Source organism: Vipera berus, assembly GCF_964194415.1.
Source record: "Vipera berus genome assembly, chromosome: W".
NCBI lineage: Eukaryota > Metazoa > Chordata > Lepidosauria > Squamata > Viperidae > Vipera > Vipera berus.
The window spans coordinates 42,301,786-42,445,964 of record NC_138210.1 but is presented as its reverse complement, the minus strand read 5'-3'; the positions used below and the strand labels follow the sequence as shown (position 1 = coordinate 42,445,964).

Sequence of the window (144,179 nt, the reverse complement as noted above, 5' to 3'; positions counted from 1 at the left end):
AAAATGTTTTATAGGTGGCATTTAGATCCTAAAAAGCTCGCAAGTATGTATCCGAACTATCAACCTAAATGTTGGAGGTGTGGTGGCGAAGACGCAACGTACTTTCATATATGGTGGACCTGTAAAAAGGTTAAAGCTTTTTGGATTAAAATCTGGTGGAATATGCAGAAGATATTTAAGCAAAGGATAAAGTTTTGTCCGCAATTGTTTTTATTGGGCATAATTACGGATACTACTGTTGTGGACACTAAGTTGATGTTGAACTTGATTACGGCAGCAAGACTTTTAATAGGTCAATATTGGAAGAAGGAGGAACTGCCGACTATAGAAGAATGGACTTTAAAAGTTTCTGACCTGGCGGAAATGGCAAAGATATCGGCTTATTTGAAAGACCATTCGCAACAACGTTATATTATGGAGTGGAAAAAGTGGATTGATTACATCCAGAACAAATATGGGACTAAAACGTTTCATTTAGCATTTGTATAAGTTTTGATGTGATATTAGTATTGCTTGTAGTCATTTTACATGAGCTAGAGTGCGATAGACTTAATAGCTTATTGTTGTTAACATATGGTTGTTTATGATTGTTTTTACCTTTATACCTTGTATTTAGCTCTGGGAAGTCGGGGAGGGGGGAGGGGGGAAGGGGAGGGGGGAGGGTTAGGGAGGGCTAGGAAGGGTTGGGTGGGGTTGGGTGGGGGGTGGGGGGAGGGATTGTTAAAGATAAAATGTATTGAAAAACTTTTCAATAAAAAAAAAGAAAGAAAATCAGTTAGTTTTAGATTGGTAGGTCTTAATTGTGCCCACCGCTTGCTCCGGCCACACACAAGTTTAAACGTCTCATAAGAAATTATAGAGACGGCGGAACCGGAGTCGAGCTCCATCTTGCAAGGCACGCCTTGCAAAAGGACCTCTAATTTAATTTTGGGGGTGAGCAGCCGGTGGACCCCAGAGTGGGATACGGCTCTCAGACTCACGAAGGAATTGGAGGTGGTGACTTGGGGTTTCCCGGTACCTTTCGGCAATGCATCCTCATCCCAGGAACGACTCCGACAGACCACTGCGATGTGGCCTGTTTTTCCGCAGACCCGGCACTTAGCCGAGCAGAATCTGCAGGCCACCCTCGCATGGTTTCCTCCACAGCCGGCACACTTGGGACTGGTCGCTCCGCCTCCAGAGGTAGTTTCGGAGCTGTTCCCTCCGGTGTATTTTCGCGATGGCATTGGCCACTGATGGGCCCCTTGGTCTCCACGCTGTTGAATTTGACGATTGTCCGACCTCCAGTGTACCGCGTCAATTTCAGCTGCTTCGTCTTCGTCTGTTCCGCCGTACGCAGCGCTCTCATGGTGGACTGATCCTCCAGAGCTGCTGCTGCGTCGGTGGGTGGTCTGGCCTGAGTTGCTGGCCACCTCGTATGCCAGGACCTCGTCCAGAACCTCTTGCAGGCTCATTGTAGGCTTCGCGAGCAATTTCTGTCGCAGCCGCTGCTCACTTAGACCGAAAACGATCCGGTCGTGAAGCCTCTCTTCTAAATCGGGAAACTTACAGAGACGGGCAGCCTGTCGCATGGCCACTATAAAGTCGGCCATCGGTTCACCAGGTAGCTGGATCCGCTGGACGAACCGGAAGTGCCAGAACATTTCGGACCTCCGTGGCATGAAGTGCCTGTTTAGTTTGGCTGTGAGATCGCTATAGGGAATGGTTCTGATAGCTGTCGGTGAGCACAACCCGACGGCTATGTCGTAAACGGCAGGGCCGCTGGTGCACAGCAGGGCCGCCACTTTCAAGCGGTCTTCAGTGATCCGGTTGACCAGTAGGTATCATTCAACCTGGCCCAGATGCAATTCCCAGCGTTCGGGATGGCTGATGTCAAATTCGCGGATCTGATCAAGTTTTGCCATGCTGTGTCCGGTCCTGTGGATGCTGCTTCGGTAGAAGGAAATCGGAGGAAGATACTCCTTTTCCTCCGTCCCTAGTGACTTCAGCTAGTGATTTCAGCTAGTGATTTCAGCTCTGAGTGAAGCAGCATCCCACCTTCATCGCCACTATTATGTAGTGGGTTCTGGACCGCATGGAAGACAGCAGGCAGATGAGTACAGCAACAGCTCTTTATTGTGGGTAGGACTGTACTGAACAAAGGGGGTTACCTGTACCCCTTATATACCTTGCCAGGTACGCTCCCAACCAATCCCTTCATCTGAATCTCCCGCCGAAAGCTAACCAGCCAATCCGGTAATGGTACAGCGCCACCTGGTGGTATTTGCTGAGCTTCTGCTTAAACCCCATACATAACAGCCGGCGTCTCTGGTCAGGACCCATGACAGCTGCAACTGCCCCACTCCAGATGCTGATAGACAACCATGTGGACCAGTTAGAATTCTATTTGGTGACGGCTTCCCAATTCCCAATTGTGTTGGGGTTAGAGTGGCTTCAGGTGAACGAACTGAGGATCGTGTGATCAGAAGGGGAAATCCACTTGAACAGCCAGAAGTGTTCTACCCATTGGCTGCAGCTGTGTGTGGCTGAAGTGCCCACCACCCAATCCCTGGATCTTCCACCGGTGATTGTGGACTATGCCAATGTGTTTAGCAAGCAAGAGGCAGAACTCATATGATTGCTTCATTTACCTGCTTCTGAATGCCATGCTCCCAGTGGGTTAGGTTTACTATTTGTCTGAGCCTGAGCTTGAAGTCCCCAAGGAATTTATTGAAAAGAATTTGAGGAAGGGCTTCATCCAGTTGTCGACATCCCCTTTGGCAGCTCTGGTTCTCTTTGTCAAGAAGATGTCAGGGGAACTAAGGCTGTGCTGCAACTATCACAAGCTCAACGCCATCACAGTGAAGAACCGGTACCCGGTCCCACTCATTCCAGAACACCTGGAGTGGTTAAAGCGGGCCCAGCTCTTCACAAAGTTGGACTTGCAAGGGGCCTACACACCCAGTACGGACATTTTGAATACACAGTGATGCTGTTCGGGCTCACCAATCCCGCCATGTTTATGCACCTTATGCATGACGTGTTCCAGGATCTCTTGAACACCCTTGTGGTGATCTACCTGGAGGACATCCTGGTGTATTCATCTTCAGTTGAGGAACACTGGTCCCATGTGCGAATGGCGCTACAGCACTTGCAAGAGAACCACCTCTTCACGAAGCGCGAAAAGTGTCAGTTTGCTCAAACTACCATTGACTTTTTGGGCCACCAGACCTCACCCAAGGGTATTGCCATGGATCCAGAGAAGAATGAGGCCCTGTAATCATGGCAATCCCCATGCAGAGTGAAGGATGTTCAGAGACTTCTGGGATTTGCCAATTACTACCGGACGTTTATTCCCCAGTTCACCACGATCACCGCCCCCTTGACTCAGTTATTGCAGAAAGGAGTGCAGTTCATGTGAGGATCAGCTGAGCAGCATGGCTTCAAGGTCCTTTGCTACAGACCCCATCTTTCAGCACCCCCGACCCATCACGGCTGTGGTGGAGATGGATGCATCGGACATCGCATTTGGAGCAGAGTTGCTGCAAGCCCCCTTGAACTCAAAGCAACTCTTCCTGTGCGCTTAACCCTGCCAAGCATAATTATACCATCTGGGATAAAGAGCTGCTGGTGGACAACATGGCTTTTGAGGCATTGTGACACCATCTATAAGGGGCTTGACATTAGATCTAAGTGCAAACAGACCATCACAACCTGGAGCACCTGAAAATGGCCAGGAATCTCAACCAGTGGCAGATCTGATGGTCTCTCTTTTTTGCCCACTTCGATTTCTGAGTAACCTACAGCCTAGGGGGCCAGAACCAGAGGTCTGATGCCTTGTCACGCAAACTGAAATACACTCTGGCTGAGGACAAGGTCAGTGATTCAGTTGAAAAGTTTCTGGTGACCCAAGTGCCTATTGACTTGAAAGAGCAAATCAGGCTGGCACAGCGATGAGACTCATTTGCCCAAACCAAGGGAGTGGAATTGTACTCTGTTCAAGACCCATCAGGCCTTTGGTCATGCTTGGAGCACTTGCTGAGGTTCTGGGGAAGGATTTATGTGCATTAGCTGGATCCTGCACCAGTGCCATGACAACCCTGCAGCGGGGTGCTTTGGCCTGTTCAAGACTTTGCACCTGATAGGGCATGTGTACTGGTGGCTGCGGATCCATCATGATGTGGAGTCCTATGTGACCTCATGGCAAGAGTGCCGACATGAAAAGAATTAACCAGGACCCCCACCAGGACTGCTTCAGCCATTGCTCATGCTGCAAAGGCCTTGGGGAAGCATGTCCATGGACTTTATTACCAGCCTCCCAAAGTCGCAGGGTGCCACGACCATCTTGGTACTGGACATGCTCACCATGATGGCCCATTGTGTGCCATGCATGAACCTACCCACAGCACAGGAGATGGTGTAGTTTGTGCGCCACATCTTCCGGCTGCATGGGCTCCCTGAGCGCATTCGGTACGGAGGTACCCAATTCACAGCCCAGTTTTGGTGTGTGCTCTTGGGACTCCTTGAGGTGCAGGTGTGCCTTTCATCCTTGCATCATCTGGAGACAGATGGAGGCACAAGAGCATGTGAATGCTGTGCTGGAGCAGTATTTGCATTGCTTTGTGAATTTCCAGCAGGACAACTGGGTGGATCTGCTGGTGATGGCAGAGTTAGCATACAATGCCCAGCATGCTTCAACATGTTCTTGGTGACTGACAGTTTTCATCCACATTTGTTTCCTCTGGCCCCACAGACTCACCTGTGCCTGCGGCCATGGATTTCCTGCAAGAACTCACCACTGAGCACCAAGTGTTGCAGGAACAGTTGGAGCAGGCCAAGGAGGACTATAAAATGTTTGCAGATTGGCACTGAGATGTGCCTACCTTAGTGGTAGTTGACTGCATATGGCTCTTCACCTGGCACCTCCCCATGATATGACTGTCCCACAAACTGGACCACTGCTTCCAAGGCCCATTCCGAATGGAAGCTGTCATCAATCCAGTGGTGTATCGTCTGACTCTTCCTGTCCGAATGAGCATCCACCCAGTATTCCACCAGTCCCTGCTCGTGCCTGCCAGGCCAGCCAGCCCCCATTGGGTGTCAGAGCACCTAATGGAGCTGATGTTAGTGCAAGGGCAACTGGAATATGAGGTGGCGTGCATCATGGATTCCCAAGTCTGCTGGGGGCACCTCCAATACTTGATAGACTGGAAGGGCTATGGCCCTGAGGAGATGTCTTGGGAGAAAGCCGAAGTGGTTCATGCCCCCCGATTAGTTCATTTCCATCAGCAGTACCTGCAGAAGCTTGGTCTGCAGGGACCAATGGGGTGTGTGTGTCCTGCCGGGGGGAATAGTGTCATGTATCCATTCCCGGATCCCTCTGCAGACATGAATTTGGAGGAGGAGGGTCAGTTTGAGTCAGCAGAGGAAAGCGTGGAGCCCAGTGTTGGTAAAGATCAGGGCTTGGACAGTGCTAGCCTGATGGATCAGCCTCAGCTATGTTGATCAGATGAGCAACAGGCTGAGGCTGAGCAAGTTGATCCACAGCTGCAGCAAGTTGGCCAAGAGGCTCCAGGCTAGGAGCGAGAGCAGCTGCCACCTGTTAGCAATGCTGGAGCAACGTGCCTAGTTCTGTGCTTTGTGTGCTTGTGCTGTGTATCCTGACCCATTCAACTCGTTGACTGCTTTCCTGGACTTCATGTGTGCCCATTGGACCCGGTTACCCAATGACTCTTATCGTATTGAGCTCAGAATCTGGACATTCACAATGGGGGTTATTTCTGAGGACCTGTTTGGGGGGGTGTTGAATAAACACCTGTAGAACTCTTGCCATACATGCGTGTGTGGGGGGGAGTGGGGCAGCACAGTAAGGCAATTTATAAAAGTAGATCACAGCCTACGTCTTGCTAAGCTAGAACAATGTCGGCTAGACAGCACCACCACCAGATGGATTCACAGTTGGTTGACCAACCGCACTCAGCATATAGTCCTCAATGGAACTACATCTACATGGAAGGAAGCATGCAGTGGGGTACCTCAAGGTTCTGTCTTTGGCCCAGTACTCTTCAACATCTTTCATAAATTACCTAGATGAGGACATAGAAGGAGAGCCCCTCAAATTTGCAGATGACACCAAGGTGGGGGGAATTTTTAACACTTTGGAGGATAGACAGAGGTTGCCAGCTGAACACAGGCAAGATGGAGTGGCTGTGAGTGCAAGAGAACTCTGGACATGATGGTTTTTCAACATTAACTGTGAATGGGGTTGCACTACCTCAGACAGATCTGGTGTGCAACTTGGGGGTTCCTCCTAAGAGGATCTTTGTGCAACTTTGCGTTGTGCACCAGTTGCACACATACCTGGATCCTGAGGCCCTGTGCATGGTCACTTGTGTCCTAGTCATCTCTTGGCTGGATTACTGCAACACACACTACATGGGGCTACCCTTGAAGAGTTTTTGGAAGCTGCAGCTGTTACAGAATGCAGCTGAGCACACAGTCCTGGGAGCTCCTAGGGCTGCAAATATAATACCATTACTGTGCAAGCTGCATTACTTGCCAGTTTGCTTCTGGATCTAATTCAAGGTGTTGGTCATTACCTATAAAGCCCTACATGGTATGAGTCCAGGGTATCCAAGGAGCCGTCTCTCCCCAATGGGACATGCCTGCCCCACTCATGCCAGTGGAAAAGGCTTGCTATGGATCCTGTCTGCTAAGGAGTTGAAGCAGGCAGGATCAACGCTGTTAGGCATATGGTACTAGCCTACAATGTTGGGTTGAAAATATATTAACCATAATGCTATGGCTTTAAGATGTTAATTGGCCAATGGGTGTGTAAGTGTTCTCATGGCCATAAGAGGAAGCTAGGAACGTAGCTTCTCTCTCTCTCTCTGAATTCACTGATCTCTACTATTACTGTTTTTGCTCTGCTGTTGGTTTACTACTGTTGTAAACCTGAACTGTGTATTGACCTCTGGACCGGTAAGAAGACTTTGTAGTTTGAATTACTCCTTGGACTGTTGCTATTGTTTATGACCTGGACTGTTTATTTTTGACTGTGCATTTTTGTTCTTACACCACCTCAAAAGTAAACTACTTTTTTGCTTTTACAACTCAGTGTACTCTTGTGGTTTCTGTGTGACCTTTGCTGCTCTCAGTACCCTTCCTTGTCTGTGCAACTCTTTGGTAGCACAAGGAGACCTCTGCACAACAAATTCCATAACACTGGTTATGGGCCCAGGCCTGTACTGAGAGTTAGTACACACAGTATTCCTAGCTGAGTTTGTGTTAGCTATTTGGTGTAAAATGGCACAAGAACTGTTGTCAGGCATCTCCTGGATAACCCGGTTGGATGGGACAAACTATGTTTCCTGGTCCACGAAATGCTGCTTGCTTTTGCGCAAGGAAGGACTATGGGCTGTTGTAAATAACCCACCAGATACTACTGCTTGGGATGCAGATAACGAAGAGGATGCAAAGAGGATAGACGAGGATAGAAGCAATGAGAGAGCTCTTTGCATTATTGGACTAACACTGAATGACCAGCAGCTTGTCCATATTCGTGGTGAGGAGTCTGCTGCTAGGTGTTGGGGCGTTTTGCGAAGGCTTTATGTTCGAGACAGTGTGGGTGCACATATACACCTTACACGTAAGCTGTTTAGGGCTCGTCTGCAGAAGAATGGAGATATGCTGACCCATTTAAATTACATGAAGGCAACTTTTCAAGAGCTTCATGAAAAAGAGCTGATTTTTTCAGAGTTGCATCAGGTCTACATTATTCTGTCATCTTTGGATGAGAGTTATGATGGGTATGTTTCTTCTTTGGAAGTCCTGACCAGAGAGGAACTGACATTGACTAACATTACTGGGAGACTGCTTGAAGAGTCCAGAAGAAGGCATGACAGAGACCAGCTGAGAGAGACACAGCCACAAGAGGAGCAGCAATTCACCACTGCTTACAATGTCAAGAAATGTTATTCTTGTGGGGCTAGAAGGCATATAGCCAAATTCTGTAGAAAGGGAAGAAAACAGAATGTAAATAGCAGTGGGAAGGCTAAGAAGAGCATTGGTTTAGCTATTTCTGGTGAACCAATATCCAGAAATAATGAATTGTGGGTTGTTGATAGTGGGGCTTCACAATGCATTACCAAAGTGAAAAAGAGGTTTATTACTATGAAAAACAGCAACCAATATGTTTCACTAGCCAACGGTTGGAGGATGAAGGCCTCTGGTGAAGGTAATTCCTATTGTCCATGCATTGATGAACAGTTACCTATGTTATATATACCTAAGTTAAGATTCAACCTGTTATCTGTAAGGGAATTGGTTAAAGTTGGGTTTGTGGTAACATTCAGAGGGGAGCAATGCACTATTGAGAGGAATGGAACCTGTGTAACTGCTAATTTGAAAAATGGTTTATTCGTTCTCACAAGTAACCAGGTTAGTACAGTTAAAGCTAACTCAATATGTGAGAACAAGAAGCCACATGATGAATGTATACATTTATTGCATAGGCGGCTAGGGCATGTAAACTTTAACTCACTACGTAAAACAGTTGAGTTAGTAGAAGGAATTAAACTGAAGCCATGTAGTAAGTATTTGAATTGCAATGCCTGTAATCAGGAAAAGAGTAAGGCAACTCCTGCAAACAGGTTAAACGGCTTCAAAACAACTGTTCCTTTGGAAGTTGTGTTTGCTGATTTAATTGGACCCATGAAGCCAAGTTTAGGAGGGTCATGTTATATTTTAAGTATATTGGACCACTACTCTCGTTATGGATTTTGTTATCTGCTTAAGTCAAAGGCAGACACTTTCCAACAATTTGCAAACTGGCTGAAGTTTGTGGAAAGAAAAACAAAGAGAAAGGTTCAGTGCATAATTACTGATAATGGTACTGAATTTACAAATAAGCGCTTTGTTGATATGCTAGAATCAGCTGGCATTGAGCATAAACATTCAGCCCCTTATAGGCCTCAACATAATGCATTTGTTGAGAGACGTGGGCAAACGTTACAAGCCATGATGAGAACCATGTTAAAAGATTCTGGCTTAACAGATAGACTGTGGGGGGAGGCAGCAAAATGTGCAAACCATGTTCTGAATATAGTTGTTAATACTTCTACTGGTAAAATACCATACACAATATGGCATGGTAAAAAACCAAACCTTGATTACCTGCACACATTTGGCACCCCAGCTTGGGTCCACATTCCTGCACAACTCAGGAGTAAAGGCCAACATAGGGCTAGGCAATTATACTTTGTAGGTTACGAAGCTAATCACAGATCCTATCATTTCTGGGAACGAGGCACAACTAATGTATATAACAGTTCTAGTGCAAAATTCCTTGAGCACGATGGTTGGGATAGGTTAGAGCAAGTAACTGTTAATACTGATCCTCTAGTGTTTGAGGACTCCTCTGATAACGTAACTAGTAATGATAATACATCTCCTGTAAATATAAAAGATGAAGAGGAGATAGGGGAGATAAAAGATGAATCAGAGGAAGGAAAGGAGTCAGAAATTCAAAGCCCTGTAATTCCTTGGCGTTCAACGCACATCAGACATCCACCTGATCGCTATGAAGCTAGTATAGTATGTCAAGTTAGTGTAGAGCCATCTAACTATGATGAGATCAGGATGTATCTTGAAAAGGAACAGGCATCATGGAAAGCTGCAATGAACAGGGAGTTAAAGTCTTTGCAGGATCTTAAGGTCTATGAGAAAACAAAACTGCCACCTGGTGAGCAAGCTATAGGTTGCAAATGGATATATAAGATAAAGAAGGGTGTAGATGGAACTATAACCCATAAGGCACGTTTGGTTGCACAAGGTTTTGCCCAAACTACTGAGGATTATGACGAGGTGTTTGCACCCAGTCTGAGGGCAACTACTTTAAGAGCAGCTTTAGTGTGGGCGGCTAAAAACCAATATATGGTTAACCATGTAGATGTTGAAACTGCATATTTACATGCTCCATTGCAACATACTATTTATTTAAGAATACCACCAGGATTGACCAATGATAGAGACCATGATTGTTGGGAATTAAAGAAAAGCCTCTATGGATTGAAACAATCAGGCTATGAGTGGAATAAATGTTTAGTAAATGAGTTAAGTGCAATAGGTTTTGTAGCCAGTAATGCTGATCCTTGTTTGTTTAGAAGGGAACACAACGGAGCATTATCTTTTCTTTTATTATTCACAGATGATATTGCAATAATAACAAGAACTGAGTTAGAAGCACAAACTATCATTTCAAGATTGCAAACTAAATTCACAATTAAAAATCTTGGGGAAATAAGCCACTATTTGGGGTTAGATATTGTGAAAACGAATAGGGGTTTTAAGGTGTCACAAGCCAGTAAAATATCTCAGTTATTAAAGAGATACAATATGGAAATGTGTAAACCAGCAAAAACTCCGATGGCTATGGATTTCAAGGACACTAATGTTGAGAGTCCTGTATTTGATAAGACTATGTACCAATCTTTGATAGGAAGTCTTATGTATCTTAGTAATTGGACTAGACCTGATATTTCTTACTGTGTAAACCAATTGGCTAGGTACAACAATAATCCAACTGTTAGACACTGGCAATCCGCTAAACGAGTATTAAGGTATCTGAAGCAAACTATTCACTACTCGTTATATTTAGAGCCAAATCGTGAGTTAATCCTCACAGCATATGCAGATGCGAGTTTTGCCTCTGATACAAGCACTGGTAAATCTACCTCAGGGTTGGCTATAATGTTGGGTGATTCTTTGATTGGATGGAAGTCCATTAGACAAAAGCACATAAGCTTGTCTACAATGGAGGCTGAATTTTCATGTCTATCAGTGTTATGTACAGAACTGCTAGTGTACAAACAATTATTGTTAGATATGGGTTTAAATGTAAATGATCCATTTATTGTGTATGAGGACAATCAAGCTGCGATAAAGATGGCTAATAATGCTGCAGTAAGAACAAGATCTAAACATACTGATCTTTGTTATCTAAATGTAAGACAATGTGTTAAAGATAAATTAATACAGCTAGAGTATTGTTCATCTGATGTAAATATTGCAGACCATTTTACGAAGGTACAAAGTGCTGTGAAACACAATGCTAATTGTGAAAGAATGTGCATAAGATTGTAAGAGTTATATATTATTCTACCCATTCAGTCTACTATAGAGAGTGTACTCTCGTATTGTATTGTGGTTTGGTATGCTGGTCTGACAGCTGCGGATAGGAAAGTATTACAGAGGGTGGTGAGCACAGCACAAGACATTGTGGGCTGTCCCCTGACACCACTGGATGACATCGCCAGGGCTCGCTGCCTTGGAAGAGTGAGGAAAATTCTCAGGGATGACTCACTCCCTGGTCAGTATCTTTTTACTCTCCTACCATCGGGTAGGAGATATAGGAGTATAGCCAGCCGTACGAACAGGCTGAAGAACAGCTTTTATCCATGAGCTGTTAGGCTCTTGAACGGGAAATAATTTTATAAACTTTATGTATGGTTGACTTGCGAGGCCGGTGTGTTGTGCAATTAGCTCACATGGTGTAATAAGATGGTTTGTTGTCACTGTGAGTTGTGGGGGGCACGCAGGGAGGCTCAGACAATCTCAATGTATACATGGTTGTACTTTGACAATAAAGGTTCATTCACACACCTCTCATAGATCTCAGACTCAAACTGTCCTACCCAACCTTCTTCCAACCACCTAGGTTTTACTCCTTGGGTCACCCCACGTTTTACTCACCTAGGTTCGTGCACGTAGTTGCCCGGTTGTTATTCTGGTAATTCTCTAGTCCCCTCTCTCAGTTCTTACCAATCACTATTTGGCCTGTGGGCCTGGCTCTGTTCTACCTCCTCGACCTGTGACTGCAAACTTGGACCATTGAAATTGTGAGATTTAAAAACCCAAAATCTGATACTCACAACTCGAAGACAAGTCTGGTTAACTAAGGCAAAGATTTATTGAAAAGAAAATTTAAAATAATAAAGAAAATAATAAAGAAAGTGTTTGCAAACGCGGCCTCTTAGACCCTTCCCAAATTGGATTGGGTTCAAAGAGCGCACTGAGCAAGTTTCAAACCAGGCATTTATACTTTCTTTTCTCGATACATGCCCCCCTAAGAAACTTAAGTTAGTCTTTGAAGTCATTTACATTTCTAAAAGATCTTCTTTGAAGCTTTTTAACATTTCAAAAGAACTTTGTAACAACTTCCTTACATCCGTCACTATCTTATCTTGTTTACTTGCAACCTTGGGATGTTCCTATCTTCTTTGAAGCTTTTTAACATTTCAAAAGAATTTGTTGATTACCATTTGTGAGTTCTCTGTCTGAGCAGGAAATAGATAGCCCCACATCTTAGTGTTACATTTGATACAATTCGTTGGTGTTACATTTTATACAATTTATAAAAGAATAACCTTTATTTATTTTCCTTTAATTCCACCCTTTTTCTCTTCTACCTGAATTATTCTTTTATACTTTTAGGAATTCATCATTCCCTAATTTTTCTTCAAATTCCTGTGGAAGCAAGTTATTATATTCTGAGTCTTCTTTCCCCAACCCTTGTTTTCCTACCTTCATTATTAACATTGTTTCTTTCTTCCCTTTTTCAATTGAAGTTGTTATTAAAGTCATACTTTTCATTGTTCGTCTTATTAGTATTTGTATGGTAAAAACATAATAGCCAAGAATCGTAGTATTGCAAATTTTGCTAATTCTTTCCAATTTGCAAACCACCCTCCGAACCAGTTATTTACCCCATCTAAGGTCAATCCCTTCCAGGTTTGGACTGGGAGATGAGCTAATTTTATCATTTTGTCAGTAATTTCCTTTACTACCTTACCACTCTCATCTACTTCAATGCAGCAATTGCTCAAATTAAATTTTCCACACACACACCTCCTTCTTGAGCTAATAAGTAGTCTAAGGCTAACCGATTCTGCATGATGTAGGTTCGAGACTTTACACTTTCCTTAGCTAAATGTGTTAGAGTACTTACAGTGTCATTGGTAATTACTTCAAGCACTGCTTGTAGCCTAATTACCCTATTTAGAATATAGATGGGCTCTCTGGCACCTAAAGTGCCATCTTCCGCCCATGTAGCTGGTCCATAATAGTTGATGATCTTCTCTGGAGTCCAATCATCAACTTTCCAGGTTCCAATTTTTTCCCCGGACTTTATCATATACAGTTAGTCCCAGCAATTGTTTTTGTTTGATGGGGAGAAGGAAAAAGCTTGGCTTTATTATTCTTAGGATACAAGATCCATACCACCCCTTGGGTAGATACCCATAGGCATATTTTCCACATATCCAATACATACCTTCCGGGGCTACCCAGTCCAGGGTGTCGTTTTCAGGATCTTTTAAATAAGCCATCTCAGTTATTTCACTTAATGTCTCTTTCTTTGATATTCCACTTCCTCCCCACCAACTGTCATTGTTCCATACAGTCAAGCAAATCATGTCTCCTACTGCTACTTTTCTATTCTTTGTCTTTCATAACATACTTTCCCTACTAAATTATTGGTTAATGCCCATGTTCCCTCTTTTCCTTTTGTGAACTTGAGAGTTTTATTTTTCCACATTTCCACCACAATGTCATGTTTTAATTCTTGAGCCTCCCATGGCCATTGTTCTCCCATATTTGTTCCTCCACAGACAAAACAATTACTCACTGTTAGAGTCTTAGTAATTTCTTCAGCCAATTGTACAAACATATTCACTGTTTTCTTAGGAAATTCAGGTAATTCTAATTTTTTGAATTCCTGATAATATGACCAAAAGATACTTTTGCGTATTGGTTTTACTTTAGTGGTTTATATTTTTAATACTAGCCACCCACACGGGTCTTTTCCGGTTCCATCTATCCCTATGCCGAATTCCTTATATTGGATTCCTTTTTCTAGTGACTGATTTATATATATACACATTGGGTTACATTTTCCTCGAGTGCAATCAGTCCTGGTACTCCCGATACTGATATTCACTTCCTTTGGACCTATACTTCTCTCATTTGGGACTGTAGTAGTGTACCAATAATCATAGCTTGGAGCAAAGGCAACATGTCCTGTACTTAATGTATGCGCTCTCTGAAATAAATACTTCCTTTCTTTTATATAACTTCTTTCCCACTCTAAGTTTTCACATCTCACCCCAAACAAGTTATCAGATCCTTGTCCATTATTAATAGCTTGGCAAGCATCAAAGCACACACCCACACTAGTTTTGCCCCTGGTTTCATTATGGGCTATATAACCTTGTCTGATTTGACTTAATGAGAACATATGAAATGCATTTCCCCCTCCTTTTTGTCATTTTTACGTATTGCGTACATGGTTCTAATGGTTGGACAGGTTTTAAGAGTATAATAATAAGAATTCCCAAGTACCACCCAGTAACATTCCAATACATCCTCTATGCTCCTAATATCATACTCTATCTTACACCCTGTACATAAAATGCAATCAATACAATGGGAGCAACAACAACACCCACAAAGGCACTTACAAAACCAGCACCTCCGGGAGGTATTGGATTTTCTCAATCTTGGCTTTCTCTGGTCGAAGTGGAAGCATCTAAAAAAATGCAATGTTTAGTCCTTATGCCTCTTTACCCCTCCTTCTGTCAAGAGTCCGTTAGGTCCTTCGAAACTTTAACTTCAGTGGATCTCCTTGGTGAGATTCCACCTTCCACCTCTCTGGGGCTGGCACGGGCCCTTTCACTCAGGGGTAATGAGTCCAGCCTTTTTCAGCTGTCCAGATGGCTGTTTCAGTAATTAACAAGACGATGTAAGGTCCTTCCCAAGTTGGAGTTAGTTTTTCATCTCTCCAGGCTTTTATCAACACCCACTGCCCTGCTTTGTATCGGTGTACTGCAAAGTCCAAGGGTGGAGTTTGAGCAAGAATGCCTTTCTATCGCAAGAGAGAAAAACATCTGGACAGTTCAAGTACATATTTTCTTATTATTTTATCTTTTAGTTCAACTCATGACAATCCCTCCTTTCCCATATAAGGTACTCCAAACATGAGTTCAAATGATGACAATCCAATATCTTTACGTGGTTGTGTTCGTATCCTTAATAAGGCCAAGGGGAGGCATTTATTCCAGGGTAAATTTGTTTCCTCCATTAATTTAATCAGAGTTTGTTTTAATTTTTGATTCGAACGTTCAGAAATCCCAGAACTACTGGGGTGCCAAGCTGTGTGATAATCCTATTTAATTCCTACGGCCTCATTAATTAATTTTACTACCCTTGCCGTAAAATGCATCCCCTGGTCACTATCTATTACTTCAGGAAGACCATACCTGGGTATTATGTTTTCTAAGAATATTCTGCCCGAGGTACTAGCATTTGCATTGACACATGGAAAAGCTTCCACCCATCGAGTTAAATGATCCACTATGACAAGCAAAAACCTTATTTTTCCTGCTTTTGGTAATTCAGTATACTTAATTTGAATTCTCTGAGAAGGTTGTATTGCCAACTCCCTTCCCCCCATTGGTTGTTTTCTTAGTGCTGCTTTATTTGTTTTTAGACAGACCATACATTTTCTAACCATTTGTAAGGCCAGGCTATATATTCCTTTACATCTGTGTATCAAATCTATTAAAGCCTGTGCCCCCCCGTGTGTCCCTTCATGTAACCTCTCAATCAGATTTCTCATGATCAGTTTATTTAACATCTTTCTCCCATCTGGCAATATCCACTTCTCACTTTCTTCTACTTCCCATGTTTCTCTCTTTCCATATTTCTATAGTACATTCTTGTTCCTTCAGCATTCTAAGGCTTGTGTTAAGGCATACAATTCACACGTTTAGGATGACCCCGTTAGTGGCAATCCCCTTGTTTCCAACAATTTTAATGCATGCAATTCACAAATCTGTGCAAACCAACTTAAAAACAACTTTTCTGTTTCTCCCTTCTATTATCCATTCATTCACTGCCCTTCTGCCACTCTGGCCTAATTTCTGTCTTTTCTGCTTCTACAGCTTCTATCAACTTTTGCATGAGCCAACTGTTTCCCTTAGCTATTAATCAATCCTCTACATTTCTCTTCTCCAAAAGTATTGAAGATTCCATAATCATATTTGGAGTCAGTGTATATGTTCCCCTTTTCCTTTATTAACAATCTCAGAGTCTTCTGTAAGGCATAAAATTCACAGGTGAGTGCTGATTAAGGGAGGGAAATTCTCCCAGCTTCCAGTTCCATTTTCTTTCCATTTACTATCCCACCTTCATTGTGTCTTTTTTTTCTTTTTCTTTTTTGTTTTCCCAACTACTTTGCTATGAGCAAGTGGATACCTCCTTTCGGCTTTCTGATTTAAAATTACCCACACTTAACAAGAAATGCTAACCACCAAGACTTCCCCAAATGTCAAGTTTAGACAAAAATGCCACTGGCTGCCTCTTTTCCCCCACTTCTGGGTCAAAACCTTCTCCAAGAAATTTCTTTGCCTATATTTACAAACAAATTACCTAGTGAAGAGCCAACAAAGGAGCGCTCACCAAACTGTTAGAGCTTAACATTAGGCTCCTTTTCTAACAGTTTTCAATACAAATCTTTAATCAAAACAGCATAGCTCATATATAATCCCCAAAATTTTCTCAACTCCTTTGTTTTAAACAAGCGTTGAATTACAATTCCTTCAATGCTCTTAGGTATTATTTTCTATCAGTGTGTCCTGCACACAGACATAAAAGCATAAAAATAAAAACAACAACAAAAAGCAACTCTACAAAAATAAATAAACAAGTTTAATAAGATTTTCTGAGTTACTGAAATAGTCCTATACCAAACTTTAATATTGCTTTTAATATAAAGTTAGTCAAATTCCAATTTAATCCTATTCCAATCAGATGGAAACAAATTTCCATCAAGTAGGTTAAAACTTAAAAATCTAAGCAAAACAATTCAAAGTAATTTCTTTTGGTTGACGAATATATATATATATATATATATATATATATATATATATATATATATATATATATATATATATATATATATATATATATATATATATATATATATATGTATATATATGTATAAATATGTATATATATATATGTATATATATGTATATATATGTATATATATGTATATATGTATATATATATATATATATATATATATATATATATATATATATATATATATATGTGTGTGTGTGTGTGTGTGTGTGTGTGTGTGTGTTTTCTGAGGTTTTCGCGGGTGTTTGTATGTGGATCTTTGGTTATTCGAGGCACAACCACAAAACAGAAACCTAACTACAGCTGCAACATCAGCCACTTTAAACCCCTCCAAACCACACAATAAGCAAACTGACACCCACTATAAAAACATGGCACCACCACAAACACGAAGCCGAACAAAAGCAGCACAACTCACCAGCTCAGGTCTGGGGCTGGCAGCTGAGACCAGCCCATCCACTCAGAACACACCCCCACCCAATCAGAGCACACCTCCACCCACAGAACACACCCCCTCTGGCAGTTTAAAAAAGAGGAACAAACAGCCACATGCTTCTCCCAGAAGAAGGAAGCTAAAGCCACCAGCCTGATGATGACGGATGGGATTCCGTCGAAACGTTGCGCCTACACCTTTAGTTCTACGCGGGGAAAAACCCGAATAACCAAAGATCCATATATATATATATATATATATATATATATATATATATATATATATATATATATATATATGTCTAATTTGTTAGATGTTTTGTGCCAGCCATGGCAGTTCCCCAAAAAGGTCATCAGATGGGAGCAAAGAGGCTTCTTTGCTTCCACTGATGAGTCAGGGGTCCCCGGCCCCTGCAGCCCCATTGGCAAGAGAGTTTTATGGTTAGGGAGGGGCTGAGACCCCCCCATAAATACCTCTGCTCAAGGGGCTGCTCTTTGTCCTGCTTCTGCTTCTAGTTCTGCTCTCTTCTAGTCTACTTCTGTTCTTTTGTTCTCTCTCACATGCAGGCATGGATGCCTCCATGCCAAGTAATTCTTTCTCTCTAATCTATCGTTGAATAAAGCTTCATATGATTGCATCTCTGGGTTCTGCTTTTCACTTGGAAGCACCTTAACGATCCATCGACCTCGTGAGACCATCTCACAAGTTGGAAGCAAGAGGATGGTTTAAGGCAACGCTTCCAAGACAGCGGCTACTACAAGATGTCTGGAAGTTCCAGCACAAACCCATTTAAGGCAGGAGGTCCCCGATTGTGACACGAAGTCTGGGGTCGCAGAATCATACTGGGCAGAGGCAGTGCACTACGCCAATTACACCTTAAACCGCACCTGGAGCAGTGTTGTGGACCAGACCCCATATTTCCTGGTCCACGGTAGGAAACCAAGTCTGGGACATTTACGTGTTTTTGGCTCTTACGCATGGGTGCACATCCCCAAGCAGCTGCGGAAGAAGGGGAGATCTGTCTCCCAGAGACTGAGGTTCTTGGGCTATGCTCCTGGCTCCAAGGCCTATCGTTTCCTGGGAGAAGGGGGCAGGCCTGTGACTTCCCAATCTGCCTCTTTCGAAGAGGACTCCAATTGGACCCAGATCCACTCGAATGATCTGAGCCCATATGTCAACTGACCCAGCAAGGACACACCGACCACGACATCACCTGAGACGACCACATACCCTGCCACCGACGAAAGTGAGGAACAAGACGAAGATGTCATCCTACCTGGATCAGATGGGGAGGATGAGCTGTCCAGTCCCATGGGGGAAGACACGCCGTCTTCACCCCCAGCGACGCCTCAGAGACCCGCGGAAGAAAAGGGCGGTGAGTGGCAGAAGGTAAGGAGGTCAAAGCGGTCCAACAAAGGTATCCCGCCAAAGAGAATTGACATTGGGCACATCACGTCTGTCAACAGCGTTGTGGCCACCCCAAAATCCTTCTCTGACATCCAGGAGCTGCCCATCGAAGAACAGGAGAAATGGCAGCTCGCGATGGAGAAGGAAATGAACAGCCTAAGAAGACTCAAGGTCTTCACCCCCCAGCAACCACCAAAGGAGAGGAAAGTCATTGGCACAAGGTGGGTTTACAAGGCCAAACCACTTGCCAATGGCCTCTACCTGTATAAGGCCCGTTTGGTAGCTCAGGGGTTCGCTCAGCGCTACATGGAGGACTACGGGGAGACCTACTCTCCAACCGTCCGGGCAGAGAGCGTCAAGGCCGCCCTCGTAACTGCAGCCGCTCTGGGGGAGGAAGTCTTCCAATTCGACATCCAGACGGCTTACCTCCACGCCAACTTGGACCGGCAGATCTACGTGAGGGCCCCTCCTGGCTACCAGCAAGAAGGGGGAAATACATGGTTGCTCCACAAAGGGTTATATGGCCTCAAGCAGTCGGGGAAACTATGGTATGACTGCCTTAGAAAAAGTTTAGAACGAGTTGGTTTCACTGCATCCCATGCAGATGAATGTGTCTTCACACGCAACTCCAAGAGTACTACAGAACGGGTGTTAGTTTATGTGGACGACCTACTATATGTAGGGCCTGACAAGGAAGGGTGTGATGAATTTGCCAAGGCCCTGGAAGAAAAGTTTACTCTGAAGTCTTTGGGGTGGGTTGACAAGTACTTGGGTGTGCACATCTTGGCCACTAAGGGGGGGTTCGCTCTATCTCAAAAAGAAAAGATGGAGGAGTTATTGGCCAAATGCAAAATGGCAGAATCTAACCCAACGCATAGCCCGATGCAAAGTGACTATTACAATCACACTCACAAGGATGGTCCTGAGTTCACAGATAATAAGCTTTACAGATCTGTGATTGGCTCCTTGCTATATATCAGCAATTGGAGCAGGCCTGACATAGCTTTAGCTGTGAATCTACTGTCCAGGCACGTGGAACACCCAAAAGAATTCCACTGGACTGCTGTTAAAAGGGTACTTAGGTACCTCAGGGGCACGACTGATGCCCTCCTTGTGCTGGAACCAGAGAAGGGGAAGACGGCCCAGCTCTCCACTTACTCAGACGCAGACTGGGCTGGTGACACCAAGAGTAGACAGAGCACCTCTGGTTTTCTCATATTGCTAAATGGCTGTCCTGTCCATTGGCATGTTAGGCAGCAAAAATTTGTTTCTTGCTCCACGGCCAAGGCGGAATATGCCAGCCTGTCAGACACGGCCAATGATTTGATTTGGTTCAATGATCTGATAACGAGCATCTGGGCATCTCCTCCTCTGCCCATCCAAATTCAAGAGGACAACACAGCCGCAATTGCAATCTCGGGGGCATATGCGGTGGGCTCTAGGTCCCGCCACATAGACATACGCTATAAAAATGTCAGGCAGCTTGCCAAAGAGGGTTTTATACATGTTGAGCATTGTAACACAACTGACCAGATAGCTGATCTGTTCACCAAACCTGTTCCCATTGACCGGCACAACCTTCTGTGTAAGCGTTTGTGTTTGGTCTTCTGAATGTGTTTATGCATGTCTATGACACCTGCTCGCCCCCTCACACACATTCACTGGTCCCTGTCATTGGCTGGCAAGAAGGGGAATTGTTAGATGTTTTGTGCCAGCCATGGCAGTTCCCCAAAAAGTTCATCAGATGGGAGCAAAGAGGCTTCTTTGCTTCCACTGATGAGTCAGGGGTCCCCGGCCCCTGCAGCCCCATTGGCGAGAGCGTTTTATGGTTAGGGAGGGGCTGAGACCCCCCCATAAATACCTCTGCTCAAGGGGCTGCTCTTTGTCCTGCTTCTGCTTCTAGTTCTGCTCTCTTCTAGTCTACTTCTGTTCTTTTGTTCTCTCTCACATGCAGGCATGGATGCCTCCATGCCAAGTAATTCTTTCTCTCTAATCTATCGTTGAATAAAGCTTCATATGATTGCATCTCTGCGTTCTGCTTTTCACTTGGAAGCACCTTAACGATCCATCGACCTCGTGAGACCATCTCACATAATTAAAACTCAATTTCCAAAAAAAGATTGTCTAACAATTAATCTCTCCTCTTTCAAGTAAAAAAATTGCAAGCTGAAACTGCAAGAGTGGACATTAAATTTCACATCCACCCTCCCCTTCCTCAGACTGGAATTCTAAGCAGAGAGAAAAAAATGGTTAAAATAACCATCCCCCCCTCTTTTCTCTCTCTCTCTCTTAAAGTAACAGGGGAGGGGGGAAGAGAAAGAGACAGGAGAAAAAGAGTAAAAGAAATTTTAAAAAAATCTCACCACTAAACATTTTTTGCTCTCCTTCACATGCATTTTCCATAAATTTTCTCACACATTGTCCATGAAACTTGTCTCATTGGTTTTTTTGTTTATTTTTCATTTACTTTTACAACAATAAAATCTGCAATTTACTATTCCTTTCACAGCCTGGGACTGGTGGGGATGAGTGATGTTTGAAGGCTAACACACACATTTACATATCAGCAAATTAACCCATTCACTTCCATTCTGACTGCTTGCATAAACAATTTCACATACAAAAATTTCATTTCATACTTTCTCCAGACAAACCATACATTGTTAAATAAGGCCTTTTTGTTTGGTGTTTTTTTTATTAAAAAGTTTTACAATACATTTTATCTTTAACAAACCAAAAAAAAGAAAAAAACCCTCCCAACCCCCTCCCCCCCACCCTCTTCCCCCTCCCCAACCCTCCCCAACCCCTCCCTCCCTTTCCCCTCCCCCCCCCCAGCTTCCCAGAGCAAAATACAGGGTATAAAAATACAAACAATCATAATCTAACTTACGCAAACAATCCTAAACTATTTAAACTACTGAACTTTAACTCATATAAGAAAAACTCTAAACATATATATATATATATCATATCAATAATTATACAAATACAAAGTAATACTTTCCAATCTAATACCAAAACACAGAATATAAAAATACAAACAATCATGATCTAACTTACGCAAACAATCCTAAGCTATTCAAACTATCAAACTTTAACTCATATAGGTAAATTCCAAACATACATATATATATATATCATATCAATGATTATTCAAATACAAAATAATACCTTCCAATCTGATACCCAATAAAAACAATCTCAAATAAACCAATTTATATCAATTGTCTAAAACTATTCCTCATTCCAGCTAAGCTTTAAATTCACATTATCCTAATGTGTTATACAACTTAAAGTACCATAGATTACTTTCCAAACTTAAGAAATTTTTATATAATCACATCATTCTTATATTCTTATATTCTATTACCTATTCCAATATTACCCATAAAAATATTACAAATTAACTTCGATCACAAAGAAAACAATTTATATCAATTTTATAAAACTATTCTTCTATCCAACTAAAAGCTTAAAATTTTTCATCCAAATAACAAATCATAACCTACAGAATATCAATAAACACTACTACAAATCTTCCCAATTAACTTTTCATAATTATCTTAAAACTAAAGCAACACGAAATATTACATAATTATTTTATAAGGGTAGAAAATATATCCCCAAATATTTAGTCCTTCTAGCAATTCCAATTCCCATAATCCTTATTACATTATTGTCTCTTACAATTATGTGACTAAATCTTCAGGCTTGATTCATTCGTCCAGAAGTAGCACGCCTCTTCCAATTTCTGGCCTTCTCCAGTGATAATGAAATTTGACCCACTCCTGTATCTTTCACATCTGTCTGCATTAACCCTTCAGCAACTTGCAGGTTCTCTCTGGAACGTTGAGACTCTCTCTCACCTTTTTTCTTTGTAGATTCCAAAGATGGTATGGGGACTGCTTTTAAAACATTACTGTAGAAATCACGTGCCTGAATCTCCGTAGTAAAACAGTACCTCGTACCTTCATAGGTCACCACCATACCCACTGGTATTTGCCATCTAAACTTAATATCACGTCGTCTCAATTCTTGTGTCAAAAAAGCAAATTCCTTCCTTTTTCTTAAAATCTTTGCAGGGATCTCTTTTAAAATCAGAACTTTTTGCTCAGCAATTACAAAATCAATATTGTAGGAGGCCTGGATAACTTCATTTCTAATCATTCTCTTTGTAAAATAAACCACCACATCTCTGGGTAGTTTCCTTTGTCTTGCGATCCACGAATTAACACGGAAGATTTTATCTATATCTTGCATTATTTCATCTGCTGGTCGCTTCAACACCCCTTCCAAAGCCTCAGAAAACATTTTCTCCAAATTTTCCTTAGGATTTTCTATTAGGCCTCTGATTCTTAAAGCAAACTCCATCTGAGAATACTGTGTCGAAATCAAATCAAAATCCATTTTCTCTATTACATTTTCAGTTTCTGTCATTTTGGCTTCCAAACTAATATCATTTTGAGCAAGATCTTCCACTCTTTCATCCAAAATCTCAATACTTTTAACCATGGTTTGGTGTTATCAGAGTGGATTTTGACCCTTTTCCAAGTCTTGGAATAACACAGAACAACACAGACAGACATATATACACAGATACTAGTAAAACAACATTCATTTAGACATATGGCTTGTCCTGCAAGAAGCGAGAAAAATCATGAGGTGATTCCAACCAAACATGGTTTTATAGGCCCCTTTAACCATCTCCCATTTTTCTCACCATTCCAAGTCCAAGTCCATGTTCCAAATGTCCAAATATTTATATAACAAAACAAAACACACACACATATCAATTTGGGATTTTAGGCCAAAACAGGTCTCCCCTTTTAATTAAAAAGGGGGAAAAACATTTATGGTTACTTCCAATTTATCCCACCAACTTCAAAAGACAGTGGGGAAAGACTAAAAGGAATTTTGAACCTGGGGTCTTTTGCAGGTGTAAAGGGGGAGGGGAAAAGTAGCACCCTCCTCACCTCACCTCTGACAAAGCGAATTGAATAGTCCAAAGAGCTAGATTAAAAGAAAAAGATAGAAGAAAAACTTGCTTTTATTTCTCTGAATTTTCTTTTCTTTAGGTTTACAACAACAACTACAACAATTGCCCATCTTCTTTGAGAGTTTCCCTGATTATGGTTCCCTGAGGTTCTTGATTTTATGGCCACTCAAAATTTTCAACACCAGTTCGCTTCCCTTCAGGCTGTCCTTTCCCCTTGCGGGTTAAGGAAATGCAACCTTTCAGGTCTGCACTCGCTTTGGACTTACCAGTGTTCCCAGAACACAGCCCATCACACTCACACAGCCATTATCACAGAAACCTCCCACAATCGCTCTCCTGACCACCCAGGTACAATTGCGTGCTTCCCTCCTTTGGGGCAAAAGTTTCTTACCTGGGCCAGTGCACTGGGTTACTTGGTCCTGGGCCTCAGTTGTTGACTCTCTTCCTTTTTCCTATTCTTTGATTTTGTAGACCAGAATTGTTAATTTAGTTTGGCTCAGAGCCTGCAATGGGAAGCTAGATCTCAGACAACTCCAGGCAGTTGAAATCAACAGGCGCGCCCTTGGACTTTACTGAGAACAGCTCCTCCCTAGAGGCTCTTTCAAGCCCCACGTTTGGTCACCAAGTTTGTGAGATTTCAAAACCCAAAATCTGATACTCACAACTCGAAGACAACTCTGGTTAACAAAGGCAAAGATTTATTGAAAAGAAAATTTAAAATAATAAAGAAAATAATAAAGAAAGCGTTTGCAAACGCGGCCTCTTAGGCCCTTCCCAAATTGGATTGGGTTCAAAGAGCGCACTGAGCAAGTTTCAAACCAGGCATTTATACTTTCTTTTCTTGATACATGCCCCCCTAAGAAACTTAAGTTAGTGACTTCCGGGTGGCAAGGCTCTGCCGCTGGCAGCCATTCAGGCTGTCAGCCCCGTTGTCTTCGTGGAGCCGCCGAAAACAGCGCTGATCAGCTGTTTTGGCAGCTTGGAAGCCCGCTCCTCGGGAGAAGAGGAGGGGGTAAGCGCCCAGGCAGGAGTAGAGCTCTCCCGGGCCGCCAGAGTTGAAACTCTGGTGGCTGAAGGATTGAGCCCCCCTGAAGCCTGAGTTTGCTCCAGACCTCGGGACGCCTCTGCTCCAGGGCTTTGGAGCAGAGCAGGGCATAGCAACCATCCCTGCCAGCAAGAGTGAACTTCAGATAACTTGCATGCAGGCAGAGCGGTACAGGAGAATCAGGTGAAAGCAAGTTTATGATCTTTAACTCGGTGGACTTTGTGGAGTTTGATAAAAGTGAAAGTGCGTAACAGGCAATAGTGGGTGAAAATGGCTGCCAAATCTTCTAAAGTTCCTAGAAGCGCGGGGGCTTCTCCGGTGCAGCAACCTTCGCTACAAGCTTTAATGCCCCTCCCTGCACCTGCACCTGTACCAACTTTTACAGTGAAAGATCTGCAGGATGTTTTGCAAGAGGCTTTGAAAAAGCAATCTCAACAATTAGCTGAACTTATGGAGGAGGAGCTTACAGAAATGAGGGCAGACATCTTACTTGCATTTCAAGGCATGGCTGTATGTATAGAGCGTCTGGACGAGAGAGTGGAAGATAGCCAAAATAATATCAGATTAGATGCAAAAATGACAGAGACTGAAAATGTGGTGGATAAGATTGACGACGATTTGACCCTGGTACAGTACAGAGAGATGGAGTTCACTGTGAGAATTAGAGGTTTAAAAGAGGATTCTAAGGAAAATTTGAAAAAAATAGTTTCAGAGGCTTTGGAAGGTGTTTTGGAGCGATCAGCAGAAGAAAGTATGGAGGATATAGACAAAATATTTCGTGTTAATTCGTGGATTGCAAGACAAAGGAAATTACCCAGAGATGTGGTGGTTTACTTTACAAAGAGAGCAATTAGAAATGAGGTTATTCAAGCTTTTTACAATAATAAATTTGCAATTGCTGAACAAGAAGTTTTAATTTTAAAAGTGATCCCTCCAAGAATCCTAAGGAGAAGGAAGGAATTTGCTTTTCTGGCACAAGAATTAAGAAGACGGGATATTCAGTTCAGATGGGAGATACCAGTGGGTATGGTGGTGATGTATGCAGGCACGAGACATCGTCTTCTTACAGTGTTACAGGCACGTGATTTTTATACTAATGTTTTAAAAGCAGTCCCCATACCACTTTTGGAATCTAAAAAGAAGAATGGTGAGGGAGAGTGTCAATCACAAAGTGAGAATGCACAAAGTGCTGAAGGAGCTACGCAGATGAAAGATGGAGAATTCCAGAAAGTTACAGGAGTGGATCAACTTTCAGTATCATCGGAGGAGGTTAGAGACCAGAGAATGACACGTGCTGCTGCTAGACGAATGAGACAAGAGCAAGAACAAGAACAGCAGAGAGTTATGATGGCACCTCCAAAACCTACTTACAGTGAAGCAGTGGGAGGAGCGCGACCTAAGAGAGTGCAGGTGATTTTGGAAGAAGCGCTCCAAAAGCTTCAGGTCACGAAAGATGGCGACAAAGTTTCTAACCTGGAATGTTAATGGTTTAAATTCACCACAGAAGAGAAAGAAAGTATTTCAATACTTAAAACAATTTAAGAATGATGTTATTTGTCTACAAGAAACACATATTAGAGCCACGGATCAAAAGTATTTGTTAAACTCAAGGTTGGGCACACAGTTTATTGCTTCTGCAACTGATAAGAAAAATGGAGTGGTTATTTATGTTAAGAATACTTTGACAGCGGCTTTAATTGAAGCAGATAAACAAGGAAGATATGTTATAATTGAACTGTTAATAGAAGGCAAGAAAACGCTTTTGGTTGGACTATATGCTCCTAATCAACAACAAGGAGATTTCTACAGTTTATTACACAGCAAGATTATTCAGTGGGATTATAAATCTTGTATTTTGATGGGAGAGTGGAACGGTGTTTTGGATGTACAAATGGACAAGGGGGGGTTTTAAAAGCACCCCAAGTCATGCTAAACTGCCTAAATATTTTTTTGAGATGAAGGATGACTTGGAATTGCGAGACATTTGGAGAGAAAGGAATTTGCAAGAAAAGGACTATACTTTTTTCTCCGACAGGCATCAATCGTTCTCCAGGATTGACTTTGTATTAATTACTAATGATTTTTTCTCTAGGATTAAGAAGATCAAGATTTGTCCAAGAACTATGTCTGATCATAGTCCAGTATGGTTAGAGATAGAAAAAGATAATAGGGATAGACGGTCCTGGCGCTTAAATGAAAATTTGTTTAGATATCAGGAAAATGTGGAAGAGTGTAAAAAACAGATGAAGGAATTTTTTAAAATTAATATGCATAAAGGTACTTCTATTGAGATGGTTTGGGATGCTAGTAAAGCTTATATGAGAGGTGTATTAATATATTTGAACAATAAATATAGATGTAAATTGGAATTTAGGAGGAAAGAATAAGAGGATGAAATTAAGGAAAAAGAAAAGGCTTTAATTTTGAATCCATCTGATGGGAAGATTAAAGAGGTAATTATTTTATTAAGGGGTCAGTTTGATAAGTTAATGGCAGATCAAGTGGCAACTAATTTACGGTATGCTAGACATAATATTTTTTGTAATACTAATAAACCAGGTAGATGGTTAGCTTATTTGTTAAGGAAGAAGCAAAGGGCTTCTAATATAGATAGAATAGAAGATAAGGGTAAGGTAGTGTACCAGCAGAGTCTTATCAAAAAGACTTTTGTTGATTTTTATTCTAAGTTGTAAGCTAGAGATAAGATTAGAGATGCAGATATAGATAATTATTTGGTAAGAGCTAATATTCCTGTTCTTACGCAAGAACAAAAGGAAGGGATGAATCAATTGATAACTGATTAAGAAATTTTTTTAGCAATCAAACAACTGAAAGTGGGCAAAGCGCCAGGTACGGATGGATTGACTGCTGTGTATTATAAAAATTTACAGTTAGAGATGGTGAAGCCTTTAAGGGAATTGTTCCAGACAATTCAAATGGGAGGAGGGGTACCTCCGTCTTGGAAGACTGCTTTTATTTCCTTGATCCCGAAGGAAGATCAGGATGTCACCCAAGCAAAAAATTATAGGCCAATATCACTTTTGAATACAGACTACAAGATATTTGCCAAAGTTTTAGCTAACAGATTAATGAGGGTAATACAACAAGTAATTCATGGTGATCAAACTGGATTTATAAGTGGTAGACAAATGAAGAACAATGTGAGACATATAGTAGATTTGTTGGAATTTTTGGAAATAAACAATCAGATCCCTGCAGCGTTGATCTTTTTGGATGCTGAAAAAGCCTTTGATCAATTGGATTGGCAATTTCTGATGAAAGTATTAGAGAAAATGGAATTTGGGGATAAATTTTTACAACCAATCAGGGCAATATATCAAAAGCAAACAGCCCGCATAATAGTTAATAATAGTCTGACTGAAGTATGTAATATTGAAAAAGGTACAAGGCAGGGGTGCCCGTTGTCACCTCTATTATTTGTTTTAACATTGGAAATATTACTGATTAAAATACGTGATTCGGATAAAATTAAGGGAATTCAAATTAGAGACCAGGATTATAGATTGAGGGCGTTTGCAGATGATCTGGTTGTTACAGTGACTCAGCCTGATTATTCAGTTGTAGAATTGATGGAGATAATAACGCAATATGGGAAAGTTTCTGGATTTAAGGTCAACATACAAAAAACTAAAATGTTGTCTAAAAACATGACAGTATCACAAAAGGCTGTTTTAGAAGAGCTAACGAGATTTGAAATAGTTAAAAGGGTTAAATATTTGGGGATATATTTGTCACCCTCAAATGTGAAGTTATATAAAAATAATTATGAAAAGTTATGGGGAAAAGTACAAAAAGAATTAGATAGTTGGAAAAAATTAAAATTATCCTTATTGGGAAGAATTGCAGCAGTGAAAATGAATGTTTTGTCAAACTTTTTATTTTTATTTCAAATGATACCTATACTTAAAAAGGATTTAAATTTGGAGGAATGGCAAAAAGGAATTAATAAATTTGTCTGGGCAGGGAAAAAGCCACGAGTTAAATTTAAGATAATGCAAGATACTATTGGGACGCCGAGAGATGGTTGGGCAGGGACAGGGACAGGAGCCTCTATTGCAAATTTAACAAGAGGCCCCGGCGTGTTTTTTAGCGAAATATTTTGTGGGGTTAGGGAGGGGGGTGGGTTTACAGGTTCGGTTGGAAACTGGGGGGTTCCACCAACCGTTTCTCAGATCAGGTCGGGGATTGATCGTGCCGTGGTGGGGGTTGGGTTGGGGGCCTACGGGGCCCCGGAGCGGGGTGTGGGATTGCCAATTCCCACGGCGGTAGGGAATGGCCGCAGGTGTATGAACAGAGGGCCGTATCAATATCCGGGAGTGCATCCCCGCTGCCTCCAAGCCGTGATGCGCTCCGACCCTCTGATTTCGGCCCGTGGTACCGGGAGCGAGGATGAGCAGCCACCTGAGCTCAGGCTCGTGTATTTCAATGCCAGGTCCGTAATGAATAAGGCTCCTCTCATTTGTGAGTTGATTGAGGAGCATGCGGACCTGGCTTGCATTACGGAGACCTGGTTGGGCCCAGAGGGCGGGGTCCCCCTGGTTGATCTTTGCCCATCAGGCTTCCGGGTGCTGCACCAGCCTCGGGCTCAGGGTAGGGGCGGTGGAGTGGCAGTAGTTGCGAGGGAGACCTTATGTCCGTGGGAGGCCACCATAGTCCAGATAGTCGGGTGTGAGTCCCTCCTCCTGAGATGTGGCCCTAGAGCTCATTTGGGCTTGCTGCTGGTGTACTTTTCGCCTAGTCGCGTAGCAGCAGCCCTGCCTGAGCTTCTCGATATCCTCTCAGGGTTGGTGGTTGAGTTCCCCAAACTTATGGTTTTGGGTGACTTCAACCTACCATCCCTGGGGGGATCATCTGAGTTAGCTCGGGAGTTCATGGCTTCCATGACGGCCATGGACCTGATGCAGGTTATTCAAGGCCCAACTCATGGGGGGGGTCACACGCTCGATTTGGTTTTTCTATCCGGACGGTGGTTAGATGATCTTGGGGGGGGTGTTCCCCAATTATTACACCCCTGTCATGGACCGATCATCATCTCCTGCGGCTGGTCTTCCGTTTTGCCACTTCCCGTCGTGGGGTTGTTGAGCCAATGAGATGGTTCCGCCCTAGGCGCCTGATGGACCCTGAGCGGTTCCAGGCGGCGCTTGGGCCCCCACCTGCCTCCTTTGCCCACAGCTCGGTCGATGTCCTAGTGGAAGCCTGGGAAAGGGCGGCCACAGAGGCACTCGACCAAGTTGTACCCATGCGGCCCTTGACCCGGCGCAGATCCCAATGAGCCCCATGGTTCTCCATGGAGCTCCGGGAGATGAAGCGTCGGAGACGGGGCCTAGAGAGCGGTTGGAGATCCAGCCGATCCGAATCCGACCGGTTACAACTAAGGTTGTTCACGAGAACGTATCTCGCGGCGATGAGGGTGGCGAGGTCTAACCACTTTGCCACCCTCATCGCGTCCGCAGATAATCGCCCGGCCGCCCTGTTTAGAGTAACTCGCTCCCTCCTTAATCAGGAGGTGAGGGAGGAGCCCTTGCAGGGTCTAGCCGAGGAGTTTATTCGATTTCTGTTGGACAAAATCGCTCGGATCCGGACCGGTCTGGACTCCGACTGGGCAGAGTCTGACGATGAGGATACGGGCAGTCTTGTTGATGTTATCTGGGAGGAGTTCGATCCTGTGACTCCTGAAGAAGTGGACAGGATCATGGGGAAGCTGAGCTCCACCACGTGTTTGTTGGACCCGTGTCCCTCCTGGCTGATTTATGCGGCCCGGGATGGGACACGAGGCTGGCTCCAGGCAGTGATTACTGCCTCTTTGAGTGAGGGTAGCTTTCCCGCCGCCTTGAAGGAGGCGGTGGTGAGACCCCTCCTCAAGAAGCCTGCCTTGGACCCAGTAATATTAAACAACTTCCGTCCGGTCTCCAACCTTCGCTTTCTGGCGAAGGTTGTTGAGAGCGTGGTGGCGCAGCAGCTCCCTTTGTTCTTGGATGAAGCTGATTATCTAGACCCGTACCAATCGGGCTTCAGGCCCGGGTACAGCACGGAGACGGCATTGGTTGCGCTGGTGAATGATCTCTGGCGGGCTCGGGACAGGGGTTGCTCCTCTGTCCTAGTCCTTTTAGACCTCTCAGCGGCTTTTGATACCATCGACCATGGTATTTTGCTGCGACGTCTCAGGGGGTTGGGAGTGGGAGGCACAGTTTTTCAGTGGTTCTCCTCCTACCTTCTGGGACGTTCGCAGTCGGTGTTGGCAGGGGGGCAGAGGTCGACCTTGAGGCCTCTCATTTGTGGAGTTCCTCAGGGATCGGTCCTCTCGCCGCTCCTGTTCAACATCTATATGAAGCCGCTGGGTGAGATCATTCGTGGTTCTGGAGTTGGGTATCATCAGTATGCTGATGATACCCAGCTTTTTATTTCGACCCCAAACCACCCCAGTGATGCCCTCGACGTGATGTCCCGTTGCCTGGAGGCGGTCCGGGTCTGGATGGGGAGGAACAGGCTTCGGCTCAACCCTGACAAGACTGAGTGGCTGTTCGTGCCGGCATCCCGGGAAATTCCGATTATTCCATCTCTTGCCATGGGGGGTGAGCTATTACCCCCCGTAGATAGGGCGTGCAACTTGGGGGTCCTTCTAGACTCACAGCTCTCTTTGGAAGAGCATATTGGAGCTGTGACTAGGGGGGCCTTTGCCCAGGTTCGCCTGGTGCGCCAGTTGCGACCCTATCTGGACCGGGATGCCTTGCGTACAGTCACTCATGCGCTCGTGACCTCTTGTCTAGACTACTGTAATGGGGCTGCCCTTGAAGTCCACTCGGAGGCTCCAACTGGTGCAGAATGCAGCCGCGCGAGTTGTGCTGGGAGTCTCCCGATACTCCCATGTTACACCTTTGCTCCGCGAGCTGCATTGGCTGCCGGTTGTCCTCCGGGTGAGATTCAAGGTGTTGGTAATGACTTACAAAGCGCTACATGGCATGGGTCCGGATTACCTACGGCAACACCTGCGGCCGGCGTCAACTTCCTTCCATCCAGTGCGCTCCCACAGAGAGGGCCTCCTCAGGGTGCCTCCGATCAAAGAATGTCGATTGGTGGCCCCCAGGGGGAGGGCGTTCTCTGTGGGCGCACCAGACCTGTGGAACTGCCTGCCGGTTGAGCTCCGGATGGCCCCCGACCTTCGCTCCTTCCGGCGCGATCTACAAACTTATTTATTTGAGCAATCTGACCTGGTCTGATGGGTTAGGGTTGGGGTTTTAATATGTTTTTAATACTGTTTTAAACTTGGGCTAAATATTTAATCATTTTTTAACTTTTGTATTTCGTTTTTTATATTTATTGCCCTGTACACCGCCCTGAGTCCTTCGGGAGAAGGCCGGTATAAAAATATAATAAATAAATAAATAAATAAATACACGTGAAATAGGTGGTCTTAAAATGCCTAATTTCAAATTATATTATGAAGCTGCTGCTTTGTCAGCGATAAGTGACTGGTTTAATTTAACACAAGCGAGATTATTAAATCTTGAGGGTCATGATTTGCTATTTGGATGGCATGCATATTTATTGTATGATAAGAAGGTGGATAATGTGTTCAAGGTACATATTTTAAGACATGCTCTGTTGCGAGTTTGGAAAAAGTACAGACACAAGTTAAATTATAAGATACCTATCTGGGCAATACCTAAAGATGCAATAGAAAATATAAATGTTGGATTTAAACATGATGTGATTACATATAAGGAAATTTTAAGTTTTGAGAGGAATGTATGGCAATTAAAGTCATATAATATTTTAAAAGAAGAAAAGATTGTACAAACCTGGTTTCAGTATGGGCAATTACAGGCTAGGTGGAAAGAGGACCAGAAAACTGGTTTTTCAATGATTGATGAAAATTTGGTAAAGCAAATTAGAGATCAAGGTCAAGCACATATCAAACGGATATATCGTGCATTGATAGAAATTGATTCAGAGACGGAACTTGTTAAAGATTGTATGATAAAGTGGGCTCAGAATTTTCAAGAAGTTATTACAATGGATACTTGGGAAAAGATCTGGGTGAGAAATGTAAAATTTACACAGGCCCAAAACTTAAGAGAGAACTTTTACAAAATGTTTTACAGGTGGCACTTAGATCCTAAAAACTTAGCAAGTATGTATCCGAACTGCCAGCCCAAATGTTGGAGGTGTGGTTGTGAGGATGCAACGTATTTTCATATATGGTGGACTTGTAAAAGGGTTAAAGCTTTTTGGATTAAAATTTGGTGGAATATGCAAAAAATATTCAAGATAAGGATAAAGTTTTGTCCGCAACTGTTTTTATTGGGTATTATCACAGATACTACCGTTGTGGACACTAAGTTGATGTTGAATTTAATTACAGCAGCGAGACTTTTAGTAGCGCAATATTGGAAGAAGGAAGAACTGCCGACTATAGAAGAATGGACTTTAAAAGTTTCCAATTTGGCGGAAATTGCAAAGATTTCAGCGTATTTTAAAGACCAATCGCAACAGAGATATATTGTGGTGTGGAGAAGATGGATTGATTATATCCAGAATAAATATGGGACTAAAAAGTTTCACTTAGCATTTGAATAAGTAGTGGATTTATATGATGTATAACTAGCTTGTAGTTATTTTATTAAGAGTTAAAGTGCGATAGAATTTAATATTTTATTGTTGTTTGCATATTTTAGATTATGTTTGTTTGTATTTTTATATCCTGTATTTAGCTCTGGGAAGTCGGGGAGGGGGGGAGGGGAGGGGAGAGTTGGGGAGGTTTGGGGAGAGGGGAGGGGGATGGGAGGGGTTTTGTATTCAAAAATGTACTGTAAAACTTTTCAATAAAAAAAGAAACTTAAGTTAGTCTTTGAAGTCATTTACATTTCTAAAAGATCTTCTTTGAAGCTTTTTAACATTTCAAAAGAACTTTGTAACAACTTCCTTACATCCGTCACTATCTTATCTTGTTTACTTGCAACCTTGGGATGTTCCTATCTTCTTTGAAGCTTTTTAACATTTCAAAAGAACTTTGATTACCATTTGTGAGTTCTCTGTCTGAGCAGGAAATAGATAGCCCCACATCTTAGTGTTACATTTGATACAATTCGTTGGTGTTACATTTTATACAATTTATAAAAGAATAACCTTTATTTATTTTCCTTTAAAATCAATAGGGCAGACATGTCAAACACAAGGCCAGATCCGGCCCATGAAGTGGTTTCATGTGGCTCACGAAGCCATCCTGGAAACAGTGAGGGAACGGCCCCCACTGCCTTGGCCCTGGCCCAGAGACCCTCCTCCTGCCTGTTGTGACTCAGGGCCAGCCTGTGGTTTCGGCAGCCGGCTCAGATGTGTCGGATGACTCAGATGAGGGGGAGGAGGACCGTGTGGGAGACGAACCGGTTGATGATGGCGTGGAGGCTTGGCAGAGTTCCCAGCCGGGGCCCTCTTCTCAGCTGCGTGAGCCCGATAGTGCGGAAGATGATGACCCACAGCTGGCCCTGTTCAAGGACGCCCGACACAGGAGGCAGTCGAGCAGGAACAAACAAAGAAAGAATGTGGGACTCCTCGGGAGGAGGCACAGGGAGACCACGCCCTGAGCTCTCTATAAAAGGAGTGTTTGGGGAGGGGCTGGTTGCTGAAAGCAACTTTTCCGCTTGAGAAGACAAGCTCTAGTGTTTTTGTTAACTGCGTAATAAATCCTGGCGGATGCCTTTTAGCCTTGGACGCTCTCCAGTCTCTTCTTTCTAAATAGGGGTTTGCCTTTACAAGGCCAGAGGAGGGCTGGTTCAGAACAGTTTGCTTTCAGCCACCCACCCCTTATTACTACGATGGAGCAGCTTCTTGCCGAGAATGCCCAGCTCACCCAGCAACTCACTTTGCTGGCAGCTCAGGTGGCACAACTGCAAGCTCAGGTACATGCTGCACCCCCACCCAGGAGGAAATGTCAGATAGCTATGCCGGATAAATTTGCTGGTAAACCAGAACAGTTTCCTGCCTTCCTGGGACAATGCCAGCTTTATATCAGCGTGAGAGCAGCTGATTTCCCCACTGACCGAGATAAGGTGGGATTCATGTTGAGCCTTCTGTCGGGAGATGCAGCTCGTTGGGGCACGCCTCTGTTGGCACAGCCTAGCCCTTTGTTGGATAACTTTGGGGGGTTTTGTGACCATATGCGCCTCATGTACGAGGACCCGATTAAGGCGCAGACTGCCACCCGACGCCTGAAAGCTTTGAGGCAGGGTCAGCGCCCTCTACAGGCCTATATCAGCGATTTCCGGCTGCTTAGCCAGGATTCCGCCTGGAATGAGGCTGCGCTCGTGGATGCCTTTCAGGATGGCTTGTCAGAGGAGATGTTGGATGAGCTGGCCCGCGTGGACATTCCCTCAGACCTGAATGGGCTGATCCATCTTTGTCTGCGGATCGATGCCCGGCTGCAGCAGCGTAAGAGTCGCCGTGCCACCCCACAGACCCCTGCCGCCCCTGTTGTGCGTGAGCCCCCAGTCCAGAGGGAGGAGCCAATGGAGCTGAGTGCCGCCAGGTCCCGTCTATCGGTGACGGAAATGGACAGACGACGATCGGAGGGGTTGTGTTTTTACTGTGGGGACCCTTCTTGCCCGAAGAAGCGTCAGCGGGCGTCAGTGACCAAGCCTGCCCCGAGAAAGTCCCCTGCTTTGCTATCGGGAAACGGCCCGAGCCCGATCTAGACGGTGTGAAAGATCGGGCGACCCACAACGACCACGCCGAGCGACGCCGTTCCGACGGTGCCTGTGAACCTCCACGGCATTTGATTCTGGAGGCACGACTGATCCTTCCTGGCAAACCAGAGGGGATTCCAGTCCATGCCTTAATTGACTCTGGGGCTACCACTAACTTTATGGATTCGGCCTTTGTGGCCAAATGGGCTGTTCCCCAGTGTCCAGTGGATCCGCCCATGCTTGTGGAGACCATCGATGGTCGAGTGCTCCTGTCCGGGCCTATTACGGCCGCCACGCAACCCGTGTGTATGGCCATCAGTACCCATGTGGAGGCCATTCAGTTTTACGTCACTTCGGATCTGCACTTCCCCGTGGTCTTGGGACTGGCGTGGCTCCGGGCGCATGATCCACAGATCTATTGGTCTCAGAACTTGGTCACCTTCCCAAGTTTGCAGTGCGTGGACCACACCCGCCATATCTGTGCCGGCCAGGTGGAGGGTTCCTCAGGGGTTTCCTTGCCTCCCGAACTGTCCGACTTTGCTGATGTGTTCAGCGAGTCAGAGGCGGACCAATTACCCCCGCACAGGCCCTATGACTGTTCCATTGATCTAGTCCCTGATGCGCCTCTCCCAGTGGGGCGTTTGTACTCCATGTCGGAGCCCGAGTTGGCTGCATTGCGGGACTTCCTGACAAAGAATTTGGCTCGTGGTTTCATCCGGCCCTCGTCCTCGCCAGTGTCTGCGCCCGTGCTCTTCGTCAAAAAGAAGTCGGGCGAGTTACGGCTTTGCTGTGACTACCGGAAACTCAACGCCATCACGGTGCGTAACCGCTACCCGCTGCCCCTCATCCCCGAGCTCTTGGACCGACTCCGGGAGGCTAAGATCTTCACGAAACTGGACCTGCGTGGAGCTTACAACCTCGTCAGGGTTCGGCCGGGTGATGAGTGGAAGACGGCGTTTGGTACTCGCTATGGACATTTCGAGTACACGGTGATGCCGTTTGGCCTGACCAACGCCCCCGCTGTGTTTCAGCATTTTATGAACGATATCTTTCGGGATCTGTTGGACCAGTTTGTCGTGATTTACCTGGACGACATCCTGATTTACTCCCCGTCGCGTGAAGCGCATCATCAGCATCTCCGTCAGGTCCTGCAGCGCCTCCGGGAACATCGGCTGTTTGCCAAGTTGGAGAAGTGCCAGTTCTACCAGGTGACCATCGATTTCCTGGGTCACCGCATTTCTCCTGAGGGCATCGCCATGGAGCCGAGTAAAGTCGAGTCGTTGCAGAGTTGGCAACCCCCGCGTCGCGTGAAGGACGTTCAGCGACTCCTTGGATTTGCCAACTACTATCGGACATTCATCCCTGGCTTTGCTGCCTTGACAGCCCCCCTCACCCGGCTCCTGCAGAAGAAGACTCGGTTCCAGTGGAACGCCCCCGAACAACAGGCGTTCCAGGCTTTGAAGGACGCCTTCATGAAGGAGCCCATCTTGAAACATCCCGACCCGCAACGGCCGTTTGTCGTGGAGGCGGACGCCTCCGACATTGCCATTGGGGCCGTGTTACTCCAGGCAACGACGCCCAGCGGTACCCTTTTCCCTTGCGCGTATCACTCTCGGAAATTGAACCCCTCGGAGCGCAACTATACCATCTGGGAGAAGGAGCTGCTGGCCATCAAGGCGGCGTTCGAGGCTTGGAGGCATCATCTGGAGGGGGCGCGGCATCAGATCGAGGTCCGGACGGACCACAAGAATCTGGAAAGCCTGCAGACCGCTCGGAATTTGAATCAACGCCAGATCCGGTGGTCCCTCTTCTTTGCGAGGTTTGACTTCCGGGTGCGGTACATACCAAGCGGGCACAACCAGAGAGCGGATGCTCTGTCCAGAAAGCCCGAATACACCCGAGCGGAAGACAAGCTTCCGCCCAGGACAGTGATCCCCGTCGAGTCTTTTGCTGCGGTGCGGGAGCCGGTGGATATACGGGCTCGGATCCGGGAGGCGCAGCAGCAGGAGGCGTGGGTGGCTCAGCGGAAGGAAGAGGTGGGGCCAGATTCGCCTTGGTCGGTCGCGGATGGACTCCTGTATTATCGTGACCGGCTCTATGTTCCAGGAGGGCCACTCAGGGGACTCGTCCTCAGCCAGTGTCATGATAACCCGGCTGCGGGGCATTTTGGCCTGTTCAAGACTCTGAACCTGGTCTCCCGTACCTTCTGGTGGCCCCGAGTCCGACACGATGTCCAGTCTTATGTCACCTCCTGCATTCCTTGCAGGCAGGCCAAGTCAGCGACAGGGGCCCCGCCTGGTTTACTGCAGCCCTTGCCAACACCCAAGAGACCCTGGGGGGCTGTGTCCATGGACTTTCTGACGGATCTACCCCCATCCTCCGGCTTCACGACAGTGTTTGTGGTGGTGGACATGTTGACCAAGATGGCGCACTTCATCCCCTGTCGCGGCTTACCGTCAGCTCGCGCCACTAGTCGCATGTTCATCCAACAGGTGTTCCGGCTGCATGGCCTTCCCGATAGAGTCGTCTCCGATAGGGGGGCCCAGTTTACAGCCCGCTTCTGGCAGGAGTTGATGCGGGCGTTGGACATTAAGGTTTGCCTCTCGTCCGCGCATCATCCTCAGACCGACGGGGGTACCGAGAAGGTCATCGGCATCTTAGAGCAGTATCTGCGCTGCTACGTTAACCTGCAGCAGGACAATTGGGTGGACTATTTGGCCATAGCCGAGTTTGCCTTTAACAACTCGCAGCACACCTCCACGCAGATGACACCGTTCTTGGCCAACGTGGGTTATCACCCCCGGTTTTTCCCCCTTTCTCCCGTGGACTCATTGGAGCCGGCAGCGAACGAATTTATGGCGGAGTTACAGGCGATCCATCGGTTGGTGCGACGGCAGCTGGAGAAGGCCAAGGCCGACTACAAGAGGTTCGCCGATCGGTCGAGAAGGGATACGCCTCCACTATCGGTGGGGGATCGGGTCTGGCTGTCCACCAGGAACCTACCATCCACTCGGCCGGCGAGGAAGCTGGACCACCGTTACCTTGGACCGTTCCCAGTCGAGGCCGTCATCAATCCGGTCGCCTATCGTTTAACTCTGCCACGTTCCCTGCGCGTGCACCCCGTATTCCATCGGTCCTTGTTGGTCCCCGAACAACCGGCCTGTCCACTTCGCCAAGCGGAACCTCCCCCATCAGGAACTCGTGATGGAGGCAGCACCCCCGAGTATGAGGTCGCCAGCATCAGGGATTCCCGCTGGCTGAAAGGTCGCTTCCAGTACCTGATCGAGTGGAAAGGGTACGGGCCGGAGGACTTCACATGGGAAGACGCGACCGCCGTTCATGCCCCTGCGTTGGTGACTGCGTTTCACGAACAGTTCCCATCCCGACCGCATCCGGATCGGCAGACCCGGGGGAAGGGCCCTGCGGTGCGGGATAGTGTTGTGACTCAGGGCCAGCCTGTGGTTTCGGCAGCCGGCTCAGATGTGTCGGATGACTCAGATGAGGGGGAGGAGGACCGTGTGGGAGACGAACCGGTTGATGATGGCGTGGAGGCTTGGCAGAGTTCCCAGCCGGGGCCCTCTTCTCAGCTGCGTGAGCCCGATAGTGCGGAAGATGATGACCCACAGCTGGCCCTGTTCAAGGACGCCCGACGCAGGAGGCAGTCGAGCAGGAACAAACAAAGAAAGAATGTGGGACTCCTCGGGAGGAGGCACAGGGAGACCACGCCCTGAGCTCTCTATAAAAGGAGTGTTTGGGGAGGGGCTGGTTGCTGAAAGCAACTTTTCCGCTTGAGAAGACAAGCTCTAGTGTTTTTGTTAACTGCGTAATAAATCTTGGCGGATGCCTTTTAGCCTTGGACGCTCTCCAGTCTCTTCTTTCTAAATAGGGGTTTGCCTTTACAAGGCCAGAGGAGGGCTGGTTCAGAACACTGCCAGAGACCCTCAGATCTGTCCCACTCCTGGCCAGGCCCCCATAGGCACCCTTGATGTGAACAATGTAGAGCTGGCCATGCCCACCCAGTAGGCCATACACACTTTAGCCACGACCACCCAGGCCACACCCACCCAACCCCCTGAGGGCAACCGCAATGCTGATGCGACCCTCAATGAAATTGAGTTTGACACCCCTGCAATAGGGCATGCCTTCCTCAGCTGATTTCGCCTCCCGAAGATGCAGCAACAAACGCCCTATGCCCCACGTTGGGCGCCAATTTGTTAGAAATGTGTTTAAAACACTAACAAAATTGGATTGGTAAGAAAAAAGTTTATTCTGCAGAAAATAGAAAAAGCATTTTGCAAAGTGCGGTGGATCTCTAAGAGATACTTCAACAGGAAGCATCTAAAAACAGAGAGCACACCCAAATGTTCAAATCCATAGCATTCCCCCTTTCCCCTCCCTTTCAGTCCATTTGAAAGACTTCAAAGGTTACATTCTTGTCCGGATCGCCTAACCAGAGTACATCAAACCCCCCTCCCCTTTGGTTTACTTTTGTTTTGCTAAGTACTTCCTAAGAACTAACATCAGTCTACAATGGTAATAAAAGGTTATACAGATCAAAGAGCAATAAACAATAGTAAAGGATTATACAGAGGAAGCAATACATTCCCTCCCTTTCTCTTCCAGGAAACATAGGATAGGAATGGGTTTAAATAATCATTTTATTTTTAAACTTCTGTTATTACTATCAATTGGAGGCTAAAAGGACGCTCAGCTTGGAGGCTAAAGATGCAGCATGGCCTTCTCCAATTCGAAGACACACTTGTGCAGCAAGCTGAGGCAAAGAGGCAGTCCCGGAACCAGCGAAATCTGGGGGCTGGACAGGGGACAGATTGTATCTGCCCTCAGTGTCGGACTGCCACTCTCGAATTGGCCTTTTTAGCCACACCAGATGCTGCTTTAGGACCTCTTTCCAGAGCACGATACCATAGTCTCTCGAAACTGAAGGATGCCAATGAATGAATGAAAAGGAATTCGCTTGGGCAGCAACACAGAGTAACGGAAATGATTGGCTCGATCATCCAGGTAGCTTCTCAGTTTAAGACCGTTACTGGCTATTTTCCCGCCAATCCCAAGCCCCGCTCTCTTTCAACCCGGGTGAATTCCGGGTTGCCCTGGTTTCAACCTCTTAAATATTCTTTCCTTTGATCCGCCCCTTAGGAAAAGGGTCGACCTTGAACTTTTCTGTTCCTGATGTGTTCTCCGATAAAATCTAATCAATTGTAACCGAATTCCATTGGACAATTATCTTTTTCTCTTTTTTTAATTGAACCTTCCTTAAAAAACCCGAAAACTTCAACGATTGGTTGGATTAAATGTCTATCAGTAACTCTCTGAAGATACGATCTAACTGGGCAGAAAAAAGTGAGTCAGAAAAACATTCCAAATAGCTTGCCCCTTTTTTCCCTCTGCTTCCCCCTCAATTACTCGTGCTTCAATCCGCGAAGTGGGCGGTACATTCGAAGGAGGGGCGCCGAAGCGAGTAAGCGGGGAAAGAGTTAGGCCACCCTCTGAGGGTGAGTTGCGTGCGCTGCTTTCGTTGTCTAGGGACCTCGCGTGCCTGGCTGTTGAGGCAGCAACGGTTCCAAGACTCGCGAGGTTCAGGCCTGCACGCACCTATTTTCTCGGTGGCGGCGGTCGTAGCAGAAGGAACAGCAGTAGCACCTCCGGGACGGTGATGGCGGCCTCTGGGTTGGCGGAAGCTGCCGGAGGCCGTGCCGCCGGGGACAAGCAGCGCTCCTCCGCCCCTCTCAACGTGGAAGGTATCGACTTGCTAGAGAAATGTGGCGTGTGCCGAGAGCGGCTCCGCTCCGAGCGCGATCCACGGCTCCTCCCTTGTCTCCACACCGTCTGCAAGGAGTGCATCAAAGTCGAGCCCATCTCGGCTGGCAACAAGGATGTGCAAGGTAAGAGACCTGAAGGTGGCAAGCTCGGGGAACGCTTTCTGGGGGTAGATGATAAAGAGGAATACTGGCTTTTTTCTACAAGGGAGGAAAAGGCTTGCAACGGGGCGGGGATGCGACCATGCTTTTGCTGAGGGTTTTTAATTCTCCTGTCCCCGTTATCTGTAGTACTGGCGAGAGTTGTTTCTGGAAGGGCAGATCTTCTCGCCTGTGGTTGGTACTCCGCGCAAGAGGAGGCTTATATGTTGGGGTGTTTGGTGGTGGTGGTGGGTGCGCGATTGTGCTGAGGACGCCTATAGAATGGCGTGCAAAAATGGAGGAACGGAGAAGGGACAGTTAATTAAGGCGGGAGATAAATGTGTTCTTTCCCTGGATCTTTCTGCTGCGCGTTTCTGTGTTCCTTTCTTAGCGGGAGAACTTGTTGCAAGGAGAAGCGTGCATTAGCTTGCTTTTGATGAGGGAAGGGACTTGAGAGTGATGTATGGCGGCGGAGGTGCAACCGGAGGGGCGTTGCCATTCGTATTCCGAGTCGAGTATGTACAGCCCTGGAGCGTCTATCGCGAGAACTGGAGCCTAGCGGGGAAGGGCGAGGGGACGCCACAGCTCCCCCCCTTTAAGTAGTAACTTTGCCTTTTATCAACGGAGTGTATCCTTGTGAAATGTCCGACGCTCTTGATTTTAGAAAGGAAATCGCTTCTCTAATCCCATGTATTTGGTTATATTCTGTTGGAAGAAAAGTCTTCATCATGGTTCCTCCAAGCGGGGAATAAACATGGCAACTGCTTTGGGAAGAAGGTTGTAGTTTATTGCAGAGGAAAGCCAGACAGAAAGATGGATCCAACAGAAAAAAGAGAGTGACCACATGTGGGTAGTGAGTTTTTATACCCCCCCCCCCCCGGACTCTATTGTCTGGAGTTATTTCCTGTTTCAAGCTTTGTATTTCCTTTGTCAGGTATTCTGTCCTGAGCCTAGGTGTGCCCCTCTAGGATTCTTGCTGGTTGTATGTCCCAGCCCACCTCCCTGGGGCCCGGGTATGTAGATTTTAGATGTCTGAAGTCTTCTTAGCTTCAGCCTTCCTGAATGGTTTACATCTGCATTTCTATAGAGTTGGTTTCTGCTTGGGGGAAGGAGACTTGGGGCTATTAAGAAAAACTGGGCATGCTTTTCTGCCTCTTTAACTTCTTTTTAGGAAATGTGTTTTGCTGCCCTTCTAATATTACCCTCTCTGGGGAGCTGACTTCCCACAATTCCCACGACATGCTGGCTGTAAAATCGCAATCCCATGTTTTAGCTTAGTTTAGCCAATTCATGGTATTTTGGGGGCCAGAACACACACACCCCAATTTATATTGCTTGATTAATCGCAGCTAAATAACCTATACATATATTAAGAGAACATAGCCATTCCTGTTTTATACAGTTTGGAAGCATTTGACTTTTTTTGTATGTATATTTTATTTGTTTATAATAACAATCTTTAGTATTTAGTAAGCAACATGTCTGGGTTTACATGTTTGATATTAATAGTAGTACAATTTCCATTCCTACCCTTTATTCCATTTTTCTAACCATTTATAAAAATTTACCCATGTTTGAAAGTAATCCCCTTCACTTCCCCTTCATTTTCAATGTGAGCCTGTCCATTTCTGCACAGCCCAAGATTTTCTTAATTATATCTTCTTCAGATGGTATTTCTTCATTTTTCCAATATTGAGCAAATGTAATTGTCGCTGCTGTTAATACATGTAATATTAAGTATACACATTCTTTATCATAATTTTCTGAAATTATACCTAAAAGAAATAGTTCTGGTTTATAGTCTACATGTGCTCCTATCATCTTCTCTAGCCACATATGTATTTTTGACCAAAAGTTCTTTGCTTTAGAGCATGTCCACCAAAGATGGTAACAGTGCCTGGATTTTGTCTGCATTTCCAACAATTGCTAGACATATTTTTAAACATGTTTGCTAATCTTGCAGGTGGTAAATGCCATCTATAGAACATTTTATATAGATTTTCTTTATAAGTAGCTGCCCTTGTTATTTTAGTTTCTTTCCCATAGGTTTTGCCATTTTTCTAACTCTACATTGGGCCCCAATTTTTTCGCCCAAGTTATCATTATTTCTTTAACTTGTTCATCTTCCATCTCTAGGTTTAACAGAAAACTGTACAGTTTCTTAATCAATTTGTCATTTGATGACAATAGTATCTGGTCAAATGCTGTTTGATCTTTGTAAAAATCATATATTTTTGCATCTTTCTCATATCTCATTTGCATTTGCAAATGTGGCCACCATGATAGCTCTATGCCCTGTTCTTCCAATTCTTGTTTAGTTTGTAGTTTCCCATCAGTATTCACAATATCTTTATAAGTCACAAGTTTCTCATAATTAATTAAATTTGTGTGTACAAATGCCTCCATTATCGAAATCCATCCTCGTATTTTCATGTAAGTTCTCGATTTTCACCTTTTTCCCATGTCAAAAGCAATGCATTTCTTACATAATGGTTTTGAAAGTATTTCTGATTTTTTTTTTAATCCCATTTATATCCTGCCCTTCTCCGAAGACTCAGGGCGGCTTACAATCTAAAGCACAAATCAATGTGCTTAGCAATAGCCTTCATTCTATGTATATGCCTGCTTATTAGGGCTTTCGCCCCCCCCCCAAGCGGCATTATTACAATGTCAGCTTATTGCCCCCAACAATCTGGGTCCTCATTTTACCTACCTCGGAAGGATGGAAGGCTGAGTCAACCTTGAGCCTGGTGGGACGTGAACCTGCACTAATTGCAGGCAGCTGGTGTTACTTAAGGAGGCATTAGCCCACTGCTCCACCAAGAATTTTGTTCTTCCCATACCATAGAAAAGCACGCCATCCAAATTGTAGGTCATGCCCTTTTAGGTATAATAGTCTTGTTTCTAAGGGTTATCCATTCTTTTAACCATGTTAGTGCAGCTGCTTGATAGTACAAAACCCAGTCTGGTAGCCCAAAGCCTCCATTTTCTTTTGCTTCTTGTAACATTTTCAATCTGATTCTAGCTTTTTTCCCTTCCAGATAAATTTCAGTATCGATGTATATAATTCATCAAAAAAATTGTCAATGTTTATCGGTATTGTTTGAAATAAAAAGAGTAGTTTTGGTAAAATGTTCATTTTCACAGTCGCTATTCTTCCCAAGATTGATAAGTTGTAGATTTTTCCATTTTTCCAAATCTAGTTTTATTTGTTAATAATTTTACATAATTATTTTCTTTTATTGTTGCACACCTTGCTGTTAGATATATCCCCAAATATTTGACTTTCTTAACTACTTGGTCTGTTTTTTCTGATAGTTGTTGTTTTTTGTTTGTTTATCTGTAAGATTTTTAACTATAACTTTAGTCTTTTCTGTATTGATTTTCAGTCCTGCTACTTCTCCAAATTCTTCAATCTTTGCTAATAATTTAGGACTTGTCTCTAATGGATCCTCCATATAAATACCAAGTCATCCGCAAATGCTTGTAGTTTGTACTTTTCATCTTTTATATCCATTCCTTTAATTTCTGGGTCCTGTCTAACATTTCTATTCAACATTTCCAGGGTTAGAATAAATAATAACAGGGATGTAAGGTTTTCCGCTTAGCTTCACAAACTCCTCTGGCCTACTCAGGAATTTTGAAGAGCCAAAGAATCTCCTGAGCTGAGGTTTCAGCAAAGAAAACAACTTTATTTTGGCCAAGACAGAGCTGGGTAACCTTTTCCCTGTTAGTGGCTGCTTAGACCTTAGAGGGATGAAGGCACACCCAGAAGAGACTTCTTCCACTTTTTATACCTTTCCAGAACAGAGAGATTCAAGTCTCTGTACCAGGAGCAAGGAAGCACAGAAAAATTCCAAGGTGATAACTCATACACATTACTCCAGGCTAACTCACCTTCCCCCTCCCTATTTCCTGGATCACTGAATCTTACCTTGCTCCTTTCATGTAAGCAATCTCCTGTATATTTAGCGTGAGACATTTACTTTTTCAATATACACAAAACACTCGCTTCTATCTATAAAGCTGCTTACATATAAAAATGTATATAAAATAGCTACAAAATAAAACTACTAATATCAAGCTTAAGCATAATAAAATCATAAGCACAATAAGATCCCTTCAGGGATAATGGGGATAATGGGCACCCTTGTCTTGTGCCTTTTTTAATATTGAAGCTCTCCATGAAATCTCCATTCACATTTTAGCCATTTCTCTATGATAAATTGTTTGAATTATATTCCTAAAAATTTCTCCAAAGTCCATGTAATTTAGTTCTTGAACCATAAATAGTCAATTAACATTATCAAAAGCTTTCTGTGTGTCTAAAAAGATCAAAGCCATTTGTTTCCCTGGGTGCGTTTTGTAATATTCCAATGCGTCTAGAATCATTCTTAAATTATTCTTCATTTGACTCTTTGGTAAGAATCCATTTTGGTCTGAATGTATAAATTCACTCAAGAATCTTTTTAGTCTTTCTGCTATTATTGAAGCAAAGACTTTATAATCCACATTTAGTAGAGATATTGGTCTGTAATTCTTGAGTCTTCTTTGGGTATTAGGGTAATATTAGTGTCAAGGTTCCAATCAACAGGGACAAATAAAGCAGAACTCTGAGGCTTGCAAATTCCTCAAAGAACATATTTATTGATACAGAGTATTGGTACTTCAAAAGAGAAACCAAGTCTGAAGAAATGCATAACAATTCCCCAATACAAAGTTAAGAAATCCCACCCCCAAAACTATGCAAGCAACTATGTTTCCCACTCAGCTTGTTGGTGGGCTTTTCGTGAAATGCCCAGCCTGCAGTGTCAGGAGCAGCCGATGACCTTGGTTCCCATGAGAGAAAGTCGGAGAGAGAAAGTCTGTTTTCTCTAGCGCACGGGTCGGCAACCCGTGGCTCTGGAGCTGCATGTGGCTCTTTCAGCCTTCTGCAGCTCCCAGTCCCCCGCCATTTGCAGAGAGACAGAGAGAGAGGCGCTTGCGCTTCCCTTCTCTCTCTCTCTCTCCAAACAATCTGGGCTCTGACTGGCTGCTCTGCGTTTCCTCCTCCTCCACCCCCCCAACAAGTAAACTGCATGCAAAAATCCCACAAGATCTACCAGCAGTGCTTTCGCTCCTAAGTCAGCCTATGTCTGTGCACACGCACAGACTTAAATGGAGGCTTCCAAACCTGACACGCATACACATGTGGATGTCTGCTACAGTCCCTGTATAGGATCTACGCAGCCGTCTGTTTGCCCACAGACAGGCATCCTGCGAGAATCCCCGCTTTTCCTTGGTGGCTGCTGACGATTTATACACGGGGAGGAAACCTGTTCTGTCCCAGCCTATGTTCGTCCTTGTTAAATGCACAAGGACAAAAACCCCTTTGACAAGTAGGCTGGAGACTCAGAAGAAAACAAACCCCTTTTTAATATTGGTAACAAACCTGCCAAATGGTCCAAAAACAAAGGAAACAAAACACAATGCAAATGGAGAAAATTGTCCACACGAAACACAATGCAAAACAGAATATTCACCGGCAATACCAACAGAACATGATCCCATGAAGTACTTTGTAACGGTTGCCTTCAGCAACCAGCACCACCCAAATATTCCCTTTTTGTAATTCAGTCCTCAAGGCTACTCAGTGCCTTCTCCCCCAGAGTCGCCCCATTGCCTCCCTCTGGCCTACTCTTCTGGCCTGTCTTTGTTTGCAGACATCTCTCATGTCCTCCAGCTGTGCGTCCTCAGTGTCCGACCCAGCCTCCCCACACAGCTGCGTCTCATCCTGAGCACGAGCGAAAGGGCCAGGCTCCTCACTGGAATGTAAGTCTTGGAGCTCATCAGAGCCTTCCAATGGCTCCCCAGGCCCCCCCTCCTCCTCCTCAGATTCCCCAGACTCAGCTGCCGGGATCACAAGCTGGCATGGAATCACAACAAAACTGGTTGTTGCAAAAAAATAGGGAAAAAAGGGGGGAAAGTGGATGTGCAGCCTCTATTTGTTTTTTTGTGGCTCCCAGTGTTTTGTGTGGGAAACGGGTCCAAGTGGCTCTTTGAGTGTTTCAGGTTGCCGACCCCTGGTCTAGCGCAGGGCTTTTCAACCGGTGGTACGCGTACCACTGGTGGTATGCGAGCACCTGGCTGGTGGTACGCAGCATCGCCTTCCTGCCCCCCCACCTCCCCTCTGCTCCTTCCCAGCATTTGCTGCCAGAAAACAAGCTGCTTGGTGGCAGCCTGCAGGAACCCTACCGAGGGCATGCGAACAGCGCAGGTGCAGAGTGAGGCCCTGCCCTCCCCAGGGAGTCATTGACTGAGCTCTTCTTGTGAGGGATCCATGTCGCCCTTCCCCCCCCTTCTTACTTCACAAGTAAACATGAGCCTGATGGGGACGGAGCCATCCATTCCCTTGGCAGGTAGGCCCTCATGTTGCCTCCCGGGGTTCGAGACTTTTCCCCCTCTCCTCTTCCCGAGGTGCCTGGATTTCTGGAGGGTAAAGCAAAGTGGCCAGACGGCGCGCGCCCTCCCCGAGGACTCATCCTGTGCCTCTCTTGAAAGTCAGGGATTTCTCCAGCAGAACAAAGCAGAGGCAAAGATGCCTGCGCTCCACTGCTGTGGAAAAAGAAGCACCGCGTTTCCAGCCAGTGCAGGCAGTCCGGGTCCTGCAAGAGGCCAAGTGGGAACGAAGCAGCCCCCGGGTCTGCACTGCAGAAAAGCTGCAAGCTCTGGTGTCGCCTGGGCTCCTGCCCAGCTCACTTGCTTGCATGGAAGGCGGTGGCAATGGTTGTTAGGCATATGGTGTTAGCCTACAATGTTGGGTTGAAAATATATTAACCATGATGTTATGTCTTTAAGATGTTAATTGGCCAATGGGTGTGTAAGTGTTCTCATGGCCATAAGAGGGAGCTAGTAACATAGCTTCTTTCTCTCTCTGAATTCACTGCTCTCTACTAATACTGTTTTTGCTCTGCTACTGTGATAAACCTGAACTGTGTATTGACCTCTGGACCGGTAAGAAGACTTTGTATTTGGATTGCTACTTCGACTGTTACTATTGTGTATGACCTGGACTGTTTATTTTTGACTGTGCATTTTTGTTCTTACACCACCTCAAAAGTAAACTACTTTTTGCTTTTACAACTCAGTGTACTCTTGTAGTTACTGTGTGACTCTTACCGCTCTCAGTACCCTTCCTTGTCTGTGCAGCTCTTTGGTAGCACAAGGAGACCTCTGCACATCAAATTTCCTTATCACTGGTTATGGGCCCAGGCCTGTACTGAGAGTTAGTACACACAGTATTCCTAGCTGAGTTTGTGTTAGCTATTTGGTGTAAAATGGCACAAGAACAGTTGTCAGGCATCTCCTGGATAACCCGGTTGGATGGGACAAACTATGTTTCCTGGTCCACGAAATGCTGCTTGCTTTTGCGCAAGGAAGGACTATGGACTATAGTAAATAACCCACCTGATACTACTGCTTGGGATGCAAATAACGAAGAGGATGCAAAGAAGATAGATGACTTTAAAAGAAACAATGAGAAAGTAAACTACTTTTTGCTTTTACAACTCAGTGTACTCTTGTAGTTACTGTGTGACTTACCGCTCTCAGTACCCTTCCTTGTCTGTGCAGCTCTTTGGTAGCACAAGGAGACCTCTGCACAACAAATTTCCTTATCAAAAACCAAACACCCACCACACCACCCTCGCTGCCAATCGTCAACAGAAATGCTCACAACAATGAAAACCTCGGACAGGAAGAAGAGCGCCACTGGGCAGGCAGGCAGGTGTCTTGCTCAGCTGCGGCTTGGGGGGCACTTTTTTCAGTGCCATTGTAACTTCGAACAGTCACTATGTGAAATGTTGTAAGTCGAGGACTACCTGTACTTCATCACTTTTTTCCTTTTTTTGGTCATCAAGTTTTTGACACCTTACTAGGCGACTGGTGGTACTCGGATGTTGCCATATCCTAAAAGTGGCACAGTGGGTGAAAAGGTTGAAAAGCCCTGTCTTAGGCAATAACAAATTGTAATACCATACTTCACCACAAGATGTCACCAACGCCGTTTAAAGCTTTTTAACTCCAAAATTTTTATGATAGTTTTTCAACTCTTATTTCTTTTTTAGATAAAAACAAGGGTCTCCAGTAAGAAAAGGAACACTTTTAGTCCCCAAGTTTCAAAAGCATATACATCCAATTAGATTAAAATTGTTCTTATAGTTGCTCTGTTTGCCCTGGGTAGTTAGTCACCACTTTTCTTAGAGGCAGGGGTAGAAATACCCTTCCCTCTCTCCTCACGGGGAAAAATACTTTGGGCAGCTTTTACAGGAAATATACTTAATGTCTTAAAGAGAGGGTCAGATCTCACCCAGTTTCAACCGCATTTCTTTAAAGGTGCTTGGTGGTGATTTTGACTTTGGCTGTCAGCAGCTTAGTGACGGGCCATATTGCTATGGCCGGTCTTTCCCCCGCTGGTTTGGAGGGCTTCCCCAGATCAAACGGAAGGGCTTCCGTCCTCCTGCGATCATCGCCCCTACAGGGCAACTTTCAACCCTTTCCAAGGTCCCCCAGCGGGACAAATTCAGATGCAAAAGACGGGGCTCGTCTTCCTGCATCCGCGGTGCTGCGATGGCAAACCAAAAGTTGGTTTGTACATAACTTTCAATGTCCTTTTTCATGCCTGGCCACCAAAACTGCTGCCGCACCAAATGCAATTTTTAAAAATCCAAAATGACCAGCTTGCTTTATATCATGACTACGTTGGAGGGCTTGAATTCTGAGGGAGGCTGGAAGGTATAGTTTAGAGCCCTTCCAGGCTAGTTCATCTCGATAGGTCAATAGCGATCTAGTGTCGTTGAACCAAGAGTCTGTTTTTAGTTCCTCTTTGAGCTTTCACGTTAATTGACTATCAGCTTCATCGGATCTCCTCTGTTTGATCTCTTGTGGTTACTTGAGAGGCTGACTGGGGCAGAGGAATGATGGTATCAATGACCTCCTCACGGTGGCTCTTATATTGGGGCATTGTAGAAAGACCATCTGCCAGAAAGTTCTCCCCTCCCACCCCCCCGCCAGGGAGGTATTTGAGAGTGAAATTAAAATGGTTGAAGTACTGTGCCCACCTAACTTGCTTAGGGGATACCTTTCGAGGGGTTTTCAGTGCCTCTAAATTTTTATGATCAGTCCATACTTCAAAAGGCACTCCCTTCCAAGAAATGGCGCCAAGTTAATAAAGCCCATCTCACCATAAAAGCCTCCTTCTCCCAAATGGCCCATCGTCTCTCTGTTTCTGAAAGTTTTTGTGAAGTGTAGGTGCAGGGTTGCAGATCCCCCCCCCAAGGTTTTTTTTTGTAGGAGGACCGCGCCCACAGCAACATCACTGGCATCGGCTTGGATAATGAAAGATTCCTCGGGGTTAGGGTGTTTTAAGAACTGGTTCTGCTGCAAATAGTCTCTTTAATTGCTCAAATGCTGCTTGGCATCACCTCGCTTAGGCATCACCTTGACCTGGAAACTCCCTAAGGGGCAATTGAAAGCTGTCTTCCATTTGTCCCCCTCCCTGATTCACACTCGGTAATAAGCTTCCCTCAAGTCCAGTTTCGTGAAAATTTTGCCTTTGGCCAGGTGGGCTACCATGTCTTTCATCAGGGGGAGGGGGCACATATTTTCTACGCTGACAGCGTTTAACCCCTAAAAATCCATGCAGAGCCTCAAAGACCCATCTTTCTTTTCTTTAAACAACACTGGGGCAGCCACACACGATTTTGCAGGTTGAACGAACTCTCTGGCTAGAGTTTTGTCAGTATAGTCCCACAGTTCCTCCAACTCCCTAGGCGTCATAGAGCAGGGCTTTTCAACCTTTTCACCCATTGTACCACTTTTAGGATATGGCAACATCCGAGTACCACCAGTCACCTAGTAAGGTGTCAAAAACTTGATGACCAAGAAAAAAAGAAAGGAAAAAAGTGATGAAGTACAGGTAGTCCTCGACTTACAACAGTTCACTTAGTGACTGTTTGAAGTTACAATGGCACTGAAAAAGTGCCCCCCAAGCCACAGCCGAGCAAGACACCTGCCTGCCTGCCCAGCAGGGCTCTTCTTCCTCCTGTCCAAGGTTTTCATTGTTGAGGATTGGCAGCGGGGGTGGGGTAGGGGGGCGTTTGGTTTTTATTCCCCCCCGTCTGCTGGGTGGTTGCAGCAGGTTTTGGTCACTTTACATGACCGTGGAACACTGTGACCATCATAAATATGAATCAGTTGCCAAGCATCTGAATGTAAATCACAAGACCCTGGAGAAGCTGCAACATTCCAGCTAATCGGCGCTTCTTCTGGGCTCAGAAGCACCAGGATCAGCGCCGAGCTCCTGCTGGAGCCTGGCGCTGATCCTGACGCTTCCACTGAGCCCTGACAGCCCCCAAGAAGCACTGATCCTGGCGCTTCCGCTGAGCCCTGACAGCCCTGCAGCTCTAGCCATCTCTCGCTCAGGCTTGTGCGATGCTGCCACCGGTTCAGCTCATTCCCCTCCCCCGCTACTTTTCTAGGATGGTCGCGTACCACTTGCCAGGTGCCAATGTACCACAGGTGGTACCCGTACCACTGGTTGAAAAGCCCTGTCATAGAGTACATTTTGGGCTTTGGGAGCTTGGCTCCTGGCAGTATCTCAATTGCGCAGTCGATAGCCCGATGAGGGTGTCACATTCCTTTTTACCAAAAACTTCTGTCAAATCGTGATACTTGATGGGGATAAGTTGGATCCCTGGCAATTGTTCCACGGCAGCTTTTAATGTCTTGATAGGCTCCCCCTGAGCTTCGATGGCAGCAGCCCACTTTATCTCACTGAGGTCGGTTGGTGGGAGAGGTCCCGTGGCTAATCTCAGAGTTCGCACACCGTTCTCCCACCAAATATTGGGACACCACTTGTCAAGCCAAGACTAGAATCACAGTCTCTTTCATCTTAGGGACCACCACAAAGCGAATGATCTCCCAGTGCTGTCCCATTTCCAAATGCAACAGCCCTGTTAGGTGCGTTGCTGGGGAACCTCCGATAAGCGACCCATCTTCCTGTTCAAACTTCATGGCTAGGGGCAACAATTTGACGTGAATCCCCAACTTAAGAACTGTGGGCAAGTTAATTAAGCATCTGGTGCAGCCTGAGTCTTATTAAAACGTCTAAATCGTCTTGATAGGCTCCCCCTGAGCTTCGATGGCAGCAGCCTGCTTTATCTCACTGAGGTCGGTTGGTGTGGGGACGATGAGTCAGACTCTGAGGACTCACAGATGGACGTCATTATAGATGCTTTAGAGCAGGTCAGAGGGAGACAATACTCCAAGGGAGGAGGAGAAGGCATTGAGAAGCCACGCCTTGGGGCTGCTTAATAAAAAGGGAAGGTGTGGGCGGTGCTGGTTGCTGAAGGCAACTGTTTGTAAAAAACTTCAAGAGAATCATGGTCTGTTTGTTTTACCAGTGAGATTCTTGTTTTGCTTTTTGAACCAATTATTCGTTGGAAAAGTATTCTGTTGTTTTTGTTTTGAGGAAATAATTATCAGGACTGTATATGAAATAAAAAGGGTTGGTTTTTCCAGCCTACTGATAAAAAAGGGGCTGTTCTTGTGACGCAACAAGAACGGTCGTAGGCTGGGACAGAACAGCGTCACCGTCCAAACAGGTGCTTTTCAGGACCTCACCTTGGCTTCGATTTGATGGTAGTTGGTCTCTTGACATAATCCAGTTCGATGTCCAAGGTTACTGTCACGTTATACCACTCTTGCACCTGGCTCGGGATCCCTCGGTAGATGCATGCTTGGAGCAGGTCACGGTTCAGCCCTTGTTTGAAATAGTGGATCAGGGACCTCTCTGGCCACTGTCCCAGGCAACCAGAGACTCTCCGGAACTCTTGGACATATTCTTTTGCCGGGTGACCTCTGCTTCATGCAATGGATCTCCTTTTCTGCTTGCAGGGCTTGGGATTCATCCTCAAATCTTGCCCTCAGCTGTTCCATGAATACATTCGCATCCAGCAATTCTGGAGCCCCTTCATCATGAAGGTTGATCACCCACTTCACTGCTTCCCCTTCCAAGTTGGCTGTCACTGCATTCACCATTGTGGCATCATCAGGGTAGGCGTAGGCATAACGATCCAGGTGGGCCCACACTTGGTTTAGGAAGAACGGCAACTTCTCAGGGTCTCTATCGAGAAGTGGGCTTGATAGGTGGTGGCTCCAGGTGTTGTGGTGCCAGGTACACTGGTTGCTGAGCAGCTTGCTGATCTTGGGGCCAAGGCTGCACCACTCTCCGGAATCCTCTCTGTTGGGCACCTGGCTTGCAGAGTGAGGTTGCTGCAAAGGGCTTTGCTGGGATTGAGAGCTCAAGCCTGTGGCTGATGTAGGAGTGGGCGAAGCGGCACAGGCACCAGCAACAGGACTGGGACTTCGTCGAGGGGGTGGAAGCGATGGATAAGCCTTCGCCTTACCCCCCTTCGCGCACTCACATTGGGCTGTAGGAACCCCTTTTGACTTCCAGCCGGTCAAATTTCTCCTTTAGCTGCTCGACCAAAGAACTGTGAACTGCAGTCTGGCACTTCCAGTCAGCGGAGTTATCCCATCCAGTCGATCCCTTCCCTTTCTTCTGCACTGCAGAAGAACCCTGGAGCATAATTAACAACAGCTCCTCTTCAGCAGGCTTAGGGGTGCTTCTGCGCTCAGGGATCGGTTCCAATTGATAGAGGTTCACCAGGATGGTGGTTCCTTCTTGAGGCATCAACTTCCCTGACTGGATTATCTGGCTCTTAGGCCAGGCCCATCATCAGGGCCTCTTCGGTGGCCGGAGCAGTCGCTTGTGTTCAGATAGCTGAATCCCCGCTGTGACCAGCGGCAGATTCCTCTTTTTTCTCCATAGCAAGGTCTTCACTGAGTCTTTGTTGTCCTCCCAAAGTGGTGGGTAGGCAGCTGGAGCTCAGCACCCCAGGAAAGATAGCATTTTGAATGAGACTTGGTTTAATGTCAAGGTTCCGACAGACAAGACCAAATAAATCAGAATTCCGAGGCTTGAGATTTCCTCAAAGAACATGTTTATTGGTTACATAGTATCGGGACGTTCCCCAATAGAAGCGTTTGGTGGGCTTTCTAACCAGATGCTCACGCACCCCCATCTAACTGACAGAAATGACCTTGGTTCCCACGGGACAGTAAAATGTTTAGACTAGTAAAAATCCTCCACACCCCGTCCCATTCTTGTGGCAACCTAGAACGAGTAAAATGGCTGCAGCTAGGTTCGTTGCAGAGTTGACACTTACTTGGTGGACGGGGCTGCTGCTGCTGCCACCGCCGCAAGGCGAGGCGCGTGGCAGGGTGTGGGTGGCCTGAGGGGGCAGGGCGCAGGGGGCAGCTCCAGCCCCTCCTGCCTCACCTCAACTCTTCCCCCGAAAATAAACCCTAATGGGCCCTTTGCGGGGGACCCCACCCCAAATATAAGACCTTGTCTTATTTTCGGGGAAAGACGGTACGTAAAAATTGAACGGCCCTCTCTCAATAGAGGGGGAGGGATACGACGTCATCTATCTCCAGTCCTTTCAGCAGTTCCAAGAAGGCTGCACACCCATTTGCACCACTCAGGTGACCTTGAGGACACAGATAAACCTCCAAGTGGCCTCAATGACTCTCTAAAAGAATGCAAATGACCAGCTGTCTGCAAGGAATATAAACCCTTCCATTCCCCACCATCCAGTCAGAGCTTCTTGGATGAGAATCAAAATGTCTTCAAAGAAAAACAAGCCCAGTTGCCTCTTGAAAATGCACCTTTGGGATAGCCATGACGTGGATGACTGAGAATCTCCATAGACGCTGCATTAAAATACACTCTTGTGATATTGCATATGGCTTGGATAGATAACATTTCTGGTTCCATCCTTGTCACTGTCAATTTTCTTTGAAAAGACATTACACTACAAGTCCTAACATATCCAGTCAGCTATATTGATAGCTGTGCTGGCTAGAGATGGTGGGAAATGAAATCTCAACTGCACCAGTCAGTCAGGCCTGGGTTATGCATAAACAAGAATACACATTCATAAGTGTACTGGCCCTGTATGTTTAAATAACACTGTTGGATCAAGCCAAGGGTTCAGGATGCACATAGGCACAGTGATTTCATTAGACAGGGCGAACAGGTACAATAGAGTGTTTTGTATGACTGCAGCGCTAAATGCAAGTATGATAATTAAGAGCTAACCAGAAGCTTTGGGGAATCTTGAAGCAAGGTGGTGAAGACAGCTGACTTTTCGCATTGTCCTCTTGGCTCCCAGCATGTGCCATAAAGAAACATGCCTTACACCGTACCATCACAAAAGGCGATAAGAATGACAACTGAAAGATGGAAAGTGGGGAGGAGACAGAACAGTAGCATTTCTGTTTTACCACCAGCAGTTAAGCAGCATCTTGATAGGGCTAGATTATGGCCATGGCCTATTAGCTACCAAGACATTCCAGGGCTGAATAGACAAGCATATTTTAGTCTCTAAATCATTTTTATAGGTTATAGGTTAGAAAAGTCTTTGCCTTTCTGCAATCCTGAATCCTGAACTATTCCCAGATTATGACACCTCTAGATTAGGTGAACAGAAAGTGCAAGTATGACTACCTCTATTAAAGCTGAAGTTTTAGGAGTTTGCTGGATTCCAACATTGAGGTGTGTGTTAACACAATACCAAAGAGTAAAGACTTCAGCAATAATCCTAGAGAAGCAATTGTTGCTGCCCATCAATCTGGAAAGGCTTATCAGGCCATTTCCAAACAATTTAAAGTCAATCGTACTACACTGAGGAAGATTATTCACAAATGGAAAACATTCAAGACAGTTGCCAATCTTCCCAGGAGTGGACATCCCAACAAATTCACCCCAAGGTCAGACCATGCAATGCTCAGAGAAACTGCAAACAATCCAAGAGTTACATCTCAGACTCTACAGGCCTCAGCATGTTAAATGTTAACGGCCATCTGTCCGACAGCTAAAGCTTGGCCAACATTGGGTCGTTCAACAGGACGATAAACAAATGCCCACAAACCTCAATGAACAGAAGCAATGTTGTAAAGAAGAGCGGGCTAAAATTCCTCCACGATGTGAGGGACTAATAATCATACTGAAAATGATTACTTCCAGTTATTGCTGCTAAAGGTGGTTCTGCAAGCTATTGAATCATAAGGCGACTTAGTTTTTCCCACATGGCTTCTCCATTTTGGCTTTCTTTTTGTAAAATAGATGACATGGTGTAATATGTCATGTGTTGTTGCTTATCTGAGGTTGTATTTACCAGGTGATTTTTACTATGTCCCGATATGTAAAACCATAGAACTCACAGAGGGTGTACTTTTTCACACGACTGTATATGCTTAGAACCAATAGGCAGTATCACTGTTAGGTAGAGAAGTGCATTTTTCTACAGGGATATTGTGAAAGGGATCTTGTCAGCAAAACAGGATATATATTATGGTGGAAAGTCAACACCTTTGTTAGATCCTACCATAGAACAGTCATACAGGCAGTTGTATTCGAAGGACTACACTGAGTTGTCGATATATGCATATGACTATGCTATCCTGTGACCACAGTTCCAACCAGTACACATCACCTTTCCCTACCCTCTCCACCCATGCACCAACCAAGGAAGATGGAAACAGAAAATCAGAGGCAAAGGGCAAATTGGATATGCTAATATTCCCATTTAATAACCCAACACAGTAGAATTACAGTGGCTTTATGTTGGCCAGTCTTCCAGGAGTCACTGGACAGGCAGAGTAGAGTTCATTGTTGGCCAGGCCCTCGTAGAGAACAATGGGATCAGCAGTGTCCGTTACTTTTATTACTACCATTAGCATTGGTGGGATTGGTGATGTGAAATGGGACAACTCGCTGCCAGCACCTCGCCGTGGGACAGAGATAAAAGTCTCCAAGCTCAGCATGGTGTGGGTGTCTCTGTCTGTGGAACAATGATGCTTGCTGAGCCCGCCATTTGTGGAGTGTGCTGGAACGCGAGGCAAGAAAGCCTTCGGAGAAGGATTGCAGGCGGGCTATGCAGAGTCATTGTTCTGGGCTGGATGCTTCAGAGGGAAGACGCTTTGCAGCAAAGACTGTTGGGAGCGAGTTGCCCTGTCACCCTCCCTGCTTGCCCCTCTCCCTGCCTGGGAGCCATCAGGGTCCAACGCAGGACACCGAAGGAGAGCTGCCTCTCCCCAAGCCTGGGCATGATTGGCAGCTCGCCAGCTTGGGTGTGTTCTGTACCAGCCTGCTACCGGCCCTGCAGAAAAGGCAACCCCTTTATAAACAGCAAGAGGCTGGAATGACGTCTGCCAAATTTATTACTACAAAAAACAAACAAGACACGTACCAAGATACAGGAGCTTTGAAACACTATCTGAGCGGTTGCTTTCACCAAACCAGCCCTCCCCAAACATTCCCTTTATAAAGAGTTCAGGGCGTGGCCTCTCTCTGCCTCCTTCCGAGAAGCCCCACAGCCTTCCTCTGTTTACTCCTACTTGACTGCCTCCTGCGTTGGGCGTCCTTGAACAGGGCCAGCTGTGGGTCATCTTCATCCACACTGTCAGGCTCACACAGCTGGGTCTCCATGGTGACCAAGTGGGAGGGGCCTGGCTGAGGGCTATCATCAGCAAGATCTTCAACCCCCTCAGCAAGGTCTTCAACACCCCCCTCCTCCTCTGATTCGTCCGACCCAACTGCCGAACCCACAGGCTGACCCTGAATCACAACACTATCCCGCACCGCAGGGCCCTTCCCCCGGGTCTGCCGATCAGGATGCGGTCGGGATGGAAATTGTTCATGAAAAGCGGTCACCAACGCAGGGGCATGAACGGCGGTCGCGTCTTCCCAGGTGAAGTCCTCTGTTCCGTAACCTTTCCATTCAATCAGGTACTGGAAACGACCTTTCAGCCAACGGGAATCCCTGATGCTGGCGACCTCGTACTCGGGGGTGCTGCCTCCATCACGAGGTCCTGATGGGGGATGTTCCGCTCGGCGGAGTGGACAGGCCGGTTGCTCGGGGACCAACGGAGACCGATGAAAGACTGGGTGCACGCGCAGGGAACGTGGCAGAGTTAAGCGATAGGCGACCGGATTGATGACAGCCTCGACTGGGAACGGTCCTAAATATCGGTGATCTAACTTTCTCACCGGCCGTGTTGACGGTAGGTTCCTGGTGGACAACCAGACCCGATCTCCCACCAATAGTGGAGGCGTATCCCGTCTTGACCGATCAGCAAACCTTTTGTAATCGGCCTTGGCCTTCTCTAACTGACGTCGCACCAATCGATGGATCGCCTGTAACTCTGCCATGAAGTCGTTCGCTGCCGGCTCCGGTGAGTCCACGGGAGAAAGGGGGAAAAACCGGGGGTGATATCCCACATTGGCCAAGAACGGTGTCATCTGTGTGGAGGTGTGCTGCGAATTGTTGAATGCAAACTCAGCTATGGCCAGATAGTCCACCCAATTATTTTGCTGCAGATTGACATAGCAGCGCAGATATTGTTCCAGGATACCAATGACCTTCTCGGTTCCCCCGTCAGTTTGAGGATGATGCGCGGACGAGAGGCAAATCTTGATATCCAACGCATGCATCAACTCCTGCCAGAAGCGGGCTGTAAACTGGGCCCCCCTATCAGAGACGACTCTATCAGGGAGGCCGTGCAGCCGAAACACCTGCTGAATGAACATACGACTAGTGGCGCGGGCTGACGGTAAGCCGTGACAGGGGATGAAGTGCGCCATCTTGGTCAGCATGTCCACCACCACATACACTGTCGTAAAACCAGAGGATGGGGGTAAATCCGTCAGAAAGTCCATGGACACAGCCCCCCAGGGTCTTTTGGGTGTTGGCAAAGGCTGCAGTAATCCAGGCGGGGCCCCTGTCGCTGACTTGGCCTGCCTGCATGGGATGCAGGAGGTAACATAGGACTGGACGTCGTGTCGGACTCGGGGCCACCAGAAGGTACGGGAGACCAGGTTCAGGGTCTTGAACAGGCCAAAATGCCCCGCTGCCTGGTTATCGTGACACTGGCTGAGGATGAGTCCCCTGAGTGGCCCTCCCGGAACGTAGAGCCGGTCACGATAATACAAGAGTCCATCCGTGACCGTCCAAGGAGAATCTGGCCCCACCTCCTCCTTCCGCTGAGCCACCCACACCTGCTGCTGTGCCTCCCGGATCCGAGCCCGTATATCAACCGGCTCCTGCACCGCAGCAAAAGACGCGACGGGGATCACTGTCCTGGGCAGAAGCTTGTCTTCCACTCGGGAATATTCGGGCTTCCTGGACAGAGCATCCGCTCTTTGTGCCCGCTAGGTATGTACCGAACCCGGAAGTCAAACCTCGCAAAGAAAAGAGACCACCGGATCTGACGTTGGTTCAAATTCCGAGCGGTCTGCAGGTTCTCCAAATTCTTATGGTCTGTCCGGACCTCGATTTGATGCCGCGCTCCCTCCAGATGATGCCTCCACGCCTCGAACGCCGCTTTGATGGCCAGCAGCTCCTTCTCCCAGATTGTATAATTGCGCTCCGAAGGGTTCAGTTTTCGTGAATGGTACGCGCAAGGGAAGAGGGTACCGCTGGGCGTCGTTGCTTGGAGTAACACCGCCCCAATGGCAATGTCGGAGGCGTCTGCCTCCACAACAAACGGCCGTTGCGGGTCAGGATGCTTCAAGATGGGCTCCTTCATGAAGGCTTCCTTCAAAGTCTGGAAAGCCTGTTGTTCTGGAGCGTTCCACTGGAACCGAGTCTTCTTCTGCAGGAGCCAAGTGAGGGGGGCTGTCAAGGCAGCAAACCCAGGGATGAAAGTTCGGTAATAGTTGGCGAACCCAAGAAGTTGCTGAACATCCTTCACGCGACGCGGGGGTTGCCAACTCTGCAAAGACTCAACCTTACTCGGCTCCATGGCGATGCCCTCAGGAGAAATGCGGTGACCCAGGAAATCGATGGTCACCCGGTAGAACTGGCACTTCTCCAACTTGGCAAACAGCCGATGTTCTCGGAGTCGCTGCAGGACCTGATGGAGATGCTGATGGTGCACCTCACGCGACGGGGAGTAGATCAGGATGTCATCCAAATAGATCACGACAAACTGATCCAACAAATCCCGGAAAATGTCATTCATGAAATGCTGAAACACGGCGGGGGCATTGGTCAGGCCAAACGGCATCACCGTGTACTCAAAATGTCCATAGCGATTACCAAACGCCGTCTTCCACTCATCACCCGGCCGAACCCTGACGAGGTTGTAAGCTCCACGCAGGTCCAGTTTCGTGAAAATCTTAGCCTCCCGGAGTCGGTCCAAGAGTTTGGGGATGAGGGGCAGCGGGTAACGATTGCGCACCGTGATGGCATTAAGTTTCCTATAATCGCAGCAAAGCCGTAATTCGCCCGACTTCTTCTTGACGAAGAGCACGGGTGCAGACACTGGCGAGGATGAGGGCCGGATGAAACCGCGAGCCAAATTCTTCTCCAGAAAGTCCCGCAATGCAGCCAACTCGGGGTCCGACATGGAGTACAAACGCCCCACTGGGAGAGGCGCATCAGGGACTAAATCAATGGGGCAGTCATAGGGCCTGTGCGGGGGTAATTGATCCGCCTCTGTCTCGCTGAACACATCAGCAAAGTCGGACAGTTCAGGAGGCAAGGAAACCCCTGGGGAACCCTCCACCTGGCCGGCACAGATATGGCGGGAGTGGTCCACGCACTGCAAGCTTGGGAAGGTGACCAAGTTCTGTGACCAATAGATCTGTGGGTCATGCGCCCGGAGCCACGCCAGACCCAGGACCACGGGGAAATGCAGATCTGAGGTGATATAGAACTGGATGGCCTCCACATGGGAACTGATGGCCATACATAATGGTTGCGTGGCGGCCGTAATAGGCCCAGACAGGAGCACTCGACCATCGATAGTCTCCACTAACATGGGCGGATCCACCGGGCACTGGGGAACAGCCCATTTGGCCACAAATGCTGAGTCCATAAAATTTGTGGTGGCCCCAGAGTCAATTAAGGCATGGACTGGAATCCCCTCTGGCTTGCCAGGAAGGATCAGACGTGCCTCCAAAATCAAATGCCGTGGAGGTCCACAGGCAGCATCGGAAAGACGTTGCTCAGTGTTGTGGGACGCCCGATCTATCACACCGTCTAGATCGGGCTCGGGGCATTTCCCGACAGAAAAGTAGGGGACTTTCTCGGGGCAGGCTCGGTCACTGATGCCCGCTGTCGCTTCTTTGGGCAAAAAGCAGCCAAATGCCCAGGGTCCCCACAGTAAAAACACAACCCCCCCGATCGTCGTCTGTTCATTTCAGTCACCGATAGACGAGACCTGGCGGCACCCAGCTCCATTGGCTCCTCCCTTTGAACTGGGGGCTCACGCACAACAGGGGCTGCAGGGGTCTGTGGGGTGGCACGGTGACTCCTTCGCTGCTGCAACCGAGCATCGATCCGCAGGCAGAGATGGATCAGCCCATTCAGGTCTGAGGGAATATCCACACGGGCCAGCTCATCCAACATCTCCTCCGACAATCCATCCTGGAAGGCATCCACAAGCGCAGCCTCATTCCAGGCGGAATCCTGGCTAAGCAGCCGAAAATCGCTGATATAGCCCTGTAGGGGGCGTTGACCCTGCCTCAGAGCTTTCAGGCGTCGAGTAGCAGTCTGCGTCTTAATAGGGTCCTCATACATCAGACGCATATAATCACAAAACCCCACAAAGTTGTCCAACAATGGGCTAGGTTGAGCCAGCAGAGGCGTGCCCCAACGAGCTGCATCACCCGAAAGAAGGCTTAACACAAACCCCACCTTATCCCGGTCAGTGGGGAAATCAGCTGCTCTCACGCTGATAAAGAGCTGGCATTGTCCCAGGAAAGCAGGAAACAGTTCTGGAGTGCCTGTAAATTTATCCGGTATTGCAACTTGGCATTTTCTCCTGGGTGGGGGTGATGGTGGGGGTGCAGCATGAACCTGAGCTTGCAGTTGAGCCACCTGAGCTGCCAGCAAAGTGAGTTGCTGGGTGAGCTGGGCATTCTCAGCACGTAGCTGCTCCATAATATTAGTAAGGGGTGGGAGGCTGAAAGCAAACTGTTCTGTACCAGCCTGCTACCGGCCCTGCAGAAAAGGCAACCCCTTTATAAACAGCAAGAGGCTGGAATGACGTCTGCCAAATTTATTACTACAAAAAACAAACAAGACACGTACCAAGATACAGGAGCTTTGAAACACTATCTGAGCGGTTGCTTTTCAGCAAACCAGCCCTCCCCAAACATTCCCTTTATAAAGAGTTCAGGGCGTGGCCTCTCTCTGCCTCCTTCCGAGAAGCCCCACAGCCTTCCTCTGTTTACTCCTACTTGACTGCCTCCTGCGTTGGGCGTCCTTGAACAGGGCCAGCTGTGGGTCATCTTCATCCACACTGTCAGGCTCACACAGCTGGGTCTCCATGGTGACCAAGTGGGAGGGGCCTGCCTGAGGGTTATCATCGGCAAGATCTTCAACCCCCTCAGCAAGGTCTTCAACACCCCCCTCCTCCTCTGATTCGTCCGACCCAACTGCCGAACCCACAGGCTGACCCTGAATCACAACAGGGTGCGGATAAAAGTCCCCAAACTCGGAATGGTGTGTGTCTGTTCATATAACAATGACTCCCACTTAGCCCGCCTTTCACGGGGTGTGTGTGTGCCTGGAAAGCAAGGCGAAGGAAGCCTTCGAAGAAGGAGTGCAGGCAGGTGGGAACTTTCGCCTCCCTTAAGCCAGGCCAGCTTTGGAAACCAGAGCGGAAGGCCCATGCTCGCAGTGAGTTGTTCCAGCGGCGTGTTGTCCGGGGCGAGTTGTCATAGACCCTTGGTGTTAGTGGTGGCTTTATCAGCTTTTCCTTAAAAACTGGACATACAAGTCAGTTGATCCTAAAAGAAAAGGCCTGATCCAGCCCCTCCCCCTTGAGTTGCAATGCTTGGGGTCTAGTGGAGGGAGCGGAGCATCTTGCTCCAGCCCTCAAGTGCCTCCCACATTTAATAGTTGCAGTCAGAAACCCTGGTGCCCAGCAGGGGAGGAAAGGAGAGGCAAATGGCCTGCAGATCCCACAGCTGAATAACACTGCAGTGCAATCAGGAAATGCCAGAGCACATAGGGAACCTTCTGTTCTTAGCTGCAAAACCACAGCTGTCAGAAAGACTGATGGGCACCAGGAATGGGGTCTCCCACACACAGGAACAGGTAGTTAACCCAACACAGTGGGTAAGACAAAGAAGCAACAGTAACCTCACCCCTTCGCCCCACAGCAGCACAGAGAGAGAGCAGTGAAGGAGGTACAAGGATCTGGTGAGACAGTGGCTGCTGAAGACCCAGGCTGGCAGGGGGCAGTAGGGTGGGGGGGGAGAGAAAGATGGAAGGGGGCCTCTACCAATTCCTGACTCCTGTGCCCCCTTGATGGCTGATGAAAGCAGTGTTGGCAGCGTCCCTTAGAAGAACTAGAAGGGAGATGAGGGGAGGGGGAGCAAATTTGTGCCTGGAGCCGGTCAGTTCTATTTGAGGCAGCGCTCAAAGTAGGTGGAACCAATGTAGCCACCCCGCATTGAGCGCTGGACGTTCTGCTCAAACAGGCGTCTGTTGTTCTGGAGGACTTCAGCAGCCTCTTTGTTCAAGGGGTCTTCAGGGTTTGGCTCCTAGAGAGGGAAGAGAACACCATTAAATGCCAGGGTTTTGTGGCAGTTTAAGGATGAGGACCTTGGATCCTTGGATGAGGACAAGGAGTCCATTTTAATCAGGCTGTAAGAATAAGTGACAGCATCTTACTCCTTAGATTCTTTATCCCCTAAAAAGTCAGTTTTCACCCACTATAATTTTGCCCTGTATTTGCCAACTAGCATAAACACTACTCTGAAAGGAGGGACCCTTCCCAAGTTATTGGGCTGTAAAAGTTAGGTCAGGAAGAATTGTACATTGAGACTTGCAAGACTGATGTCAGCCTCACCCGGTAGATCAGACAGGCAGTCATGACACCAACTTGTTTTTATTTCATTCACTTTCCTTCTAACATAGAACACTAGATTCCTCAGGAGCACACTGTGCTTTGCTTTCTGTATCATTTCTCCCCCAATCTTACATTCATTCTTCCTGCTCAGACTGAGAAGGAAGATAGTGCTCCAGCCTTAATGCCATGGCTTTCCACATATACTTACCAAGAAGAGATACTGCAGGCCATAAATTATAGAGTTTATTGTTAGTACAGGCTTCCAGTCCTCTCTGTGGGCCAGAAAAATAATGAAAAAAATGAGCTCGGGTTCAGGAAAGTTTACCCAACTAAAAAATAACTAATCTTGTTTTAGATTCACATTGTTAAAGAAAAAGCTTTATGAAGATTGATCCAAACTGAAATATGTTTAATATCCCAAATCCTTAAAAAAATGAAGTCAACAGTTCTTAGAATCAGACCTTTGAAATACCGTGTTTCCCTGAAAATAGGACCTACCACAAAAATAAGCCCTAGCCCGATTTTCACGCCTGTGCCAAATATAAGTCCTACCCTGAAAGTAAGCCCTACTTAAGGGCCTGTGCAGCCTGCCACCTGCCCATTCTGTCTGCTTGCTACCGAGATGAGAGGGGGCTGCGGCCATGAAGCGAGGCGGGGGGGTTGAGGACAAAGCGAGGCGGGGGTGTGGAGGTGCCCCACACGCCCAGCACGGGCTGACAGGGCCCCGCAGCCAGGCTATCAATGTGCCGACAACTGCCTGGCCTCGCAGCGGCGGCTCCAGCAGCCCCATGCAGGATTTTCGGCCCGCTTCTTCTCCTTACTTGCCGCCGTAACGAAGCAGGAGGCTGAGCAATGCACCCGTGCCGTGACCACTAAGTGAGGTGGGGGGTGGGTGGAGGATGAAGCCCCAACAGTATCCTTGGCCACCTGGCCTTCAGAGCCAATGCTGGCAGAGTGAGGCAGCGGCGGTGGCCGGAGCAGCCCCTTTCCTGTCTCCCCTCGCTTCCCCAAAGAATCCCTTCACTAATCTGCTTTCCAGCTCGTTCTCCGCCACCGCGTGCAGGGCAACAAAAGAAGCCTGTGAGACTACTGGTAAAAAAAAAAGTTCAATCAGACCTTCCAACTTTGCAAGATCCTTTTTGTTTTGCGAGAAGTTGGAAGGTTGGATTGATCTTTTTTTTAGTCCCACAAACTTTTTTTGTTGCCCTGCACGTGGAGAATGGAGCTAGAAAGGTGGTTAGTGAAGGAATGTGGTTGCCCTGGGGTGGGGGTTAGGATTTGGCATTGTGGATGCCCTGGGGTGGGGTGGGGGTTAGCATCTTTACCCCCACCCCACCCCAAGGCATCCATGATGCCAAATCCTAACCCCCACCCCCAGGGCATCCACAGGTGGCGGGGTGTGGGTTGCCTGTCTGCGGGGGCCCTGAGGTAGCCCCCCAGCTGCCTTGCCTCAACTCGTGGCGGTGGCATCGGTACGATGCGTGCTCTCCTGCCCCGTTGTGGCAGCGAGCAACCAGATGGGATGGAGTGGGCAGGCTCTTTACTAGGGCTTATTTTGGGGGGGTAGGACATATATTAGGCGCACAGGTAAAAATCATAATAGGGCTTATTTTCTGGTTGGGTCTTATTTTCGGGGAAACACAGTAATTAAATTGTGGTAAACTGTAGAATTTACAGTAAAGTTTTATGTCTTTGCCTTAAGATGGTAAGAAACTGTGCCACCAATTTTCAGCAATGGTCAAAGGAGACTCTGGGGGCTAAAGAGAAATAGTTCCTAGGCAAAGGTTTGCCTGCTCCTTATTTCCATCTGTAAATCATGCTTTATTCAGTAAATGTAGTTGAGCAGTCATTGAATACACATTTATACAAGCATTTCGCTCACTTCAAAAAGAAAATATTTCATAAGTTGATACTTTAAGAACAATGTTTGTTCTTAAAACTTGCTCTGATCCTGCAAGGAAGAAGATAATAGGAATGAAAAGAGAATATACAGGTAGTCCTCGACTTACAGTTCATTTACTGACCGTTCAAAGTTACAACAGCACTGAAAATAGTGACTTATGACCTTTTTTCACACTTACGACTGTTGCAGCATCCCCCTGGTCACGCGATTAAAATTCAGATGCTTGGCAAGTGGTTCATATTTATGACAGTTGCAGTGTCCTGGGGTCACATGATCCCCTCTTGCAATCTTCTGACTAGCAAAGTAAATGGGGAATTCAGATTCACTTAACAACCATTACAACTTAACAAACGCAATGATTCACATCCAGGTGTCTGGCAGGCGGGGGAGGCTTGCACCGCCTGGTCCTTCAGCTGCCCCTGCCTGTCCGTGCTGCTCTCCTCACCTGAAGGCGTGTTCCGCTGGCACTGCCCTCACCTCCCGAGTGTCTGCCCTAGGAAGCCCTGTAAGCTTTTGTGGCCATGGGCAAACAAACAGTGGGAGGGAGCTGGCGGGTGGCTTTGGCGGATGTCTGGCAGGTGGAGGGAGGCAGCAGGGGAGGTTTGCGCCGCTTCGTCATGGCGCAAGCCACGGGAGAGTTGGCAACTGGAGTCTCAGCAGAACGGTTTTCAGAGCACCTCCTACCAACAGCCCTTGTATAACTCTCCCACGGCTCTGTGGGCACAGCCACAAAGGGGGCCGGTGGACGAAACTGCCAGCCCAGGGATGATGCAGAGAGCCTACCACTGGCCTCCAGAGCTGTCATTTGAAACCATACAGTACAGGTGGCGAATGGGGAACAGGCAGAGTGATGCAGCGACGCAGGACCCAAGCAGCAGGTGGAGGAGGAGGTGGCGGCCCCCACCAGGCATGACATCTGTGTGCTGGGGTGAGGCTGGCAGGGACCAAAGAAAACCACTCTCAGTAGTGGATTCTACCCCCACCCCACCCCAGGGCATCCACAATGCCAAATCCTAACCTCCACTAAGGTCCAATTGGTTTAGCCACCAGGCGTCACACCTGCGAGCCCCGCAATGCCCACGCTTGCCTCCTGCACTACCTTGTGTGCTGGAGCCCTTGTCCAGCTAGGCAGAGAAGCGCCTAGCTGGCCTCTCTCCTTCCTCGCTGAGCCCCAGCCTCTCGTAAGCGGGCACAGCTATGGGTTCCCTCCCTTGTGATCTGCAGGAGCCTCCCTGCCTGCCAGATCTCCGCCGGAGTGCACCCATCAAGTGAGGGACGCAGTGTGGCCAGCGCATCAAGCTCTCTAAGCTCTGTGGTAGCGCAATTGGTGAGATCCAGGTGGGCTCAGTGCTCCAGCAAGTGGGGCAGAGCTGTGCCCACTTGTGAGAGGGGGTGAGGCTCGGCGTGGAAAGGGAGAGGCTGGCCTGGCAGTTCTCCACCTGGCTGGACAAGGGCTCTGGCTCCCAAGGCAGTGCAGGAGGTGAGCATGGGCAGTGCAGGGCTCACAGGCATGACGCCTGGTGGCTGCACTGACCTGGCCTGCTGAGAGTGCTGAGGTATTCCCGGCAACAGCACTGCTGCTTTGGTTGTTTAGGAATGCTCGCTGAAAATACGCAGAGGACGCATGTGCCACCAAGGCTGGGATAAAACAAAGCCTGCAGGAATGTGATAGATCTGGACTTCCTGTTTGGCAGAGTCAAGACAAGTTGGGTAAGTCAGTGCTCGGATTTCCAGCTTGGTTTTTTCTTTGTCTAGCGACCCTTAAAGGGTCGGAAAGTTGCCCTGGAGGGGCAATGAAGGAGGAGGAATACTGTACTTCAGGAGCTCAGATCAGGGGGCACCCGATCAGAGCGAACTGTAGGACCCTTTGGAAAAGAAACGAAGGGAAAGGCTGTTTTATATCTTCGGCCATAGTCGTCTCCGGCAGGGAGCAAAGGATTTTTAAAAAACAGTGGAATTTCAACTGCGTGTTGAAGCTGGGTGAGCAAGATGTTTACTTTTCTTCTCTTAGAGGACTAAAAATGTTTAGTCCCTGATTGGAAAGAGCTGGAATGTAAAGAACTCCCAGAAGATTTACGAGCGGCGAGTAATTACATGGGGGAGGAAGAGGCTCTTTGTTAAAAATACTGGACATTGATAAATAAGCCAAGGAGGACATCTAGTGGTGAAAAAAACACGAAATTTTTGTAACATTCTCTGTTGACTGAAATTCAACCTTGGAAACAGCTGCAGCTGATAAAGCTACTTTGGTATGAAACTGAGACTCAAAGTTACTTCTATTGAATTTGACTAAATCTAAACAGACGTTGTTTTGGCTATAGACTATAAACTTCAAAATGACTTCATCGAATATTACTAGACTTATGAAAAAAAACTTCTTCTGCACCCTCAGTAGGACAATCTAGTCCTACAACACAGGCATCTATTGAAGCTATGTTGCAAAGGGAAAAGACCACAGCTCAAAGTGAAACACAGACTTCATTAAAATTTCTTCAGGATCTTATGTTAAAGAATCAAGAGACTTTGGAAAAACACCACTTATAGACACAAGAGAATTATAAAACCACACAAGCAACACTGGAGAAGTTAAATGAAGAAATTTTGGATATAAAGGGAAAATTGGAAACTCAAAATCAAATGATACTAAAAAGTCAACAGAAGATATGTAAGATTGAAGAAAAAACAGATGATAATGACAAAAAGATAGAAATATTACTGCGAGAAAATTAAAAAATTAGACAATGAAATTTAAGATTTTAGAGATGGCAAATGCGGAACACTATTTAAGGTTCCAAAATATCCCTGAAGATAGAGCGGAAAGCATAGAAGAGGTGATTATTGATATCCTGGAGGAGGCTCTGAAAGCAGACCGAGAGGAAATTCAACTTGAACTCAATGGGATATTTCGCTTCAACTCAAGCTACGCAAGAAGAAATAAGTTACCAAGAGAAGTACATGTACGGTTTGCAAGGAAGACAACGATATGAAATACTGCGGAAAGTAAGAGATGAACCAATACAATATAAAAATAAAGAAATTGTGGTCTTAAAACAGATACCTAAGAGAGTCAGAGATTCACGAAGACAGTACCATTTTTTGATTACGAAGTTGATGGCTAATGGCATAAACTTTAGATGGTTGATGCCAGAAGGCATCTTAATAAACTGGAACAATACAAGATATAGACTTGATTCAATTTGGAAAGCAGGAGACTTTGAAGAGAAGAATAGGTCAATTTTGGATGAAGGAGTAAAAAGAGGCCAAGGAGAGAGTAAAGAACAGAAACAAACAGAAGAGAAGACTCAAGGAGCAACTGCACAAACAAAAGAACAGAAAGAGGAAGGTCTTCAAAAGGGGAGGATGAAGGACCTGCTAGAGAACAAAGAACTACTAGATCGGTTAGACCGAAATATAAGTAAACGGAAATGGATAAAAAGTGGAATTTTTCAGTAAATATAAATGGACTGAACTCTCCAATTAAAAGAAACAAGATTTTTAGGAAACTATGGAAACTGAATTTGGATATAATTTGTGTGCAAGAAACACATATAAAAGCACAACATCATAAACTATTGGAATATCCAAAAATTGGAAAACTTTATTATACATCAGCACAACAGAAAAAAAGAGTAGCTTTATATATTAAAGAGACAATAAATTCGAAAATGGTATATTCAGACGAAGAAGGAAGAATATTAATGGTAGAAATTTATCTATGCACCGAATAACAATGAAGAAATTTTTTATAAAAGTCTACATAGAAAAATAATAGAATTGGAGTATCAAAATATCTGTTTATTAGGAGATTTTAATGCAATAACAGATGGAGAAATTGATTATAAAAGTAACAAAACAAGGAAAAATGGTAGAGGAAGATTACCTAAGACATTTTTTGACATGGCGGAGGAAATTGGAATTCAAGATATTTGGAGGGAAATAAATCCACAAAAATTACAATATACTTTTTATTCAAATAGCCAGAAATCCTGGTCAAGAATTGATATGATTTGGATGACTGCTGACTTGAGAATGAATGTGCAGGACATTGAAATAGAAATAGGTACATGGGCAGATCATAACCCTCTGAAAATGACTTGGAAAGAGACACAAAAAAGGTCAAGATGGACTTTAAACTGTTCCATATTAAAGGAAAAAGAATTTATAGAGTTAACAAAAAAAAGAAATGGAACTCTTTTTTAAAGAAAATAAGAAAGAAGATACTAAGATACAAAATCTATGGGACACAGCTAAAGCATACTTTAGAGCAGACATGTCAAACACAAGGCCCGGGGGCCAGATCTGGCCCACGAAGTGGTTTCATGTGGCCCATGAAGCCATCCTGGAAAAAGTGAGGGAACGGCCCCCACTGCCTTGGCCCTGGCCCAGAGACCCTCCTTCTGCCAGAGACCCTCAGATCTGTCCCACTCCTGCCCAGGCCCCCATAGGCACCCTTGATGCAATGATGTAGAGCTGGCCATGCCCACCCAGTAGGCCATACACACTCTAGCCACGCCCACCCAGTAGGCCACGCCCACCCTGGACATACCCACCTTTAACAAGAGATATGAATATGATACTGAGAGCTTTGAAATAAGGAAAGGCACAAGGCAAGGATGTCCTCTATCCCCTCTGTTATTCATTTTCACATTGGAAGTTTTAAATCGTTTCAGACAATTCCGATAAAACTTGGGGGAATTTTTTTTTAAAGAGTTGAATTCTTTAGTTTTGAAGTTTGTATGGCAAGGAAAAAAAGCTAAAATAAAGAGGAAAACTTTGCAAGATGCTAAAGAAAATGGAGGTTTTGGTTTACCTGAGTGGGCTCTGTACTATCAAGCATCTGTATTGACATGGGTGAAAGAATGGATAATGCTTAGGAATAAAAGGTTGTTATGCTTGGAGGGACATGACTTACACTCGGGATGGCACGCGTTTCTGTGGTATGGGAAAAACAAAATTCATGGATATTTTCAAAACCATTGTATTAGAAATGCTTTGATAACAGTATGGGAAAAAATGAAAATGAAAATATATGTAAAAATTCCAGGGTGGTTATCAACAATTGAAGCCTTTTCACATGTAAATTTGTTAGATTTTGAAAAAAATTGGACGTATAGAGACATTTTAAATATCGATGGGACATTAAAATCAAAACAAGAACTGGAACATCAGGGTATCAACATGTCATGGTGGGTACGCTTACAAATACAAAACAGATATGAAAAAGATATGAAAATGTATGGATTTTATAAAGAACCAAATGTGTTTGATAAGATATTAACTTCTGATGAGAAATTAATTTTAAAAATGTATAATTTTTTGTTAACTTTAGAGATGGAAAGTGAACAAATTAAAGGGACAATGATAAGGTGGGCGGAAAACTTTGGTTATAACATAGAATTAGAAGAATGGCAAAAATTGTGGGAGAGAAATTATAAATTGACAATGTCAACTGCATACAAAGAAAACTTGTATAAAATGTTTTATAGATGGCATTTACCTCCAGCTAGCTAGATTAGCAAAAATGTTTAAAAATGTATCAGGCAAATGTTGGAAATGTAAACATAACTTAGGTACATATTATCATATTTGGCCCCTTCATGGATTACTGCCTTGTCGTGGCGAAGGGGCTTGCGTAATTCAATGAAGCTATGAGCAGGGCCACCCAAGACGGAAAGGTCATAGCAGAGAGTTCTGACAAAACGTGATCCACTGGAGAAGGAAATGACAAACCACTCCAGTATCTTTGCCATGAAAACTCTATGGACAGTACCAAAAGGCAAAACGATATGACGCTGGAAGATGAGCCCCTCAGGTCGGAAGGCGTCCAATATGGTACTGGGGAAGAGCAGAGGGCTAGTACTAGTAGCGCCAGAAAGAATGAAGCGACTGGGCCAAAGCCGAAAGGACGCTCAGCTGTGGATATGTCTGGTGGTGAAAGGAAAGTCCGATGCTGTAAAGATTTTTTCTCCATAGGAACCTGGAATGTAAGATCCATGAATCAAGGAAAGCTGGACGTGGTCAAACAAGAGATGACAAGACTGAACATCAACATCTTAGGTATCAGCGAACTAAAATGGACAGGAATGGGTGAATTTAATTCAGATGACCATCAAGTATACTACTGTGGGCAAGAATCCCTCAGAAGAAATGGAGTAGCCTTCATAGTCAATAAAAGAGTAGGAAAAGCAATACTGGGATACAATCCTCAAAATGACAGAATGATCTCAGTTCGAATCCAAGGCAAACCATTCAATATCACAGTAGTCCAAGTCTATGCCCCAACCACCGGTGCTGAAGAGGATGAAATTGACCGGCTCTATGAAGCCCTACAGCACCTTATAGAACTAACACCAAAAAACGATGTCCTTATCATCATGGGGGATTGGAATGCTAAAGTAGGAAGCCAAAAGATAACCGGAATAACAGGCAAGTTTGGCCTTGGAGTACAAAATGAAGCAGGGCACAGGCTGATAGAATTTTGTCAAGAGAATACGATGGTCATAGCAAACACTCTTTTCCAACAACCCAAGAGACGGCTCTATACATGGACATCACCAGACGGTCAGCACAGAAATCAGATTGACTATATGCTCTTCAGGCAAAGATGGAGAAGCTCTATACAGTCACTAAAAACAAGACCAGGAGCTGACTGTGGCTCAGACCAGGAGCTTCTCGTTGCAAAGTTTAGGCTTAAACTGAAGAAAATAGGGAAAAGCACTAGGCCAGTCAGGTATGAATTAAATCATATCCCTGTTGAATATACAGTAGAGGTGACAAATAGATTTAAGGAATTAGATCTGATAGGGTGCCTGAAGAACTATGGACAGAGGTTCGCAACATTGTAGAACAGGTAGCAACCAAAACCATCCCAAAGAAAAAGAAATGCAAGAAAGCAAAATGGCTGTCTGAGGAAGCTTTGCAAATAGCGGAGGAAAGGAGGGAAGCGAAAAGCAAGGGAGAAAAAGAAACATACGCCCAATTGAGTGCAGAATTCCAGAGAATAGCTAGAAGAGATAAGAATGCCTTCTTAAATGAACAGTGCAAAGAAATAGAAGAAAACAATAGAATAGGGAGGACCAGAGATCTCTTCAAGAAACTTGGAGAGATGAAGGGAACGTTTCATGCAAAAATGGGCATGATAAAGGACCAAAATGGCAGGGACCTAACAGAGGCAGAAGAGATTAAGAAGAGGTGGCAAAATTACACAGAAGAACTATACAAGAATGAGCTTAACGTCCCTGATAACCACGATGAGGTGGTCACTGACCTCGAGCCAGACATCCTAGAATGTGAAGTGAAGTGGGCCTTAGAAAAGGTGAGCAACAACAAAGCTAGTGGAGGTGACAGTATTCCAGCTGAGCTATTCAAAATCTTAAAAGACGATGCAGTAAAAGTGCTACACTCAATTTGCCAGCAAATTTGGAAAACTCAACAGTGGCCACAGGATTGGAAAAGATCAGTTTACATTCCAATTCCAAAGAAAGGCAGTGCCAAAGAATGTTCAAACTATCGCACCATTGCACTCATTTCTCATGCTAGTAAAGTTATGCTTAAAATCGTACAAGCTAGACTCCAGCAGTATGTGGATAGAGAACTACCAGAAGTACAGGCAGGATTTCAAAGAGGCAGAGGAACTAGAGATCAAATTGCCAACATACGCTGGATCATGGAGAAAGTTAGAGAGTTCCAGAAAAACATCTACTTCTGCTTCATTGACTATGCTAAAGCCTTTGATTGTGTGGATCATAACAAACTGTGGCAAGTTCTTAAAGAGATGGGCATACCAGACCATCTTATTTGTCTCTTGAGAAATCTATATGCAGGTCAAGAAGCAACAGTGAGAACTGGACACGGAACCACTGATTGGTTCAAAATTGGGAAAGGAGTCCGGCAAGGCTGTATACTGTCGCCCTGCCTATTTAACTTATATGCCGAGCACATCATGAGAAAGGCAGGGCTAGATGAATCAAAAGTTGGAATTAAGATTGCCGGAAGAAACATCAACAACCTAAGATATGCAGATGATACCACTCTAATGGCAGAAAGTGAAGAAGAACTAAAGAGCCTCTTGTTGCGGGTGAAGAAGGAGAGTACAAAAGTTGGGTTGAAACTTAACATTAAGAAAACCAAGATCATGGCATCCGGCCCTCTCAATTCCTGGCAAATAGATGGGGAAGAAATGGAGGTAGTGACAGATTTTATTTTCCTGGGCTCCAAGATCACTGCAGATGGGGAATGTAGCCAAGAAATTAAAAGACGCTTGCTCCTGGGGAGGAAAGCCATGGCAAATCTAGACAGCACACTAAAAAGCAGAGAGATCATCCTGCCAACAAAAGTGCGTATAGTCAAGGCTATGGTCTTCCCAGTTGCAATGTATGGCAGTGAAAGCTGGACCATAAGAAAGGCTGAGTGCCAAAGAATTGAAGCCTTTGAACTATGGTGCTGGAGAAGACTCCTGCGAGTTCCTTGGACTGCAAGGCGATCAAACCGGTCAGTCCTAGAGGAGATCAACCCTGACTGCTCTTTAGAAGGCCAGATCCTGAAGCTAAAACTCAAATACTTTGGCCACCTAATGAGAAGGAAGGACTCACTGGAGAAGAGCCTAATGCTGGGAAAGATTGAGGGCAATAGAAGAAGGGGACGACAGAGAATGAGGTGGCTGGATGGAGTTACTGAAGCAGTAGGTATTGTGTAGTGGGTCCGACGCAAGGTAGAGACGCCAGCCGGTGTGTGAGTTCAGCTCTTTATTGAGGGGGGTAGTGAACTGGGGAATGAGGGCTACCTGGCCTCCTTATATACCTGGCCAGGTAAGCTAACAGCCAATGGGATTGGCCCAAGGTTTCCCACCGAAACTGTCCAGGCCAACGCCCCCTGGTGGCTGTTGCTATGCAGGTGCCTGCATACATAACACCCCTCTTCCCTTAGAGAAGAACCACATAACAGCAACAACAACAACTATGACTATGCCTATGTAAGAAAACACAAAGTCCAGTGTGCGGGTCACTTGCACACATAGTCTGACAGGTAGGCTGTTGTCCTGTGTGGACGGGTGGATCGTCTGGGTGTGCTTGGCCCCTGGGCTTGGACCGTGGGTTCCTGAGGCCTTTGTGCAGGGCTACAAGGAGCCGGAATCAGGAAGTCCTCCTCCTCTGGTCCCTGCTCTGTGACGTCCACGGCTGGGTTGACCCCTCTGGGAGTGTGGTCCTCCTGTTGATCGTGTGCGTTGAGTTCAGGGACGTGTGTGACGCGCTCAGGGGCGTGTGTGATGTGCTCAGGGACTCTTCCTCTGAGCTGATCGATGTGTCGCCTTATGCGTCTGTCCCCCTCCATCCCTACAATGTACGAAAGGGGTCCTGTTTTCTCGACCACTGTCCCCGGAACCCAGGGATGTCCAGCCCCATAGTTCCTTGCCCAGACCAGGTCCCCCAGGTTGAGGACCCTGTGTGTGGGTGATGATGGCAATGGTGATGGTGGTGATGCTGGTGATGGTGATGTCGCCCTTCTGGTCTCGGCTGCTACCCGGTCTGGGTGTAGGCGGTCCAGCTTGGTGATGAGGCGCCGTCCCCATCGCAGTTCTGCTGGGCTCTTGCCGATAGCCACGCATGGTGTTGTGTGTTGGGCTAGTAAAAATTTGGCCAGTCTGTGGTGCCAGTCCCTGCTGATGATGCGCCGGAGTGCGTCTTTGGTCGTCCTTACCATCCGTTCGGCCTGCCCGTTGGTAGATGGATGGAAAGGCGCGGAGGTGGCGTGCCTAATCCAGTTCGCCTTCAAGAACGCCTGGAAATCAGCAGCAGTAAACTGAGGCCCATTATCAGACACAATTACGTCGGGGAGGCCGTGTGTGGCAAAGAGAGCTCTGAGCACCTGGATTGTCCTCCCCGAGGTCATGTTGGGGACAGGGACTACCTCTAACCACTTGGAGTGACTGTCCACCACTACTAAAAATAGTTGACCCTGAAATGGCCCCGCATAGTCAATGTGAATGCGGGACCATGGCGTGTGTGTGGCCTCCCACCGGTGTACTAGTGCATGTGGCATTTCTGGCCTGGATCTCTGGCACGTGTAACAGGCCCTGACCCGATCCTCAACCTCCTTGTCCAACCCGGGCCACCAGAGGTAGCTCCTAGCCAGTGCCTTCATTCTGACCACCCCCGGGTGCCCTTCGTGTAAGGAGTCCAATACCCTGGCGTGTAGTGCGGGTGGAATGATGACCCTGCTACCCCACAGGAGGCATCCCTTGTGAGTGGAGATTTCATCACGTCTAGTGAAGTAGGCCTGAAACTCTGGTCCCGGGGATTTGTCCTGCCACCCTGTGCAAACCCATGAGAGCACTCTGCCCATGATGTTATCCGTGGCTGTGTGGCTGGCAATGTCCTTGGCTAGCACTGGGCACTCGGGTAGTTCCTGCAGGGCTAGGATCTGTGTGGCTGGTGCTGGATCTGGCTCGTGTGTGTCTAAAGGAAGCCTGTTTAGACCGTCTGCGTGGCCCATCTCTTTCCCTGGCTTGTGCACCAGCTTGCAATTGTATGCTGCAAGGAAGATGGACCACCGGAGCATCCTGGGGGACAGAATCTGGGGGGTTTGCCTGTCTGTGGTGAACAGGCCCAGGAGTGGTTTGTGGTCCGTGAAGACAGTGAACCTGCCATATAGGTAATCGTGGAATTTCTTGATTCCTGCCACGATTGCCAGGGCTTCTTTGTCTATTTGGGCGTAGTTTCTTTCTGCTCCAGACAGTGGCCTCGAATAGTATGCTATGGGAATTTGTACCCCGTTGGGCTCAAGGTGGCTTAGGACAGCGCCCACACCGTAAGGGGATGCATCGCAGGCGATGCAAATGGGCTTGGACTCGATGAAATGGGTTACTGTGGACTTGTCCGACAGCAATGCTTTCAGGGCCTTGAAGCTCTGGTCATGGGTGGCCGTCCAGGCCCATGTTGCCTGCTTGTCTAGCAGCCTGTGGAGCGGTTCAGCGATGGCTGCCTTGTGTGGGAGGAATGTATGATAGAAATTCAGCAGACCCAGGAATGCCTGAAGCTCTGCTTTGTTCTTGGGTGTGGGTGCTAGTTTGATGGCCCTCACCTTGGATTCTGTGGGGTGGATTCCCCTGGCGTCTACTCTGAACCCCAAAAATTCTGTGGAAGGAACGCCTATGCTGCATTTTTCCTTTTTGAGTTTAAGGCCAGCTGTGCGCAGCCTTGCCAGCACTTCCCTAAGCCTACCTGCCAGTTCCTCTGCTGATGCTCCTGCGATCAGGATGTCATCAAAATAGGGGCAGACTCCTGGAATGCTCTTGAGTGTCTTTTCCATAACCTCCTGGAAAATGCCGGGAGCAACGCTAACTCCAAACTGCAGTCTGTTCACCCGGAACGCCCCCCTGTGGGTTACTATGGTTTGGATGTCAGCTGTTTCCCTAGTGACCTGTGAGTTGCTGGTACGCCTGTGCAAGATCGAGCCTTGCAAATATGGCGCCGCCTTGGAGGGAAGCGAGAACGTGACTGACCGCGGGAACCGGGTAAGCGTGCGGGTTTAGGGCGTGGTTCACCGAGCATTTATAGTCGGCGCAGATCCTTATTTCCCCGTTGGATTTGAGGGGGGTCACGATGGGGGTTTCCCATTCCCCTCCATCTACGGGTTCTAAGATTCCCTGGGCCACCAACTTGTCTAGTTCGCGCTCGATTTTGTGTTTGAGCACGAAAGGGACTCGCCGCAGCCGGACCCTAACGGGGGAGACGTTCGAGTTAAGCTTGAACGATATGGGTGCCCCGGTGTACTTGCCTAATGACCCGTCGAAGACGTCGGCAAACTATCGGCAAACGGCCTCAACGGAGTCCCCCTGGATCCGATGGATCCCGGATACTGAGATTCCCAGGGCCTCAAACCAGTCCAGCCCGACCAGGCTGGCTCTGCGGCCCTCTACCACTACAACGTCCAGGTGCCCTTTGCGACCCTTAAACCCCACTGAAACGGTGGCCTCCCCCTTCACCTTGACCGGTGAATTCTGAAAATCGGTCAGGGTTAATTTAGTAGGCCGTAATTTAATCCGTTGCTTGCTCCGGCTAATTATGTGATTAAGGGTCTCGTCCGAAATAATCGAGACCGCTGATCCGGAGTCAAGCTCCATGTTGCAAGGGACGCCTTGCAAACGGATTGCTAATCTAATTTTGGGTTTGAGCAGCCGGCGGCTACCCGTGTGGTTAATGGCCAGCCGGCTCTCGACATAGCCAATTTTTGTTTTGGTGGGGGCCCCAGTACCTTCGAACGGCGGTTCCTCCGGCTGCAGCTCGTGGATCTCCTCCCGGGGGCGGCGGCTACGGCAGACGGCGGCTATGTGGCCTGTTTTCTTGCAGGCCCGACACGTGGCGGACCGGAACTTGCAGAGGCTGCGCACGTGGTTCCCACCACACCCTGCACACCACTGAGGAACGGCGGTGTTGCTGGGAGGCCTGGGCCTGTCTGGGCGTCTGGCTCGCTGGTTGGGGGTCGACTTCCGCTGGAGGAGGTCGATGCTCAGGTCGTCCTCCTCTGTGGCCCCTTGCCGGTGGACGCTGGTTGCCTGGTTGCCGGGCCGGATTCCCTGGCAGGCTTGGACGGCCCCGCAGGCCGCTTCGTGGGCTAGGATGGCGTCCTCGGCTTCCTGGAGAGAGACCTCCTCTCTTTCGAACAGGCGCTCCTGCAGCCGCCTGTCGCTTAGGCCGCAAATCAGCCGGTCCCGTAGCCGCTCCTCCAAATTTGTGAACCTGCAAGCGATGGCAGCTTCCCGCAGGGCGGCGAGGAAGTCGGCGCCGGTCTCGCCGGGGCGCTGGTCCCTTTTCTCAAATTGTGACCGTGCGGCCACCTTGGAGCACCGGGGCTTGAAATGTGCGTTGAGCCTGGCCACAAGGTCTCGGTACGTGACGGTGTTGATGGCCTCCTGGGGGAACAGGTTCGCGGCGACTTCCAGCAGCGCTGGCCGCCCAAGGCAGAGCAGTGCGGCCGCCTTTGCACCGTCCTCCGATATCTGATTGAACCGCATGTACAGTTCAACGTGAGCCAGGTAACGGGCCCAGGTTTCGGGGCGGCGGGTCTCGAATTCGCGGGGTTGTCCGGCTCTAGCCATGGCGGCAGTTGCGGTCTTGGTCGTGGATGTGGCGCTTGGCGTTGCCGGTTCAGCTGGCGGTCGTGGGGGGAAGAAGGAAAAATGCCTTTCTCTTCAGCTCGCGGAGCGTTTCCCCAGTGACTTCAGCTCTTGGCCGGCAGCAATCCCACCTTCGTCGCCACTATTGTGTAGTGGGTCCGACACAAGGAAGAGACGCCAGCCGGTGTGTGAGTTCAGCTCTTTATTGAAGGGGGTAGTGAACTGGGGAATGAGGGCTACCTGGCCTCCTTATATACCTGGCCAGGTAAGCTAACAGCCAATGGGGTTGGCCCTAGGTTTCCCGCCGAAACTGTCCAGGCCAACGCCCCCTGGTGGCTGTTGCTATGAAGGTGCCTGCATACATAACAGTAGGCGTGTGCTTAAATGGACTCCAGAAGATGGTAGAGGACAGGAAAGCCTGGAGGAACGTTGTCCATAGGGTCGCGATGGGTCGGACACGACTTCGCAACTAACAACAACATCATATTTGGTGGACATGTGATAAAGTAAAGGCTTATTGGAAAAAAATACATGCTTGGCTAGAAAAAATATTAGGAGAACATGTAGCATTTAATCCCGATCTTTTTTAATTAGGTATAGTACCAGAAAAGACTAACAAACAAAATTTATACTTGGCTTTACATATTGTAACTGCAGCAAGAATAAGATATGTGCAATGCTGGAAAAATGAACAGGTACCGTCAGAAGAAGAGGTAATAAAGAAGATATTGGAATGCGCAGAGATGGACAGATTAACTATGAGACTAAAAGACGAAGAAACAGAATACTACAAAAGCTGGAATTTATTTTATAAATGGTTGAAAGAGAGAACCAAAGAGTAGAATTTGTATAACGTATCAGCGTCTTATGAACCCAACTCGCATGTTGTTTGAAAAACTAACATATGTATGTAGAGAAAAAAAACTTTATTAAAAAAAAGGAATGCAATAGATTTTGTATCTTGCAAAGAAAATCTCTTACAGAGCCCCAGTTGAGAAAGGTTGGTCAAGATATGCTTGAAGTGTATTGCTGTTCCTTCCAATATAATATTTGTGTTTGTTGCTTACATGAACAAAGATGCTTTATTAGATTTAAAAATTCATCTAGAGCAAGCAAGCTCTCATGGTCTTTTACTTGCCTGTTGCTAAAATAATTGAGACTGACAATAGATGTGTGATTGTGTATATATCTTTACATACTAGATTAATATTAATTTTCTGAGTGTTGAAATGATTGCCAGTAAGCTTCCAAATACAGTTCAAAGTACGGATTTTAACTGTAAAGCAATCACCTGAGCTAATAGCTATCTTTTGTATGCAAGTTGCTGAAAATGTGGCCAGAATGGTATTTGAAAAGAAGTGTTTGCTTTTGTTCTGTACACTTGTAGTTTTTAAATGATTCTTTTTTTATCCCCCAGTGGTTGATTGCCCAGTATGCAAGCATCAGTGTTATCTAAAAGACATTGTGGAGAACTACTTTTTGAGGGATGGTGACACAGAGGCTCTTGGGGATGCTAGGGATGCTAATCAGGTATGTTTGTTTTCTGAATGTGGCTTGTCTGTTTTTATATTTCCAGGCCTGAGGGATGAGACCTGTTCTTTTTTCCTCAGTTGATTAATCAGTAGCCTTTTTCTATTAGTGTTGCACTAGTTGTGAAGATAATGCCCCTGCCACCAGCTTTTGTGTGGAGTGCCAAGAGCCCCTGTGTGAGACATGTGTGGAGGCGCATCAGAGAGTGAAGTACACTAAGGACCATACAGTTCGATCCACAGGTAGGTAGTAAAACAAAGAAAAAGCCTCATGGACTGTAAATGATCCTAATCACAGAGTATGGTATGAAAAAAATGTAAACTTTAGTTGGCGGGGTGTGCTAGACAGATAAGGCATACAAAATTTAATATGCATTGTGGCTGAGAAAAGTAATGAAATCCTTTGAATCTTACTGCACTTGGTTCACTGAAGAAGGCTATTTTCATCTCATATTGGCATCTCATATACTCTTAGTCCCTGCAAGGCAATCTATCCACATAAGTAACAGAATGGTTTCTGTTTCTCTTGAGGCTCCTCCAAATCACAGGTGAGGGAGAAGACTATCTACTGTTCTGTCCATAAGCATGAACCTCTGGTACTGTTCTGTGATACCTGTGACACCCTGACATGCCGGGATTGTCAGCTGAATGCTCACAAAGATCACCAGTAAGCTTTCCTGTAGACTGTATAAGCATAGACCTGTTAATTTTGGATGATTCTTTCTATAATTTTCTGTGAATGTAGGGTTCATTATCCTGGACCTGGACCAGAGATTAGCAGCCTTTTCAGGCCTGGGATAGTCCTGTCTTAACTTTGTGCAGTGTTGTGGACTCTCCTCCTAACACTGCATGAGAATATGGTGATTTTAAGTGATTTATCTATCTCCTGAGATTTTGACCATTTTTTATTTTAAATTTGAATATCAATAGGTACTATTTGAGGACATTGCAGATGCTACAGTGTCTGGGGAAGTGTTTCAAGTGATCATCCTAACTTTGCTTCTCCTTTATTTTTAGGAATACATACATGCAGTTTCCATTAAATTTTCTTGAATGTGCTTCAAATAAATATTAAGAATTAGACTGTTTCTGTCTTCAGTTGCTTTCAGAAGTTTAGTTGTCCATCTCCCACTTTGTGAAAAATAAAAAAAATCAGTGTAATGTGTTAGAAGATACTGAATTTCTGTGCTGTCTAGCAAATTGTCGTGCCTTATATCTAGCAGTTCTCTTCTTTCTCTTTCTCCTTGGTTGAAATGGAGTATCTATACAGGTAGTCCTCACTTATGTCCATTTGTTCAGCAATTGAATTTGCAGTGATAACTGAACAAGTGGTACTTATGACTGGTCTTTGGAATTCCAGCTGTTACAATGTCTCTGCAGTCACATGATCATGATTTCGGATGTTCCCTGCCAGTTGCCCACAAGCAAAGTCAATGGGAAGCCAGCAGGTGTTGCGATCATGTGACATCCTCACTTAACAACCCATGTAATCCTTGCTTAATGAAGGCAATTGTGATTGCTGGAATTGCCATCACTAAGTAGCATGGTCACGTGATGTCATGCTTTATGAACATGTTACTTAACAATGGCAATTCTGGTCCCAATTGCTGTGGTTAACAGGGGACTCCTTGTAATGTCAAACAGATTAGGAGACTTTCTCCTGTGGTTAAAATAGCAGCATGTACACAAAGTCCATGAAAAGCTTTATATACAAAAGTTTAGAAAAATCTCTTTGTAGGTACCAGTTCTTGGAAGATGCAGTCAAGAACCAACGTAAGATGCTGGCTTCATTGGTCAAGCGCCTGGGGGATAAAAATGCCAATCTCCAGAGGTCAACCAAGGAAGTGCGCACCTCGTAAGTGTCCTTTGCTAAGAAAGTGATCCTTAAAAGTTAATATTAGCATGTCTAAACCTTGGGGGAAGAGAAAGACATGCTTGTTCCGATGCATTCTAGTGTAGTGTGGGCCATAACATTCAAAAACATTTCATAACCTCTGAAGACTCTTAACATCCACCCTTGCTAATCTTGAAGTTTGAGGATAAAATAGTGAGATTAGTTGATGGATCTGAATACTTTGGAAGAAGGACAAGCTGAATGTCACTATCCCTTATCTATGCCCCTTATCTAGGAAAGGACAGTTGCAAAAAACAAGCAAATCCCACAAGGTCATATATAGGAAATTACCAATAAAGGAGAATATTTGTAGCTTGGGGTTGAAATGAGGGGTCTTTGGTACTCTGACTTGGTTGAGGCAGTGCTAGACTAGCACTGATGATGTTACCTTGTTTGGGTAATGAAACATTTGCAAGAAAACACCCAAGCTCAGAGAGTGCCAAGGACACCTCATATAGGAAATTACCCGACTCAGTGTGGACTTTACTTTTTATCTGCCCTTTTGAAACTGGTCTGTTTTGTGGCCCATGTGAAGGACCTAGTTTTTTCATTGCACATGGTCCACAGAAGTAAAATGATTTATTTAGATTTGACTCAGTGTAATGTCTAAACAGAATCATTGTCGTTTGTAACTAACAGTTTATTAGGTGGTGTGTTTTGTAGATAAACCACAATTGGCAATGTTTAGATTTGCCTTGTGATGCATTATCCAGCCATGAACAGGTTTTAGGAGGTGCATCTCTCTTCTTTAAAACCAATATAATGTGACTTGTCAGTTTATATAATTTATGATAATAATTTATAATTATAAAATGTACATGTTTTTTCTTAATCTAAGAAGGCTCCTTCCTATTTGGAAAGAGAATTTTGCTGTTTTCTATATTTGCTGCTAGTCTTTGTGTCGGACCTGTCTAACTTGGGATCTTCCACTATTTTGGATTGCCATTCCCTATATTCCAGCAATGATCTTTTAATTTAAATAACAGAGAATCTGTTGTAAACTAGGGCTTTGCAGAGTATTTGGCATGCAGAAGCAGTGTTCCAGACAGTACAGGTAGTTCAGAACTTACAACCATTCATTTAGTGACTGTTTGAAGTTACAACGGCAATGAAAAAAGTGAATTATAACCAGTCCTCACATGACCATTGCAACATCCCCTCAGTCACGTGATCAAAATTTGGTCACTTGGCAACTGGCATGTATTTACAATCACATATCCCAGGGTCATGTGATCACCACTTGCAACCTTCCCAGCTGGCTTTTGACAAAGTAAATTGAGAAAGCTGAATTCACATAACGGCCATGTGATTCACTTAACAACTGCAGTGATTTGCTTAACAACCATGGCAAAAGTCATAAGATTGGGCATAACTCACTTAACACCCAACTTGCTTAGCAACAGTAATTCTGGTCCCAGTTGTGATCATAAGTCAAGGGCTACTTGTAGTGTTTTAGAATGGGAAGTGGGGAAAAATCAGGGACTTTTTTGGCAATGTTAAAAATGGAGATAGGAAAAGAAAAATGCTGGGAAGATTGGCACATGGGTAGGTTATATGAAAAGGAGAAGTGCGGGGACTTCCAGTTTTGCCCGGTAGCACACGGTCGCGGGATTGCAAAAGCTCTGCTTCATGCAGCTCTTTTCGCCCTGCCAGGGGACCCTTAATGGGTCTAAAGCCGCCGCAAAGAGGGGCGCCCCAGTGATGCAAGAATGACGGTGGTCATCCCGTTCAGTCGGGAAATTCGGGTTACGACAGGAGAAAGGCTGGCCCCATCTCGGTAACCAGCCCAAGCTACTTGCAGCCGTAGTCCACGAGTACTCACCAGAACATTGGTGAACAGCATTCTGAAACTGTGAGCAATTTGATCTTCTCTCTCCTACTCTATATTCAGAACTTTTGGAAAAGATACCCCAAGAAGCAAAAAAAAGCCTCCGAAAGTGAAAAGGGGGAGCTTTGCCCCACCCTCCCACCGAAGGAAGCGGCGATTTAAACTATTAAGGGGGACAAAAACATACTGTTGCTGACATCTAGTAGTGGAAGAGAATATATAACTAGCTGCTTTGTATTGGCAGGATGCCCAGAATGAGATAACCTACTTCTTTGATCTTTAAAAAAAAGCTAAACAAAACATTCTGGGCCAGCCACAATAAACAAAGATTATAATTGAAAAAACATAACTGACCTTCCTGGATGATAAACACCTATTGACTGTGACTTTAAAGCTGTTTTCAGAGAAAGAAAAAAAATTGAATTCTAGCTATCATGGAATCTCAAAAGCTTGCAAAAAGAACTTGTCAAGAAAAACCAAATACTTTCCAGGAGGAAATGCTTGCTATGTTGCAATTAATCCAAACAACAATGGCTCTTAAACCACAATGAAATTAAAAGTAACTTTGATGACATAAATGGACATATCTTTACATTAACCTCACAACATAAGAATTTTCAGAAAATGAAAGAATCTACCAATGGAAGGGATTGTGATTTAACACAGATGGAGGAAAACACACAAGATGTGACTGAAGCACCGGAACTGGAAGAGATAGTCCACACCCCAGAATCACAAAACAAAGCCGAAGATAAGAAGAAAAGCCTGACAAAATGGATTAGAGATACCAAAAAAATCTATGACTTGAGAGACAAAAAAAGATAAATGTATATTAAAAAATAAATAAAAAATAAAAAAGGAGAAATGCACCAATTTTGCCCTAATTGCCCCTGAAGACGTCTCTGGTTTTTATTTCAGCTGAAACCTGGAATAACATTCTTCCAAACAGTGCCCCACTTGAAACAAAAACAATATATTTTCAGTTGGAAATGAAATGTATTTTTCATTTTGTTCAATACCTCAGTTGTAAGAAATTGTGGCTAGACTAAGGAAACTATGTTACTGCCTCAACAGGATCCGGCAGGTGGCAGATGTGCAGAAACGTGTGCAGGTAGATGTGAAGATGTCTATCTTGCAAATTATGAAGGAGCTCAATAAGCGTGCTAAGGTGCTGGTTAGTGATGCACAGGTAAGAACGGAATGGGAACATTGGCTAGTACAGTGTGTGTGATGTTGAGCTACATACTTGTATAGTTGCAGGGTACGATACCATCCTGTAAATCTTCTGTTAATGTCTTCTTTTTCTTTTTTTACCTAAAAAAAGTAAATTAGTAAATTTGATTAGATTTATTACTGCATAAGCATCTCACAAAAGTATAACAAAAACAGAAGTGCAAGAAGTAAGATATGGTATACAGGTAGTCCTTTAGATATGACAAGTCACTTAACGAATGTTCAAAGTTACGTCATACAGCTCAATGTTACATATGACCCTGTTTCAAAGTTACAGTACAATGGCTCCTCTCCTGGCTCTTGTTGGGCTTTGGGAAACCAGACCTTTTAGACCCAGCTAGGACTAGTTAGACAAACAGCAAAAAACTTCACAAGGACCCAGCTTCTGTCCCGTTTTGCTGCATGTGCTGTGCTCTAGCCTGCTGAACTGTTTGAGCTGAATTTTTTTCTTCAGCTCCTCAAGGCAAAAAACTGCAAAGATTTTCTTTGCTTGCTTCGTCCCTTTCCTCTACTCTTCAGCCTGGAGTTGAGGTAAGTAACTTGCAGGTTTTGTTACCCTCTTTACAGGCATTCAGTAATTTAGCAGATTAGGTTTTTAAGGGATAGTGACTGGAGGGCAAAGAGTTTTTTAGCACCTAACTTTTTTGAGGGGGGGGATATCAACAAGTATGTCCTCCCAGCTTTTTTTTTCTTTATTGAAGAAAAGTGGCTTTCTGGGGGAGGGATGATTTGAAAGCAACGGAAAGGTTTTGGGAAACTTATCCTGAAGCTTTCCCAAAGCTTAGCAATAGCCAGGAGAGGGTTTGCAGTCTCCCAGTGATCAGCTGAATGGTGCAGAAAGCTCTGAAAGACTAGGGAACCAGTCCTTTTTCCCCCAGAAAAGCAGGGCTACTTGGTGAGATAGGGCAGTGGCAAAACCAGGAAAGGTAGGTGTGCCCAGCATATTTCTTCCCCATTTTTTCTCACTGGCAAGATAACCAATTGTGTTGTGGGTGCACATGCGGCCCACCCAAGGGTAGGGAAGTGGAGCATGGGGTACCTCAAAGCTTGACGCAGGTTGGCTTGTACCTGCACTAGGCCTCCCAGGCTCCCCCCCACCCCTGAGGCACCCCATTCTCCACTTAGTGACCCATGTATCCATTTAATGTATGCATTGGGGAGAGCAGGGATGGATGGTCGTTACTTAACAGAATAACAGAGTTGGGACCTTGGTGGTCTTCTGGTCCACCCCCCGGGTCATGCAGGAGACCCTATACAATTTCAGACAAATGGCTGTCCAATTAACTAGACCACGGGCCGGCAACCCGCGGCTCCGGAGCCGCATGCGGCTCTTTGAGCCGTCTCCTGCAGCTCCCAGTCGCCCGGTGCGCGCGCACCTCTCCGAACGGGCGGAGGTGCGCGCGCACCACTCCAAACGGGTGGAGGTGCGCGTGCACCACTCCAAAGATTTGGAGAGCTGCGCGCGCACCTCTCGGAACGGGCAGCGGCAGTACCCATTTGGAGACCTGCTGGTGCCAGTTTGGAAAGCTGCCACGGCCTGTTTACAGAGCTACCGCCTTCAGTAGCTCTGTAAACGGGCCGCGGCAGCTTTCTAAACCGGCACCAGCAGGTCTCCAAACGGGTGTTCGGGCGGCAGTTTGGAGGTCCCGGGGATGGCTCCGGCGACGCCCGGGCTGAAGGCGGCGCCGCAACCCAGCGCCCGTCAGCACGGAGACCCGTCGCCGCTGGCGTGCAGGTGCGTCCACATTAAAAAAAAGTGGAACCGCACGCGTGTATCCACGCACGCGAATGCGCAAAAAACAAAATGTTTTGCGCATGCACAAAATATTTTGTTTTATGCGCATGCGCGTGCGTGGATGCACGCGCGCGGCTCCCACTTTTTTTTATGTGTGATGGAAGCTCTTGCTCTTGCTTTTTCAGGTTGCCGACCCCTGAACTAGACATACCTAATTCCTGCAACCGTTCTTCATATGTTTTAGCCTCCAATCCCTTAATCATCTTTGTTGCTCTTATCTGTACTCTTTCTAGAGTCTCAAGATCTTTTTTATAACATAGCGACCAAAACTGGATGCAATATTCCAAGTATGGTGTTACCAAGGCATTATAAACTGGTACTAAACTCACATGATCTTGATACTGTCTGTTAATGCTGTTAATGCAGCCTAGGACTGAATTAGCTTTTTGTGTTGACTTGAGGCAGTTCATTTAATGTTTGTCCCTACCTTCGACTCTAATGGGCAGGCTCCATTACAGTCATAACTTGAGGACTACCTGTAATTAAAATATAAAAAGAAGTGTTCAATAGTCCACTCTTCCCCTTCCCTTCATTTTTCCCCCCAAGCATTGTTACTTAGATATTCATGTTAAACCTCTACAGTTGTTTTTTCTAAGTCATTTATTTCAATTGTTTTTAATATCTTTTTTTCAAAGGCTATATTCTAAATACCTTAATTTGCTTGCTCTGTAATCTGTTGTATATCAGGCACATTTCTTTTTAAGTTTCGGTTGAGTTCTGTTGTGAATATATACTATTTCTCCATGGCCGGATATTCTCCAATTTTGGTTTCCAATTCTTGTATTGTTGGCAAGGTTTTTCTTTCTCAAATTGGAAAATTGGTTCTTGTTGCTATTGTGATGCTTCACATTTATACACCAAATAATCCCTAATAACAATATATGTGGTTTCAATTCATTTTCAAAATTCCCCAAATGTTTTGATTTCTTTCCAGTATTATTTTTTTTGTATGACTCACTTAGGATAGAACGTTCCATCTTTTTTATGACATTTCTAGTATTTATTGTTAAATGATTTGTCCCTCTTGGCAATTGTCAATGGAATTGTACAGTAGTGGCCAAAATTGTGGAAACCTTTTGGGAAAAGTGTATTTTTGAGGTTTGATGGCTAATAACACCACTTTTTGGGGGGAGTAGTACCATAAAATTATATATCAATAGAAAGATAATTTAATCAAGAATGTAATGCAACAAAGTTTGTTCAATTATCTGTACTGTATTCTATGAAAAGTTATAGCCAAATAACCAGAAAAAGGAAGCACAACTTGCTTAGGTTGATATCAGGTAGCTTTCTTTCATCTGATTGTAGCCAATGAGCATGAGTGTTTAGAGAGCCAATCAGGTGTCATCTTGTTTTGGCAATGAGCCAATCATATCACAGTAGGATGCAGTTATTGATGTCATGTATTGAAGCTGAGAGGAAGACATTTGTCAGTGTGCTATGTGATCGCTATCAAGTTGGTTGGAGTTTTTTTTCTCTTTCATTTAGTGAGCTTGTAAAACGTAATAAAATTAAAGTAATGGTGCAAAGAGTTGACTGGTCGCCCATAAATCGATGTAAAATAGTATTATTAAGTGAACAAGGCTACAGTTATAAAGAAATTAGAAGAAAAATTGGTGGAAACTTAACCAAAGGTGGTATTTCTACTGTACACTTTTCCCAAAAGGTTTCCACAATTTTGGCCACTACTGTATAACATCTAAAAACCATTTTATTCTAATTTTCTCTTAAATTAGAGTTTGGGGTAGATTTTACTGATTTCCCCCCCATAACACTTTCCATTGATCCACTGTAATTACTTCCTTGCAGTTTTTTATTCAATTTGTCACACATTTTTGATTGTTATTGTCACTGTACAGTATTTTAGTAACAATGTATTCATACAACCTAATAAAAGTGATCTTGGTTTTGTAGATGTGTTTTAAATTCTGTTGTCATTCTCAAGGGCCTTCCTTTTTTAAAGGTCGCTTTTTCTTTTTCTGGTTATTTACGTGTACATTAACCATTGTAGGTTCCTTCCTTCATAGAGCTATTCTTGTTATGTCTTTAATCTGTTTCCTGTATCTAAATATTTCATAGTGGCACAAGTGATTAAATCTTCCTTACTGTACTTGTCCTTAGAGAAAAAAAGCATTTGACAGGTGATAATAGTGAAAGCACTGGTTTTATCTTTGCTGTGAAAGATTCCAGATTTTTAACAACTTTATCTTATAATGTGTTCCTTCAGCATCTTTTTTCTTTTATTGTGTCTTTCATTCGCTTTAATCAAATGCAGGGCTGGTGATCTGTGATCCTAGTGAGTGCACAATGCCACAGGTAGACTCTTGGATTGCATCAGATTACACTGTCCATTTCATAGCAAAAGCTTCTTTTTCTATGCTATTGTATACTCTCTCCCTACGCAAGAGGCTTTTTGAAAGATAAAAGAATTGGATATTTCCCTTCCTCAAACTCTTGGACTTGCACAACCCCTGAATTCACATCAGATATTGTGTCACGCAAAACAAATGGAAAATTAAAATCTGATCCCCTTAATACTACATAAAGCAGTTTCTTTACTTCTTGAAAGTCTTTTCCATATTCAGGAATTTGTCAAACTTTGTTAGGCTTGTTCCTCTTAATTAAGTCTTTGAGGGCTTTTGATTTGGTGGTAAAATGAGGTATAAACCATCCCTAGTACCCACATTCTCCAGAAATGATATTTCCTTTTTAGTTTGAGGCTACATGTCGGGCCCCACGGGGCCGACATTCAACAGGGGCCCTCCGCTCCCCTACGGCCCTTCCTGACCTGGGTGCCGGATGCCCTGACGGCTCGACAGACTCCCGTTGACCGCCCCGCTCCTCCCTGGCCCAGGAGAGTCGCCGGACGGCCATTCTGTGGCAGCTGGCCGCGCTGCTGCCGGCGGAACTCCCGTTTGTCGCCACGCAGGCGCAGGACACGCCGGTTGACGGCGGAGCCGGCAAGGAAGCTGCGAGGGCTGGCACGGCTGCGCACAGCCACCGGACGGCGGTTGCTGCCCGGGGAGCCCCTATTGTGCTACAGGACCGCTGTCTCGAGCGGGGGAAGGGCCCGCAGACCCAACAGACAGCGGGGCTTCAGCTACGGTCTCTCTGCGCGGCAGGACTATCTGGAGCAGCTGTGCAGCGCACGCAGGCGCGGGACAGCCCTGCCCAGGTGCCGGCAGTTTTTTCGTCGGGGGATGGGCTCGTTCCCACCGCAGTACCTGCGTCGGAGCTGGCACCCGGATGGCTAAAGGGGCTGGACGCTGGCGGCCATGCAGGGGCCCAGGGCCGGGTGGGGCCCGTTTTGGGATGGGGCGTGGGGGTGGGGCAAGGTGGTGGAGGGCCTTGGGTGCGAGCTTACCTGACGGAAAGGGAGCAAGAAGCAAAAGGCTCTGCCGGGGAGGGGCGGGGTGTATATAGGGGTTGGGAGTATGTGGGCGTGTTTGGGTGGGGTATGGGCGTGTGCCATAGGCATGTATTTAGCAGCGTTGGTTGCGGGTAGCGGCCAACGCTGACTTTGTTTTCCTGCTTCGGGTTGCTGTGAGGAGGAATAAAGCACATACAACCCTTTGTGGGTCGTCTCTCGTTCCTGTCCGGCCGTTGTTCTGCACGCTGCAGGACGAGTAGTGACACTACATCTCTTAAATAGTTTGCACTGTATTCTCCTCTGGCTTAACTTTTTGCTAACCAGTTACCTATCCAGATACCTATGCTATCTGTCCTCAGGATCTGCTTTCAGTTAGGGAAAAAAAACACAAGTTTATTTGGGTCTATACTGTATGGATCAGGATAGCATAGAGCCATGGGAGGCTGCATGCTATCACTGTGCATGCTGTAGCATTTCTAGGAAAGGGTACCTTCCACTTCTGTTTCTTCACCTAATTTTCTCCCTTTTGCAGAAAGTCACTGAAGGGCAACAAGAGAAACTGGAGAGGCAGCACTGGGCCATGACCAAGCTGCAACGTCACCAAGAACATATCCTGCGCTTTGCTAACTGGGCCTTGGAGAGTGACAACAACAGTGCATTGCTGCTCTCAAAGAAACTGGTAAATGCCCCTTGGTTAATAAGTGATTTGGGGGGGGGGAAGTTAAGGTGACCTGGCTTGCCTCAGGTTTTCTATTTTCATGTATCTAATGTCAGTACTGAAGTTAAGTGACAGACCAGTTATGGTCTTGCTGTTTCACATGTAATTGGTGTTTTGTCCCTCTCTTTTATTCCCCTCCCCCATTTTTTCTGGCTTTAGATTTATTTTCAGCTGCACAGGGCTCTAAAGATGATTGTGGATCCAGTGGAACCCCATGGAGACATGAAATTCCAGTGGGACTTAAATGCTTGGATCAAGAGTGCAGAGTCATTTGGTAAGTGATGATGAAATGAAATGCTTCTTATTCAGGAAAGGAAGTGGGAGTCTTGGATTTGAACTGAGCATCAGAATAGAAATGGTAAGGGTCAGCAAAGTTAGAGAAAGTTAGAAAATCCTGAGTTTTCCAAAGCATTAATTGAAGGTTGATATTGTGGGATTGAAAATGCCAGCCAGATTCACATTTTTCTTCTTTTTCCTCAGGCCAGATAGTCTCAGAACGGAGTGGTTTGCTGGTGACTGCCAATGCCCGAGCACCACAACAGTGGGCCAATGCTGCTTCTGTTGCATCAGGAGTGGCAGTCGGACAGGTTTCTGTCCCCCTTTCTCAGGTACTGACTCTAGATTTGTGCACATTTTCTCTTCAATAAGAGCCTGGTGCAACTGAACTAGCAGTTTCAGCTGGTAAACCCATCTCTACAATCTGGGAGGTGCTAACAGGGCAGTTACAGGCTTCCTGGTGTACTTTTCTTTGTAGGGTGTCCAACAGATGTCTCTGCAGACAAGCATAATGAATAAGGGAGCTTTGCTTCGGCCTGTACTGCCTTCCAACAGCCGGCGGCAGGCCATCCCCGACTGCTATATAAATGATGCCAGTGCCTCTTCTGCTGGACAGGTGAGCAGAACTCAGGACAAGGAAGGTTCCTTAATGCACAGGCATGCTTAGTAATGCACTGATTAAATGACATGTAAGCTGGTGTTGATTTTTCCTAGAAGAGAATACATTAAGTTTAAAGCCTGCAGTAGGAGGCCCTGTTTTATACAAGGCCAAGAACAAATAAATATACATTGCCAAACGATGGTGACAAAGCAGTTTTGGACTTACATGTGTATTGTATTTAATGTAAAATTTTCTCACATTTCTTTCAGCCAATGGACATTGGTGATGGCTTTGGTGTAGGTAAGGAATATGAAGGAGAAAGTGGTGTGTCCAACAAGAGTCTAGAGTGAAGCCATGTACAGTGAAGGAAAAAATTATTTGATCCCCTGCTGATTTTGTACGTTTACCCACTGACAAAGAAATGATCAGTCTATAATTTTAATGGTAGGTTTATTTTAACAGTGAGAGACAGAATAACAAAAAAAAATCCAGAAAAATGCATTTCAAAAAAGTTATAAATTGATTTGCATTTTAATGAGTGAAATAAGTACTTAATCCCCTATCAATCAGCAAGTTTTCTGGCTCCCAGGTGTCTTTTATACAGGTAGCGAGCTGAGATTAGGAGCACTCTCTTAAAGGGAGTATTCCTAATCTCATCTTGTTAACTGTATAAAAGACACCTGTCCACAGAAGCAATCAATCAGATTCCAAACTCTCCACCATGGCCAAGACCCAAAGAGCTGTCCAAGCATGTTGGGGACAGGATTGTAGGCTTACACAAGGCTGGAATGGGCTACAAGACTATTGCCAAACAGCTTGGTGAGAAGGTGACAACAGTTGGTGCAATTATTCGCAAATGAAGAAACACAAAATAACTGTCAATCTCCCTCGGTCTGGGGCTCCATGCAAGATCTCACCTTGTGGAGTTTCAATGATCATGATAATGGTGAGGAATCAGCCCAGAACTACACGGGAGGAACTTGTCAATTATCTCAAGGTAGCTGGGACCATAGTCACCAAGAAAACTATTGGTAACACATGCCGTGAAGGACTGAAATCCTGCAGTGCCCGCAAGGTCCCCCTACTCAAGAAAGCACATGTACAGGCCTGTCTGAAGTTTGCCAATGAACTTCTGAATGATTCAGAGGAGAACTGGGTGAAAGTGTTGTGGTCAGGTGAGACCAAAATCGAGCTCTTTGGCATCAACTCAACTCGCTGTGGTAGGAGGAGGAGGAGGAATGCTGCCTGTGACCCCAAGAACACCATCCCCACCGTCAAACGTGGAGGTGGAAACATTATGCTTTGGGGGTGTTTTTCTGCTAAGGAGACAGGACAACTTCACTGCATCAAAGGGATGATGGACGGGTTAGGGTTAGGGTCGTGGATGGGTATTCCAGTATGACAACAAACCAAAACATGCAGCAAAGGCAACAAAGGAGTGGCTCAAGAAGAAGCACATTAAGGTCCTGGAGTGGCGTAGCCAGTCTCCAGACCTTAATCCCATAGAAAGTTTGTGGAGGGACTTCTGGTTTTGCCTCGTAGCGAGACGGAAGTAGGGCTCTGCCTCCCACGTTCGATTTTGTCCTGCTGAGGGCCCGAAAAGGCCCTAAAGTCGTCCCGGAGAAGCGACGAAGAAAGAGGGGGACCCTCGTAGATCACGAACTGAGTGTGGTCAGTCCATTTGATCTGAGGAAGCCCTCTAAGCCAGCTGGTGAAAAATTGGCCGCAGTTCGGCAGCCAGTCGGAAGCTATTGACAGCCGGGGGGGGGGGGGGAGCACCAACTAGCAAAATTAAGCAACGTGTTGGAACTGGGTGACAGTATTTTTTTTTCCTGCTCTACTTTTTTTTAAAAAAAATTACCTGGAAAAAAGAAACCCAAAATGCAAAGCTCCCACAAGCGGGGTGGTGGTGGGTGTTCTTGGTGCCCCTCCTCCTAGAAGAATGGCGGTGGTTTACATCTTCGGGGAGAAAAACTTTCAGAGTATAAACTAAATTAGAAATAATTTAAAGTTATAACATTGAAAAATTTGGGAGACTTAAAGTATCTTGGAAACTATTTGCTTGAAAAAATACTAGACTGAACTCTTGAGAACTAAGTCTTGGTTGAAAGATAGACTGTCAGAACCCACTTCAGCCCACATCCTAGGAAAGAAGGACTCTTGGAGACAAGGTTTTCCAAGTAGGAACTTTTACTAAGAAATAGGAGATGGCAGGTATAATAGACAGGATCTGAAGAATCCCCTCACAGATCAATATTTTTAAAGTGTCCCCAAGCAAACTCCACCCCTCAGTTCCTTTGGTCAGGTCCGGATCAGCCAAGCTCCAGGTGGTAAGCCCCTCGTGGGACAAGAGAGACAGCAGTCCGTTCGTAGCAGGATAATTCCCACCTCCTCACATTTCATCCAGAGAAACAACCCAGATTCCAGAGGCTTTCATTCCTCACTTTCCACCCCCTTTCCTAGCTGTCCGCAAGATAAGAGGGGAATGCCTGGTAATTGGTTATATTGTGATGGTTAGCAGGCAGGCGGAATACACAAAAAGTTACAATTAAGGAAGGAAGTGAAAGTAATAAAATCCCAAGTTTGTTCCCTCTTCTTGGGAATGGCAAAATCCAGGGGAGGGTGAGATTTGGGTTTTGCACAGAAGAGATAGTTAGAAATGAAATATAAATGGATTCTGACATAGTCCTTTGATGACATCTAGTGGTGGAAAAGAAGAAAAACACTAAGACTTTTATTTTTTTGCTCTACGTTGTTTGGAAAGAATGACCTTGGATTGAAGCCTAAAGAGAGATAGCAAATTAGGCTCTTTGATGTTCCTGAACTTCTCAGACTTGCAGATTACAACTGGAAAAGAAGGGGAATTCTTGGGGCTGTTTTTTCTGCAGGATGGATTATAAACATAAACTACTTTGAAGCCAGCTGGCTTTCCTGGATTATAAACATTGCTTGAACTGCAATATTAAGAACTATTCAGAGACAGAAAAAAAATGACATTTGGTTATTCTCTTTAGAAGAGGCCTTATGGATTATTAACTTGGAATAGTAGGGCCTTAAGGATTATAATTTTTGGCTGACTGATGTTTCTGGTTTATTGGATAATTGCTTGGAGTTGGTGCTGAAAGACAAAAGTGGATTATAAAGTTTTACTTCCCCCTTTTTCTTTTTTTTATGGGGAACCTATTGGATTATAGATCCTGATCTTCAAGAACTATCTAGAGACAGAAGAAAGACTCCCTTTGGGGAAGGCCTTGTGGATTATTAATTTTACATAACAGTACCTTTTGGATTACTAATTGGAGCTGATTGATAACCTTGGACCTTTGGATAATTATTGGAGTTGAGACTGAAAGACAGAATTGGACTATAAACTCTCTTTCCTCCTTTCTCCCCCTATTTGGGGGAGCTTACTGGATTACAAGAGACTATAGATAAAGACTACAAGAAATTTTTGAAACAAATTTAAAGGTCATATTGTAATATTGGGTATAAGGTTGAAGGTTTGGTATAAGATTGATAACTGGGGAATATATTAGAATTGAGAAGGTCTGGAGGGTGGGAATAAAAATGAGTGTTCCTAATCTAGTTAAAATTAGCAAAAAACCATCAGCACCATTTTCTACTACCCCCAGTCCTGTGCATCAGAGATCAATTGACGCAATGTTACAGCAAGAAAAAAACAATAGCTTCCAGAAGGAAATGCAAAACACACTACAACTAATCCAGGAGGCTATTACTTCATACAAAGAAGACACAAAGAGAAATCATGAAGAGTCGAAAGATAACTGATAAAATGAAGGAAGAAATTCATGATTTGAAATCTCAGCTAGAAAACTTTCAACAGAATATTGCAAAGAATGAGCAAAGGATCCAGAAAGTAGAAGATAAATCAGCAGAAACAGATCAAAATAAAAGATCAAAATCAAAGATTGATGCAGGCAAATAAAGAACTGGAAGACTCAATAGCAGTTTTGGAAATGGAAAAGGCATCTCATTTTTTTAAGATTCCAGAACATAATGGAAGACAAGAAAGAAGATCTTGCTGACTTGACAGAACTGCTGGATGGAACGTTCGAAATTGGAAAACAGGAAATGAAGAGATTGATCAAACATTTAGAGTCAATTCAAGTTATGCAAAAAGAAATAAAGTCCCTTCAGAGGTACACGTCAGATTTGTCAAAAAATCAATAAGAGACGAGATATTGAGAAGAGTCAGAGATGACTCATTGCAATACAAGGAAAAAGAAATTGTAGTCTTAAAGCAGATACCTAGGAGGATAAGAGATTCACGAAGAGACTACCAATTCTTGACCAAAAAATTAATTTAAAAAGGAGTGAATTTTAGATAGCTGATGCCAGAGGGGATACTATTCAGTTGGGACTCTAAAAGATACCAATTGGACTCTCTTTAAAGCAATGGAATTTTACAAGAGACACAGCTTTTCTTGAAGAAGGAAGGTCAGAATTCCAACCAGAATGGGAATCCAGAAAACAGGAAAAGACAGCAATAGAAGGGGTGGGCAAACAAAGGGAAGAAGAAGATATAGAAAACAAATCAAGAAGAAGGGGCAAAGGGAAAAGAACAGAGACAGACAAGAACAACTAGAAGAATAAAACCTAAATATAACTGAAGAAGATGGAGAAGGATAATTGGATTCTTTCAATGAATATAAATGGACTGAACTCCCCCTTAAAAAGGAAAAAAAATCTTTACACGACTACAAAAACTAAAAATGGATATAGTTTGTTTGAAAGAAACACATATTAAAAGACAACATTATAAATTTCTGGAATGTTTGAAAATTGGGAAGCTTTTCTTTTCATCAGCACAACAATAGAAAAGAGGAGTAGCTTTATACATTAAAGAAATAATGAACCCAAAACAAATTTGTGCAGATGAAGAAGGAAGAATACTAATGGTGGAAATGACGTTAAACCAAAAACAGACATTGCTGGTAGCAATCTATGCACCGAACAACACACAAGAAGAATTTTATCAAAAATTACATAAGAAAATAGTGGAAATGGAATATCAAAATATTTGCTTAGTATGAGACTTCAATGCAATTGTAGGCGGAAAGCTAGATTACAGAAGTAGTAAAATAGGGGGAAAAGGTAGGAGCATTTTACCTAAGGCTTTTTTAAAAATGGCAGAATGTGTATACAGGATATATGGAGAGAGAAAAATCCAAAGAAATCTCAATATACATTTTACTCAAATAGGCATAAATCATGGTCTAGAATCAATATGAATGAAATGGATATCTGCTGAACTAAGAATGAACATACAAGAGATTGAGATAGAAACTAATGTATGGGCGGATCACAATCCGATAAAGATGACATGGAGAGGAACACCGGAAAAAAATTAAGATGGACATTTATTTTATTTTTATTTTTATTTTAATCCCATTTATATCCCGCCCTTCTCCGAAGACTCAGGGCGGCTTACAATTTAAGCACAAACCAATGTGCTTAGCAATAGCCTTCATTCTATGTATATGCCTGCTTATTAGGGCTTTCGCCCCCCCCCCCAAAGCGGCATTATTACAAAGTCAGCTTATTGCCCCCAACAATCTGGGTCCTCATTTTACCTACCTCGGAAGGATGGAAGGCTGAGTCAACCTTGAGCCTGGTGGGATGCGAACCTGCACTAATTGCAGGCAGCATTAGCCCACTGCTCCACCAAGGCTCATTGAATCAATCTCTACTGAAAGAGAAAGAATTTATACAAAAAGTAGCAAAGGAAATGGATTTTTTCGTTAAAGAAAATAAGAAAAAAGATACATCACTCCAAAACGTTTGGGATACAGCCAAAGCATATTTTAGAGGATTAGCCATAACTTACATGGCGAAAAAGAATAAGGGAAAAAAAAGAACAAACAAAGCTAAAGGAAGAATTGACAAAACTTGTTCTGTACCAGCCTGCTACCGGCCCTGCAGAAAAGGCAGGGACAACCCCTTTTACAAGAAGGCAAGAGGCTGGAATTACGCCTGCCAAATTTATTGCTACAAAAACAAATAGAACAAGACACAAACCAAGAAACAGGAGCTTTTCAAGCGGTTGCCTTCAGCAAACTAGCCCTCCCACGCATTCCCCCTTAGGTGTAAGCCTCCTGCGTCGGGCGTCCTTGAACAGGGCCAGCTGTGGGTCATCTTCACGCTGTCAGGCTCACACAGCTGGGTCTGCATCGTGACCAGATGAGAGGGGCCTGGCTGAGGACTCTCATCAAGCTCTTCAACACCCCCCTCCTCCTCCTCCTCTGAGTCATCCGAACCCACAGGCTGACCCTGAATCACAACAAAACTAGAATTAGAACTACAAAGAGACCCACAAAAGAAGACGCTTAAAAAACAAATGGGAGATAATAAAACATAAATTTAATAGAAGCTGAAGAAATGGCCCAACAAATTAAAAGAGCAAAACAAAACTTTTTTGAAAATGCTAATAAGCCGGGTAGATGGTTGGCCTACAAACTGAAAAAAGAAAGGAAAAAAAAGATAAATTGCAAGATGTGAGAGGCGATTTACAATACCAAAATGATATGATAAAAAGTTAATTAAAGAATTTGATGAAATACTTTATGATAAAGAAGAAATTACTCAGGAAAAAATAAGGCAATATATAGAAAATGTTAACCTACCAAAGATTCCAGAGAATTTTAAAAATATGTTAAATGAGAAAATAACAATGATGGAGCTGACAGAAGGTATAAAAAGACAAAAAAAATGACAAGACACCAAGCCCAGATGTGCTACACGCATAATTTTATAAAAGCCTACAAGATATACTAAGTCCATTAATGCAAGAAGTATGTAATGAAGTATTAGTAGAGGCCAAACTACCAAATACATGGATAGAAACCAATATCACTTTTAATACCAAAAGAAGATTCAGACTTGATTCAGATAAAGAATTACACACCAATATCGTTATTAAATGTGGATTACAAAATTTTTGCCTCAATAATAGCAGGAAGATTGAAGAGATTTTTGATTGAATATATACATTCAGACCAAAATGGATTTTTACCAAAGATACAAAGAACAACTGTAAGGACCCGCTTCCAAACCTCATCCCAAGAAAGCAGGACTCTTGGAACAATTCCATTCCAAAAGGAACTTTTATTAGGAGAAGCTGACAGCAGGCATAGAAGGCAGGATCTGAGGGTTTCCCGCTCAGGTCAATAGGTTAAAGGAGCATCAAGCAAACGCCACCCCAATAGTTCATCCAGTCAGTTCAAACGGGCCAATCCCTCCCTAGGTGTTAGATCTGTTGTGGGAACGTAGCTGATAATGGAGTCCGTTCCCATGCCTGTGAAGACGTTGGGTCTTCGCACCTCTCTCTTCCGCAGTGAGAGATAAGCCAGATGTCCGAAGGCACATTCCTTTCTCACCCCAGGTTGACATCAAGGGGAAATAATTCAAAGAGCAAGCAGGTAGGATAGGCAGAGAGGATACATTGTAGCTAAGCAAAAGGAGAAATGATGCATTCCCTGGAGCCTCCCCCTCTCCCCACGAGAATGACAGAACCCAGAGAAAGAACCCAAAAGGAAACAGAACTAAACCACCCCCCTTTAAAGAAATGGGTTCTGACAACAACCTAAGAATGATCTTAGATATCTTGGAATATTTCGAAATACATCCAGGGAAACAAATGGCATTAATTTTTTTAGATGCGCAGAAAGCTTTTGATAATGTCAACTGGCAATTTATGGTACAACAACAAAGTATATGGATTTTGGAGAAAACTTTATAAATATAATTAAAACAATTTACCATAGACAAAAGGCTAAAGTAATTGTAAATGGAGATTTTACAGAGAATTTTAATATTAAAAAGGCACAAGACAAAGGTGTCCACTATCTCCATTATTATTTATTTAAACTCTGGAAGTGCTGAGTAGAAATGTTAGACAGGACCCAGAAATTAAAGGTATGGAGATAAAATATGAAAAATATAAATTACAAGCATTTGTGGACAATTTGGTATTTATATTAGAAGATCCCTTGGAGACAAGCCCTAAATTATTGACAAAGATTGAAGAATTTGGAGAAGTAGCAGGATTGAAAATAAACAGAGATAAGACTAAAGTGATAGTTAAAAATCTTACAGATAAACAAAAATCAACTGTCAGAAAAAAAACAGTTCTCCAGATAGTTAAGAAAGTTAAATACCTGGAGATATACTTAACAGCAAGGTGTGCAACATTAAAAGAAGATAACTATTTTAAACTATTAAAACAAAATCAGATTTGGAAAGATGGAAAAAATTACAATTATCAATCTTGGGAAGAATAGCGACAGTGAAAATGAATATTTTACCAAAACTACTTTTCCTATTCTAAACAATACCTATAAAATCAGAGAATTTTTTGATGAGCTAAATGCATTGATTTTGAAATTTATCTGGCAAGGGAAAAAAGCCAGAATAAGACTGAAACTGCTACAAGAAGCAAAAGAAAATGGAGGATTTGGGCTAGCAGACTGGGTTCTATACTATCAAGCAGCTGTATTAACATGGTTAAAAGAGTGCTTAACCCTTAGACACAAAAGACTAGTATGTCTAAAGCAGGGGTCGGCAACCTTAAACACTCAGAGCCACTTGGACCTGTTTCCCAGAGGAAAAAAAAACACTGGGAGCTGCAAAACTCTCTCACACGTGCACGCGACGAAGGGAGCTTGAAGAGTTTAATTAAAAAGAAATAGAGGCTGCTGTGCATGAGTTCTCTCCCTCTCTGTCTTTCTCCCTCCTTCTCCCCCCCTCTCTCTCCCTCTCTCCGATTTTCTGCTCACCTGGCAAGCTGGCTTCACGCTGTTCTTGGACAAGCTGACACACATTCTTATTGGGCTCGCTCTCCTGCCCTGCTTTCTGCTCTTTCCTGCGGAGATGCAGCAAAGGCAGGAGTCCCGCCCAATAAGCTTCTGGGAGTACAACGTGAGGCCACTTTTTTTTACACACAGAGAGGGAAGGGAAGGGAAGTGCAAGTGCCTCTCTCTGTCTCTGTCTCTCTGCAAATGGCAGAGGACAACTGGGAGCCGCAGGAGAAGGCTGAAAGAGCCGCATGCGGCTTCAGAGCTGCGGATTACCGACCCGTGGTCTAGAGTGACATGACCTACAACTTGGATAGCATGCTTTTCTATGGTATGGAAAGAACCAAATTCATAAATACTTTCAAAATCACTACAAAAAATGCTTTCTGACATGGGAAAAGATAAAAATAAAAAATTATATGAAAATACCAGCATGGATCTTGACAATGGAAGCATTTGTGCACCCAAATTTAATCAACTATGAGAAACGTGTGACATACAAAGACATTTTGAATACTGATGGGAAATTACAAACTAAACAAGAATTGGAAGAACAGGGCATTGAGCTATCATGTTGGCCACACTTGCAAATGCAAATGAGATACAAAAAAGATGCCAAAACATATGGTTTTTATAAACATCAAACAGTCTTTGACCAGATACTGTCATCAGATGAAAAATTAATTTAAAAACTTTATAAATTTTTGTTAAACCTGAAGATGGAAGATGAACAAGTTAAAGAAATGATAACTTGGGCAAAAAAATTTGGACACAATGTAGAATTAGAAAAATGGCAAAACCTGTGGGAAAGAAACTATAAAATAACAAGGGCAGCTACTTATAAAGAAAATCTATATAAAAAGTTTTATAGATGGCATTTACCACCTGCAAGATTAGCATAAATGTTTAAAAACAGGTCTAGTAACTGTTGGAAATATAGGCAAAAGCCAGGCACGTACTATCACCTTTGGTGGACATGCCCTAAAGCAAAAAATTGTTGGTCAAAAATACACATGGTTACAGAAAATGTTAAGAAAATATGTAGATTTTAAGCCAGAACTATTTCTTTTAGGTATAATTACAGAGAACTATGACAAAAAATGTATACATTTAATATTACATGTATTAGCAGCGAGAATTACATTTGCACAGTACTGGAAAAACAAAGTAACACCATCGGAAGAAGATATAATTAGCAAAATTTTGGATTGTGAGGAAATGGATAGGCTCACATGTACTAAGTCATGTTTTGCGTAGGGATCAAATACTTATTTCACACATTAAAATGCATATCAATCTAACTTTTTTGAAATGCATTTTCCTGGATTTTTTTGTTATTCTGTCTCACTGTTAAAATAAACCTACCATTAAAATTATAGACTGATCGTTTCTTTGTCAGTGTGAAAACGTACAAAATCAGCAGGGGATCAAATAATTTTTTCCCTCACTGTAAAGTAGGGGGTGAATCATGAGCTTCTTGACACTTGTTTCTTTTTGCTACAACAGAAGGATCGTATTCTGGTGAAGTGTCTGGAATGAAAAGGTGAGTTGTGTTCTTTTCTGTGTTGCTATGTCTTCTTAGGGTGCTGGAGCCCATCCTGCAATAGTTCCAGATGTCTTAAATACTGAGAATTTCAAACATTTGTTTTTTACTCTATAAGCATGCCTTCCAGTATGTGACAGAAAACAAGGTCTTGTCCTACAGAGGAAAGTCTGCTTGAGTATGGATAGCAGTATTGGCATTCAGGGCTTTAAATTGAGGATTTAATCTTAGAGCAGATTGGATCTTAAAACTGGTTATTTGAACTGTTGAAATTACTTTTTTACCCCAGAGAAACATGTCTTATTCCATATCCTGTGGCTGTATTTACTAGAATACAGGAAATGGCAGTGAAGAAGCATTTGAACTATCTAGAGAGAAGACTTAATTGTAGAAGTTATTCTGGATGTATTGAAATTGCTTGCTCCCACCAACATGAACTTTACATATGGAGAGTATAGAAAACCCTTTTTTTCTGTGATCATGAGTGATGGCAAATCATCTTCATAATATTTTTGATGACAACATTAATTTCAGATTTATAAGCTGCTTTGAATACTTTGTACAGAAAAGAGGAAAGATAATGTATAAATAAGTTTGTTTTCTCTAGTAGTAGTTTGGGGGGACAGCCATTGAGAATACTAAAGTGCATTACCATAGGGCTAAGTTGTATAAACTTTTCTTCCTTGGTTGGCACAAACTGCAGGAAAGAGATATAGGATCTGACTATACTAAAATTGAATTGGCAAGATACCTTTCTGCAAAAGGTAACAGTACTAAAAATGTGCTGCTGAACTCCAGAATCTACAACCATCCTCCATATAGAGTCAGAAGCAGGATTCTCTGAAGAAAGGCCTTGTGTTAATAAGATATTTTTGAGTAGAGGACTTGTCTTAAGCAAAAAGGATGCCAACTTTGGAGTTATATTTTGGGCCAGCTACTGTGAAAGAACTTAGTACTTGTCAAAGAATTGATTGTTTTGGTATGAAGTTTTATTTAGCCCTGTGAATTACAGTTTTAATGTGCCAGAGTTAGCTCTGGCCTATCGCCTAACATGATCCCTGCATATTCCTAGAGCCCGTAGCCAGGATGGAGAAACGGGTCTTGTGCGGAAAGTGCCCCGGGTTAGTCTGGAGCGGCTGGATGTGGACTTGACATCAGATAACCAGCCACCTGTCTTCAAAGTCTTTCCAGGCAATTCCCGTGAAGATTACAATCTCATTGTGATTGAACAAGGAGGCCAGCAAGCTGCTGCCCAACAAGCAGGGCTACCAACTGCAGGTGCTGCAGTGAAGGTCAGCATTGTCCTTTTTAGAATAGCCTATTTTGGGGTAAGATGGCAGAAGCAGCATGTAGCAGTCTTGGTTGCTTGGTAGAAGCCTCAAAATTAATCCAGCTGTTATATATCATGACGTGCCAGTGCCAGCACCAGCTCTTGCAGTATGGAAGCAGGGATAGGCCACAGAGGGTGGAGCAATGATTTTGGGGGGGGGGGGAGATAGAAGCAGGCATGTGAGATATCTTTTTTTCTCTTTTAAATTGTGTTAAGGGTGTTTTGGGATTTGATTTCTAGGATCATCAGGTAGGGATCATATTTGTCTAGAAGGAATACTGTAATCTCATTTGAGGTACAGCTGATCAAAGGGATTTTTTGTTCTTGATTCTGAGAAGTTTCTGAGAAGTTTAGACTATTGGATGATGGGCCCAGATTAAGAGACTGCACAATCCCGAGTTGGATGGATGGGTGTGGGGGGAGAAGTTGAGGATAGCCATACCATAAAATCTCTCAGGTTATATCTAGTAGGTTAGATTTTGTCCTTTAGGTGTAAGCAAATAAAAGATTGAGCTTGATTGGATTTCATTGTGTTGTCTCTGGGCTTGGGCCTGGCAACTATTTGGGGGATTTGTGGTGATTCTCTAGGGTCTCTTCTACCTCTAATACAATTACCCACAAGGAAAAATGGTAACAATGAATCATGAAGGTAGTATAGAGATCTCCTTGAGGGTAATAAAACTACCAAGTTCATGCCAGGAATGCAGTTTAAGTTATCTGTACTAACAAGTCTGCTTTTGCTGTTTTTTTCCTTTGCCCTGCTTTTTTTGCCTATTTTTCTTGTGCATTGTTTTTCACACTCCCCTTGTCCTCCAGGAGGAGCAGATGGAGGCAGCTATCGAACATCCTACTTCTGCTGCAGATACTAAAGACACCAAACCAGTTGTCCTGCCCCAGGATGCCCTCCTTCCAGAAGGTTCTGCAGCCCCCCGGCTCATCTCCCCCAGTGGCAGCACCAGCTGTGCAATGGAAATGCAGTCTGTTCGCAGCCATGATGGCACAGCTAATGGGGAGCAAAGTGCTTGCTGCAGGATCTGCCTGAAAGCTGGTGCTGTGGTCATGTGTGATAGCTGCAAAAAATGCTACCACCTGGATTGTCACCTGCCTGCCCTTCAGGAAATCCCTGGGTATAGACTTTTGTATATGCAGTTTTCCTTCTTGTGGAAGGTAGAAAATGTAGTTGCAGCAAATCCAATGTTTTCATCCTTGTTAGTACTACCAAAAAAAAAAAAGAAAACCCAGAAAGTGAGCTGCAATCTCTGTGTCAGTATTATAACTATTGCTTTTTCTCTCCTTTTGGCTAAGCTTCTTATGTTCCCTTGCCTGGTAGAAGCTCATATGGCAGCATAATACAATTGTAGTTCTGTGTTCCATTTTTTTTTTTGTCCCAGATAAGATTTGGAAATGGAACAAAAGCACCCTTTTCACACAATATATGAATTATTGTTCTAATGCAATCTCTGACAGTCTTGGTGGAGTGGTGGTGGGAGGAAAAGTACATTCAGGGCTAGCTATGATGTATGGAGACTCAGTTAACATAATTTTTTTTGTTGCTTTAAGCCACTCACCTTGTTCTATTCTTGCATAGGTATACCAGAGGAAGTAGGGCTCTTGGAAAAGTGCTCCTCTTACATATGTTAATTATAATGAAATAGAATTGAAATCTGTAAAGACAAGCTCCCTAGAGTGAGAAGGCATAGTATATTGATTGCATTGCATCTTCTCATCTTTGGGAAATCCTCAGACTCAATTTGCATATTTATGGCACAAGCAGTAATGGAGATGTGGAATATTTTGCAGTGTTTTTAAATAATTTTTTTTAATGTCAGCAAAGTTGTGATTGCGTAGTATAATAGAACTGAATATTCAATCAAAATATTTGGGTAACATTAATAAAAAAACTAGAATTCATCTGTTAAAAGCAAATAAACACCTCCCAAGTATTAAAAATCCATTATTATGCCTCTAAATATTGTGTAGTATAGAGGCTGGATGGTCTGTATAGAACAGGCTTTCAGTGTAATTTTTTGGGAAGCAATATGACAACAGTGATGGCCTAATTTGAAAGTTGAGAAAATAATTGGTGTCAGTACAAACAAGTGAGTTCATTCACTTCATTGAAAGTCGAATTGGCCAGGCTAAAAGAACAAGTTACTTGTTCAAGAACCTGAATATAAGGCAGGTGGCCTTAAACCCTAAGACTTTCTACAATTTCTTTTCTAATAAAAGCTTTTTCTAAAGTTGTATCTGGGTCTACACAGAGGGCCCAGAAACATTCTTGGGAGAACAAAGATGGCAATGTGATTTTGAAACAGTTACTAATCTTTGATGATATGTTATTGTTAGGTACAGTTGTTACACCTACCTGTGTATAGATGCCACATTGTCCTGCAACAGTTAAGTAGTCTGGTATAGTTAACATGCACTCGTACCTGCTTTTCATTTTGCAGCCAGGATTGGAATTGTCTCCTGTGTGATGATCCAGTAGTAGCCATTGGAGAAGATGGGACTGACTTGACTTCAGTCTTCATGGATGGAGAACCAAAAATACTCTCAGATGTTGACCAGAAGGTTGGTCTGTCTGAGAGATAAGATGACATAGTATGCTCCGATGTTAAATGAACCCTTCAGAATTGGTTTGAGACAATAAAAACATGAAGTATTGAAAGCCTGATTGTTAGTATCCAGGTGCCTATTGGAGTATGATGGATAGATTAGCTGAGGATTTGGAGTAGGCTGCAGCACACTTCTGGTTAGTCTCTTTATCCCCACACATTCCAAAGCACAAGACAGGACTTAGTGGAACTTGCCCATAAAGAGTACATTTTAGTTGTAGAGGGACCAGGTCAAATTATTGCTTTGAATCCCATAATCAGATGGAACAGTGCACCATTGGTAGGAAAGAAGTTAAAGAGGTTAGGAACTAGTAAATCATGAGCTCTAGTCTAGCCAGCTGGGAGACCTTGGGCCAGTCACTCTCAACCCTAGAAATAAGGCAATACAAACTCATGAATGAAGGTGAATATATGTGTCCCAGGATAATGTTGCAGGATCCAATCTGGGTCAGTCACCAGGACCAGAGGTTTTAACTTCCTACCGTGTTTCCCCGAAAGTAAGACCTGGTCTTACTTTTCTTTTGGGCTCTGAAGTAAGCACTAGGTTTTACTTTCGGGGAAGGCTTTTTGCCAGTACCAGTAGGCCGCGAGTGCCTGGGTGGGGCGGGGCCTGTGCATGAGGTGGAGAAGCAACGCGGCAGTGAGAGTGTGGTGGCAGGCCAGGTACGGTACCGGTGCGGGCGGGGCATGTGTCCTTCCCGTGCCGGGCCAGCCCCTGCAACCCCGGGGCAGGTGGGCAGGGCAGCGGTGGGAAGGGCGCCGAGGTGGGGGTGGCCAGGCCAACCAAAGTGGCAGGTGGACCGCCAGAGGCTCGGGGAGGGAGGGTGGTGAACTGGGCGGGTGTCCTGCCGTCAGCATCCATGCCGGCTGTCTCTTCCCCGTGGAGCTGGAGAGCTTGCCACACCACCACCCAGATGCCCTCACTTCCCCCAGGAATTGCATTTCTTTCCTTACCTGACTTCCAGCCCTGTGCCGTTTCTCCTTCACAATCCACCACTGCGTGCAGGAAAACAAAAGTTTGGGGGGGGAGGTCAATCAGTTTCAACTTCTCACGAAAAAAGATCTCATGAAGTTGGAATTGATTGACCTTCCCCCCCCCAACTTTCGTTCCCTGCATGCACCGACGGCGAATCGTGAAGGCGGGGGAAGATGGAAGGCAATCAGGCTGGTGGGGGTGGGGTGGGAAACCAGAGCAAAAAGCAGTGCTTGGGGCCTCCAGGAGCTACAGGGATCCCTGCACACCCTTCGCAGTCGTCCTGCAATGCGCAGCCTCTCCCTGTAAGCAGTCCAGCTCGCCCAGGGTGAGGTTGGCCATCGCGGGAGGCTCATCCTGCATGCGCAGAGGAGCTGGAGGACAGGCCACACCTCCCGCAACAGCCAACCTGACCCAGGACGAGCCAGATTGCTTCAGCTCCGAGGAGCCTGGCCTAAGGTTTCCATTGCCCAGGCTTCCTAAAGCTGATGGGACTTGCGGCCCGCCATAGCTGAACAGTTTAGCCGAGCCGCAAAATTGAACTTGCAGCAGTGGCACCGGCAGCAGGTAAGGTTGGAGGGGGGGAGCCAGCCAGCCAAAAACACTATGGTGGGATGGAGTGGGTGGGGTTAAGTAAGGCTTGCTTTTGGGGGTAGGGCTTAATCAGCATTCCTGTTGACTGACAGGGGCCTGTTTCCCAGGCTTTAATCACTTCAAGTGATTGAAGGCTGCTCGTCAGTCGAGGAGTGCTGATTTGCCACCAGGCTATCAAGTACTTAGAAGGCCAGGGCTGGGCAGCACAAGCAAATGACAGCTAATGACTTAAAAGCCAGCCATCAACACACCCCAATCAGCATCTAAAAAGCCACTTACAACAAGCACTATAAATACCACACATAGAACAGCACACACTGCTGGAGAAAAGTTCTCTCAACATGGGCTCCAGCATGAGTCTGAAAGCTAGGAAGATAAAACCTCTGGTCCTGGTGACTGACCCAGATTGGATCCTGCAATACAAACTGTTTCTGAAAATCTTCCCAAAAGAACTGCAGGGACAGTCCAGGAAATTGCCAGAAGTCAAGAATGACTTAAATATGCTACCATGAGCCCCTGCCCTCAAACTATTCTAAACACCAGGGAGCAAATGCAAGCATAGGATTTGTACATCATACAGAAGGGAGGTGTGTACAATTCTGTGATTAAATACTGGCCAATATGTTGCTTATAATTTGTTAACTAAAATGTTAATTATAATATACTATGTTTAGCACAAAAGCCATGAAGGTGAAAAGAAAAAACTAATCTGTAGGTTTCACTATAATGCTTCTTAGGTAGAAAGAGTGTAAAAATCGAAACAAATCACGTCTTTCAAAATAGGTTAGGGTGGAGGCTTGTTTTGATTTTTTTTATCCTTTTGGTTTGTTTAATTCACCTGGCAATTAAGTCTGATTATAAGGAAGGTGTGTGTAATGTGACAAATTATGTCCATTGATTGGTAATCTAGTTTTGCACCTTGTCTTCTACAGAGATGTGAACGAGTTCTCCTTGAACTACTTTGTTATGAACCATGCAGACCTCTTCACCGGCTTTCCAATGCTCCAGTGAGTTTGTCATGTTGAGTTTTATGAGCTGGAAGAGTAAATTTAAATACCCTGGATTGTCGCACATTTTATGTAGTTGAAAAAAATAACATGCTTGGCAAGTGTTAATTCTTTTCCTTTGTGTCCAAGCAGTTCTTAATGAGGGAATATACTGTAATTCTGGGCTTTAAGCTTTGACTCATTAGTTGTGTCATTTTGGTCAGCCCTTAACTATTTAAAATATATGCTGTTGCTTTGTATGAATGTTAAAGTTTATAATACTATAAACAATATGGGGATATTTTAGAAATGTTTATTAAAAATAAGAGGTTTTTTTAATACTTTCCTTTTTAAAAAACATTTACAGCCTTCACAAATTTTGTGAGAAAAGTTGGGCTTCTAAATAGCACGTGATTGACATACCTCTTGATAGAAAATTTAGCGTAAAACCATAAAGTTTTCCTTTCTACTTTTTTTCAGGAGGGGCAGAACACAATTGACTTGACCTTGATTAGAGCAAAGCTACAGCAGAAGCTGTCACCACCCTACGCATCTCCTGATGAATTTGCAGATGATGTTTGGAAGATGTTCAGGCAGTTTAACAAGCTGACTGAGGTGAGGCTTTCTTTTGCTAGGAAGAGCAGGGATAGAGGTCTTACATTGTGACATTAAATAAAGATAGACTGGCAGGCTGTACACCAGCTCTCCTTGAAAGGAGTCTGGAAACTTCAGATGGTGCAAGGTAGAACAGCTAGGCAGTAAGTAACTTAGTGCATCATAATGGGATTGCATTATTCCTGATTTGAAAGGCTTGTATGGCTTCCAGTTTTCCAAACATAATTTAAGGTGTGTTGAAATTATCTGAAGGATAGCCTGTTAATATTATGAACTTGTCTGGATGTTAGGTAAGGCCCTTGTGAATTTTTAGGGGCTACTGGCCCATGAATTAGGCACACATTTACTTGTAAGTATAATGCGCACTCCTGAGAATTGCATACACCCCGCCTCCCCCAAACATACTGTGCTTTAGAGAAGGAAAGAAGATCCAGTTCCTTCCCAATCATTTTAAAATCCCTTTTTGTATTTTGTAATGTATCTTTTTATCTGTTGGCCACTTTGAACATTCAGCTGAATATAACCTGAAAGAAAATATCAAATATATCACTGCATCTATTTGCAAGGGGGTCCATCATTTATTTCTGGCAGCAGGCATAGTTGCTGATCTTGATCAGCATATTTGAGTATTTATGAAATCTGGGAACATGTGGCATATTCTGCTTGCACTGATCTTGGCTGGTGATATCAGTTGGGCAGGATTCTAAATGTCTTACTGTGTGTGTTTCCCCTCTTTTCCTCTTTAGGATAAGGAGGATGTCCAGTCCATTATTGTTCTACAATGTTTCTTTGAGGCCAAACTGAGTGCTGCCTTTGGTGACTGGAAATTTTCAGTGGTGCGTGAGCCAATCAACATTGATGAACCACAAAAAGAAAACACTCTTGTTTTATATGGTTCCCCGGTCACTGATCCGGGTGAGGCCATGTCTTCTAAACCTGATAGTAGCAGGGCGGAATGAGGGAATGGCAATCTAAAGGGTTACTTCCTGTTTCAGTGGACCAGCATTCCACGGAAAGGACATGAAGGAGTTGCCAACTTGAAGCTACCCTCACCCATCCCCCTCCACTCTTGTGGTCCCCCTTTATCTTCTTCTGCACCCCTCTGCTTTTTTGGGAGAGTTATTGTAGATCTTGACTGCTTAGATCATTGTTTTTCAACCTCAGCAACTTTCAGAGGTGTGGGCTTCAGCTCTCAGAATTCCTTAGCCAGCATGATGCTGGGGAATTCTGGGAGTTGAAGTCCACACCTCTGAAAGTTGCTGAGGTTGAGAAATACCTGCTTTTAGATAGTGTTATAAATGGTCTGAACAATTTTTCCCTTTTCTTTTTTGCTTGACAAATTTTATCCCTTTTTCCTTTCACAGATACTTTGTCGATTTCTTTTTTTGTATTGAAAGAATCTGAGCTAATCTAGAAGCCTATAAACCATGTTCTCCTATTGGATTTCTCCCCCCCCCCCAACTCCTAATGGGAACTGTATAAAGGTTCCCTTTTTAACACCTCTCTCCCAAATTTTCACCAAGTAAGAAATTGTTGTTGAATATCCCCATTTTAAAGTTGTTTCTATCTAAAATGACTGCTTAGGTCAGGGGTAGGCAACCTTGGCTCTTTTATGACTCGTGAACTTCAACTCCCAGAATTCCTGAGCCAGGCTGGCTCAGGAATTCTGGGAGTCGAAGTCCACGAGTCATAAAAGAGCCAAGGTTGCCTACCCCTGGATTAGGTTATAGAGATTTGAACAGTGCCCCCCCCCCCATTTTTATGGTTGATTGATGCCCTTGTTCTTATTGATTCAGTAATTTGTTTTTGTTTTGATATGGAAATGGAATTAATAAAATTGAGCTAATCATGCTCTCCAGTTTGACTCCTTTTCTGCTCCTAGTGGGAACAATATAGACATTCATTTTTTAAAACCAATGAGAGAGAAGCTGTTATTGAATCCCTCATTAAGGAATCGCTGCCCCTTCAAATATACTGGACTACTCTTGGTGAAGTTTTAGATATAAATTGCTTTGAGAATCAAGGTCAATCTTGCCTCTGCTTCATCTGTTTCATGCAAAGATAAAGAGGATGTTTTGGCATAATTTGAATTTCTTCCTAATCCTTGTGCCATCCTAGGTGGACAGCTGACAGAAGCAGCAGTTGGGCCTCCATGGCAGCTTTCTTCTAAAGTAGTGATTGCTTTATCTGAAAACGCTCTTGTATCCAAATGGGACTTCTTTCTTTTGGTTCTGTTTGCTCAAGAAGAGTTGCATCTGTTTCCATAGGTCAAGGTAGTTTTAGATATTTAAACCCACATGTTCCATCTGTGTACCCATCCTTTCTGGCTCTGCATTTCTTCAAAGGTTTTCTGGCCCAGTAGTTATAAAGTGAGGGGGGAAAATATTTGATCCCCTGCTGATTTTGTACGTTTGCCCACTGACAAAGAAATGATCAGTCTATAATTTTAATGGTAAGTTTATTTTAACAGTGAGAGACAGAATAACAACAACAAAAATCCAGAAAAACGCATTTCAAAAAAGTTATAAATGGATTTGCATTTTAATGAGTGAAATAAGTATTTGATCCCCTATCAATCAGCAAGATTTCTGGCTCCCAGGTGTCTTTTATACAGGTAACAAGCTGAGATTAGGAGCATTCTCTTAAAGGGAGTGCTCCTAATCTCATCTTGTTAATTGTATAAAAGACACCTGTCCACAGAAGCAATCAATCAGATTCCAAACTCTCTACCATGGCCAAGACCGAACGAGCTGTCCAAGGATGTCAGGGACAAGATTGTAGGCTTACACAAGGCTGGAATGGGCTACAAGACTATTGCCAAGCAGCTTGGTGAGAAGGTGACAACGGTGCGATTATTCGCAAATGGAAGAAACATAAAATAACTGTCAATATCCCTCGGTCTGGAGCTCCATGCAAGATCTCGCGTCGTGGAGTTTCAATGATCATGAGAACAGTGAGGAATCAGCCCAGAGCTACATGGGAGGATCTTGTCAATTATCTCAAGGCAGCTGGGACCATAGTCACCAAGAAAACTATTGGTAACACATGCCGTGAAGGACTGAAATCCTGCAACACCCGCAAGGTCCCCCTGCTCAAGAAAGCACATGTACAGCCCCATCTGAAGTTTGCCAATGAACATCTGAATGATTAAGAGAACTGAGTGAAAGTGTTGTGGTCAGATGAGACCAAAATCGAGCTCTTTGGCATCAACTCAACTCACTGTGTGAGGAGGAGGAGGAGGAATACTGCCTGTGACCCCAAGAACATCATCCCCACTGTCAAACATGGAGGTGGAAACCTTATGCTTTGGGGGTGTTTTTCTGCTAAGGGGACAAGACAACTTCACTGCATCAAAGGGGTGAAGGATGGGGCCATGTACCATCGAATCTTGGGTGAGAAACTCCTTCCCTCAGCCAGGGCATTGAAAATGAGTCGTGGATGGGTTTTCCAGCATGGCAATGACCCAAAACGGCCAAGGCAACAAAGGAGTGGCTCAAGAAGAAGCACATTAAGGTCCTGGAGTGGCCTAGCCAAGGGCTTTGCAACCTTTTCACCCATTGTACCACTTTTAGGATATGGCAAAATCCGAGTACCACCAGTTGCCCAGCAAGGTGTCAAAAACGTGACCAAAAAAAAAAAGGAAAAAAGTGATGAAGTACAGGTAGTCCTCGACTTACAACAGTTCACTTAGTGACTGTTTGAAATTACAATGGCACTGAAAAAAGTGCACCCCAAGCCACAGCTGAGCAAGACACCTGCCTGCCTGGTGGCATTCTTCCTCCTGCCCGAGGTTTTCATTGTGAGCATTTCTGTTGAGGAATGGCAGTGGGAGTGGGGGTGGAGTGGGGGGTGTGTGTGGTTTTTATTCTCTCCCCCCCCCCCCCGTGTCTGCTGGGTGGTTGCAGCAGGTTTTGGTCACTTCACATGACCTTGTGACACTGTGACTGTCATAAATATGAATAAGTTGCCAAGCATTTGAATGTAAATCACAAGACCCTGGAGATACTGCAACATTCCAGCTGATCGGCACTTCTTCTGGGCTCAACAGACATGCTGGGATCAGTGGTGAACCCCAGCTGGAGCCTGACGCTTCCACTCAGCCCTGACAGCCCTGCAGCTCCAGCCATCTCTCGCTCAGGCTTGTGCGGTGCTGCCATCGGTTCTGCTCATTTCCCTCCCCTGCTACCATTTTTGTAGTATGGTTGTGTACCACCTGCCAGGTGCCAATGTACCACAGGTGGTACTCGTACCACTGGTTGAAAAGCCCTGGCCTAACCAGTCTCCAGACCTTAATCCCATAGAAAATACGTGGAGGGAGCTGAAGGTTCGAGCTGCCAAACGTCAGCCTCGACACCTTAATGACTTGGAGAGGATCTGCAAAGAGGAGTGGGACAAAAGCCCTCCTGAGATGTGTGCAAACCTGGTGGCCAACTACAAGAAACGTCTGACCTCTGTGATTGCCAACAAGGGTTTTGCCACCAAGTACTAAGTCATGTTTTGCGAAGGGATCTAATACTTATTTCACACATTAAAATGCAAATCAATTTATAACTTTTTTTGAAATGTGTTTTTCTGGATGTTTTTTTGTTATTCTGTCTCTCACTGTTAAAATAAACCTACCATTAAAATTATAGATCGATCATTCTTTGTCAGTGGGCAAATGTACAAAATCAGCAGGGGATCAAATGATTTTTTTCCCTCACTGTATCTTCATGGAGATGTGCTTTTTTGCTTATGTATATTTTAGACATGGCTTCTTTCATGTTCAAAAAATAAAAGATGTTTGCAACTTCTGTGTTTTGTTTGGAAACATTTAACAACCATTAATGGGGGGGGGCTATTATCTATGTTAGGTGGAAGTAACCAGGAACAAGAGTTCAAAGCATTAAAAGTTTATTACATGCAACCTATATGCTGTCTGTTGTGAGTCTAAGCAAATTTAACTCCTTTGTCAGTTGGGTAAGTAGCTTGATTTCATGGGCAAAGCCTGGGATAAATTTCCTGTACAAGTTGGCAAAGCCCAGGAAATATTGTTAGAGTTTACAGTTCACCCAGCGCAAAAATAAGCCCAAAAAATAATCACACATTCAAAATGAGCAGGAGCCATAGTTTAGAAAAACTTTATAAAATATATATAAACATGATGTATACAGTTTCATTCAGCTCTGGGGAACATCAACAACTCTTTAACTTGGAGATCAAAAAAAAAAAAGAGAAGACTAAGACACGCCCAGACCTAGGCTGGATCACATGCCTCACACAGCCAATACTGTGTCTTAATCAAAAGCAGTTCTCATTGGCTGGTTTGTTGCTATGGCTATTCCAGTTCATAAAATTTCTTACACAGTGACAAATATCCATCATGTGTGGAGCTTGCCATTCCAGCACTGTCCAGACTTTCTGGGGATCCACCTGGATACTGTTTGTGGAGATACAGTACCCCAAGAAATCTGTTTCAGGTCAAAGGCACACTTCTGGTTTAGCAAAGAGGTGGTTTTCTCTCAGTCTACTCAGGACTTCTCATACATGTTCTTTGTGCTGAAGATTCATCCTCAGAGTAGATCAGGATGTCCAGATAAAGGACTACAAATTTATCAATCAAATCAGAAAAAAACTTTGGTTCATAAATCTGGAAAATACTGCCCCCACGTTTAGTAACCCAAACGGGATCACAGTGTATTCAAACTTGCAGTACCTTTTGTCAAAAGCAGTTAAGTATGGCCCTCTTTGCTTCTAATGAGACTGTAGGCATTGCAAAGGTCCAACCTAATAAAAATGTGTGCTTTCTGCAGCCTATCCAAATGATCTGAAATCAAGGGCAGTGGGTAAGCGGTCTCTGACTGTCAGTTGATGGCTTTATTGTTGTGAACCATACGCAAGGGGGGCATCCACTTATGACCATTGCAGCATCCCCACAATCCCATGATCAAACTTCAGGTGCTTGGCAACTGGCATGTATTTAAAGTGGTTGCAGCATGCCGGGGTCCTGGTATAATCACTTGCAACCTTTGCAACCTTGTGCCTTGCAGATATAATTGACTCCATACCTGATGAATGAGAAGCATATAGAACCACCAATGTAATTTTTATACAATTAAGCTATAAGAAGGATTGTGCATAATGTATAAAGGGATATGAGAGGCTGAGGGTAAAACTGGCTTTAGGACACAAGCATTTGGTATGGGCAAATGTGCAAATTCATGGGTGGCAAAGGCACTGCCAAGAAATAAAATGCTTATAGTGTAAAGGTTTTTATTTTATTTACTAGAGCACATGGAAGTAATGTTGGAAATGGAAGCAGTACTTTCTGAGAACAGAAGACATTGGGTGATCGTAATAGGATATTTATTACATTTATTAAATCCTGAAGTCTTAAAAATATATGTTGCCTTATATCAGGCATGTCAAACTGCCGGCCCACGGGCCTTATGCATCATGCCAAAACCACATCCACCCCATTGCTGGCAATGGGGGGATAGTCCTGATATGTGACGTCACAAGTTTGACATGCCTGCCTTATATGAATTGCTGTGGGAACTAGTAGTCCCAGAGTTATGAATACGTCAGTGAGGGACTGCTTGCAAATGTGGAGAGCATTTCCAAAATTGAAAATACTGATTCCAGCAATCACAGAAACTAGGGATTATTGGTACATTTAGAATTCTATAAGCAGTTGTTTCCTTCATATGTTTGTAAGTATAGAGGGCTTTTTGCCTTAGTTTGGCAGCAATTCAAACAAGCTAAAAGGTCTGGCATGCAGGAAAGTATATTGTATGGAGAAATCTGTTCATTATGCAAATAGCTAGGGGAGGAAATTGTACTTTTAAACAATGATGAATATTGGCAGAATAATACTATACAAGATGGAGATTGCAGTATTGGTGGGAAGACTTCTGTACAGGTAGTCCTCAAACAGCACTGAAAAAAGTGATCATCGCAGCATGCCCAGTCACCTGATCAAAATTTAGGTCAACAGGTAGGCATTTACAACAGTTGCAGAATCCCAGTGTCATGTCATTGCCATTTGTGACCTTCCCAGATGGCTTCCTACAATCAAAGTCCATGGGGCAAGCCACATTCACTTAACCATATGAACCACTTAACTGCAGTGATTTGCTTTACAACCCTGTTGAAAAACGTAATAAAATCAGGCACCCCCTCACTTTACAAATGCCATACTTAGCAACAGAATTTCTGGTTCCAATTGTCATAAATCAAGGACTACCTCTAGTCTAGTGGGTCATCAGAATAATTAAGCCCTGAATGAGTGGAGATTTGTACTGTAGTTTTCTTGGCAAATGTACAAAATTAGTTTCCCAGCTTCTGCCAACCTAGCAGTTTGAAAGCATGTAAAAATGCAAGTAGAAAAATAGGGACCACTACAGTGGGAAGGTAACAGCATTCGGTGTGCCTTTGGCGTCTAGTCATGCCGGCCACATGACCACAGAGATGTCCTTGGACAAGCGGCTCTTCGGCTTTGAAACGGAGATGAGCACCAGCCCCTAGAGTCGGAAATGACTAGCATGCATGTGCGGGGGAACCTTTACCTTTACCTGCCTTCTGGGATATTTTTGCCACTTCAGAGTCCAACCTACAATCCTGGGATGAACCTACAGTAGTGATTTCTCAAGGAAGGTATGGTACTAATCAATTATACTTTATTGGGACCAAGAGCAGTTAAGGTTGGCTATATACTGCCATGTAGCTGGGGCACCAAATGAACACAAACGAAAGAAACACCTCAGAACTGCAACTTTCTGCAAAAGAAAGCAGGGCATTGCATGTGGTTGTTTCCAAAAGTTCATTCCCTGTTCAAGCTGAGCAATATGCAACCGCAAAAAGTATGTATATAAAGTACTGAAGGGATTTTATTATGCTTAAACTTGTTAGTAATATTGATATTGGTAGTGATACTTTGTAATCATATATATATATATCTTTGTGAGATGTGGCCACCCAACTCTATTTTGATCAAAATAAAAGTTGTTTGCTTGCTGAAACCTCAGCTCAGGAGTTTCTTTTGGCTCTTTTAAATTCCTGAGTAATGCTGGGGCAATTGTGAGGCAAAGTGTAAAACCTTACATCCTGGCACCCAACGTGGGGCAAGCTTCAAACCCCTGTTAGGGTCCCAGAGAGCCTTCATTTCTCAGCAGGAGGAAACCGACAGCGACTGAAGCGTGAGTCTTAGAGCACTCCTGGGCATTTGACCTAGAAGACTCCTATGCTTCATCTTTGCTGGTGGATCCGTGTCTGAGGAACCTGAATGCCCGAATTCAACGAGGTTACATGCTTCTCTACTTACGGGAGAAATTGCAACAGGCACCTTGATAAGTAAAAGAGATTAAAAAAGCTTTGGTAATCCTGGAATAAAACAGGAGGTTGATCGCTCCGACTTTGTCCTCTAGAGATAAGCATAAAAAAATAATAAAATAAATGAAGCATAAAGAAATGAAGAAATAAGTAAGAAAAGAGGAAATCGAGAAACTGTCTTCTAATACAGGATAGAGAGTGATTTAAGGAAAGTAATTAAATTGGAATGTAAATTTTTTGCAGAGGTTTTGGTAATTTTGAAATAAGATAGGGGGCTGATCTCCCCGACTAGTCCTCCAGAGGAAAAATTAATTACTAAATTACAAATTAACTAAGTGAAAATGGAGGAAGCCGAGAAACTATTTTGAAGAAAAAGAAAAAAAATATGGGGAATAGAGTAATTTAAAGAAATAAATCAAAATGTACTCCTCTGCAACAATTGGGAGGTTTTGAAACCTCAAGTGGCTGTTAAGTTTAACCCTGTCAGACAATGTGTGGTGGTGCTTTTTTGTTGCTGTATAGCAGTAACAATAATCTTCAAGAAGGCAACTTTGAAAATCTTTATAAACCTCCGGTTGGCTAGTTTATCTGATAACAACTAAAGCCACGGAAGAAAAGAAAAGAACAAAGAACTGAAAGCAAGTTTTTTCTCTGTTTTTCTTTTAATCTGGCTCTTTGGACTATTCGATTCCCTTTTGTCAGAGGTGAGGAAAGGAGGCTGCTACTTTTCCCCTACCTCTTCACACCTGCAAAAGACCCCAGGTTCAATATTCCTTTTAGTCTTTCCCCACTGTCTTTTGAAGTTGATGGGATAAATTGGAAGTAACCATAAATATTCCCCTCCTTTTAATTAAAAGAGGAGGCCTGTTTTGGCCTCAAACTCCAAATTGATGTGTGTTTTGTTTTGTTTTATATATGTTTGGACATTTGAAACATTAAGCTTGGACTTGGAATGGTGAGAAAAATGAGAGATGGTTAAAGGGCCCTATAAAACCATGTTTGGTTGAAATCACCTCATGATTTTTCCTGCTTCTTGCAGGACAAGCCATATGTCTAAATAAATGTTGTTTTATTAGCATTTGTGTATATATGTCTGTGTTGTTCTGTGTTATTTCCAAGACTTGGAAGAGGGTCAAAATCCTCTCTGATAACACCAAACAAAAAGGCCTTATTTAAAAATGTATGGTTTGCCTGGAGAAAGTATGAAATGAAATTTTTGTATGTGAAATTGTTTATGCAAACATTTGGAATGGACGTGAATGAGTTAATTTGCTGATGTGTAAATGTGTGTGTGTTAGCCCTCAAAACCCACCCACACCCACCCCATCCCAGGCTGTGAAAGGAACAGTAAATTGCTGATTTTATTGTTGTAAATGGAAAAGCAATAGCAAGTGTTTGCATGAGAAGAGTTTCATGGAGGATCTGTGAGTGAATTTATGGAAAATGCATGCAAAGGAGAGCAAACTATTTTTTTTTTAGTGGTGAGATTTTTGTAAAATTTCTTTTACCTTTTTTCCCTCCCTCCAGTCTCTTTCTTCCCCCACACCACTGTATTACTTTAAGAGTGAGAGAGACAGACAGAAGAGGGGGGTGGGTGGTCGTTTTAACTGTTTTTTTTCCTCTGCTTAGAATTCTGGTCTGAGGAAGGGGGGAGGATGTGAAATTTAATGCCCACTCTTGCAGTTTCAGCTTGCAATTATTTTTGTTCTGGAAAGAGTGATAAAAATACATTAGTTTAAAATAAAACAGTTCTTTAAACCCATTTTAAACCTATCCTATGTTTCCTGGAGGAGAAAGGGGAAGAATGTATTGCCTCCTATGCAAACTATTGTTTATTGCTCTTTGATATGTATAACCTTTCTACTATTGTTTATTGCTCTTTCATCTGTATAACCTTTTCTCACTATTGTATCCGCTGAGAGATAGAGACTGATGTTAATTCTTACGAAGTACTTAGCAAAACAAATGTAAACCAAAGGGGGGGGGGTGTGATGTACTCTGGTTAGGCGATCCGGACAAGAATGTAATCTTTGAATTTAAAAGAGATTCCTCCAAGAATTTTAAGGAGAAGGAAAGATTTTGCTTTTCTGGCACAGGAACTTTTTTTTTTTTATTGAAAAGTTTTAAAGTACAATTTTCCTTTAAAAATCCCCCCTTCCCCCTCCCTCCTCCCCCCCCTACCTCCCCCCTCCCCCCCTCCCCCCCCGACTTCCCAAAGCTAAATACAAGGTATATATATAAAAAGCAATCATAAACAATCATATACTAACAACTATAAACTCTAAAATCCAACACTCTCTAGCTTATATAGGATAAGACAAACCTTAATAATATCAAATATGTATAAAAAGAAACTAAAGTAAGAAAAGGAAAAAAACAAACGAAAGAAGACTCATTCAAATGCTACATAAAACTTCTTAACCCTATACTTGATCTGGATAAACTCAATCCATTTTCTCCATTCCATAATATAGCGTTCTTGCGAGTGATCTTTCAAATAGGCCGAAATCTTCGCCATCTCTGCCAGGTCGGAAACCTTTAAAGTCCACTCTTCTATGGTCGGCAGTTCCTCTTTCTTCCAATATTGGCCTATCAAAAGTCTTGCTGCCGTAATTAAGTTCAACATCAACTTAGTGTCCACAACTGTAGCGTCTGCAATTATTCCCAACAAAAAAAAATGCGGACAAAACTTTATCCTCTGTTTAAAAATCTTCTGCATATTCCACCAGACTTTTATCCAAAAAGCCTTAACCTTCTTACATGTCCACCATATGTGAAAATATGTTGCATCTTCATCTCCGCACCTCCAACATTTAGGCTGATAATTCGGATACATACTTGCAAGCTTTTTAGGATCTAAATGCCATCTATAAAACATTTTGTAAAAGTTCTCCCTTAGATTTTGAGCTTGAGTAAATTTTACGTTCCTCACCCAAATCTTTTCCCAAGTGTCCATTGTGATAACTTCCTGGATGTTTTGGGCCCATTTTATCATACAAACCTTAACAAGCTCTGTTTCTGAGTCAATCTCTATCAATGCAAGATATATCCGTTTGATATGTGCTGGTCCCTGATTTCTAATTTGCTTTATCAAATTTTCATCAGTCATTGTAAATCCATTTTTCTGATCTTCTTTCCACCTGGCCCGTAACTGAGTATATTGAAACCAATTTTGAACAACCTTCTCATCTCGCAAGAGGCTATATGATTTCAAACACCAAACATTTCTTTCCAAGCTGAGGATCTCCTTGTACGTAGTCACATCATGTTTGAAGCCAGCATGTATATTTTCTATTGCGTGTTTTGGAATTGCCCACAATGGTATCTTACAACTTAACTTATGTCTATACTTCTTCCAAACTCTCAGCAATGCCTGTCTTAAAATATGCACCCTAAACACGTTGTCTACCTTCTTATCATACAACAAATATGCATGCCAGCCAAACAACAAATCATGGCCCTCAAGATTTAATAACCTCCCTTGCGTCAAGTTAATCCAATCACTTATTCCTACTAATGCAGCAGCTTCATAATATAATTTAAAATTAGGCAATTTAAGGCCACCTCTCTCACGAGTATCCTGCATAATCTTAAGTTTAACTCGTGGCTTTTTCCCTGCCCACACAAATTTATTGATACCTCGCTGCCATTCCTCCAAATTAGAATCTTTCTTAAGAATCGGTATCATTTGGAATAAAAATAAAAATTTAGGCAGGACATTCATTTTTACTGCTGCAATCCGTCCCAACAAAGACAATTGCAATTTTTCCCAACTCTCCAATTCTTTTTGAATTTTCCCCCATAGTTTTTCATAATTATTTTTATATAGCTTTGTATTAGAGGGCGACAAAATCACCCCCAAATATTTGACCCTTTTAACAATCTCAAATCCAGTTAATCCTTCTAAGAGAGCCTTTTGCGAAACTGTCATATTTCTGGCCAAAATTTTGGTTTTCTGTGTATTAACTTTAAATCCAGAAACCTTCCCATATTGTGTTATTATCTCCATCAGGTCCACAACAGAGTTCTCTGGCTGGGTCACTGTAACAACCAGATCGTCTGCGAATGCTCTCAATCTGTAGTCCTGATCTCCAATTTGTATCCCCTTAATTTTCCCTGAATTCCGAATTTTAACCAATAATATCTCTAATGTTAACACAAATAACAAGGGCGATAACGGACACCCTTGCCTTGTGCCCTTCTCAATATTACATGCTTCTGTCAAGCTATTATTAACTATAATTCGGGCAGTTTGTTTTTGATATAATGCCCTAATCGGTTGTAAAAAATTTTCCCCAAAATCCATTTTGTCTAAAACTTTCAACAAAAATTTCCAATTCAATTGATCAAAAGCTTTTTCAGCATCTAAAAAAATTAGCACCGCAGCGATCTGGTTGTTCCTTTCCAAAAACTCTAACACATCAACTATATGCCTCACATTATTTTTCATTTGCCTACCACTAATAAACCCCGTTTGATCCCCATGGATCACCTGTTGCAGAACCCTCATCAGTCTATTAGCCAAAACCTTAGCAAATATCTTGTAATCTGTATTTAAAAGCGATATTGGTCTATAGTTTTTAACTTGAGTAGCATCTTGGTCTTCCTTCGGAATCAAAGAAATAAAAGCTGTTCTCCAAGACGGTGGCACCTTTCCCCCCCTCTGAATTGTCTGGAACAGTTCCTTTAACGGTTTTATCATCTCTAATTGTAAATTTTTGTAATAGGCCGCAGTCAAGCCATCCGTACCTGGTGCTTTATCCACCTTCAATTCCTTAATTGCTGTGAAAATTTCTTCTTCTGTAATCAGTTGATTAATCCCCTCTTTTTGTACTTGCGTAAGAACCGGGATGCTAGCATTCTCCAAATATATATCAATATCTTTTTCATTAATTTCCTCTTTAGCATATAGTTTCGAATAAAAATCCACAAAAGCGTCCTTAATAAGATCCTGTTGAAACACAACCCTTCCTTTATGCTCAATCTTGTCTATATTAGAAGCCCTTTGTTTTTTCCTCAATCTATAAGCTAACCATCTACCTGGTTTATTAGCGTTGCAAAAAGTATTATGCCTGGCAAACCGCAAATTGGTTGCCACTTGGTCAGCCATTAATTTATCAAATTGTCCTCTTAACAGTCTAATAGCCTCCTTGGTCTTCACATCCTCTGGGTTCAAAATCAAAGCCTTTTCTTTTTCTTTTATTTCATTCTCCAGTTCTTTCCTTCTAGTTTCCACTGCACGTCTATGTTTATTATTCATATATATCAACACCCCTCTCATATAGGCCTTGCTAGCATCCCCAACCATATCCATAGAGGTATGGCACAGGAACTTAAGAAACGCGACATCAAGTTTAGATGGGAGATACCAGTGGGCATGGTGGTGATGCATGAAGGTACGAGACACCGTTTGGTCACAGTGATCCAGGCACGTGATTTTTATAGCAAAGTTTTAAAAGCAACCCCTCTACCACTTTTGGAATCCGCAAAGAAAAATGGCGAGGGAAAGCCTCAAGATGCTGAAGGAACACAGACAGATGAGAAAGATACTGGAGGGGATCAAATTACAGTTTCATCGGAAGACGCCAGAGAGCAGAGGATGACGCGTGCTGCCTTGAGACGAGCGAGACAAGAGCAAGAGCAAGACCAGCAGAAAGTTATGGAACCTCCAAAGCGTACCTATAGCGAAGCTGTGGGAGGGGCGCGGCCTAAGGAAGTTAAGGGACTCCTGGCAGACGTGTTCCAGAAGCTTCGGGACGCCAAGGATGGCGACTAAGTTCCTAACTTGGAATGTCAATGGTTTAAACTCACCACAGAAGAGAAAGAAAGTTTTTCAATACTTAAAACAATTTAAGACTGATGTTATTTGCTTGCAAGAAACACATATTAGGGTTATGGACCAAAAGTACCTATTGAACTCAAGATTGGGTACGCAATTTATTGCTTCTGCAATGAATAAGAAAAATGGAGTGGTTATTTATGTCAAGAATACTGTGACAGCGGAGCTAATAGAAGCAGATAAACAAGGAAGATATGTTATGATAGATTTGCTGTTAGAAGGCAAAAAAACGCTTTTGGTTGGACTGTATGCTCCTAATCAACAACAAGCTGACTTTTATAGTTCATTACACAGTAAGATTACTCAGATGGATTATATATCTTTTATTTTTACGGGAGATTGGAACGGCGTCTTGGACGTACAACTGGACAAGTGTGGTTCTTTTAAACATACTCCGAGCCACGCTAGATTGCCTAAATCTTTTTTTGAAATGAAGGATGATTTGGAGTTGCGAGACATTTGGAGAGAAATACATTTACATGAAAAGGATTACACTTTTTTTTCTGATAGACACCAATCTTTTTCCAGGATTGATTTTATATTACTGACTAATGATTTTTTTTCTAGGATTAAGAAGATAAAGATTTGTCCAAGAACTATGTCTGACCATAGTCCAGTTTGGTTAGAGATTGATAAGGATAATAGAGATAGGCGCTCTTGGCGCTTAAATGAGAACTTGTTTAGAAATCAGAGTAACGTGGAAGAATGTAAAAAACAGATGAAAGACTTTTTTGAAATTAACATGAATAAAGGTACTCCTATGGACATGGTTTGGGATGCTAGTAAAGCTTATATGAGAGGGGTGTTAATATATATGAACAATAAATACAGACGTAACTTGGAATTTAGGAGGAAAGAATTGGAGAATGAAATTAGGGGAAAAGAAAAGGCCCTAATTCTGAATCCATCGGATGTGAAGATGAAAGAGGTTATTAATTTGTTAAGAGGACAATTTGATAAGTTGATGGCTGATCAGGTGGCAACTAACTTACGGTTTGCTAGGCATAACACTTTTTGCAATGCCAATAAACCAGGCAGATGGTTAGCCTACAGGTCAAGGAAGAAGCAAAGGGCTTCTAACATAGATAAAATAGAACATAAGGGTAAGGTTGTGTATCAGCAGGACCTTATTAAGGAAGCCTTTGTGGACTTTTATTCCAAATTATATGCTAAAGATAAGATTAATGAAGTAGATATTGACGTATATCTGAAGAATGCCAACATCCCGGTTCTTACACAAGAACAAAGGGAAGAGATTAATCAATTGATAACAGAAGAAGAAATTCTTTTAGCAATTAAACAATTGAAGGTGGATAAAGCGCCAGGCACGGACGGACTGACTGCGGTGTATTACTAAGACCTACAATTGGAGATGATAAAGCCATTAAGGGAATTGTTTCAGACAATTCAAAGGGGAGGAAGGGTGCCTCCGTCTTGGAGAACTGCTTTTATTTCTCTGATTCCGAAGGAAGATCAGGATGTCACTCAAGTAAGAAACTATAGACCAATATCACTTTTGAACACGGACTACAAGATATTTGCTAAGTTTTTAGCTAACAGATTGATGAGGGTTTTGCAACAGATAATTCATGGGGACCAAACTGGGTTCATTAGTGGCAGACAAATGAAAAATAATGTGAGGCATATAGTAGACTTGTTGGAATTTTTGGAAAGGAACAACCAGATCCCTGCGGCGCTGATTTTTCTAGACGCCGGAAAAGCCTTTGATCAACTGGATTGGCAATTTTTGATGAAAGTATTAGATAAAATGAATTTTGGGGATAAATTCTTACAACCAATTAGGGCATTATATCAAAAACAAACAGCCCGAATAATAGTAAATAATAGTTTGACTGAAGTATGTAATATTGAAAAGGGCACAAGACAAGGGTGTCCGTTATCACCTTTATTATTTATTTTAACATTGGAGATATTATTGATTAAAATACGGAATTCGGGAAAAATTAAGGGAATTCAAATTAGAGATCAGGATTATAGACTGAGGGCGTTTGCAGACGATCTGGTTGTTACGGTGACCCAGCCAAAAAATTCTGTTGTGGACCTGATGGAGATAATAATGCAATATGGGAAGGTTTCTGGATTTAAGGTTAATGTACAAAAAACTAAAATATTGGCCAAAAATATGACAGTATTGCAAAAGGCCCTTTTAGAAGGGTTAACTGGATTTGAGATTGTTAAAAGGGTTAAATATTTGGGGGTGTACTTGTCACCCTCAAATGCAAAGTTATATAAAAATAATTATGAAAAGCTATGGGGGAAAATTCAAAAAGAATTGGAAAGTTGGAAAAAATTACAATTGTCTTTATTGGGAAGAATTGCAGCAGTGAAAATGAATGTTTTGCCTAAATTTCTATTCTTATTTCAAATGATACCTATTCTTAAAAAAGACTCAAATTTGGAGGAATGGCAAAAGGGTATCAATAAATTTGTATGGGCAGGGAAAAGGCCACAAGTTAAATTCAAGATTATGCAGGACACGCGTGAAAGAGGTGGTCTTAAAATGCCCAACTTTAAATTATATTATGAAGCTGCTGCGTTGTCAGCAATAAGTGACTGGATTAATTTAACACAAGGGAGACAGACATAAGCTAAACTACAAGATACCTTTATGGGCAATACCGAAACATGCAATAGAAAACATAAATGTTGGGTTCAAACATGATGTGACTACATACAAGGAAATCTTAAGTTTGGAGAGGAACGTATGGTGTTTGAAGCCGTACAACTTTTTACAAGAAGAGAAGATTGTTCAAACTTGGTTTCAATATGGTCAATTACGGGCCAGGTGGAAAGAAGACCAGAAAATTGGCTTCTCAATGACTGATGAAAATCTGGTAAAGCAAATTAGAAATCAGGGTCCAGCACATATCAAACGGATATATCTTGCATTGATAGAAATTGACTCAGAAACAGAACTTGTTAAAGATTGTATGATAAAGTGGGCTCAGAATATTCAAGAAGTTATTACAATGGACACTTGAGAAAAGATCTGGGTGAGGAACGTAAAATTTACGCAAGCTCAAAATTTAAGAGAGAACTTTTATAAAATGTTTTATAGGTGGCATTTAGATCCTAAAAAGCTTGCAAGTATGTATCCGAACTATCAACCTAAATGTTGGAAATGTGGTGGCGAAGACGCAACGTATTTTCATATATGGTGGACCTGTAAAAAGGTTAAAGCTTTTTGGATTAAAATCTGGTGGAATATGCAGAAGATATTTAAGCAAATGATAAAGTTCTGTCCGCAATTGTTTTTATTGGGCATAATCACGGATACTACTGTTGAGATTTACCACATTTTGCAAACTGCTTTTTCTATTTTCTACAGAATAAACTATTTTGTTACCAATCGAATTTTGTTAGTGTTTTAAACGCATTTCTAACAAATTGGCTGCCCAACGTGGGTCATAGGGCGTCTGTTGCTGCATCTTCGGGAGGCGAAATCAGCTGAGAAAGGCATGCCCCATTGATTTCAATGGTCCAAGGTTGCAGTTGCAGGTCGAGGAGGCGGACCAAAGCCAGGCCCATGGACCAAATAGTGATTGGTAAGAACTGAGAGAGGGGACCAGAGAATTACCAGAATAAGAACCGGGCAACTTCGTGCCCGAACCTAGGTGAGTAAAACTTGGGGTAAACCAAGGAGTAAAACCTAGGTGGTTGGGAGAACGTTGGGTAGGACAGTTTGAGTCTGAGATCTGTGAGAGGTGTGTGTGAGACGCCCTGAGGGCCATAAAGGCTGGCAAGGCGAAGCGAGAGTAGACTCCTGAGTATGCACTTCCATACCTCCGCGCGGAGATTGGTCGGAAAAGGAGGAAGCGACTTGGTGAAGCAAACCGTGGTCTTGTTAGATTGGTAAAGAAAACAGAATTGTGCGGTAAATCAACCATGGGTAATTCGGGAGGGTCCCAGGAGAAGAAGTGTGTGAAAAAGATTAGGAATAACCCAAAACTAAAAATAGATCCCCACAGCCCATTAGGGAGATTATTAGAAAACTGGGGGAAACCACCATATAACAAACTGATCATTAAGCTAAATTTAACAAAAGAAGATATGGTAAATTTGTGCTGCTTCATATGATGTGAGGATGAAAAAAATTGGCCCCGATTAGGGACTAATGATTATTCCGTCTGCCAGAACTTATATGATTACGTTAAAACTAAGGCTTGTAAATCCCTGGATAATGAGATAGATTATGCCCTGGTCTGGAATCTGGGCAAATGGAGCAATATATCAGAAAAAAAATCCCTTCTCGTGTCTTCTTAGTAGATGAAGAAGAGGAAAAAGATGAGAAGAGAAAATATTTACCTCCACCGTATAGTCCGGGTCCAATTAACATTGCCCAGGCTCCACCCGGTGCACCATCACCCCCAGGGAGCCCCCAAATAAGACAAAAATTTAATCAGTATAAAGCCTTATGGAAAGAATTGGAACAGTGTAAAAAGGATATAGAGGACTTTCCGTTTAAACCCATAGAGGAAAAGGATACAGTGTTTCCCTTGAGACAGGTTCCTAATGGAGTAAACGGCCAGGGCCAACCAATCATAACTTTTGTACAGGATCCGCTCCAGGCATCGGAGGTGAGAGTTTTTAGGAAAGAAATGAAAAATATGATGATAATAATAATAATAGTTTAATTTCTATACCGCCCTTCTCCCGAAGGACTCAGGGCGGTGTACAGGGCAATAAATACAATAAAAATACAGTATACAAAAGTTAAGATAGAATTAAATATTAAGCCCAATTACAATAAAATTAATTGAAATTAATATTAAAATTCCCAAACCCATCAGACCAGGCCAACTGATTCAAATAAATAAGTTTTTAGATCACAGCGGAAGGAGCGAAGGTCAGGAGCCGTCCGGAGCTCAACCGGTAAACGGTTCCAAAGGTCTGGTGCGCCCACAGAGAACGGCCTCCCCCTGGGGGTCATCAGTCGACACTCTCTGACCGACGGCACCCTGAGGAGGCCCTCTCTGTGGGAGCGCACTGGACGAAGGGAAGTTGATGCCGGCAGCAGGTGCTCCCGTAAGTAAACCGGACCCATGCCATTTAGGGCTTTATAGGTCATCACCAGCACCTTGAATCTCACCCGGAAGGCAACCGGAAGCCAATGCAGCTCGTGGAGTAGAGGTGTTACATGGGAGTATCGGGAGACCCCCAACACCACTCGCGCGGCTGCATTCTGCACCAGTTGAAGCCTCCGCGTGGTTGTTGTGATTCAGGGTCAGCCTGTGGGTTCGGCAGTTGTGTCGGATGACTCGGATGACTCAGATGAGGGGGAGGAGGGGGGTGTTGAAGAAGAACTTGCTGATGATGGCTTGGAGGCTCCGCAGAGCCCTCAGCCAGGCCCCTCTTACTTGGTGGAGACCCAGCTGCGTGAGCTCGACAGTGTGGATGAAGATGACCCACAGCTGGCCCTGTTCAAGGACGCCCGACGCAGGAGGCAGTCAAGTAGGAGCAAGCAGAGAAAGGCTGTGGGACTTCTCGGAAGGAGGCAAAGAGAGGCCACGCCCTGAACTCTTATAAAGGGAGTGTTTGGGGGAGGGCTGGTTTGCTGAAAGCAACCGCTCCGTTAGAGGATCAAAGCTCCGGTATCTTGTTTCATGTTTTGTTGTTTGTTTAATAAATTTGGCAGACGTTTTCCAGCCTCTGCCGTTTGTACAGGGGTTGCCTTTCTGCAAGGCCGGTAGCAGGCTGGTACAGAACAGTGGTCCTCAAGGGCAGCCCCATGTAGAAAGCATTGCAGTAGTCTAAATGAGAGGTCACGAGTGCATGAGTGACCGTACGCAAGGCATCCCGGTCCAGATAGGGCCGCAACTGGCGCACCAGGCGAACCTGGGCAAAGGCCCCCCTAGTCACAGCTCCTATATGATCTTCCAAGGAGAGCTGTGAATCTAGGAGGACACCCAAGTTGCGAGCCCTATCTATGGGGGGTAATAGCTCACCCTCCATAGTTAGAGGTGGAATAATCTGAATTTCCCGAGATGCCGACACGCACAACTACTCAGTCTTGTCAGGATTGAGCCGAAGCCTGTTCCTCCCCATCCAGACCCTAACCGCCTCCAGGCAACGGGACATCACATCGAGGGCATCACTGGGGTGGTTTGGGGTGGAAATGAAGAGCTGGGTATCATCAGCATACTGATGATACCCAACCCCAAAACCATGAATGATCTCACCCAGTGGCTTCATATAGATGTTGAACAGGAGAGGCGAGAGGACCGACCCCTGAGGAACTCCACAAACGAGAGTCCTGGAGGCCGACCTCTGCCCTCCTGCCAACACCGATTGTGAACGTCCCAGGAGGTAGGAGGAGAACCACTGCAAGACAGTGCCTCCCACTCCCAACCCCCTGAGACGCTGCAGTAAGATACCATGGTCGATGGTATCAAAAGCCGCTGAGAGGTCTAACAGGACTAGGACAGAGGAACAACCCCTGTCCCGAGCCCGCCAGAGATTATTCACCAGCGCGACCAATGCTGTCTCCGTGCTGTACCCGGGCCTGAAGCCCGATTGGTATGAGTCCAGATAATCAGCTTCCTCCAGGAACAAAGGGAGCTGATGCGCCACCACGCTCTCAACAACCTTCGCAAGAAAGCGAAGGTTGGAGACTGGACGATAGTTGTTTAAAACAGCTGGGTCCAGGGCAGGCTTCTTGAGGAGGGGTCTCACCACCACCTCCTTCAAGGCGGTGGGAAAAATACCCTCACTCAAAGAAGAAGATAGACGACCCTTTAGGAGCAGCTGAACAGTTAGACAATTTATTAGGACCAAACATTTATACGTGGGATGAGTTAATGGCTATACAAAACACTTTGTTCTCAGCGGAAAAAAGGCAATTGATCCGGACCGCTGTGATACGAGTCAGGGAGCGGGACCATCCCACTTCGACTAATAATAATATAAAGGGGGAGGATAAAATTCCCATTGTGAGACCTAATTGGGATAATAACAATCAGGCACATAGGACAAATATGGAAGACATGAGAAACATAATTATAAGGGGAATAAAAGAGGCAGTCCCAAAAGCACAAAATATGACAAAGGCTCTAAGCCTTGAACAGGAAAAGGAGGAATCCCCTGCTGCCTTCTTGCAAAGATTATTTTATTTATTTATTTATTTATTAAATTTCTATACCGCCCTTCTCCCAAAGGACTCAGGGCGGTGTACAGGGCAATAAAATACAACATACAAAAATTAAAAATAAATTAAATTAATTTAGCCCCAACAATAAATAGTTAAAAATAAACCCAAACCCTTAGTCCAGGCCGGCCTGTTCAAACAACCAAGTCTTCAGGTCACGGTGGTAAGAGCGAAGGTCGGGAGCCATCCGGAGCTCAACAAGCAGTTGATTCCAAAGGGCTGGCGCGCCCACAGAGAATGCTCTCCCCCTGGGGGCCGCCAGCCGGCAATCCCTGACCGACGGCACCCTGAGGAGGCCTTCTCTGTGGGAGCGCACAGGACAAAGGGAAGTTGACGCCAGCAGCAAGTGCTCCTGTAGGTAATCCGGACCCATGCCATTTAGGGCTTTATAGGCCATCACCAGCACCTTGAATCTCACCCGGAGGGCAACTGGAAGCCAATGCAGCTCGCGGAGGAGAGGTGTTACATGGAAGTATCGGGAAACCCCCATCACAACTCGCGCAGCCGCATTCGGCACCAGTTGAAGCCTCCGAGTGGTCCTCAAGGGCAGCCCCATGTAGAGAGCATTGCAGTAGTCTATCCAAGAAGTCACGAGCACATGAGTGACTGTACGCAGGGCATCCCTGTCCAGATAGGTCCGCAACTGGCGCACCAGGTGAACCAGGACACCATGAGAAGGTATTCAGGAATGGATCCTGATGATGATGCAAATGTGCCGATAGTCAGAATCCAGTTTGTGACTAAGGCTTGGCCAGATATTTCAAGGAAATTGCAAAAACTGGAGAATTGGACTACCGAATCTATAGATGGTTTATTAAAAGCGGCTCAGAAAGTGTATGTCCAGAGACGCAGAGAAAGCGAAACAGAAAGGGAGAGTGATGGTGTTGTGACTCAGGGCCAGCCTGTGGGTCCGACAGCCGGCTCCGATGTATCGGATGACTCAGATGTGGGGGAGGAGGGAAACGAACCGGCTGATGATGATTTGGAGGCTTTGCAGAGTCCTCAGCCGGGGACCTCTTCTCAGCTGCGTGAGCCCGAGAGTGCGGAGGAAGATGACCCACAGCTGGCCCTGTTCAAGGACGCCCGACGCAGGAGGCAGTCGAGCAGGAACAAACAAAGAAAGGCTGTGAGACTCCTCGGGAGGAGGCACAGGGAGACCACGCCCTGAGCTCTCTATAAAAGGAGTGTTTGGGGAGGGGCTGGTTGCTGAAAGCAACTTTTCCGCTTGAGAAGACAAGCTCTTGTGTTTTTGTTAACTGCGTAATTAAATCTTGGCAGATGCCTTTTAGCCTTGGAAGCTCTCCAGTCTCTTCTTCTTAAATAGGGGTTTGCCTTTACAAGGCCAGAAGAGGGCTGGTTCAGAACAGATGGTAGCCACAGTTAAAGAGGTAGTGAGACAGCAAGAACCCCCACCTCCCCGAGCTCTGGAAGGAGAACCAGGACGTGGGAGAGCAGATTGGAACAGGGGAAGAACACAGGGAAGTAGGAATGGCACGGGTCGGGAGGAACACATAAGGAGATGCTTTGGGTGTGGCCAGCCCAGACATTTTAAGAAAGATTGTCCCGTGCAACAGAGGGAAACGCAAGTGTACAAGATAATGGAAGGGGATGAGGAGCAAGATTAGGGGTGTCAAGGGTGCTTTATATTTAAGTCCCATGGAGAGCCCTTGATAAATGTATTGGTGGGACCCAGTGAAGAGGAATTAGTATTTCTGATAGACACAGGAGCAGCCCGGACTTCTGTTTCTGTATTAACTCCAGAAATGAAATTGAGTGGGCAAGTGATCAGAGTTTCTGGGGTGAAAGGGGAAGGATTTGAAGTCCCCAGAATCAATCCCCTGGAAATTAAAGTAAAAGATGGGGGACAGAAAATTAAGATTGAGATGTTATATATTCCTGAGGCTGGAGTAAACCTATTAGGGCGAGACGCTCTGATGGCATTACAATTAAATGTAGAATTCAAACCTGAGACATTCATGAGAAAACTGACCCAGGAGGAGGAGGATAAGATCAACCCATCTGTTTGGGTGAAAGAGGGGAACCGGGGGTGGGGGGTGGGTTACAGATTCCCCCTTTGAAAATCAACTTGAAAGAACCCAATGAAATAATTAGGCAGAAATAATATCCCATTTCAATGGAAGGAAGAAAAGGTCTACAGTCAGTGATTGATGCCCTCTTAAAGGATGGTCTTTTGGAATCCTCTATGTCACCTTATAATACTCCAATATTACCAGTAAAGAAACCAGATGGGACCTACAGAATGGTCCAGTATCTTAGAGTTCTGAACAGAATTGTTCAGACCTGGCACCCCCTTGTGCCAAATCCCTACACTTTAATGGGGAGAATTCCCCCAAAGCACCAATGGTTTAGTGTAGTGGACCTGAAGGATGCCTTTTGGGCATGTCCTCTAGATAAAGAGTCGAGACCCATGTTTGCACAGGAAGGAAACAACAATACCAATGGACTGTACTCCCTCAGGGGTTTACAGAATCTCCCAACTTATTCGGACATGTCTTAGAAGACGTTTTGGAGTCTTTGCAGTTGCCCAAGGGGACCTGTTTAATACAGTATGTGGATGAACTTCTAATCTCTGGGGAAAAGAAAGCAGAAACTATTGACTCTACCAATGCATTACTAAACTTTCTGGGACAACAGGGACCAAGAGTTTCCAAAACCAAATTGCAATATGTGGAAAGGGAGGTGAAATACTTAGGACATTTAATTAGTGAAGGGAGTTGGCGAATCACCCCTGATAGAATAGAAGGGGTAGCCTCACAGCCCCTACCAAAAAACAAAAAGCAACTGAGAAAATTCCTAGGATTGGTGGGATATTGCAGGTTGTGGATCGATGGATATGAAGATTTAACTAAATCCTTATATTCAAAATTAATAGATGCTGAACCATGGGATTTAAGATGGGAGGGCCGTGAAAGAAGTAACTTTGAAAATCTGAAGCAAGCTTTAGTAAAAGCTCCTGTGTTAACTTTGCCAAATTTAGAAAAACCCTTTCATTTGTTTGTAAATACAGAATACGCCGATCTGGCGCTCCTGCAATCTCCCTCGCTCGGTTTCAGCTTCCTTTGCTACAAGAGAAAGCAGGCTGAAACGGAGTGAGGGAGATTGCCAGGAACGTGAATCGGCCGATCTCGCGCTGCTGCAATCTCCCTTGCTCCGTTTCATCCTGCTTTCTCTTGTAGCAAGGGAAGCTGAAACCGAGCGAGGGAGATTGCAGGAGCGCAAGATCGGCCGATTCGCGTTCCTGGCAATCTCCCTCGCTCCGTTTCAGCTTGCTTTCTGCAAGAGAAAGCCAGGCCGCAGGGCCCCCTCCGCGGGTACTGCTCTAACGCGGAGAGGGAAGGACAAAGAGGGACGGAAGGAAGGAAGGAAGGAAGGAAGGAAGGAAGGAAGGAAGGAAAGAAGGAAGGGACAATGGGGGAGGGAGGGAAAGAGAAAAATAGAGAGAGTGAGGGAGAGAGAGAAGGAGAAAGAAATAGGGAGGGAGAGAAAGAGAGAGGGAAAGAGGAAGAGAAAGGGAGAGAGAGAGGGAAAGAAAAATAGGGAGAGAAAGGGAGAGAGAGGGAGAGAAAGAGAAGGAGAGAGAGAAATTAAATTAGTAACATGATTGTTAAGTGAATCTGGTTTCCCCACTAACTTTGCTTGTGAGAAGGTTGCAAAAGGCGATCACATGACCCTGGAACAATGTGACCATCATAAATATGAATCGATTGCCAAGCATCTGAATGTAAATCACATGACCTTGGGGATGCTGCAACGGTCATAAGTGTGAAAAATGGTCATAAGTCACTTTTTCAGTGCCGTCGTAACTTTGAACAGTCACTAAGTGAATCATTGTAAGTCGAGGACTACCTGTACTTTATCATTTTTTGTCCTTTTTTTGGGGGGGGGGGTCAAGTTTTTCACACCTTGCTGGGTGACTGGTGGTACTCAGACATTGCCTTGTCCTAAAAGTGGTACAATGGATGAAAAGGTTGAAAAGCCCTGTTTTAGTATACCGGTAGTATTTGGTTCAGAATATTTTTTTTCTTGTTTTCCTGCTCTAAAAACTGGGTGCGTCTTATGGTCAGGTGCGTCTTATGGTCCGAAAAATATGGTACCCACTAGAAGGCAGGGAGGCATTATTTATAGATGGCTCCTCTCGAGTAGAGGATGGGTTAAAGAGAAACGGGTATGCAATTATAAATGGACGCACCAAAGAGTTGGTAGAGTCTGGTAGCCTGCCAAAGAATTGGTTAGCCCAAACTTGCAAATTCTGTGCATTAAATCAGGCCCTAAAATTGTTAGAAAACAAGGCTGGAACTGTTTCTATGGATTCAAAGTACACCTTTGGGGTGGTCCATACCTTTAGAAACATTTGGGTGGAAAGGGGAATGATTAACAGCAAAGGAAAGGAATTGATTCATGAAGGGCTGATCCAACAGATAATGGAAGCCCTCCAGTTACCAAAAAGAATTGCCATAACCCATGTGAGTGCACATCAGAGGGGCAATTCTTTTGAAAGTGTGGGAAATAGGATTGTGGATGAGGAAGCCAAGAGGGCAGCAAATGAAGAAAGTATAAATGTCTTAATACCCATTGTAGAAACGCCAGAAGAGATCCCTGTGTTTTCAGAAACAGAGGAAAGAGAAATAATGCAGATAGGTGGGCAACAAGGAGAGAAGGGTGCATGGTTTCTCCCGGATGGGAGGCAGGTAATCAATAAACCCATAGCGTGAGGATTATTGGAGAAGTTACATAAAGGAAGCCACTGGGGGGTTCAGGCATTGGTGGATGAGCTCCTGAAACATTATGGATGCATTGGAATTTATACCTTGGCCAAACAAGTCACTGAAAAATGTCTCATATGCAAGAAAACTAACAGGCAAGCTATGAGAAAACAGCAACTAGGAGGGAGGCCACCTGCCCTAAGACCTTTTCAATGCATTCAGGTAGATTTCACCGAGCTTCCTAGAATAGGCAAACTGAAGTTTCTGTTGGTTATAACAGACCATTTAACTGGATGGACAGACGCATGTCCTTGTAGTAATGCAACTGCCAAGGTTGTATCAAGAGTACTACTAGATCAGATTATTGCTAGATATGGGATGGTCACTCAAATTGATAGCGACCGGGGAGCCATTTCACAGCAAAGGTATTGCAGAATATTATGGAAGCCTTGGGAATAAGTTGGAAATTTCACACAGCTTGGCATGCGAACAGTGGTGGAAAAGTTGAAAGGGCTAATGCAAAGATAAAGGAATCATTAACTAAACTAATTTTAGAGACCCACATGCCCTGAACTAAGTGCCTGCCACTGGCACTGCTAAGAATCAGGACTCAGCCACGAAAAGACATAGGACTGTCGCCCTATGAATATTTGGAGTTGCTTTTACCCCAGGACAAATTTGTATAGACTCACTCCAAACTCGAGACAGAGTACTGAAGCAATATGTACATAAACTGTCCAGATATTTTGATTTTCTCAGGAAACAAGGATTGCTGGCACAAACAGCTCCCTTGGAGTTTCCAGTCCACAGATTTCAGATCGGAGACTGGGTGCTGATCTGAAGTTGGAAGGAAGAAAAACTGGTTCCAAAGTGGGAAGGCCCTTTCCAGGTGCTGCTGAAATCTGAAACAGCAGTACGAATGGCAGAAAAAGGCTGGACCCATTACATTGTGTGAAAGGACCGGTAGATGCTCCAACTGAGTGGAGAAGTGTGCCTCAACCTGATACTTTGAAGTTGATAATAAGAAAAAGCAAAATATGGAGACATTAGAAAAAGAAGTTTTTTTTCTTCTTATATGTTAGTTTTGTGACTGTATTGTTGATTGTACCCATTGCCCAGACTGTGCACCAACACACAGAGACTGCAGAGAGAAGTGTGATATAGTGATCATCGAAGATTGATGTCCTGAATACAGATCTCAGCCCCTGTTAAGTACTTTTCCAGGGGTGGACAGAATTGGGATAATGATAGACTTCAATATGGCTCTGGTTACAGGAGTAATTAAGATTTGGATGATAGTGGGAATAGTAGGATTTGGAAACACATGCAAAAGCCAAAGTACAGATAACCCTGATAACTGTAATGCTTGTATCAAAACCACTAAAATGGGTAATAAGATAACCGAAACTCTGACATATCATACTGAGATGAGCTGCAAGTTGGTGGTAGGAATGTGTGTTCATAATACTACCTGATTTTCCCTTTGTAATGAAACAGGAAGGATTACATGCGTTGACCCCTCTAGTGTGGAATATCAGACAACCATTCAGGTATTTGCCCTTCAAAGTGGAAGGAGCCAAAAGCTATTGTTATTAGGACAAAGCACCAGTACCTCTGGAAATCGCAGAAGTAGAATCTGCTTTCATGCCTGCTATGCCATGAAATTTAGTCCTTGGACCACCTGTGGTGACCTGAGTTGGCAGCGGAGTAACCTCACACAAAGGATATATGTTTACAATGGGGCTTCCCAGACATATTGGTATTCCGATGATAAAGGTCCATCTAGAGTGTGCACAGAGAAGGGCAGTTGGTTTGGTTTAACCAAGGGGGTCGGACAATCTGATTGTTTAGAAGACCATTGCACCCCCATCTGTTTGTATTTTGTAGATCCCAACGAAGGGTTACAAGAATATGGGCTGGGAATTGAGAGTGTGGAAAAGGACCCCAGCACCCACATCTCCATTAACGTAACCAGGAAAAACCTGACCCCCAATAGAAAGGAGGTTATTTCTTTCCTTTTATGAGGAACTTGAAAAGGCCCAGCACCCTGATACTTTGGGACTCACTTTTCTCACCAGAAATCTGTTTATAGATCTAGCTGAAAGAATAGCTATCACCCTCAGAGTAAAAAATTGTTATGTATGTGGTGGGACAAATATGGGCGAACAACGGCCCGGGGAAGCCAAAGAGGTTGATATCCAAGAGACCAATATTACGTCTACATGGACAAATAAATTAGCAAAGAGAAGTCAAAAGTGGGCTCTAACTACATCCATTATAGGTTACTTCTGCTTTCAGAGAAACTGCTCCAAAAATCAGGAGGAAGTGGGAATTATGGTATGCGAAGGTCAGAGATCTTATGGAGACTCAAGCATTCAGAATTGGGGAACCATGCATAGTATTGATTATAATCCCTTTAATAATACAGTTTTACAGGGATTATGGAAAAATGCATCCCAAGAATGGCCTGCTCCGCAAGGATTTTATTGGATATATGGAAAGTTTGCATATACCAGCTTACCTAACAATTGGTGTGGTTCATGTGTATTGGGAAATATAAAACCCAGCTTTTTCCTACTTCCCATTCCTCAAGGGGAAAAACGTGGAATAGCAGTACAGGTGAAACTCGAAAAATTAGAATATCGTGCAAAAATTCATTTATTTCAGTAATGCAATTTAAAAGGGGAAACTAATGTATGAGATAGACTCATTACATGCAAAGCAAGATAGTTCAAGCCATGATTTGTCATAATTGTGATGATTATGGCTTACAGCTCATGAAAGCCCCAAATCCACAATCTCAGTAAATTAGAATATTGTGAAAAGGTGCTCAAAGGCTCAAAGTGTCCCACTCTAATCAGCTAATTAAGCCATAACACCTGCAAAGGGTTCCTGAGCCTTTAAATGGTCTCTCAGTCTGGTTCAGTAGGAATCACAATCATGGGGAAGACTGCTGACCTGACAGTTGTGCAGAAAACTATCATTGACACCCTCCATAAGGAGGGAAAGCCTCAAAAGGTAATTGCAAAAGAAGTTGGATGTTCCCCAAGTGCTGTATCAAAGCACATTAATAGAAAGTTATGTGGAAGGGAAAAGTGTGGAAGAAAAAGGTGCACAAGCAGCAGGGATGACCGCAGCCTGGAGAGGATTGTCAGGAAAAGGCCATTCAAAAGTGTTGGGGACTTTCACAAGGAGTGGACTGAGGCTGGAGTCAGTGCATCAAGAGCCACCACACACAGACAGATCCTGGACATGGGCTTCAAATGTCGTATTCCTCTTGTCAAGCCACTCCTGAACAACAAACAACGTCAGAAGCGTCTTACCTGGGCTAAATTCTAATTTACTGCGATTGTGGATTTGGGGTTTTCATGAGCTGTACGCCATAATCATCACAATTATGACAAATCAGGGCTTGAACTATCTTGCTTTGCATGTAATGAGTCTATCTCATGTATTAGTTTCCCCTTTTAAGTTGCATTACTGAAATAAATGAACTTTTGCACGATATTCTAATTTTTCGAGTTTCACCTGTATATGAAGATAAGGGAGCTAGGAAAAAGCGATCAGTGAAAATTGGAGAGTGGAAGGATAATGAATGGCCTCCTGAACGCATAATAGCAGTCTACGGGCCAGCCACATGGGCTGAGGATGGATCATGGGGATATAGGACTCCAATTTATATGCTGAATCGCATTATTAGGCTACAAGCGGTTTTGAAAATTATCACTAACGAAACAGCGCTAGCATTAAATAAGTTGGCTAAACAAAGTACCCAAGAGCCTTGGTGGAGCAGTGGGCTAATGCCTCCTTAAGTAACACCAGCTGCCTGCAATTAGTGCAGGTTCGCATCCCACCAGGCTCAAGGTTGACTCAGCCTTCCATCCTTCCGAGGTAGGTAAAATGAGGACCCAGATTGTTGGGGGCAATTAAGCTGACTTTGTAATAATGCCGCTTGGGTGTGTGTGTGAAAGCCCTAATAAGCAGGCATATACATAGAATGAAGGCTACTGCTAAGCTTGTAAGCCGCCCTGAGTCTTCGGAGAAGGGCGGGATATAAATGGAATTAAAATAAAAAAATAAAAAATAAAATAAATGAGAACTGCAATTTATCAAAATAGGTTAGCATTGGATTATTTATTGGCAGAATAAGGGGGAGTCTGTGGAAAATTTAATCTCAGAAATTGTTGTCTACAAATAGACGATGAAGGAAAAGCCATTGAGGAAATAGCAAATAAAATAAGAAAAATAGCCCATGTACCAGTCCAAACCTGGACTGGAATACTTGATGATGAGGGATTCATGGGAGGAATTTTTCGGAATTGGAAACAAGCCTTATTTATGTTAATAGTAATATTAATAGGATTAATGTGCTTACCCTGCTTGATTCTTATAATACGAAGTATTGTACAAAACACTGTGGAAGGAATGGTGAATACCATTAGCAAAAGTGACAAGCAAATGATGGTGTTACACAATGGAACTGAACATACTGCAAAAATTGATTTTGAGAATGCTGAGGAGATCCGGGAAAGTTTAAAATCATTTGAAAAACAAAATTTTTATTTTTAAAATTAGTGTAAAAATAGAAAAGGGTGAATTTGATAAAAAATACATTAGTTTAAAAATAAAATAGTTCTTTAAACCCATTCCTATCCTATGTTTCCTGGAGGAGAAAGAGGAAGAATGTATTGCCTCCTATGTAAACTATTGTTTATTGCTCTTTGATATGTATAACCTTTCTACTATTGTTTATTGCTCTTTCATCTGTTTTCTCACCATTGCATCCGCTGAGAGATAGAGACTGATGTTAATTCTTAGGAAGTACTTAGCAAAACAAATGTAAACCAAAAAAGGGGAGGGTTTGATGTACTCTGGTTAGGTGATCGGGAGAAGAATGTAACCTTTGAAGTCTTTCAAATGGAATGAAAGGGAGGGGAAAGGGAAGGCGTCACGATAGGGATGTATATAATGCTATGGATTTAAACATTTGAGTGTGGTCTCTGTTTTTAGATGCTTCCTGTTGAAGTATCTCTTAGAGATCCACCGCATTTGCAAACTGTTTTTTCTATTTTCTGCAGAATAAACTCTTTTCTTACCAATCCAATTTTGTTAGTGTTTTAAACGCATTTCTAACAAGAGGAGACAGTAATTGTTGGACAATTATATTTTTTTGGAAATCTTTGAGTTTAAAAGAAATTTGTCAAGCCCCGTGGGCTCGACATCACAAGGGGAGCTGGGGGAACACCGCGCACACCACCCACCCAAGCCTCATGGCGGAAGCTACCCAGAAGCAGCACAATCAGCAGTGGAGCGGCTGCCAGCCACGATGGGCTGCTGCACAGAGGCCACAGCCACATCCCCGAAGTCCAGCTGCTCTGAGGCCTTGTGGCGCGTCTGCGCCAACGGAGCTGCCGAAAAGACCCACAGGCAATCAGAAAGACAGCCACAATTCGTTCTGGGGCTTCTCAGCTGCCTGCTCTTTGGCGGCGGCGCCAAGCGGGCCGGAACCACGCTCGGCTGGCAGGGCATTGTGGGGGGTTGCAGCACTGAGACACTGGACGGTGGAGGGGAGCACAATAGGGTCTCAGGGGAGCGTGGCAGGGGGATTTAGGGCACACACTTACCTGCAATCCGTGTGGGGCTCCGGAGCAGAGGGCGGGACACCGCACGAGATGGGAAGGGGGCGGGTTTTCAAGCAGGCTCAGCCGGATGCTGGTCTGCCCAGGGAGGATGTGGCCGATTACCCTCAGTGTTTAAATGGCACGTTGGGACGACTAGTTCCCAACGCTGACTTTGTAACTGCTTGGACATTTCTGGAGTAAAGAGGTCCTTGCCGTCAACCGTGCCACGTTGTCGTCGTCTTCTTTCCAGCGCGGACGGCTTTGACAAAATTACTCTGAATTGTTTTGCTTAGATTTGTAAGTTTTAACCTACTTAATGGAAAATTGTTTCCATCTGAATAGAATCTGATTAAATTGGAATTTGACTCACTTTATATTAAAAGCAATACTAAAGTTTGATATAAAACTATTTCAGTAACTCAGAATATCTCATTAAGCTGGTTTGTCTTTTTGTGGAGTTGTTTTTTTGTTGTTTTGGTTTTTTATGTTTTTGTGTCTGTGTGCAGGACACATTGATGGAGGGTGATATCTGGGAGAATTGAGGGACTTGTGGTTCGGTCCTTGTTTGGAACAGGGAAGGAGTTGAGAAGATTTTTAGGATTGTGAATGGCTATGTTGTTTTGACTAATGATTTGTATGCAAAACTGTTAGGAAAAGAGGCAGCCAGTGACATTTTTGTCTCAGTGTGGGTAATTTTAAATCAGAAAGCCGAAAGGAGGTAACCACTTGTTCATAGCAAAGTAGTTGGGAAAGAGAAGAAAAAGAGTGACATAATGAAGGAGCGATAGTAGATGGGAAGAAGAAAATGTGAGTGGTAGCTGGGAGAATTTCCCTCCCTTGGTCAGCACTAACCTGTGGATTTTATGCCTTACAGCAGGCTCTGAGGTTGTTAATAAGGAAGAAGCAGAATATATACACTGACTCCAAGTATGCTTATGGAGTCTTGAATACTTTTGGAGAAAAGAAAGAAAGAAAAGATTACTGGTAAAGGGACACAGTTGGCTTATGTAAAGTTGATAGAAGATGAAGAACAGACAGAAGTTAGGCCAGAGTGGCAAAAGAGAAGGGAAGGAATGGATAATAGGAGGAAGAAACAGGAAAGTTGTTTTTAAGTTGGTTTGCACAGACTTGTGAATTGCATGCATTAAAATTGTTGGCAGCAGGGAGACTGCCACTAACAGGGTCAGCTCAAACATGTGAATTGTATGCCTTAACACAAGCCTTAGAATGTTGAAGGAACAAGAATGTACTATAGAAATATGGAAAGAGAGAAACATGGTAAGTAGAAGAAAGTGAGAGGTGGATGTTGCATGATGGGAGACGGATGTTGAAAAGACAAAGAAAAGAAAGAAAAAAAGACAGCAATAGCTAGAACACAGAAGCAGCCACTAAAAGGGGGTCACAAGGGATAAATGCTGTTGATACTAAGCAGTGAACACTCAACACCTCATAGGATGTGTATTAAATGAAAGACTGGTTTGCTTTATCAGAAACTTCTAGGATTTTTGCCATGAAGAATGTGAATTTCAAATTGTGTTGAAAAAGTGGAAACATCTGTATGATATTTGTTATTCCATTCTTCATTCACAGTTTCTCTCATTCCTACAATAGAAACTGTGATGCAATCATTAAAAAATATTTACAGATAAAAAATGGTTGTATTTATATTTTAGTTAAACAAATCTGTGATAAATACAAGTAAATTAAAAGCTTTGCAAAATTTGGTGGTGAGGCCATTTCAATATAGGCCTCAATTGGAAAGCTGTCTTTGTCCCTTTCAAATGATATATGCGAGGCTTTTGTTACATCAAGGTTCAAGAATGTCAATGAGGAAGAGAACAAAAGTTACTCAATATTTAATCTGGCGCAGGTTTTGTCTCTTATCTCAGTACAGGCCCAGGCTGCCCTACCACCTGTCTCTGCCCATTGTTGTTCCTGGAGAGTGGGTTTGTCACTGTGTTTTTTCTGTTTTTCAGCAAAGCAAGTTATAGTTTGTACTTTGCAAGCTGTCTTGTTATCTTATCATTGTAACCATGGTGAGTGTCACATGTTCAGCCAGTTTACTACTGTGTGCGCATGCCTAAAACAAAAGTTACTTTCTTTTTCCTCTTCTTTGTGCTCTCTGGAGAAATAGATATGTAGCCATGAGTCTTTCTGTGTTTTTACAAGTTTCTTTGTAATTAAAAGGTTAATAGTAGAATATATGCTTCGGGTTTTCTTTGTTTACCACGCATCAAAATGAACCACGATTCATCACTCTCTGATAGAGTTTTTTACTCTTCTGACATGGTAGCAGCGTTTGGTTTATTTTTGATGCTGATAAGTTAGTTAGTTCAGCTGATTTATGCTGTCCTCAATTTA

The 144,179-nt window shown here is 44.3% G+C and overlaps 1 protein-coding gene across 1 annotated transcript; it reads left to right on the top strand.

Moving 5' to 3' along the window:
- Window positions 1-41,214: 41,214 nt before the first annotated feature.
- Window positions 41,215-114,948, top strand: LOC308676262 (transcription intermediary factor 1-beta-like; the record flags this gene model as incomplete). The annotated part of the gene is made up of 19 exons (XM_081342076.1): window positions 41,215-41,443; window positions 80,864-80,976; window positions 81,086-81,218; window positions 81,507-81,642; window positions 82,714-82,830; window positions 85,772-85,886; window positions 91,628-91,774; window positions 91,973-92,087; window positions 92,294-92,421; window positions 92,568-92,705; window positions 92,960-92,990; window positions 103,010-103,046; window positions 104,119-104,338; window positions 105,193-105,503; window positions 106,827-106,947; window positions 109,491-109,565; window positions 110,025-110,159; window positions 110,906-110,995; window positions 112,278-114,948. 19 exons carry the CDS (start codon window positions 41,215-41,217, stop codon window positions 112,287-112,289), a joined length of 2,403 nt encoding a protein of 800 aa, XP_081198202.1. The 3' UTR covers window positions 112,290-114,948.
- Window positions 114,949-144,179: the final 29,231 nt, after the last annotated feature.